The following is a 144,179-nucleotide window of genomic DNA, read 5'->3' as shown; positions in this document are numbered from 1 at the left end:
CATTAGACCTTATTTTTAAAATGGTTTTTAGCATTAGACCTTATTTTTAATTCTTTAATTTTTTATATTAAGTATCATAGAATCACAAAGCTCATTTTTGCTCATTCGAGCATCCACGTTACAAACTTATTACAAATACCATCTCCTTTCGAGCAAACTTACTACAAATACTAGCTCCTTTTGAGCACCAAAATAGAAACAACAATTGGAAGACCAAGGGTCACAACTTAGAAATCTTCTTTAAACAGTGAGACAAATGCAACCAATGGAAGACCAAGAGTCGCAGCTTAGAATTATACACAAAGGTTTCCCTCATGGGAGTTGAACTTGGGTCTCCACATTGAGAACTCAATGCTTTAACCAATTAAGCTCAACCCCTTGGACTCAATTCTTTAATTTCACTTTTGCGACTCAAAGATTTGACACCCCCCTAACTAGAAGATGTGTTATTAGATTCACTAGTGGAAGCTCTTTTGGGTGTTATGGGTTCAATGACATTGAGATACATGGCTATACCATGGTCGTTTGGAAAGGTATCAACTTTACTGATTCTGGTGGTGTCCTAGTTAATAAGTTTTGGGTGTATTAAGGGTAAAGAATTGTCTAATTGGCTAATTTCAAAAACTTCAATGGTCATGGCATAATTGTCAATTTTTGTTGGTGTTTCAATCGAGTTAAGGATATCACTCTCCTTAAGATACATTATCTCGATCACCCTCTGATTGGTCCCAGTGAAGTTAGAATTGTTAGTTTGTGATCCCCATTCAAGTGGCCTATATTCTAATGTTTGGCCCACATACGCATGGACTAAATTGATATATACATTTATTGTATCACAAGATTCTTCAGAAGATATTTCAGAATATTATCAAATTCCCACTCATGTGAGACAATTTAACTGCTAGCTTGTAATCTACATATTTGTTCACATAGATTGTGGGTTGCTTCTTCTGGTTTCTTTGCCATTGCTTTTCTTCTCTCATATTCAGCTTCTTCTGGACTAATGGTTACTTCTGCTAGTCTCGGTATTGGATCTTCTTGCCTTACATTTATTTCTTGTCTTTTTTTTTTGGCCTACTAGAGATTTTGTCTTCTTGTGATTTTATGTCCTCTTGTTTTTGTTGTTGATTAGTGACTGCTTCCACCCTTTGAATTGACAACTCCTTGTTTTCTTTTGTTCTCTTCTTCTTGTTGTCTAGAATGTGTTTCTTCTTCTAGAATAACTTGTCCATACCCTAAGCCTGATTTGTCTTTAGCCATTTGAGATTTAGGTTGTATGGGTTCTACAAGACCTTCTTTTCTTTTTCCCACATGACCTGTTCCAGTGTATCCCATTTTTTGTAGGATGTTGAATCCTTTGCTATATTTTTATGTGGGTATACATACATTATTGATTTTTTGTTGAACTTATTCATCCTTATATAACCATTGTAGCGCATCCTTGTCCTCAGTCTCTTAAGATAATGTCCCTTCTCTAACAAAGGATCCATCAAATATCTGAAGAGGTTTTTGTGGGAGTTGTGGTTGTGAACTTGTTGGTTTCCCATAAGATTTTGGGGAAAGTGGTAGACCCTGTAGAAAATACTCTCCTATTCCCTTATCATTCAATTTCAGCTTCTTATCAAAATTTTCTAAGGTTGATGTCAATAGTTTTTCTTGGGATGATGAGATAGGAGAGACTTCTTCTCTGTTACGAGGAACTATGGTATTCTGAACTGGCCTCATATTGCTGCTATACTGAGTTGAATCTACTGAAATTGTTACCTCTTGTCCATTATAAGGGAATTTAACACATTAGTGATATGTTGAAGGGACTGCCCGCATATCATGGATACATGGTCTACCTAGAAGAATGTTATAGGATAGATTCAAGTCTAGGACTAAACAAACTATATCTCTTTGAACTGGTTCTATTCTGAGTGGTAATACCATTGTTCCTTTAGAGGATCACTCTTCTTCATCATATGCTTTAATTTGTATTTTCTTTCTCAGATCCACTGCTTCTTCTAATAATCTAGGGCACACTAAACTTAATGCACAAATATTCAAGCCTACTCCTCCATCCATGAGGATACGTTTGACATGTTTTTTAAATAAGTACTTCAATATGTAGTGGAGCATTGTGGGGATATTGTAATGACATGTCATCATGTTTTGTGAATGGTAGGCAATGAGGAGCTATGAGGTGTCCCACCATAGCTTGGAACTAATCAACATACAAGTCTTTAGAGACTGTGGTTTCAACTAGAGCTTTCTCTGATATTTCCTTATGTATTGGTGAGAGTTTTAGGAGCTCTAGTATTGAGATCTTTGCAAGGGTTTCTTGCAATTAATCCACTATGTTGTATGGCCTTGAGTTAGATCTTGTATTATTTGTCATACCAGGGAATGTTACCTTAGCCTTATTTCGAGTAATGGCATGTGTTGGTTCTATTGGTGTCTTCTCTTTGATGATAATGGCGTTTACTACATTATAATAAGTGTCACCATAGTTAACTTTTGCTTTCCCTTTGTCATTTTGATTGTTGGATGTTTCACCTTTTTCATAATCGGGAAATGGAGTTTTGAAGGTCGTATGCGATTCATTTGTTTTGTGTCCATCCACTATGATGACCTCATTGTCAATTAAATCTTGAATAACATGTTTGAGTCTTTGACAATCATTAGTTTGATGCCCTTTGTTCCTATGAAACTCACAAAAATGATTATCGTTCCACAAACTTGGTTTAATTTTGGGCTCAAAATCTCTTGCTTCTGGTAATGTGATTAATTTGTTTGCAAGAAGAGTTTTTAAAGCCGATTGCAATGGTTCACCAATGTTGGTAAATTTTCTGCATATATTGAGAAAGAATGATTTTGGTTTAGCGTTGTTGTCCTAATTACTCACTGGTGCTCTACTTGATAGATTGAAAATAGGTTGCTATGGTTTAAAGTTATTGTCACCTACTCCATAATTTACAACATTTCTATTTCTTGTTCAAAATTTTGGTTTATCATTATTGTTGTTGTTGTTGTTGTTATTGTGGAAGGAGTTTGAGGAATTATTTCCTTCTTTATAGAGTTTCAATTCTCCTTTCTTAACCATAGCATCCTCAATTTTGAGGCCATTTTCAATCATCTTTGCAAAACTACGAGGACATTGTAACTTGAGCCTATAACTCATTTCAATCGTGAGTTTATCAATGAATATGTTCATATTTTCATGATCCGGCACTGGTCTAGGATATCTGTTGAATAAACATCTCCATCTCTGTAAGAAGGTTATGAAAGACTCTCCACTCTTGTGTAATATTGCACAAATCCAACATCGTTATCTCATGTTGTATGTTGTAAGAGTATTGTGAAATGAATTTGTTTACCAACTCTTCAAATGATCTAATCCTAGGTGGTAATTTAGAAAATAATTCCATCTATTGTCACTCAAACTTTAGGGAATAGCCACATGAGATATATTTCATTGTGAGCGAGTTCCATGCTCACTGTGTAAAATTCTCTGATGTGATCTCCTGGATCATTTTTCCCATCGTATTTATCATATTTTGGTATCTCACAATGTTGTGGAAATGGTACCATGTTCAAACTCCTATCAAAAGGATATGGACAAATATCTTCTAAAGAATATCTTTTGTTACTTGTTCCATTTTGCATACCCTTAATCTATTGTTGTAGAGTTTGTATTTGTTGAGTGAGATTTAAAAGGGGATCATCAACATGATTTCTCCTTGTATCATCATGATTTCTTCTTGTATCATCACGAGTCCTTCTTGTGTCATCACTAGTTCTTCATGTGTCCTCATGAGTTCTTATGTCATCATGAGTTCTTCGTGTGTCCTCTGGAGTTCTTGTGTCATTCTTCTTGCATTTGAGAGTTTACTCATTTTGCTCATTGTCATTGTGAGTGTCACTTGATCCCTCCTTTTGTCTTAAGTTGCTAATGTCAAAATATTGGGAAGTTTAGCACCAAATTGTGCTAACATTAGGAAATTCTTTTTTTTTTTTCCCTCCAATATTTTCTCCATGAATTTATCAAATTTTAGATCTTGTTGGATTTCTTTGATGTTTTGATCCCTCATCTCTTCTTCTATTTCATTTCCTTGTGCCATTTCCTCATGATCTTTTGCCATTTCAGGTGTTTCTATTTCTTTCTTTGATCTTCTATCTCTGAGCCCTGGTTAAAAAGGGCATACATGTGTTCTAAATGTTTTGTGAGGTTTCGATTTTCTATAGTGTGTCTCAATAAGTTATCAATTGTTAAGGTAGATACACTAAATTCATGCGATCACTTCTATTGAGAGATTGGGATAACCCTGATCTTTGTTGTAAGGCTAGCATTCTCAGAGGTTCGTTGTCAAACTCATTTCCACGACTGTGTAGATAATCATGATAGTGGTGTAAGAATACGTGATGTTTCAATAAGAGTTTGCAATTTATGTAGAGAAATCTTCTCTTTTTCAAGATCGCTTTCTAACTAAGCTTCTTCTTTTCAGACGACGCGAAATGGTCATTCAAGTATTTGCGATTTTGCAAGTTTTTCAATCCTACTTTGGAGTGCAAATTTTGTGATTTTGATATGACCAAGTTCAATAGGAATGATATATCCTATGATAGAGAACGAGGTTAGTCTAATCAAGTTTTGTACTTTTGTGATAAAGGATGATACATCCTGATGAGAAACTATGATTGAGAGATCAGTTTATCAAAGAAAATGTGATGATGCACTTTGAGATGTTGAATCTAGAACTTGTTGGAGATGAATACTTGAAAACCTTAATGTGTCTAGTTTTGAATCTACTTTGACAGAAGATAACCTGACTGAGTGTCTTGAGAAGATGAAATAATCTCTATGTTTGACTGTCTAAGAAATGGGTTGTTTTTGTTTTCTAATTTTGATGCAGTTTACCAGAAACACCGACAAAATGACTAGAAATGTTGCTATACTGATCAGGAATGTTGCTATACTGACCAAAAATACTGACAAAATGACTAGAAACGTTGAAGAATAGACCAGGAACGCTAAGACAGAGACTATAAATGCTATCAGATAGACCAAGAACTTTGAGATAGAGACTGAAAACGCTATCACACATATCAGGAACTCTGAGACAGAGACCAAAAACACTATCCCACAATCAAGAAATCTAAAGTTCAAAACAATGATGTTTGGACTTAACAAATGGTTGTTTTAACTTAGAGATTTGATCTTTAAACTTAGGAAACTGATGTTTAGACCTACGAAGTGCAAACTTGGAGAGTTAATGTTGAAATATGAGAAAAATGACCTTCAACTAATAGAGTTGGACTTTAGACCAAGAGAGCTCACATTTGGACCTAGAGAGCTAAAGTTTGAACCAAGAGAGCTGGCATTTGAACCAGAAGAGCTGACATTTGAATTAAGAACTCTACAGTTTATACCAAGAACTCTGAAGTTTAAAATACTAATGTTGGAACTCAAACAATGGTTGTTTGGACTCTAAGAGTTGATGTGTAGACTCAGATAACTAATGCTCATACTTAGGAAGCACAAACTTGGAGATCTAATATTGAAATATGAAAAACCTAACATTTATACCAAGAGAGCTATAGTTTAGACCAAAAGAGATGATGTTTGAACCAAAAGAGTTAACGTTTGAACTAAGAGAGTTGTTGTTTGGACTGAGAGGGTTGTTATTTGGACTGAAAGAGCTACTCTTTGGACAGAAAGAGCTACTATTTGGACAGAGAGAGCTATTATTTGGACTGAAAGAGCTACTCTTTGGACCGAAAGTGCTACTGTTTGGACTAAAAGAGCTACTATTTGGACTGAAAGAGCTACTATTTGGACAGAGAGAGCTATTATTTGGACTGAAAGAGCTACTCTTTGGACCGAAAGTGCTACTGTTTGGACTAAAAGAGCTACTATTTGGACTGAAAGAGCTACTATTTGGACTGAAAGAGCTAATCTGATGTAAATGTGTAAATTTGACAATTTGAAGTTTGAGTTTGTATTTTTTGTTGAGTTTCAATGGATGATATCTTGATGTGATTTATAAACACATAAGCGAGATTGTCTTTTATCCCAAAGGACACATAGAGTGTATGTTCAAGAAGCTTTAAAGAAACCCTAGGTTTTCATAGGTTTTGAACAATTGAAAAACACACCATTCAGTCTATCCTAAGGAGATTGGCTTCATTATTAGTTCTCAGTGCACACTTGGTGCCCTGTCAGCTCACATAGCCTTGTCACCCCCTAAAGGGTGCCTATTCTTTTGCCTTTGCGAGAGCTAGTGGAGTCTCCTTATAAGCCTAGAAATAAGGTCTCAAAAAGGGAGTTCGCACATATGCTCAAGAGGGACATATGGTGAGTGTCTTTGAGAGAGATTCTTCCCCCTCTCTACACTAAGAAGATAATAATGTTTGGGTAGTTTTTAATTTTAATTGGAACTAGTAAGGGTCCATTCAGTGCATTGTGATATAAACTCAATTAAGAGATCTCCCAGCCTTGAAAACCAAGGTTTAATATACCCGAAAGTACGGAGGAAATTACATTGTTGACTTGATTTTCATCAAATCACGTTTACTTTATAGTGGGTTGAAGTACTTGGTATTTAACCATTCCCACTTGGGTCGTTCCCCTCTCATCGGCCTTATGGGCTTCTTGGGAGGACAGGCCCGCTAAAGATATGCACCATTAAAAATAAAAGATGAGTTTGGCTTTCTAATCACCTACGAAAGGTGAGAGCATACTCACCTATCATCCAAAACACATAAGACATGTTTGTTCATTTCTATTGTAATTAGTCTATGTGCCTAATTTATCGAAAATAAGTACAAAATCCCATGACTGCAAACAAAGTTAGTAGTTTATATTGCATTCTTTGGTAGCAAAATGGTTTATAACTCCGGTCTTTTACAACAAAACAGGTACCTGCAAAATCAACAAACTGCAAATTAGGTTCAGGAAAATGACAATCCATATGCAGAAATGAGAAATGCAGAATATGACATTGAAATTATTGATGAAGAACGCTGTCAAATTAACCAAAAACGCCATCAAAATAACCAAAAACTCTACTCTATTAACCATAATAAGATCATTTCCAAAGTGTTCACGTCCAGATTGCTGATCGTTCTTCCTCTCCTCATATCCTCCTGGTAGACTGGGTTTGTTTTGGGGAGACAAATCTTAGATCCAATTGTTACTGTTCATGAAAATATTCATTCTCTAGTTGAATCTAAGAGACAAGGTTTTTTTATAAGTTGGATTTGTCGAATCTTATGATAGAACGAACTGGAATTTTCTTCTCAAGGTCTTGGCAGCTTTTGGTTTTGGAAATAAGGTTCTGGAGCTTATATGGAAATTGATTTCTATGACCAAGGCTTCTATTATTGTTAATGGTTCTCCCTCTTATTTTTTCCAATCCTCTAGGGGAATAAGATAGGGGGACCCCATATCCCTAGTCCTCTTCACTATAATGGTGAAAAGTCTTGGAAGGTACTTGCAAAAGATGGTAAGAGATGATTGTTTAAAGGTGCTCTACCCCTCATCTAACACAACAATTTGTTTGCATCAATAGTTCATTGTTGATACTATATTGATGGGAACTTTTTTAATTGGAGAGGCTGGAACTTTCAAAAAAGTCCTCAATGTGCTGCTAAAATTAGGGTCAATTGTAATAAAGATGCACAATGAATGAGATAATATAAATGAAATTATGAAGTAGATTTAAAAATAAATTAAAGAAAACCAAAAGCTCCTTTGAGATGTTTCATCTTCCTCTATTTTTGAGGACCTTGAAGGTGTTGGATTTGTTGTCTCTCAACAAGAAATGACCTCCAAAGTGGAGACTCAAAAGTTGAGTAGTTGTTTGCCTAGCCAATAAGAACAATAACTAGATTTAAAATCTTAACTCAAAGATTGGTTATCCATTACAAGTAGCTATCATTCCCATGACTGAGGTTCATTTACTTTTCAACCCAGGGACGTATTACTGAAATGGGTCTACATTGTATATGCACTAAGTTATGGTGAAAGTCATTTTGCACTACTGCAACAACTAAGTCTATCTAAAATAAACAAGTGAAAATATGACAACTGAATGGCTACAGGAAATCTTAACATTAACAGAATATTCTAACTAAATAAATGTTAACTAAGTTCAGAGCTGACAAACAAGAACTACTCTATCTGCTTTAGCTGCAGGAATAGTCACGGGATCTGGTTCCAGTGGCTGTAGGAACAATCAGTTGCTAGAACATCTACTGCAGCAAAAAGGAAACTTAATCTAACAATTACACAGGAATACTCACCAAGTGGGACCCCTTTGGATGAGTGTATCTAGACTTAAAAATGATTCTATATACTCATAATAACATAGCTTTTATTCTTTATTTTCAAAAGTCGATACAATGCACGAGATAAGAGAAATGCTTCTAATTCTGGAAAATGTTGTCTAACCTCTGTGAAGAGGTATAGTCTTTATTTATAAGAAAGTTATAACAAAATTTCAACTACTTAGATCATGCCCATGAAATAAGGTGGAAACATTTATTATAGCAAGGAGACAAAGTTAATCCACAAAGAACGTGGGAATTTACCAAACCGCAGCCAAGAATATAGCATGGCGGTGGTTACTAGATTGATGCATGCTAGAGACAACCATAAATGAGTTTGGTATCGCCTCACTATTCCTTTGCTGATTGAATCAAACACCATCTTCTCCACTATTTTAAATGCTCAACTGCCTTAAAATGTCTCTAACTATTTGCATGGCGTGATTCTCCATCTAGCTTAACACAACCGCTTCTGCATCAACTTATTTACTCCTGTATATATATTTATATACATGTATGTATATACATATACATATATATATATATATATATATGTATATACATATACATATATATCTATATACATACACATATATATATATATACATATATATATATATATATATATACATACACATATATATATATATCTATATACATACATATATATATATATATCTATATATTTATATATATATATATATATAGATATATCTATATACATACATATATATATATATATCTATATATTTATATATATATATATAGAGATATATATATATATATATATATATATATATATAAATATATAGATATATATATATATATGTATGTATATAGATATATATATATATATATGTATGTATGTATATAGATATATATATATATATATATGTATATATATATATATATGTATGTATGTATATACATATATATATGTATATGTATATATATGTATATATATATATGTATATATGTATATACATATATATATATGTGTGTGTGTGTGTGTGTGTGTGTGTGTGTGTATCCATTTCCATTAATCACAACATTTATACATTCATTCATGATATTACCATAATAATCCGCATAGCTATAGGAATATTAAGTCAGAACAATACAAGGTTCAACGGGTTTGGCTATTATTCAAAATGCACATAATCAAAACTCTGATACATCACATGACTTAAACATTGTCCTAATATGCAACTTAAAACATAGGAAAAACTTATCAGTCATATAAATAAAAGAGCTATTATTTTAGCTCATCATTTCCCCCCAACTTAATGTCTTGCTGGACCTCCAGCAGGAGGAAAATTCGTTACTCTGGCACTTACTCAAAAATCACCTATGGTACCTTGTCTTGTGCCTCCTGTAGCCAGGTTCCAATAAAATCCTTTCATCTTCTCTAGCCTAGCCCACCTAGCTTCCTCCATAGCCTCATCATATAGTTTATCTGTAGCTCTGCATCCCATTAATGGCCACATAAGGATAGGTGGCTGAACTATCAAAGGTAGTCAGTTATTGCCTTTTGTCCTGCCCAAGAGGATATACTTGGGAGCTCTTTTTGTGGTTGCATGATTATTGGGCAATGAATAGGGTTCACCCTGCTTTAGGTCCTCGGGAAGGCTATTTCAATGCTAAGCCAGACATTCAATTGCAACTTGATTCTTAGTTCTAACCAAATTTTCATACTCCTGAAATACTTCCTCTCTCAATGGTAAAACTTGGCTTCTGACATCAGGTCTAGTCAATAATTTTCGCCAGTCATAGTACATCTGTTGTGGGTTTTTAGCCTCATCTATAAGTGGTAGTGGAAAATCAAGCTCCAAGTTCTTGTACGTTCTAGATTGTACTCCCATACTAATTTCATTCTGTATCCAGGACATCAATGCTTTTAACTGAATATCACCAATATACAACAAGGGATTCCATTCATTGTCAGAAGAAACAACATAATTATGCAAATAAAACTCACATAGTAAATTCTTAATGGCTATAAGAGAGCTTTGGTAAACACTATAAAACTCCTACAGAGTCTTTAAAGAAGGGCTTAGATCCCTAACAATGCGGCTAAGTTTAAAACATAGATATTGTTCCTTCAAATATAAAGCATAAATTCCTGCACAATCTCCTAATTAAAATTTGTCAATTTTAAAATATAATCGATCCACCCATAGGTCCGGAAATAGTGTTCACATTGGTTGTCCTGGAGCAAAGCGTCATGAATCAAAGGCTCATGACGGATAGGGGCACCTCCCATGGCTAACTTGACATTCAAAAATAATCACCACAAGAAAATGAATATCATCACAGCAAAATGAAAGGCTGAAATATCCTGCGAGATTTAAAAATTCATGCCCCGTAACTTCTTATTTATTCTTTAGTACCTTTCATCAACTATGGCGACAGAGAAGGTATAGTCACTCGTACTATAGGCTTTCACATCAGTACTAACTCATTCAAAAATGTTGTCAAGAAAATTAAAACACATCATGAACACGGACACATATTTACGCAGTCGCAAGTAGAACCATAAAATACACCCCCCCCCAACTTAAGATGACACGTGTCCACACATGCAAAAAAGGACAAAGGGAAGGGAATGCAGATTATGTGAATCATATCAGGTAATAATCATAATGAAAGTATAAATGCATAATTAAAGAAAAATAAATACTATACATACATGTAGTCGTGCTAATTAATGTTGCAATCAAACGATTAGTTATTCATGATATGAGATGAGGTGATGTGAAGTGGATGATGTGACATAAATAGAAATGAAATGAGATGAGGTGGAAGAGAAAATTATTAGCGGAGAACGATATTTCCATAAAATATGGAAATGTTTATTATGAATGCATGCAAAAGGAATTTTAAGACTCGAGACCAAGAAGGCCTCCTACAAAGGCTGCAGAAACTATGGTCTACACTTGTTTGTCAAATTGTTGCAGGAACTCTTCTTTTGTTGTGGGCTTATGATAAAGGCGTAGTCGATGACCATTGACCAAAAGATTGAATCTGACTGGGTCTATTATCGCCAACCAAGCTACTCCATTTTGAAAAAAATCATCAATCTCATATGGGCCCAACCAACGTGTCTGTATCTTCCCCATTATATCCTTATATCTAGAATCATATAACAATGGCCAATCTCCAGATTTAAAATTTCTCTCCTTAATATATTTATCATGACATTTAGCATGTTGATGTTGAATAATTTTTATATGTTGGACAATCATCTTTCTCAGTTCATTGGGGCATTCAATTGCATGATGTGGTTTTTTGTGCTTTTGACAAAGTTATATTCAATTGTAGAGTTGTCCCAAGAGTTTTATGCTCAAACTCAATGGGCATCATGGATATTTTTCCATACATCATTTCAAAAGGTGTAAAACCAGTTGTTGTCTTCCATGTTGTTTTGAATGACCAAATGGCTTCAGGAAGTTTATTTGACCAATCTTTCTTATGAAGAGCTATTGTCTTGGTAATAATAGCTTCTAAATCCCTATTTGTAACCTCTACCTGACCATTTTCCTGAGGATGGTATGGAGTAGACTTCTTGTGTCTGATATTATATTCGTTAACCAATGTTACAATTAATGTGGAAGTAAATTGTGGTCCTTGATCTGAAACAATCCCTCTTGGTACTCCATATCTAGTAAATGTTTCCTCATAAAGAAATCCAGCTACCTTATTATCTCTTGCATGCGTCATTGCTCTTTCTTCCACCCATTTTGTAACATAATCAGTGCATACTAGAATATAGGATTTCCCATTGGAAGGAGGTTCAATTGGTCCAACAAAATCCAATCCCCATTTATCAAATGGTGCAACCAATATTTGAGGATACAATGGCATTTCATCATATTTGGTGGGCCTACTCATTTGTTGGCATCTATCACATTTTCTAGTATATTGAGTTGCATCTTTATGCAAAGCTGGCCAATAATACCCTGTGTTAAGGATTTTAAGTGTTGTCTTTTAGCATCAAATTGTCCTCCACATGGCTCATCATGCCATGCATGAATAATATCGTACATTTCATCCTCTCTGACATACCTTCTTAAGACTTGGTCAAGTCTAGTATAAAATAAACAATCAACAATCCAAAAGAAATTAAAGCTTTTATCAACTAGCAACCTTCTTTCTTTAGGAGAAAATTGAGAAGGCATCTTATTAGCAGCCAAATAATTTGCAATATCAACATACTAGAGAGTGTGAGCTTTTATCAAGAACAAATATTCATTTGAGAAAGAATCATCTATAGCTTTAGGATTATCCTGCAATTGAAGCCTGGAAAGATAATCTGCAACTACATTAGCTTTACATGGTTTATCAACAACTATAATATCAAATTCCTGCATCAATAGTAACCATCAAGCCAATTGTTCCTATAATTGAAGACTTTTTCATGAGATATCTGATTGTTGCATGATTAGTATGCACATATATTTGATATCATGTGATATAATGCCTGAATTTGTGATACGGAGGCTACCTAGTTTGCCATCAATCAGGTTTCTTTGATGGTTTGCTTCTATCCTTTTCCAGGTTCCAAGTATACCCCTCTAAACTTCTAAGGGCTTCCCTACCATTTGTTTACTTATCTCACCTTCCTCAAGCTCACAAAGTAAGCTTGTTTACTAAATCCTTGTATGGTGAAGGACACACACATTCTTTCTCTCTTTGCAAAACCACCCATCTTGTTTGGTTTAGAAGACTTCCCCCCCCTTTGGTTACACAATGTCTTGGTTTCAGGCTTGTAGCCTTCTGGATCTTCTTCCAGTTCTCAATAGTTTCCTTCCCTTGCAAGTTATCTCCTTCAAAATTACTGATACCTAGTCGAACTATCACTAAGCTCACCTAGGCTCAGTATACAGAAATGGTGATGGCCATTTCCTGGTTTCCTCTTACTGCTACTCTACTCTTACTATACATTTTCGACTCTTCCTGAAGAAAGGTTCAAGACAGAGCCATATTTACATTATGAATTCAAAACAAAGAAACGAACAACAAAAAGGAAGCTTTAATTACAAAACTAAAATGAAACTTAACAAAAACAAGACAGTACAACACTCAGTGATAGAAAACCAAAAAATAGGCTTGTATGTATTTATCTTGTGTTTCTTATCATATCCAACCAATCCAACACCTTATAATTAGTCTTGTATATCTCATCCATTCGTTGTGAAACACAAATGGTTACAAACTAGAGAAAACAGTTTCATAATGGGTCATTGACGTAGCCTCAGAACCTGGCTTCCAATGCCCGTTGGTGACTTGCAAAGTTTGCACTTTTCCATCGGGTGATCGGGGTAACCAAAACACACCTTCATCGATGGTTGATAACCATGTCCACCACTCACACTTTTCCATTGGGCGTTGAGATAGCAATAAATCCCTTCGTCTGATGGCTGATGCTTTCCTCTGCTTCCTGGGTGTTTCCATCGGGACCCCTCCAAACATGTTGGTCCGATGGTCGATGCTAGCTTCCTCCATGTTGTGATTCCCCATCGGGTCATCGGGTAGCATTACATTGCACTTTTCTAATGGCTGATGTCTCTAATGTCTACCTCCTCTGCTTGTGCCTTGTCATCGGGTCGTTGGGGTAACATTGAAGCATTCCTTCTGATGCCCAATGACTTACTCCGGTCCATCCACTTTTCTATCGGGCGTCGACGTAGGTGAGAACCTTACCTGTTGATACCCGATACAACCACTCCACGCCTATGCTTCCTCATCGGGTCATCGGGGTAGCTTAAAACTACTCACCCCGATACCCACTAACAATACTCTAAAGCGCTCCGCTCCCAATGCTTGCTCATTGGGTCATCGAGGTAATGTGAAACCACTCCCTCTGATATCCGATGACTCCACTCCATACTCTAGCGACCTCATCGGGGTAAGACTTGTCGATCAGGGTAGGTCTTGTCGATAAGGAAAATTTCAAGAAACTGCAACTAAATGACCAAACAAATGGACTAGAGCCAGTCCTTATGTATTTACATGACCATTGGAAGGTCTCACAAGCCAAAACTGGTTAAGGGCATTTCAACCCTTAGGTGCTCCTGCACCATACTCCCCCCAAAACAAAGAAGTCAAGTGACTGCACTCGATAGCAAGGAAAGATCAATTCCCGACTTCACAAAGTCTGATTCAGGGACCCAGGTCACTTCAGAATCAAGTTTATGCTTCCACTTGACCAAATATTCCATGTAGACCTGTTGTCTAGTCTTCTTGAGAACGCGAGAATCCAACACTTTCTCAGCCTGAGGCACGGAGGGAGAAAGTAATGGCAGGTCGGTAAGGGATTGTTGAACATCTGAAACTCACACATCCTCCTTGGGAAGTTGCCCCTTGTAGGCAACCAAGTCTGCAACATTGAAAATGGGAGACAAAGCAATATTCGATGGCAAATCAATCTTATAGGAATTAGAGCCATACTTAGCTAAAACTTTACATGGTCCTATTCACCTTGTAGCTTGCTAGGAACCCCTTTCTGAAGTAGAGCCTTGTTTAAATGTACCATCACCAAATCTCCAACTAAAAATTGCACATCTCTCTATGTGGTATCAACTCTGGCTTTAACTTTTTGTGAAGAATCTTGGAGAGCTCGCCTGACTTGCTCATGAACCTCCTTCATAGATTGAGTGACATCATTAGCTTGACCACTTCTGTGCGACAGATTACCAAGATCTCATAATTCCATAACACCTCGTGGGTGCATACCATACACTACCTCAAAAAGACTCTTCCCAGTAGACCTGTTGACATTGTCATTGTACACAAACTTTGTCTAGTGAAGAACCTGATCCCAATTCTGTCCATACTCTTTTGTCAAGCACCTTAAAAGGTTTTCAAGTATCCTATTGACCACCTCTATTTGACCATTCGTTTGGGGATGATAGGTTGAACCAAAAGACAAATTAGTTCCCAGTCTTTTCCAAAGAGTTTTCCAAAAATGTCCAAGGAATTTGACATCTCTATTTGAAACAATACTAATCGACAAACCATGGATTCTAATAACCTCTTTGAAAAACAAGTGTGCAATGTGAATAGCATCATGAGTAGTTTTACAAGGAACAAAATGTGCCATTTTACTAAATCTGTCAACAAAAACAACAAAAACGCTATCACAACCAAGCTTAGTTTTGGGTAATCCAACCACAAAATCCATACTTACGCATTCCCATGGCATTGTAGGAATAGGTAATGGCTGATAAAGACCAACATTAGTAGCTGTACCTTTAGCTTTCTGACAAACCATACACTGATCAACATACCTTCTGATATCCCTCTGCATTCTAGGTCAATAGTAGAACCTTTGAACACGTTCCAATGTCTTATTAAGGCCAAAATTACCACTGAAACATCCATTGTGCTTTTCTTGGATCAGATTTTCCCTCATCGATCCTTTGGGAACACAAAACTGTCCACCTTTAAACAACAAACCATTCTGCAAAGTAAAGTCAACATATTCACTATGAAAGTGATTATGAAATTCTTGACAAACCTTGTAAATGGCTGCAAAATCTTCATCATTGGGGTACAAATCCTTGAAGTAATCAACTCTAATATTCTGAATCTGCACTTCTTGCACTATTAGTAGCCTTATACTCAAAGCATCTGCTACTTTATTAAACTGTCCTTTCTTATGCTTAATAGAAAAAGTATATGACTGCAAATACTCCACCCATTTAACATGCCTATGACTCAACTTATCTTGTGAATTCAAAAAACTTAAAGCTTGATTATCTATGTAAACAACAAACTCCTTAGGTAACAAGTAGTGCCTCCACTTCCTAAGAGTTTGGACAAGAGCATACAACTCAATATCATAGGATGAATACTTCTTCTTGGCATCATTGAGCTTCTCACTAAAGAAAGCTATAGGTCTATTCTCTTGACTCAAAACAACACCAACTACTATCTTACTTGCATCACATTCAATTATGAACAACTTATCAAAACTAGGAAGAATGAGTACTGGTTGTGTATCTACCTTTTGTTTCAAAAGTTCAAACCCTTTGTTAGTTGCATTGGTCTACTGAAACTTAGTTTTAACTCCTCCTTTGATGGTATCCAACATGGGTGCACAAATCTCACCGAATCCTCTGATAAACTTCATGTAGAACTGTGCCAAACCATGAAAACTTCTTACTGCATTTGTTGTCTTAGGTGTTCGCCAATTTGTGATGGCTTCCACCTTTGATGTGTCCATCTTCAAATCTCCTCTTGAAACTACAAATCCAAGATAGACAAGTTCCTGCTTCATAAACTCACACTTCTCCAAGTTTATTGTTAGTTGCTCATCATACAATTTTTTCAATACAATACTAAGATGCTCTAGATGTTCCTCCTTAATTCTACTAAAAATCAAGATATCATCTAGGTATACAACAACAAATTTACCAGTAACATCTTTCAACACTTCATTCATGAGTCTCATGAATGTACTGGGAGCATTACCAAGACCGAATGTCATAACAAGCCACTCATAAAGTCCATCATTGGTTTTGAAGGTTGTTTTCCATTCATCACCTTCCTTTATCTGGAGCTAGTGGTATCCACTCTTGAGATCAATCTTAGCGAAGTACTTTGCACCTCCCAAGCAATCCATCAAGTCTTCAATTCTTGGGATAAGAAATCTGTACCTAATAGTGATTCTATTTACGGCTCTTGAAACTGTGCATAGCCTCCATGTTCCTCCTTTCTTGGGTGCTAACATTGTAAGTACGACACAAGGACTTATGCTCTTCTTTATCATCCCTTGGTCCAACAATTCTTGGAATTGTCTAGCCACTTCCTTGTTCCGTTCGGGAGTCATCTTGTAGGCTGCTTTGTTAGGTAAAGATTCTCCTGGGATGAAATCAATCTGATGGCTTATGGCTCTAATGGGAGGTAGGGTTGCTGATGCTCCATCACTTATGATCGCTTTGAAGTTGTCTAGTATCTGCTGCACTTCATGAGGTATTTGAACCTTCTTTTCTTGCTTTGCTTCCTTTGGTTTCACTATAAGAGAAAACCCCACTCCTTTTCCTTTCTTGAGAGTGTTAATGAACTCTTTTTCACCTACCAGTAATGCAATTGGGCCATTAGTTTTGTTGCTCTCTCCTTCATCACTTAGGGACTAAATATGGTATGTAACTCCATCCTTTTGAAAAGAATAAGAGTTCTTCTCTCCATTGTGAATGGCCTTTATGTCAAACTGCCATGGTCTACCAAGAAGTAGATGACAAGCATCCATAGGTAGGATGTCACACAAGAATTTATCCTTATAACTACCTATGTTGAACTCAACCCATGTTTGTTCATTCACTACCACATGTTGCTCCTTATTGAGCCAACTGACCCTATATGGATTACTATGTGGAATTATTTTCAACTTCAGTTTATTTACTGCTTCCTCTGACATAATATTGTCAGTAGACCCTGAGTCTATCACCACTCTACAAACCTTATCGAGGACCTTGCATTTGATTCTAAACAAATCTCTTCTTTGAGTTGGTTCTTCTTTGATTGGTTCTTTAATCAGGACTCTTCTCATCATTAAATTTTCTCCATCTTCAGGAGCTAAGCTCACATCTTGTGTCTTGTTGCTTTCTACATCTTCTTGCACATATGTCACTCTTCTTTCACTTTCTTTTGATGAAGAAGATTTCTCTGGACATCTATAGCAGGGTGACCCAACTTTTGGCAATTGTAACACTTCATGGTGGAGAGAGTAGGAACTTCTTCCCGATCCACTAGATCTACCTCTTCTTGGGTTGCTAGATGATCCCCTTCCTCTATAGCTGCTCTTGCTATGTGAATCCTCACTTTTCTCTATAAGTTTGGACTCTCGTTGGGACCTTTGATCTGCTCCTCTTCCACCAAAATTGCCTCTTTGGCCTCTACCATCTTTTCCTCTGCCTCTTCCTTTGTTGCTTTGTTCTTTCTTCTTCTTGCTCTTTTCCTCCACCTTCAATGCCAAATGATAGCACTTATGCACGATGTTAGGAAATAACAAACTCAACTCCTCTTGAATATTCCATCTCAAGCCATTCAAGTATTTGGCTACCTTGATGCTCTCATCCTCTACCACCTTGGATCTTAGACACAACTTCTGAAATTCCTCAGTGTAGCTGCTCACATCCAAGTCTCTTTGTCTCAAATTTTGTCTCCTCTTGTGCAGCTAGATTTCATAATCTTCAGGGATGTATACCTCTTTCACCTTGGCTAACATGCCCTTCCAAGTGGCTATGGGGTTCTTGCCCTCTTTTTGCCTCTCTTCTTGGATAAACTTCCACCAAGTCAAGGCTGCCCCTCTCAATCTAGATTTGGCCACCTTCACCTTTTGTGCCTCACTGATTCCATCACACTCAAAGTGATTCTCCAATCCCTCAATCCATTCCAGGACTACTTCTAGCTCCATTTTCCATAAAAAAGTGGCACTCCTTCTAAGGATTTTCCTCCCAAGGCTTTGATTGCTTTCAGGAAAGGTTCTCCAGGTAGAATAAGGTCTGGTGCAGGTATCATATCCTCTTCTACTGATTCTTTTCCCTTCCCTTCATTGACCTGGATTGTCACTTTCTCAGTTTTGTCTTCAACTACGTCTAGTTTGCTCTCTAGTTGTAATAACCTTTCTTTGAGGATCCTATTTTCTTCTTCTTGGTCTTCTACCTTCTTTGATAACTCTATGTCAGTCACCATTCTGAGACTATTTTCTCCTACAGATTCAGTGTTTGACATCCACTACTTTCTTCCCAAGTCTAAACTTACTCTGATACCAATATGATAGGGAGGCTACCTAGTTTGCCATCAATTAGGTTTCTTTGATGGTTTGCTTCTATCCCTTTATGGGTTCCAAGTCTACCCCTCTAGACTTCTAAGGGCTTCCCTACCATTTGTTTGCTTATCTCACCTAGCTCAAGCTCACAAAGTAAGCTTGTTCACTAAATCCTTGTAGGGTGAAGGACACACACATTCTTTCTCTCTTTGCAAAACCACCCATCTTGTTTGGTTTAGCAAACTTTCCCCCACTTTGGTTACACAATGTCTCAGTTTCAGGCTTGTAGCCTTCTGGATCTTCTTCCAATTCTCAACAGTTTCCTTCCCCTGCAAGTTATCTCCTTCAAAATTACTGATACCTAGCTGGACTATCACTAAGATCGCCTAGGCTTAGTATGCAGAAATGGCGATGGCCATGTCCTGGTTTCCTCTTACTGTACATTTTCAGCTCTTCGTGAAGAACTCCAATGGTTGTGTGGATCCCACAGTGAAGGTTCAAGATAGAGCCATAGTTACATTGTGAATTCAAAACAAAGAAATGAACAACAAAAAGGAAGCTTTAATTACAAAACTGAAATGAAACTTAACAAAAACAAGACAGTACAACACTCAGCGATAGAAAACCAAAAAACATACTTGTATGTATTTCTCTTGTGTTTCTTGTCGTATCCAACCAATCCAACGCCTTACAATTAGTCTTTTATAGCTCATCCATTCGTCGTGAAACACAGACGGTTACAAACTGGAGAAAACAGTTTCATAACGGGTCATTGGCGTAGCCTCAGAACCTGGCTTCCGATGCCCGTTGGTGACTTGCAAAGTTCACACTTTTCCATTGAGTGATCGGGGTAACCAAAACACACCTTCACCGATGGTCGATAACCATGTCCACCACCCACACTTTTCCATTGGGCGTCGGGATAGCAATAAATCCCTTCATTTGATGGCCGATGCTTTCCTCTGCTTCCTGGGCGTTTCCATCGCGACCCCTCCAAACATGTTGGCCTGATGGTCGATGCTAGCTTCCTCCACTTTGTGATGTCCCATCGGGTCATCAGGTAGCATTACATTGCGCTTCTCTGATGGCCGATGTCTCTAATGTATACCTCCTCTGCTTGTGCCTTGTCATCGGGTCGTCGGGGTAACACTGAAGGGTTCCTTCCAATGCCCAATGATTTACTCCGGTCCATCCACTTTTCTATCGGGCGTCAGCGTAGGTGAGAACCTTGCCTGTCGATACCCAATACAACCGCTCCATGCCTATGTTTCCTTATCGGGTCATCGGGGTAGCTTAAAACTACTGGCCCTGATACCCGCTAACAATACTCCGAAGCGCTCCGCTCCCAATGCTTGCTCATTGGGTCATCGGGGTAACGTGAAACCACTCCCTTCGATATCCGATGACTCCACTTCATACTCTAGCGACCTCATCGGGGTAAGACTTGTCGATCGGGGTAGGTCTTGTCGATAAGGAAAATTTAAAGAAACTGCAACTAAACGACCAAACAAATGGACTAGAGCTATTCCTTATGTATTTATATGACTACTGGAAGGTCTCACAAGCCAAAACTGGTTAAGGGCATTTCAACCCTTAGGTGCTCCTGCACCAATTTGTTAAGTGCATATATTACTGCCAACATCTCCTTTTCTGTCACAGTATAATTAAGCTCAGGTCCCTGCATGTTTTTGTTGATGAAGTAAATTACATTCTCTAAATTGTCCATCTTTTGTCCCAAAACTACTACTATAGCATAATCTGATGCATCTGTATGAATATGAAAAGGCAATGATTAGCTTGGACCCTAAGTCAATGCATGTTTGAGCTTCAAGAAAGCTTCATGGCATGCGGGAGTCCAATCAAACTCCACATCTTTAGTCAAAAGACAATATAAAGGTCCTTCAATTTTACTAAAATCCTTAATAAATCTTCGATAATATCCAACATGACCATTTAAACTTTGGACATCCTTTTTCTTTATGGGAACATGAAGGTTTTGAATGACTTCAATTTTGGTTGGGTCAACCTGTATTCCAGTTATATAAATATGATGACCAATGACTATGCCTTCCTGCATCATCATAAAGCATTTTTCACTGTTTAAGGATAAATTTTAATCTTCACACCTCTGTAAAACTTTCTTTAAATTCTCCAATGCCTCTTCAAATTTTGAACCATGAGTGGTAAAATCATCCATATAGATCTTCATGCTATGCTGGGAAATATCTAAAAATATGCTTATGACTGCTCTTTAAAAAATAGCTGGAGTATTACACAATCCAAAGGGAAGAACAAAATATGCATACGTTCCCCAAGGGCAAGTAAATTTAGTCTTTTACTGATCCTTGGGAGCAATTTGAAGCTGGTTGTAGCCACTGATTCCATCCAAGAATGAAAAGTACCACTTCCCTACCAAGGAATCTAATACTTGATCCACAAATGGTAATGAAAAATGATCCTTCCTAGTTGTTGAGTTCAAAGCTTTGTAGTCTACACATACCCACCATTTACCTCCTTTCTTTGGAATTATGACTAGAGGAGACACCCATTGACTATCTGATATAGGATAGATAAATCCAACATTTAATAATTTCTGTAGTTCCTCTTTAACTATCTCCCTTAATGCAGGATTAATACTCCTCTGTGGTTGTCTGAGTGGTCTACAATCTTCTTTGATATAAATACGGTGTGTACATATCGTAGGATCAATTCCTTTCATATCTTTGTAATCCCATGCAAAAGCATGTTAATGACATTTGAGCAATCTAGCCAATGTTAGCCTTTGAGTTTCTGCGAGTTGATTATTGAGGAATACATATAACCTTTTTCAAATGAAGAGAGCCAATTTTAAAATTTTAAATTGGGAAGGAAATCCCACCCATCATGGACCCAGGCTGCCATGTAGCTACGACGGGCCTTGTCACCACCCTCACAAGGGATGTGTTTATGATGATAGTATTGATATCAGGAATGATTATTTCTTAATTATTACCTGGACAGAGCCAACTAGTGGCGATAAAAGCGATAGATGGGATAGGTCAAATCATACTGGTTGGATTAAAGGTCTGCACATTTCTAGTAGATTTTCTAATTTTGATATCTACTCAAACTTAAGAGATAATAAATACACCGTTTATTGCGTGATTTTATCTCAAGTTCGACGTACATTTTATTACAACTTTGCTTTGGCCCTGTTTCAGCTTTGCGATTCTGCTAGTAAGTCTCACATTTACTCTGTTAAACTGGAAGAAACGAATATGGGGGGGGGGACAGGTTCAGACTGGAACCCGATAAAGTTGATGATTTTAAAGCTAAGCTGACGGTGTGGTTCGTTTGTTCGGAAGGCGACATTGACAAATTCATGGAAAGCATGAAGGGGAACGATGAGAGACTGTCCAAGCAATTTGTGAATTCTTGGGAGGACAAAAGAGTTACCATGGGGGGTATCTCTTTTGAAATTAGTGAAGAAGTTATTGCACAGGCGACGGGTCTATCTATGGAGGGGAGAAAATGGAAAAAGCAGAGCCATATTGCGGATACCACCAGCCTGAACCAGTTCTTCCGTGAAGGCGAAAACCCGGTGAAAAGGGCTAGCGGCTTCAACTGGGAAGAGCTCCCATCTCCGTGGGATGAGGTCTGTTACATTGTGATGAAATACTTCATGCTGGAGGGAAGGTATGGTATCTTCTATTACTACCATCTCCCTTTCCTTAACCATATGAGAAATAAGGACTATATTTCCATTCCATTTTTCTTGCTGCATTCTCTGGATGCTAATGTCAAGGATATTGTTGAAGCTAAGAAAAAGGGTAAAGATTTCCCCATCCTTCACTAGGGCCTCATCCTATGCCTTTACAACTTCCACCTCGCCCTCTGCCCACCTCATTTTATCTCCGTCCAGAATGTGACTAATACCAGTCCATCGACCTACCCTACTGCTAAACATAATGCTAGCCCCCCTCGGCTCCCGGAAATTGGCTCTTGCAGCAAGAAAAATAGAAAACACTCCCCTGAAGAGGTCAGAACCCCCAAGAAAGTCAGAATCCAGAAGATAGATTCTGACATGGAAATCACTAACGAGGCCAACACCCCCCGTTGCTCAAGCACACTGGCCTCTAAACCCTTGGAAAAACCTCTGAGAGACCCTTCCTCCTCGCATGACACTGGTAACTCAAGCCCAATTGACAATGTGGTTCTGTTCCACCCTAACCCGACCCCCCATTCTGTCTGTTCCACCCATGCCTCTAAAAGCCCCACAATTTCTAAGAGTCCGGAGCTTGGCCCTAAGTCCCAAACAAATTCCCCCTCCTCAACTTTTAGATTGGAGAAAATGATGGTTGCGGAGGAGGCGAGTAGCATAAAAGAGGAGGATGACAACAACCTGGTGGAGCTGGGGAAAAAAATGGAGGCCCTGTCTGATAATATGCAGGATATCACTAGCAGGCTGGACGCTGTGGAAACCAAAATGCATTATGTTTCTAAATTTGTGTTGAATGTGATGCGTTGTTCAGCTACCACTCTGTGCCTTATGTAGAAAAGTGCTTCCAAAGGCAAAGACAAGGACGACGAGGATTACAATGCCCTGTTCAAATTCGTCACTAAGGAATGGGCAAGAAATCTCCTCCCCAAGAGGAGCCACGGGAAAAAGAAATGATTTGTCTCTATGCTGTGGAAGGCTGATTTTTTGTCTACTCCTAGCAGCCTGCGGGTGGATAGCGTTAGTCTATGTTTTTATTTGAACTCTTATGTTTATTGCCCTGCATGACATATGTCTAAAACTTTGTTTAATACTGCTTTATATTTGCTAAACTTACGTAGAATGATCATAGTTTTTGATAGAGGTAAAGGACTACAACTTTGCTGTTAATACGCTGACAGTGGTTCTGCCACTGTTTTCCTTGTTGTTTCAATGGATCAACCCCTTGTTTTTTTGGCTGTTTTTAATATCAAAAACAAAAATTAGAGCAATCAATCTACATACAACAAACTAATTATATTGCTACTTTTAATATAAAAAACAAACTAATATAATTAGGAAAAAAAGAAGGAACTTTAGATACAATTCAGCCATTTAGAAACATTCGAGGAGTAATGAAAAAGGTTAAACAAATATGCGTGAGAGTGACTAATATATTTGAATCCGATAAATCAAACTTACCAATCTATAATGAAGGCCGAAGTCCCCTTTTTTTGAAGTCAGAGAACACTTGCGTTTGTAGGTATTATATCATAAAAAATATTTTATTTTCAATATATAATGAAAGACAAAAACCCACATAAAAACTAAATTTTTTATTTTTAATGTTCAATGTGTGGGAGCGAGGGACTCATATTCACATTTTGGCTTCGGTGGAGCAATGGGCACCAGCGATTCAATGACAAGAGCTCCTCCATAGCAGGTACCCAAACTAAAAGCTTCTGAGAAGTTATTATGTCTTTGCTTCGCAAGAGGCTTTTAATCCCCACTGGTTCTATCAGTAAGTACATCCAATCTCAATCTCCAAAAAAATTGTTTGCTGCCAATTGTTGTGGCTTGTCTTCACATGGGTTTTATATTTCTACGAAGAATCATCATCAGACAAGGCATAACTCAAACCTCTCTATCGAAAAATCACCCTCACACCCACAACATGATCACACAGTTGAAGGAGTTTGTTCAGCTTATCGTGCCTTCATTCTTAATCTACTAAAGAGACGGCATGGTTTCCGTGTTCTTTTAATAAAAGATCTACTGAATGAAATTGGAAAACAGGGGCATTCAATTGGATTTGGCTTTGCTAAGCGCCTCATTTACCACTTGGAAAGGGCTAAGATGCTGCACAAATCTTTACATGTCTTCAGTGAGGTAAGAAAAACATATCCAAAATTGAATGCTCTTCTTTACAATCGTCTTTTTGATGTTTTTGTAAAATCAGGAAAGATAAACGAGGCTCTCAATTTATTACATGCAATGTTGGAGGCCAACTATGTGCCAAATAAGACCGTTTTGTCAGCAGTATTCTTTACATTGTTAAAGGAAAATAGACTGCAGGAGGCAGAGATGACTATAGTTCACATTAGTGAGAAATGTTGCGAGTCTTTCCCAAATGTTCTACAATTTACTCAGTTCACTAATGCAATGTGTAAAGCAGGGAAGGCAGACAAGGCCTGGGAGATAGTGCATTTAGCAAAAACTAAGGGGATTTCCCTCAGTGTAGCGCCCTTCAATGTGATATTGAATAGCCTTGGCCACTGTGGCGATTTCTCAAGAATTAATTTGCTTTTCTTTGAGATGGAAGAGATGGGAATCAAATCAGATATCATAACTTGTAATAGTCTGCTAGGAGCGTATTGTGAGTGGGGTTATATCGATGAAGCATTAGAGTTGTTAGATAGAATGAGGCATGGTCATTGTTGCCCGGATAGAATTACATTTACTACCTTGATTGGTGGCCTCTGCAGGGTAGGCAGAGTAGATGAAGCTCTCGAATTGGTGGCTAAGATGAGTGATGCTAATTGTACTCCAGATGAAGTTACATTTACTACTCTAATTGATGGTCTCTGTAAGGTTAACCGAGTAGACGAGGCTTTTCAATTAGTAGCTAAAATATTGCACGCTCATTGTTCTCCCAATATTATTACATTCACTGCCCTAATTAATGGATTCTGCAAAGTGGGGAGAGTAGATGAAGCTCTGCGATTGGTAGCTAAAATGAGGCATGCTAATTATGATCTAGATGTTGTTACTTATACTACTCTGATTGAGGGTCTGTGCAAGTTGGGTAGAATAGATGAAGCTCTAAGATTTGCTGCTAAAATGAGGTATTCTAGCTTGTCTCCAGATGTTATTGCATATACCACCATTATCGATGGCCTTTGCAAGGTGGGTAGAGTAAATGAATCTCTCCAAGTAGTAGCTAGCATGAAACAAGATAGTTGCTTTCCTGATGCTTATATTTATACGAGTTTAATAGACGGCTTTAGCAAGGCTGGAAAAATAAATGAAGCATACTCTTTGTTTGTGAAAATGATGAAGATGGGCCCATTTCCGGATTCAGTGACATTTCATGCAATTATTTATGAACTGTGGAGATTTGGCAGGGTGGATATGGTTCGAAAATGCTTTCACAAAATGGAAATAGTTGGCATCACCCCAGAGGTTGAATCCTATCAAATCCTTATTGAATCTTTCTGCAATGAAAATAAAGTGCAGATTGCTTTCTCTTTGCTGGAAGAGATGATAGCAAAGGGTTTGGTTCCGGATGTTGTAACATACAACAGGGTATATAACAGTCTTCACAAAAGGTTGGAAAATGCTAATTACAATTAAAGAAACAAGGTTGAACTTCAGATTGTGCAACTATCCATCTGCTTAATGCCTGTTTAATGTTGGTGAAATGGAAAAATTAATTGATTTTGCTACCTGATGGATTTTTATACTTGTTAGCGTATAATATGAGTCTTGCATAGTGTTCTCTACACATATGATCCTATTGACGCTTGGCAAGGTGGGTAGTTCAGATGAAGCTCTGCATCACAAGCTAAATTATACAAGAAGGGCATTTTCCTGCTACGTATAGTTACACTGTCTTGAAGAATGGCTTAAGCAATGCTGGAATAGCAAACAAAATCTACAATCTGTTTGTACAATTGGCAAAGGTGGGGCCCTTTTCCCTATTCAGTGAGACTGACTGCAATTATTGATGGGACTGTGCAAAGATGGGATACTGATCTGTTTCTGGAATGTTTTCATAACATGGAAAAATTTGAAATTAACCAAGAATTGCAATCTGTGACATCATGTTTGATCCTTTTGCATGGGAAAAACAAAAGTTTATATTGTTTCTCCCTGCTAGATGAGTGGCAGTGAAGGGTTCTGTTTGGATTATATGATACTGAATGGTTTGGTTCTGCAGCTGGATGAGATGATAGCAAAGGGTTTGGTTCCAGATACTGTCAGTTACATAAAAGTTTTGCATGGCCTTGACCAAAAAATTGGGTTCAACTGGATAGTACTTATTACAAACAAAGAAACAAAGTTTTAGTCCAGGCTGGACAACTATTCAGTAACTTCTTAACCACTGTTTTATGTTGAAGAAATGGAAAAACAAATAGATTTTGCAACTGATTATGATTTTATTTATTTTGGACAAGAGTATTTTCATACCTTGGTGATTAATATTTTCACCACGGTGAGTGTTAGATATAGAACTCACACTTTTTTGTGAGTCCAACTTCAGATGAAGAATGCAATTGCTCATCTTGTGGTTGAGTTGAAGCCAAGAAAATAGGCTTTCATTCTAAGGGAAAAAACTCAAATGCTTGGTTCCATTGCTGCATGAAATACAAAGAAGCATTTGGATCCTGATGCTGGATGAAATACTGGTGAAAGGGTTTCAGTCTTTTTGTTGTCACATATGTCCAACTATTTCACAGCCTTGGAAAAATGTATGGGATGGATAGTGCTTATCTTCAGTTACTTGTGGCAATCTCTTGTTTGTTGATGCAACAGACAAATGAGTAAATTTTTTGACTGATGACAATTTTATTCATTTTGGGAAAGCGTATTTTCCATACCTTGGTGACTAATTGTCTCACCTTGGTGAGTGTAATTATATAGTATTCACATTTTTGCATACAGCGAGGCTGAATACAGGATCAGCATGTAACAGTTCATCACAAGGCCAACTTGAGGCCAGGAGTGTAATGATTCTTGTATTAATGAGAAGGTGGATGGAGGCAAGAAAGTAAGCTTTCATTCCAGTACACAATAAGAAAGTTTTTTCTTTTTCAGTATCATATGCTTTGTACACATAAGTATATTAGATGTCAAATTGGCATTTCTTCATCTGCCTCAGGTATTATCTATCAACTTTATTTCCTTTATCATTTGTGTATCACTCGTGCAGAACCTTATGTCCTAAAATTTAATATTACTTACATTTCTTTTTATTTGTATCACTTTATAGGCTTTCAAACTTTAACCACACTTGAATATTTGGAAGAAAGTGCAATCAGACGGTAGAACCTCCATTATCTATCTAAATCTTAAGCAGTGTTTGTTTCAAAGGATTCCTATGCCAGATAATCATCTGTTCGTGCTAAAAATGATCAAAATCGAGATTAAATGATTTCCATAAGTTACATAAGTTGTGAAATATATATTGAGCAAAACATTCATAGAGATAGTTATCTAGGTGTCTATTAAAGTTTTGATCATCATCAGTTTTTCATAAGAAAAAGAGAAGTTATATTAATATATAATATTCAATAAAATGATTATGAAAATGCTTAGGGTCTGCAAACTTTTAAGCTTGAATAACCATTATCTCAACCATTTTCTTGTTTGGTTTATTACGAATAAAGCTGATTCTCCTAATGTATAAAATATAGATTCCAATAGCTTTTGCTACTCTAACCTTCCCAACCATAATTCTTTTCAGTTAGGCACCTTCCAAGTAGGCAAGGGATTGGACCTTGCATTTAAGTAAGAAAAAAAAACAGCAGATTTTTCGGCAAGTACTCACCAAAAAGTCAGTGAGTTTGACAAAAAAAACTCTCTAGACACATAAAAGTGTGAAACATGACAAACACATTTTTTTTTTTTTGAAAAAATAGTCAAAAAAGTCACAATTTTTCTCTATAAATGCACAAATGCCTCTCACACTTCCTCACATAACACTTGGAGAGCAAATATTCTTCATAAAAATGTGCCAAATACCAAATTTCTCTCTTAAGTGATAAAATTGTGAAATGATGTGCGGCAAGTTGTGTGGTTTTAAAGGCCTTAATTTGGGTGCCCCTGGAACTTCTGAGGGGTGCTGCCCCTTGATCCTAGTGGGGGCATTGCTCGGAGACCCCCACAAGGGGTGCTGCCCCTCAACCCCATTGGAGGTATTGCCTCCAAACTCTCACGAGGGGTGCTGCTCCTCGACCGTGTTGGGGGTGTTGCTCCGAAACCCCCACAAGGGGTGTTGCTCCTTGACCCAATTGGGATCTCCATTACTAGATCCCAATTGGGTCAAGGAGCTCATATGGTGTAATAGTTAGGTAAAGTTCATATGGTATATTCATTGATGTATTAGATACTTCCTTATGTATTGTTAGCTCATGATTTTGTTGGAAACCAATAACACTGAGAGGGGAGGGGGAGGTGAATCAGTGTTATACCGGATCTATAAGTTTTAGCCTTATTAAAACATGCATACACCAACTGGTATTACTAGTACATACAGAATTGAAAGAAGTAAAGCAACTAATAAGCCAATCACATAAATGAGAACCATAACACACAAATTTATATGTGGAAAACCTCAAAGAGGAAAAACCACGGTGGGATTTGTGACCCTTACGATCTCTTCTCATAGAAGAAATTTTGATTACGATGAGGGGATTTGGGAGTGGAGACCAGGATCGACAACTTAGACAATTACCTTTATCTTTATCATAATATCATTGATCAATGATGAAGTATCATCCTATGAGTATCAAAAATTCAAATGCCATTATTATTATTATAAAATATAATACAACCTTCAGCCTTGCACAAGAAAGGTCGACAACAAATTAGAGGTGTTCATCGATTTTGTCGAATGAGAGCCACACACATCCTTCACTTTTGAGTGAGGAGCTATGACAGAGTGCAAAGATTAGAACCTCCCCAAGTTTTCACTAGACTAGGGAAGAGGAAGATGTCAAATGTTGTACTATGCAATTTATGAATTATGATGATGATTTTCGAAGGCAATCATCATAAATTCATAATAGTTTCCAGATAACTATTGTATTGGGATTTCACATGATGATGCATTTTTGTACTCAATTTGTTTACAAATGAATCAAATTTAATAGAAAACACTCTTGTATTCATTTATGGACTCACTGGATATAATTCTCTTTGAATTTTTCAAAAAAATTGTGTTTTTAAAGAAATTTAAACAATTTTTTAAGTTGCCGAGTTTTTTGCTGAGTTATTACAAGCAGGGTACAACAAAACATGACTAGCATTTATAACTACAAATATGATAATTTTGGGAATTCAATGATTAAAAAAATCTCCAGCAAACAGTGTCACAACTGGAGAATTACCGTAGCATCCGCTGAGAAGATACTGGGTTTCTTCACCTCCATTACTCTCACCAGGCCATGCATACTCTGCACATCTATCTTCATGGGGTAAGCATTCATCTGAGAACTTCTTGAAGAAGTTATATCTTAATCCACAATAATGTCAAACCGACTTTATGTACCTGGGCCCGATGACCCACTTTTGCAAATATAACTTCTCTTCATGACAGAAAATGAGCATTATGACTAAACTTTTGGTTCTGGAGTAGCCCTGTTGGCCCTTCAACTGAGGTGAATTACACCCCTGTAGATATACTCAGTTTCAGAATAATCTTTCTCTGGCTTATGGATAGCAGCATCAAGCACTTTATCTAGAGAACCTTCAAATCTCTCCAATATTGATAACACCCGAGAGATTGAATTTCAGTTAGAGGCATATCAGTGCACAATTGTTGTGAACATTGCTTTACTTGTACCCAAATTTCAATCCATTGTGCTAAAATTGCCTTTTATGATGTCAAATGCATTCAACAAACTATGAGGTGCTGGGGTCTTGAGCAATTAAAAGGAGATCAAACGTTAATAAATATACCTTGTAAACAAATGATAATGTCTCTTATTGCTGAATTTCCTGTAAAACTTTGACTGTTGACAATCACTAGAGATAGAAGAAGATTCCAAGCCCATGCATTATAATATAGACCTGAGAAATAGAGTGGGCTTCAAGGATTTTGGAAGAGGGTTCTTCTAATCCTTCAAAATCCTCTAGTGGGTGTATAGAGGTCACCATTCAATCTCATTGTGGAAAGAGAGTAGAGGAGGCAATCAAGGATAGAATTGCATGGGAAAATGGGAATCAACAACATCAACAATGTTTGAACATGATGGTTAGGATCAAGTATGATGACCCCTATGACAAAAAGAGTAGATGAATGAAGAGACTAAGAATTCAATGGAGGAATAGTCTATTTGTCATAGAGTGGGCAATTAAAGGTGGAAGTGAGGCTAGTGGAATGATTTCTAATGAAAATATTGGAACAATTTTAGAGGACCACACTAGTGATCCTCATTGATAGTGGAAGGAACATTGGTGAAGAGGGTTTTCAATCAACAATGGAGGATTGTCGAAGGGAGATAAATTCATAGTGAAGGTGAGGAAAATGAGTGGAGGGAGTGAGGTAAGAGCCAAGAAAAAGAAAAACATAGCACCAAAAGTCAAAAGTTAGCTTCAGATGAGAGGAGGCACCTTTTGCTTGGTAATAGATGGATTGGTTTTTGGGATTGTTGGTGTAGACGAGGAACTAGTACAAAGTACAAACACTCTGTATTTACTAGAGGACACAAGGATGGCAGGTTGAAAGATGAAGAGAGGCTAGGCATGTTTGGTTGAATGGAAGAAGGGGGATGCTACCAAGGGCACCACCTTAAGTGAGGGTAACCAAGACCTTATGTAATGTTGTTACACGTGTTACTCTTGGATAGCAGCTAGACAAGGGCAACCACTAGAGTTGAAGGTAGATGCCAAGGCCATGCATTATTATATAGACTTGATGGCAAGTGAGAAACTAGAATGGTCTCAAGGATTTTGGAAAAGGGGTTCCTACGATCCTTCAAAATCTTTATTTCCTCTAATGGGTAATAAATAGGACATCATTTGATCCATAACTGATCAAGATAGTTCCTAATCAGCTCACCAATTACAAATTCTTGTAATGTGACTAGTCAATAACAATCTTAAATGAGCAAAAGTAAGTGTTAATAGTCCTTAATACATGGGTCATTCATGCATATGCATACGAACATTATCAAGAAGCAATGAAAATCAAGAAACAATAGCACATAACATTTAATAATGACTTTGACAATCATTTTTGACATGAAAAAACCCGAAATAGGATGAAAACTCTAGATGAGGGGCATCTTCATTTCTAGTATGTACTCATCCAAGTGCATCAAATACAATGTGTAAAGGCTTGAATGCGACTAACGAAGCTCAACAAGAAGTTATAAGAGCTCCAAAGTACATCAGTATGCTGTTTCCTTTCAAAATCCTGCTCCAATGGTGTTCTAGTATACAAATCATCTTGCTCTCAAGGTCAATGCCAACTCATATGCAGCCACCAAAACATTTTCAAATGATCCTCCTGCACGCTTCCTATGAGTCAGAACACACATTCTAATGCTTAGAGGTGGAAATAAAGAGACAAAGCCCTTCAAATTCCTCTATTTGTATGTAGAGAAACAAGTTTTCTGGTTCTTAGAGAAATATTTTTCTTCTCAAGATGAATTTGCTGGGGCAAATGGCTATTTGTTGCAGCATTTTATGAGTTTGTTGAGGCTTTTTGCCTATTCACCACTTGTGTAAGTGATGAACTTGTCAAAAGTGGATAAACACTAAGTTTTCAAACTTGCACACTGGTTGGTTTTTCTCTACAGCATTCTTTGGATCACCTCGAGTCTTCAACAACCTTGTATACAAGTTCTCAATGCTTCAAACCTGATGAAGACTGACTGATTTACATGAAGGGATGTGAAGCGTCTACTTGAGTAGTCTTACTTGACTGAAATGGAGAAAAAAAAATCTTATAGTTTCCATGATGTGAAAATTTCTTCCAACTTCCTCATAAGGGTACCTCATTGCCTTGGTTGGGAGTTGCCCTTTCAACCTAACCAGCCATGTTTTGTGCAATTGCTTGTGGGCTAGTCTCTTATTTTTTCCTATTATCATCTTGTTCAAGCTCTTCCAAAGGACCTGGACCAAGATCTTCTATGAATGGTAAAACCGAACCTTCCTCTTTGCTCAACATTGAAGGCTCAAACGATTGCATATTCTCTACATTAAATAGCAAATACCAAATAGACTTTCATTATATCATTGCAAATCAACTTGCAATGCATTTTCGCTGACTTGTTCTAGAACTAAATAGGGACATGTTGTGACTTTTTTCACACATCGCCCCCTTTGCAAATGGGGATCCCTAGTTTTCACCTTTTAGGGTAGTGTTTTGAGTGGCCAATCTTTGCAAGCCTAGAGTTAGGGGTTTTCAGAGAGTTTTCTAAAAGTCCTTAGGTCAATTGGACCAATCATGATCAAACGAGCATTTTGACATCTCAGAAGTTCTAAGGTAAGCCAAAGGACGAAAAACGCAACTGCTTAGGGCCAATTCTGACAACTTCCTATTTTTGTGGGATTTTGCTTTTTTGCTTTTTGCTTTTTCATTTTTGGCATTTTGGGACCAATCCAAGAAGCAACTTTTTCGCTTGCATTTTTACTTTTTTTTTTTCAGCGTTTTTGAAAGTTGACTTAGGATTGGGTCATTCAGGTCATGGCAACAAGGTTCTTGTCTTCGAAATGAAAAGTTTTTATCTCCAAGTATGAAAAGCAAAGGGAAAATCATCTAGGTCAGGCGTTGATCCAAAAGTTCTAGACAAGTATGGCGATGAGCAAGAAAATCCACAAGTGTTTATGGCAAAGAGAGTTTCTAAATGGAGAAGGCAATGACTTGTGCAATGGCAAACTCCACCCAAACTTCAAGTGCAATGACTTGTGCAGTGGCAAACTCCACCCAAGCTTCAAGTAACATGACATAACTACACATGAGTTCTGCCAAGGTTAAGAAGGAAATGACATAACTACACGAGTTCCCCCCTAGGTTGGAAGAAAGTGGCGTGACAACAGATGAAGTCCGCCTTACACATGATGAAAAATGACTTACAGCCAATTAAAGTCTACCAAGGCCAGGAAGAAATGACTTGACAAGGTGCAAACTCCGTCCAAGGTATAATGGAAAATGTCTAACCATGTGCCAACTCCTACCAACACATAGCAAAAACAGCGCGACAACAAGCAAACTCCTACCAACACATAGCAAAAATGGTGTGACAACAAGCAAACTCCTACCAACACATAGCAAAAACGGCGTGACAACAAGCAAACTCCTACCACCACATAGCAAAAACAATGTGACAACAAGCAAACTCCGCCCTACACATAGCAAAAACGACATGACAACAAGCAAACTCCTACCAACACATAGTAAAAGCGGCGTGATGACAAGCAAACTTCTACCAACATTGAAAGATCCATGACTAGAAATCTTATCCAAACTGTTGATTGTTTTCAAATTCAAATTCTTTGACCAGCGAAAAGTGTTTTTTTGGAAGTTTGTGGTTTTTCAATTTTTTGTAGTTTTTTTGATTTTTGATAATACATGGAAAATAATAAATGCAATACAATAAATAAAGAACTGATGATAGTTTTCAGACTTCTGATTATTAATTGTAGCAAGTACAAATAAATAATAAAGAGGATTCTTGATAGAATTAAGCTGTTCAAGGCCTACCAGGAGTCCAACGCTGGCGTTTGAGGGTGGAATTTGAGCCTGAATGAAGCAGTGACTGAACCAAGCACCTCCAGCTGCTACTAATGGCTGCAAATGACTTTATTTAACTCTAGGATAATCACCAAAAACTAATATTGAAGAATTATTCAGACCCAGTTGGAATTCCAAATTCTTGCCTGGCAAGATCCCCAAATTATGTCTCTTTTCCTCAATGATTTACTGCTGCTGCCCAAATCTGATGTTTCCTTCACACCAAACCAACTATGATCACTTATTTATACCCCAACAATGAATTCACACACAAATGGAGGAGTCAAAACCCCTCAGTTTATTTAATGGAAGCTAGAGGCTTCCTTAGGTGGTATGGCCAGCTACCTGGAGAGGTATGGCTGCCATAAATGCAATTATTCTGCTGTAATAACCCTTAAAGCTGATCAGACCTGTGATTAGTGCCAATATACCCCTGTCACAAGCAATAAACCCCTGAATTATGACCCTGAATGGCCAATTATGAGGCATCCAATTGATGCCGCCCAGCTAGAGATGTGTGGGTTTCCATCCAAACACCTGCAAATTGGAGATTGCTGCCCCCAATCTAATCTCAGACCTCTGCAAATCGTGCAGACCTGCTAAAAGATGAATAAATTCACAAAATAAAATGAACATGATGAGTCTCCAAACATCTCCCAACACATTTATTCATCCTCAATCCTAATTCGACCTCTTTTGGCATCTTTCAAAGATTCCTTTAGAATCTTCATTCCTCTAATATGTTCAATCAGCCATGAGGGTTGTTAAGTCATTAAAGTGGGGCCACTTTTGGTTAATAAACAACTTTGGAAAATGTGCCTTGGTGAAAACATAAAGTTTTTTAATAACTTCTTACAACTTATTTACTTTTTCTAATTTTACTTTAACATAAAGTTGTTTAATAACTTCTTATAAAGTTGTTTATTTACTTTAAATTATATTAACTTACCAAAGTCATAAAAATGACTAAGTATAGAACTTCCTTTTGTAAGCAACTCATCTCCAACCACTAAATTCACCTGTGGAGATGAATGACAGGTGAATCTCCATTCTGGTAGATCACTCACGAAGTGGGGACAATACAAACACACAACAAAAACGGTGTGACAAGCAGCAAACTCCTACCAACACAGAGAAAAAACAGCATGACAACAAGCAAACTCCGCCCTACACATAGCATAAATGGTGTGACAACAAGCAAACTCCACCCGAGAAAGGTTTATAATTTAAAGTCCGCCAAGGCCAAGAAGAAATGACTTGACAAGGTGCAAACTTTGTCCAAGGCATAATGGAAAAAGTCTAACCATGTGCTAACTCCTACCAACACATAGCAAAAGCGGCATGACAACAAGCAAACTCCTACCAACACATAGCAAAAACAGCGTGACAACAAGCAAACTCCTACCAACACATAGCAAAAATGGCGTCACAACAAGCAAACTCCTACCAACACATAGCAGAAACGGCGTGACAACAAGCAAACTCCGCCTTACACATAGCAAAAAATGGCATGACACCAAGCAAACTCTGCCTTACACATAGCAAAAACAGCATGACAACAAGCAAACTCCTATCGACAAATAGCAAAAACGGTGTGACATCAAGCAAACTCCTACCAACACATAGCAAAAATAGTGTGACAACAAGCAAACTCCTACCAACACAACAAAACGGCGTGACAACAAGCAAACTCCACCCTACGCATAGCATAAGCAACGTGACAATAAGCAAATTCGCCCAAGAAAGGTTGATATTGGCATGGTAATACATGAATTCCGCCTTGAAACTCAGCCATGAAGAAAATTTCTTAAGACATGATAAAGTCTGTGCAATATGATGGAAATTCCTTGTCCAAGTAGCAAGTCCACCCAAGGAGAGGATAAGAAAATTGGCTAAGTGTTGATACCTTGGGGAGAATTTTTTTTAGAATATTGGCTAAGTGTTGATACCTTGGAGAAAATAAAATTTGAAAATTTGGTTTAGTGTCAAGGAAATTCCCTAAGCAAGAAGCAAGTTCGGCAAGGAAGATGAAGGAAAATTCGGCTGTGTTGGTAATTGAAAGAAAAGTTGAAATCAAGTGCCAAGTTTGCCTAAGAATAGCCAAAATTCCTTGTCCAAATGTTAATTCCGCCTTAGGAATAAGAAAAATTCTTTGATCCAACATCAAGTCCGCCCATCTCAAGGTAAGAAAATGTCTTAAGGCATGGTAAAATCCGCCTCCCACATGTAGAAAACGTCTTGAAACATGGGAAAGTTTGCCCAAGCCTTGTTGAAAATGTCTTCGCAAGGCATGAATTCTGCCCAAACAGTTAAAAAAATTTCTCAACCACATGCAAAGTACGCTTAAGGAATGGGTAAAGAAAGTGGTTTAAGTGTTCGCATTTTTGAAGGGAAAAGTGAGAATTTTGGCTAAGTATAAAGAGATGAGAACAAATTCTAAAGTCAAGATGAAGTTTGCCTTGGAAAATTTCAAAGTTGCTTATCCACACATGAAGTCCACCCTAGGCTGGATAAATGAGAAGTCTGGCTAAGGGTGAAAGCAAATGTGGAAAGCAAAGAGAAATTTGCCCAACTATTGAAAGGAAAATGGAAAGATGATTAAAACAAAAGGTGAAAAGCATGAGGAAATTCACCTGTCTTGGAAGGGAAAGAATTTCAGAAAATATGGCCAAGTGTTGAAAAAGTTCAAAATTGAAAATTTCCAAGATATCTTCTGAGAGAATTTCAAAACCAATATCCACGCTTGAGGTCAAAGTTGGAGTGATTTAATAAAGAATTTTCCAAACTTACAAAACAACTTTCACTTCAAATTGTCTTGTTTTTTTATGCTTCTTAGGGGCAAATGCTTCAATTTCCAAAATTTTCACAAGTTAAAATTAACCTTTGAAGATTTCTTTAAACTTTGCACTCTAGGATGGGAACAAACATCCAACCCCCTTATTGTTTTTTAACTTAGAAAGTTTTCATGATTTTCAAGAGGTAGATGTCAGCTCAAGGAGTACTTTCAAGGAAAGTTCAAATGAAGCTCGCTAGCAAGGGAGCACAACTAGAATCTAAAATCACTTCAAAATGGAATACCAACCTTGGTCATGTTGAATTCAAAGACAATCAAGGAAAGATTGAAGAGAGAAGAAGAAAAGAAGAAACAATCCAAGTAGTCCAAGACAAGGACATGGACATAAAAAGCCAAAGTTCAGAGCAACTTCTTGGTGCAGGGGCACCCAAAGGCGTTCTTATTTCTTTCAATCATGTACAAAGGTGTCCAAGCATGTCATAGGATGAGCTTTTGATGTTTAGTTTCTAGATGATGTTTGATTTTAGTGTTTTGTGCATATTTGCCATGTAATAAGCCCAAAGGCTACCAAGGTTGGTCAACTTCGTCAAAGGCCTTAGTTGGGCACTTAATTCATGTTTTTTGGTGTTTAAGGGTCACATATGTGTTGTAGGTCCACTTTATATTGTCATCATGAAGGCATGTTTCATGTTATGCTTTGTAGTAAAAAATTGCCATGTTGCATTAGGCAACATTGACAATATTTTCAAAAAAATGGTTGGCAACGGTTAAGAGGCTGTGCTCAACGGTTGGAGGAGGTTGTAACTTGTTCCAAGGCATGATATAAGCCTCCGGAACTTCTTATGGCTCGGTTGGTGAAGAAAAATAACAAAAATTGCTTTCAAACCTATCAAAAAGTGTCTTTTTACTGCATTTTTGCTGCAAATCTGAGTGTTTACGGAATTTTATGGCTCCATCAATGCTCTGAACCATTGGGAAATGTGTGGCAGTGAATTACCTTTCATTTGAATCCAGTGGGAGGGTCTGAAGTGATCGAATAAGAGAGATATTGAATTTTCTTCCTCTCTGCTTGGGAGTTTCCTAGAAACCAGGTTTTGTATGCTAAAAAGCCCATATTTCATCATTCCACCGTGGGAATGGCCTAGAACTCTAGGGAATGATGAAATAACATGTATACTACTTGTTTCATTTGGATTTGGGAGCATGCTATTTTTAAGATGATGCCCTAGACTTGGCATGCTCTATGTGACAAGTCTGTGCAAGGGTAAATGATTGCCAAAACCAAGGACAACGGACCCAAGAGTGATGCCAAATGGCATGAAAGTAATCCTTAGACATGTTCAAACCTTTTTTAAAAGGTTATCTTGCAAACCAATTTGCTGTTGAAGGTTTTGTTTTCGGGAAATATGTATATCTTATGTTTTAGTAGTAATGTCATTTGTTAGTAGTTAGTTAGTCGACGGGTAGGTAGTTGGAGTCGCGACGGTTGTGTCGCACCCCTTCGGCTGTTATATATCGTACTACCTGCGGGTATTGAAGTATGTGATTTTGGGATGACAGATAATACTATGAACATTGTATACACTCTGGGTTATTAATGGAAAGCTTATTCTTGCATTCATGTTGCACTATTTATTTCTGCATTACTTCTGTACTCTTCCTGTTTACCCAGTGAGGCAAACATTTGGCGCCGTTGCCTAGACATACTTGGGAACGGAAGACGCGGATGGCGCACGGACACGATGGGCCTACCTGTTGGTGAGATAAACCCAGAGGCCAATGATGCGCGAACAGAGCTCTACACAGGAGAAGACACTGCAACAAGGGAGTTTTCAATTCTGCTCCAGGTAGCCATCGAGACCTACGTTCGACGAGAGGCGACGGAGGCTGAAATCCCACCAAGTGCCGTGTGGACAGCATTGGAGGTTAGCTCAGAAGTAAATCGATTGATGAACCACCTCCCTCGGTTGCTTGCACAGGCATCGCTGGCACAACAAGCTCACTTGGAGGAGATTGCCCAGGAAGAGCGACGCCAACAAATCCTTCAACAGTACGAAGAAAGCAGCCGACGGGAAGCGGAACGGGATGGCGCCAGGCCAGGAAGGAATTGAACCTTGAACCTTCTATATTCAAATAAAAGTGTCATTGACACGAGTTGTATCTGACGAAATGAATTAATAAAGACGTGTTTTGGTTTATGTATTGTGAATTATGGAAATGTACGACAATTAATGCCCAACCTATTGAATAAAGATAGAAATAAAAAAGTAGAAACGGACGAGTGGGAGGCCGCGCAGAGGGCCTTGATTTTGGAACAGCAAGTAGAACGTAGACGGAGGCTGAGACAACTTGCCGAAGGACGACCTGCTGAAGGGTGGCCCGAAGGGAACCAAGGAGGTGTCACGGAGGGTGCAGAAGCTGAGGGAAATTTCTACGCATCGCTAGAACACCGTAGGGTGTGGAGCCACAAAGAGTTTCTGGAGGAAACAAGGTTACGGCGGAATTTAGTCGAGGAGACTCGAGATCTGTTTAGAAACTTATCCCTTACACCACGAAGTGAGGATCACCAAAGGGAGCCAGGAGTGGGCACGGGTGAGAACGAGTGAGAACGAAGGGGAGGACAACCGTACGACTGTAGGTGCGACACACGGCAGGCAAAACACCGTACCCCCAGTCACCCACACAGGACACGCCATGGGCGCCGGAGGGAGCGACGCAGGGGCTCAGACACAACCACAACCACCTCAGGGGAGACGACCCCCATCAATGGCGAGTAAACAAAAACTACCGAAGTTCAACGACGACGGGAAGGAAGATCCCGTCTGCCATTGTCTAATGTGCGAAACCATATGGTCAGCAAACGTTGTTACCGATCAAGATGAATGGGTAACACAATTCCCAGCAACCTTGAGGGGAGTGGCCATAGACTGGTACTCAGATATGGATAAGGCCAAAGTCAGCACGTGGCCCGACCTGAAGGAGTTTGGGATAGAGTTCTACCTCCTGAGAGATGACAACGAAATAGTTGCCGAAATCTATGGAACAAAGTAGAACAAGAACGAGACTGTCCGAGCCTATAGTCGGCGGCTGAAGGAACTATTGGAAAAAATGGAGAGTCAACCAGCGGATGGGTTGAAAAAGAGATGGTTTGTGGAGGGACTGAAACACTCCCTCCGAAAGAAGATGAAAATTGTTCCACTGACATTGTACGAAGACACATACTATAGAGCGATGGATCTTGAGAGCGAGACCAAGACATCGAAGAAAAAAAAGAAGGATAGCTCGTCCGAGGAGGATGACTCTTCACAGGAAAGCAACAGCGATGGTGAGGCTGGCAAACGGGTGCAAGCGCTCCAGAAAGACATGGAGTGAATGAGGAGGGAATTCAAAACAATGAGAAGCACTGGTCGGACCGAAGGGGACATATGGTGCACTGAGTGCAAAGAGGAGAGGCATACAAAGGGTACTTGCCCGAAGAAGGCATTCTGCGAGATTTGCCAATTGATGGGACACTCCACCAAGGAGTGCCCATACAACATGAAAACCTGAAGTACGCAAATGAACCAGGTGCTGTTCACGGAGCAGGCCACAACATCCGCACCAGTGGGTATGGGCCAACAAACTAACACAACGACATCATCTGGAGGATATTGGGATAACAGACGCAGCGGCGGAAGAAATAACAACAATAACAATAACAGAAACCGGATCCAGTATGACGCCAAGGGCCGGCCAATGATCCAGTGTAGGGCCTGCAATCAGTGGGGACACTTCGCCCGCGATTGCACAAAGGAAGCCACCCCTCAACACCTCTGCCGATGGTGCGGGCCAGGCGACCATGAGGACGCAAATTGCCCGAAGCTTGGTGTAAACCTTCTAAACATAGAACCCACGAAGGCGGAGGTGTTGGCAATCACAAGGGCGCAGGCCAAAAAGGGTGCATAGGGAAGCAAGAGACGAGATCACAAAGGAAATGGTCGCACAAGAGTAGAACAACCACCAGACCGCAAGTCTGCTACGGACGAGGGGAGAAGAGAAAATCTTACGGCAAATATTGCAGATGGAGGTACCCGTGAGAATTCAAGACCTCCTGGAGACCATGCCGCAGTTAAAAACGGCTATTTTAAACTCTGTACCCTCACAGGTGAAAATGAGGGAGGTCGTGAGCCCCACAGCCGACCCTGCGTTAAGGGAGGTCCTAAGCCCCACGGTCGACCCCATGTTGTTGGTAGTCAACAGCGGACGCCAACCGGCGGTGGTAGAAATGGGCATACTGGGGACTACCTTGACAGACACTATTGTGGACAGAGGGTCAGGAGTAAATGTGCTCCCAGAAGCGACATGGAAAAAACTGGGAAAACCTACGTTGTGGCCCCCCACGTTCAACCTACTAGGGGCAGATCAACATGGGATTAAACCCCTTTGTACCCTCATGGGCCAGCAAGTGATGATTGGCACGCAGCCATTCGTGCTGGATTTTGTTGTAATCCCCCTGAAGTAGAAAGGGTATGACACCATTCTCGGGCGTGGGTGGCTCATTGCAGCAAAAGCGAACCATAACTGGAAGCGTAATACCTTTTCCTTGGAAAATGTGGGGAGGAAGTACGTGATCGATCTCCGTACGCAGATGGTGAGTGAGGAGTTAGCATCCTCCTCCGACTCGGAATCGGAGGGAGACCAGTTGGGGGAGGGCGGAGACGGATGCCGCATGGAGCCTAGTGACGAAGAGGTGTTAGAACTGGAGGCATGCTCAGGGGACGACGGGGACTCCTTGAATGGTCTCTTCCATTGGCAAATGGGAGACTATGAAATATTTACACCCTTGTGCAATGTTTTGAGCATCGAGGAAGAACCAGATATATTTCCCCCAAAATATGGCGAGTACAAGGAAGGGGAGGCCTTGATGAACGAGACACCGACACACCAATTCCTGAAGGGGGAGCCCATTAAATACCAGGAAGCCAATTTAAAGGAGACAAACCTTGGGGGGATGAGTGACCCCAAGATCATCCTTGTCGGAGATGACTGGAATCCAGTGCTGAAGGCTGCAGCCCTCAAAATTTTCCTTGAATACAAGGATGTCTTTGCATGGACGTACAAGGACCTGAAGGGCGTCTCCCCAGAGTTATGTGTACACCGAATAACATTGGTACCGAGAGCCCAGCCGGTAAGGAAGCGGCCTTACCGTATGAACAAGAATTATGTTGCACGGGTGAACGATGAAATTGAGTAGATGTTGGAAGGGGGCATAATCTTCAAAGTTTAGACAAGCGAATGGGTGTCTCCCATTGTGATTTCCCTCAAGAAAGAGGCCAATCAAATCCGGATCTGTGTAGACTTCCGGTGTCTGAACGCTATCACTATTAAAGACCTGTTTCCCATACCCTTCACCGATAGCATCTTGGAGGAAGTAGTTGGACATGAAATCTATTCCTTCATGGATGGGTTCTTTGGGTACAACCAGATATCCATCGCGGAGGAAGATAAGTTGAAAACAACCTTCGTGGTGGAGGACGGTGTGTATGCATACAACCGAATGCCCTTCGGTCTATGCAATGCACCTGCCACCTTTTAGCGCATCATCTTGCACATCTTCGACAAGATGTCGGTGGGGAACTTCAAAGCCTTCCTGGACGATTGGTCTATTTACAGCGGATAGGACATCCACCTAAAAACCCTCGAGGAGTGCCTAGATAGATGTCGGAGGGCATGGTTGGCCCTCAATCCGAAGAAATGTAGATTCATGGTACCATAGGGAAGATTGCTTGGACACATTGTGTGTAAAGAAGGATTGAAAACGGATCCGGACAAGATTCGGGTAATAGTAGAAATGGAACCTCCTACGGACGTCACGGGGATAAAGTCCTTCCTTGGTCATGTGGGGTACTACAGGAGGTTCATCAAGAACTTCACTGAGGTGTCCCACCCGTTGGATAGGTTGACATGGAAAGGGGAACCATACATTTGGATAGAGCCTCATAGCAAGGCCTTTGAAGAGCTGAAGACAAGGTTGATGGGAGCACCCATACTGGCATACCCGAATTGGGATAAGGAATTCCACGTTCACGTGGATGCCTCAAACTATGCCATTGGGGCTACATTATCCCAGGTAGGAGGACACGGGTTGGACCACCCCGTTTATTTTGCCAGCAGGTTGCTCTCGAAGGCTGAAAAGAACTACAGTATCACAAAACGCAAAGCCCTTGGCATGGTCTATGCCGTACAGAAATTCCGTCATTACCTATTGGCTACACCATTCACATTTTACGTAGACCATCAGGCACTCATGTACTTGGTAAACAAGCCTATTATCCAGGGTAGGATAAGCCGTTGGCTATTGCTACTACAGGAGTTCACATTTTCAATTGTGGTAAGACCAGGGCGAAGTCATGTCATAACCGATCAACTATCTCGGATTAAGTCGGGGGAACCTCCAGAGGGACTAAATGATGATTTTCTGAATGCGCACTTGTTCCAAATAGCCGTACTTCCTTCATGGTACAAGAAGATTGGAGAGTACCCGTCAACGTCCCGATTTTTGGAGGGTATGCCTCCAGGGGAACGAAGAAAGCTCGTATTAAGGAGCAGGACTTTTTCGCTCATCAATGGTTTACTCTACAAAATGGGGCCGGACCAGGTATTAAGGCGTTGTGTCATGGAGGAAGAAGTCTCGAGCGTATTAAGGGAGGCACACGAAGGACCCGCAGGTGGACATATGGGCCCAGACACTACAACCTGCAAGGTGCTTCTAGCAGGACTGTGGTGGCCAACAGTACATCACGACGCCAGGGAGTGGGTCGTGGGGTGCGACACTTGCCAATGGGCGGGCAAACCTCTGAAGTGGGACTTCATGCCCCTCAACCCGTCGCACGCATAGGAACTCTTCGAACGATGGGGACTCGACTTTGTAGGGCCTCTTAAGGCTAGCCGCACACGACGATGCCGGTACATTGTGGTTGCGACGAAATACTTGACTAAGTGGGTGGAGGCGAGGGCTCTCCCGGATAACTCTGCAGTAAGCATGGCTAAATTTATCTATGAACAAATCATTTTGCGATATGGTATACCTATTCAGTTGACCAGTGACCGGGGGGGCCACTTCGTGAACCATGTCATACAGCTGTTGACCTCAGAGTTTAAGATTTTTCACTCATTATTGAGCCCGTACTACCCACGTGCCAATGGCCAGGCCGAGGCCACAAACAAAATATTGGTATCGGTAATCTACAAGTCCTGCGGAGTAGAAAAGGAAGATTGGGAGGAGAAGTTACCCTCTGTACTATGGGCCTACATGACGACTTACAAGGTGACCACGGGTCAGACTCCGTTCCAACTCATGTATGGGCAGGAAGCGGTGGTGCCAGCGGAATTCATGGTGCCAAGCCTTCGCATTGCGGTAGAGAACAAACTCGGGGATATGGAGAGCCTAAGAGAGAGACTGTACGCCTTAAGCCAGTTGGACGAAAAAAGAATGATGGCACAATGGGCCACAGAGGCAGCCCAGCAAAGACGGAAGGTCTGGCACGATAAGCATCTTCGGCGAATGAAGTTTACTTCAGGGCAGTTAGTGTTGAAATTCAATGGGAGGAACAAAATCAAACCAGGAAAATTTAAAGTGTGATGGCAGGGGCCTTCAAGGTACGCTAGGTCAATGCCAACAGGGCGATCAAGTTGTGGACGCTCGACGGGAAAGAGATACCAGACGCCGTCAATGGGTCGAAATTAAAAGTTTACCACGAACGGAGGGAACTTGGACCCTCCAATCAAGATATTTGACAATATTTTATTGAGTTAAAAAATAAAAAAACCAACAGGGGCCACCGTGCGGGGGACCACCGGCGGTGGGAGCACCAACGGTGGAACCACCGTGCGGTGATAACATTGGCGGCGGACCACCGACAGTGGAACCATCGTGCGGTGGGAACACCGACGGTGTGCCCACCGACGGTGGAGCCACCGTGCGGTGGAGACAACCGTGCGGTGGACGCCCGCACTTAAAAGCCCCACAAATGCAAAACATAAATAAATACCCCGCAACACAGCCCACGCAAGGGAAAAAAAAGAAGAAGAAGAAAACCCACAGCCCGCCCACGCACGAAGAAAGACATGCAGCCCAGCCCCGCACAGCAACGCAGCTATACACAACCGAAGAAGGTGGTTATGAAGGTGTCCAACGACCGCACGATTTTTAACCTGAAATCAGTTATACCAGAAATTAATGGAGTCAGCGGGGAAATAAAGTTGGAAAAAACAGTTACAGGCTTCCTCTAGTAGCAGCCAGATGGATAGCAATACCAGGGTCTTATCGTCAGGCGTACGTGTTGCGGGCAGCACCATGGATGCCAGCACCCGACAGAAGCAAAAGCAGAAAGCACCACAAGCTGCCATAAGTGGGAAAAATACATTAACACCTCAGAATATCACCTTTGAAGGCCTGAATGGGTGGGAATGTCGGAAATGGTGGCAGGACACTCCTGACAATGATCTGGTGAAGCAAAACCTCCATAAGGCAGAAGGGGAGTGGGCTATTCGGATGCCCGTGTTTCCTATCCGCGAGTATGAGGGTGCCCTACGGTTCATGGTGGACACCTTCGATAGACACACGCACGAGTACTTTTGAGTACCTCGGGAGGGATGTCACCATATCCTTCAAAGCGGTGGACTTCACGAGAGTATTTGGCATTCCAGGTAGACATGGTAGGAAAATAGAGTTGAAGGCTAAAAAGATGAAGCGGGAGGAGGAGCATTGGATTAAATTAATATCTAGGAACTTGACGACAACAGAGCTGGATAGCGTGGCTAATGCCACGAAGGGACGAGGGATCCGTAAGACCTTTGTTGTAGAGGGCCACTGACGGTGTATTATGGATGTCATTAAGAGTAGGTTGACGGGATCGGGTAGGGGGTCGGACATCGCCCTCCCTCAGATTATGCTCATGAACGGGCTGATGAACGACACGGTGTATGATTGGGCCACGTTGCTAGCAGAGTGCATGTATGAGTTCTTGACGATGCAGCATCGCACATTCTATATGCCCCACTATGCTATAGGGTTGTTCTTGGAGGCCACGCGAGAAGTAGTGTCGGAGGCAGAGTTGGAGATACGGCCGCAGGGACTGTTGGTAGCGGGTGAGCCTCCTATCATGTATTGGAGACACTTGGACATTGGGCACTCTTCCGCGAAGCGGAAACGGGCGGTAGATATGGCCTCAGGGGAACCTGATAGCGGGAGGGATTCCAGTAGTACAGAGGATTCAAAAGCGGAAGACGAGGAGGATGATAGCAGTAGGGCGACGGAGGAGAGGGTCCTTTTTGCCCCACCCCTGCTACCGATGGGCACACTTGTGATATCATTTGGAGTGGGCGGAACCTTTATTCGGGCATTTGGGCAGAGCCGCACGCCAGTTACACTTGGCCCCATCCAGCAACAGGTAGCATCATCGGGACTGGGCCCAACCACGAAGGCACTTACCGAAGACATGGCAGAGTCACGGATGGAGGAGTCGCCGCATCGAGTAGTGGTCGATGAGGAGCAGGGGCTGAGGGAGGTGGTGGATACAGAGCCTCAGGTGCGGTTGGACGTTGTGGGGACTGAGACAGTGGTGACTGTTTCTGCCTCTTTGTTGGAGGAGCCCATGACAGCGACCCATCCCCCGGTCGTAGAGATGCGTACAGACCCATCGGTCGTAGCTATGGAGAGATGGTTGACACAGCGATTTCAGATGACATTGGTACAACCCGTGGGAGCTGCTGTATTCTCACCTTGTCGGGAGACTAGAGCAGAGGTAGTCGACTTGGACGATTCCTGTGGCAAGACACATGTACCAGCAGTTGGGCATGAGGCAGGAGAGGTCGTCTCTACCATCCAGGAGCAGGAGCAGGGGGATGGTATGCCTCTAGTGGCGGAGGAGGTACCTTCACACTAGCAGGATGCGGTTGTGTCAGTTCCGCCAGAGACTTCACAGCCTTCGGAGTAGGAGGGGGAGGACATTGAGGCCTATCTAGCTGACATGGTGACGAGGGGTAGGCGGGTGGTGGCCACTGCCCAGATGCGAGCATTGTAGCAGGTTGTGGTGGAGTTAGAGAGGGCCCTATAGTTTATGCAGGTGGGCTGCCCCGCAACCTTTGCTACATGCTTTGAGTCTCAGGGATGGCCGAATACTGAGACAGATGAGATGCTCCAGGCTTGGATTGTGCATCAGCCCATTGTGGAGAGTCGGGTGACAGCAGTTGTCTGAGAGATTGAGCAGGTCTACCGAGATGCCTACTATGCACTAAGGCGTACACAACATGAGTTTGCGGTCCGCGAGGCTGCTAGAGTCGAGCTGGAGAGGGATGTGGCCACTCAGCAGGCCTCGTGGGCAGCAGAGAGGGCCCAGTTGTTGGCACAGCTTGAGATGGCCCGCGCAGAGAAGGCAGAGGTAGAGACTTGCCTGTCGGCGGAGCAGAGTGTGAGGAGCCTCGTGCAATAGAAGTTAGAGGCAGTCACTACCGAGAGGAGCCTGTTGTAGACTCGATTGGTCGGTATGACGGAGACCGCGGATACCAAAGAGAAGGAGCTGCTGGAAGCCGCGCATATGGTGAAGACGGCTTTGGAGAAAGTGTTGGTGGCGGAGCGGGATGTGACTGCACGTACTCAACAGGTTTATGAGCTCCGCGCTCGCTTGGCGGCCCAGACACCGGCATCTCAACCTTCTACTTCAGGGACGCTTCCCCAACCCCCTCCTTAGTTTTCTCTGGATGTATATTTTTTATGGGTTGCATTGTCTCCATTTTTGTTGTTAGTCGTCAGAGACGACTTCTTTTTTGGGGGGGATGATTGTCGGGAAATATGTATATCTTATGTTTTAGTAGTAATGTCATTTGTTAGTAGTTAGTTAGCCGACGGGTAGGTAGTTGGAGTCGCGACGGTTGTGTCGCAACCCTTCGGTTGTTATATATTGTACTACCTGCGGGTATTGAAGTATGTGATTTTGGGACGACAGATAATACTATGAACATTGTATACACTCTGGGTTATTAATGGAAAGCTTATTCTTGCATTCATGTTGCACTATTTATTTCTGCATTACTTCTGTACTCTTCCTATTTACCCAGTGAGGCAAACAGGTTTTTACTCAAAAATTCCCAAACCAGCTAGAAAAGGGCAAATAGGCCTAAATAGGGTTAGGGTATTTTTAGACCAAACCCAGATGCAAATCTTTGAAATCCTTTGAAGCTTCCAAAAGGGTATTTGAATATCAAATTTATTTTGTGTCTTGTTCAGGGATTTTAGAAGTTAAAGGAGATAAACAGTAAACAGAGGCCTAATGCTACTAGCCCGATTTACTAGGTTGATAAGGTCAAATTGCACTTGGGGGTTGTAAGGGTTGGTTAAAGCCTATCGAAACTTTGTGTTGATCAATTAAAACATGTTCAAGGCCATACAAATGAGTGTCTTCACCTTTTGAACAAAAATCCACTTGGTAGGGGGGGTTTGTGAAGTGAGTAGGCTTGGTAAAGAAGGGTAGTTGGAGTAGGGGTGAGTGAACCTTTGTTTGCTCAACTTGTCAGAGTTGTGAAGATCCTTGGAAATGATCAGTGACAAGATTTCAAGACCTTTGGAAGGTCATTAAAGTTGGACCATTGGATGGTGCCAAACCAAGACACTTGAGAAGAAACCAAGACCCTTGAGAAGAAACCAAGACAATCTACTCATTTGTCCAATCCCTCTGCATCACTTCTTCACTTTACAAATCCAATCTAGAAGCAACATTTTAACAAGGCATCTTCATTTTCGTCCATTGAGGATTGTTTTTGAAAACTAGAAACAGATTGGATAACCACTTTTTCCACATGTGAAGATGAGGTGTATGTTTTGTTAAGCGTCACAATGGAAGAGGTTAATCCTCTTGTGTCCAGGTTCATCGAATATGCCACCACAGAGAAGGGATAAGGATGCATTCTTTTAGAAGAAAGCTCCCTGTGCCACATGTCTTTCTTTTGTTTGCTCTTATTGGATAAGTATTGTAAACCCTAGTTAAGGTATCTGTGTTTTGATCTCGACCGTTGATCTTTGTTTGATCTGGGCCTTTCGTTCATTAGCAAAACTCTATATAAGCCCCTCTTCTCTCATTTGTATGGGAGAGATTGGTGAAATTGTTGCTTAAGACTATTAAGATAATAAAGTTCATATGCATTGCTTTGAATCTCTATGTTATCTTGTAGTTGCGTGGTTTCATATTTTCTTCAACATAGAATAGAATTTGCTTTATAAAAGTTGTTAAACAAATGCAAGATTTGATAGTATTGATTGGTGAAATTGTTGCTTATACTTTTGATGAACAAATGATTTTTGTTCATTATGCAAAGTTAGCCTGAGCGTATTTTGTGGATGTTTAAATTCTGCTTTGGATAAATATTGTTCATTTTGATGGTATTATTCATAGTATGAAAACCTTAAGCACAACACTTGAAGATTGCACCTACTTTGTGTAGTTGTCCTAGTGTGGCGAAGCAAAGTGTGGTTATTAGTTTCACCCAATCATTGCCATCTCTTAAATTTCTAGGAGTAGTATAGAATTCCTAAAAGGCTAAAACCCTTTCCCCTTTACCTTTTTTTTAAAGTCTAAATTGAGAAAATCCCAAAAGCAAAGTAGAAAGTCTTCATTGTGAATGAAATTCCCAAGTTCCCCTTGGATTACTAGCATACATCACAAAAAGAACTATATCCAACATTAAAGTCGCTAGTTCGCAGTAAAAACATTCGAATCGCCATATGATCTTCTTTGCGATCTTAGCATACGTGGTGATTTTACTCAAGAGAGGATAGAGCATCTTTTGGGCATCTTTATTCTGTGTTTTTTATGTCATAAAACATGCACCAACAGGACCATACCTTAGTGGTTTTATCTTCCTTGCTGCATTTTGAAAACTATCTTTGACCATTTATAACCAGATTATTATCAGCCTCCTTAAACTTATGCTTGGTGTGGTGTTGGCAATGCCTTCACTTATACTTCTGTTTTGTGCCCTTAAGATTTTCTTGAAATGTTCTCAATTCCAATCAAGCAATATTTTGTGCAATTTTATGATTTTTTGTATTTTTTTTTGCTGAATTTTGAAAACCAAACCTAATTGGAATAAAAAATAAAAAAATGTCAACAATTGATTGGAAACACTTAGCAAATTTTCATTTGCTGATACAACTTTTCATATGATCAATCTCATCAATTACAATTGCTAATGTAAACCATAGGTTACTCCAAACAGTCATTTGAATTAAAATAATCATACCTGTTGTGACATTTTCACACATCGCCCCATTGCAAATGGGGACCCCCTTCTTTTTAGGCCCTTTCGGTCTTTTGGCTTTGATTTTTGGGTCTTTTTCACAGCAGTCTCGTCAGTCTCTTTGCTTTGCAAGTGTTTGGGGGTCATATTGATCAAGTCTGCTCTTCGTTTGGTGAGTTTGGTGAAGTCTAGGGCCTGTTTTGTCTTTTTTTAGGGTTTTTGCCTTTTGTCCTAGATTTTAGGGGTTTCCGTTAGGGTTTTGGAGAAACTGAACACACGACTGGAATCAGGACCCTTCAAGGAATCTCCTAGTAAAATTTGAGCCCAAACAGAGCAACTTTCTATTTTTAGAAAGTCCCTATTTTTAGGGATTTTTTCGGGTCCCGCAATGTTGTCATTTTGCCAAAAATCAAACTTACTATTTTTAGTAATTTCTATTTTTAGTAAGTTTCTATTTATAGTAAGTCATTCCTACACCCTGTCTAGGGGTCGGACGCAGACATTTTGAAGGTTTCTATTTTTGGAAAGTCAGTACTAGCAGGGTCAGTCAGATAAGGCGACAAGGATCATACGCTCGCAAACATTTCTAATTCCGATAAGTCAGACAACAGACAGAGAAATTGATCAAGTGCTGGAAGCCTATGCCTAAAATGGAAAGCTCAGAAATTCACCAAAATGAGGAAGGCAAGGACAGATGGAAAATTCCATGAATCCATGGCATAGTGGAAATTCCGCCCAAGTATGCAATTGGGCGCCAAAATGAGAAAGGCAAGGACAGATGGAAAATTCCATGAATTCATGGCATAGTGGAAATTCCACCCAAGTATGCAGTTGGGCGCCAAAATGAGGAAGGCAAGGACAGATGGAAAATTCCATGAATCCATGGCATAGTGGAAATTCCGCCCAAGTATGCAGTTGGGCGCCAAAATGAGGAAGGCAAGGACAGATGGAAAATTCCATGAATCCATGGCATAGTGGAAATTTTGCCCAAGTATGCAGTTGGGCGTCAAAATGGGTCAGGCAAGGATAGATGGATAAATTTCATGAATCCTCCACATAGAGAAAATTCCGCCCAAGCTAAAAGTTGAAGTTTCGTCTAAGGCATAGAATCCAAGGAGTCAAGGAGGAATAAAAAGAAAAATTCCCCTCGGGCAAATTTTTCAATTTGCTATTTTTAGGCACCGAATCTCGATGAAGTATGGAAAATTTTATATATTTGGAATCGGGGTGAAATTCTCCATCCAATGAACTTGACTCCTAAATTTTAGGAGGATCCCTAAAAAATAGGGATGTTGAAAAGAAGGCATGGACAATTCACAAAAGAATGAATTCCTTCCTCAGGAGGAATTTCTGCCCCAGCTTTGTGGAGGGCGCTAGAATGAAGAGTGCATGGAGAAACAGGCAAATTGCAAGAGTCCTTGACCAAGGCATTTTAGCGCCCAAGTGAGAGAAGGAGCGCCAGATAGAGGGATGCAAGGAATCCATGGAATTAAAAGAACTCCCCACCAAGTGTAAAATGCCGCCTAGGAACATAGGAGTGCGCTAAAATGATCTTCTCATGGGGACAATGCACAAAGAGATGAATTCTTTCATCGGGGAAGAATTGCACCCAAGAAGAAGAAATTCCAGGAAAGGTAAAAAATTGACTAAGTGTTTGAAATTTCTTCCTTCAGGGCATAGTTCTTGGAAATCATGAAAATTAGCTAAGGTATGAAGAATTTCCTTCCTTAGGGTAAGGAATAAATTTCTTTCCAAAGGAGAATTCCTCCACAAGAAGAAACACATCCAAGGATGAATTGAAGATAAAATTTCTAAGGCAAGGAAGGAATCAAGGATGAACTAAACAAGAAATTTCCCCCAGGAAAAGTTTTTAAAAATCCTTTCCCAGGCATCAAATTACATCCAAATTTAAAAACTTTTTACATATTTGGATTCGTAGGAGAATTTTCTCCCTCCTGGGCCGTGGAACCCTAATTTGGAAATTTTCCTAAAAAATAGGAAATGTGCAAAATTGATGAAAAACCTTCTCTGAGCAAGGAAAGTTGAAGAGACTTCAGGAAAATTCTTCCTGAATCAAATTTTCCCTCTCCAACAATTCCAGATGTGCAGGAGCAGGTATACGACGGCGGGGTTCACTTGCATGGCGAGGATCTATTGAACACGTGGTAGTAGAGTGGTGCACTCATTATTGGAATATTTGACCAAATGGCGACCCGGTCATTGCATGCTGAATTTATGGCAGATTCCTTTTGCATGCAGCCACCACATGTGGAAATGATGGATCATTTATGACATAATGGGGTGATTTTTACATGGATGAATATTCAACGCATGTTGGGCGAATTTGAAGGAGGTGCATTCAATGCGCAATGGATGTTATTTTGGGTACTTTTGAATTAATTGTATATGGGCATGATGGGTTATTAATTGGAGATTCCCACCTTGTTGCATCTTGAGTGGAGAATCTTTTAGGGAAAACCCTAATTAGGGTTTGCATGTAATCATGGCTTGAGGCCTATATAAAGGGGTGACCCCCCTCATTTGTGACAGGGGGGAGCTTTGTTTGAAATTGTTGAGATAAGTTTTGAGATAATAACAGTGAAACATTGTTCTCTGATGGTGTCCACTTAAGTTATTTTTTCAAAGCTTGCATGGTTTCACCTTCCTCACTTAGATTAGAAATAGTAAAGTGCTTTGATTTCAATAGAGAATGTAATGGTGTCTGATGAATTTCCATGGTTCATACTTTTTGCATCTTGCTGATTGTAAGTTGCAGTGTAAAGTTAGTCTGAGCCCCCTAAATTTGTGCTGAGTTTGATTGTGGATAGTCGTTTGGATTGCGCCGTTTTTGGGTATTCAAATGTACTTTCTCGATTTGAAAATCCTCTACCATCCCTAGAAGATTGCACCGGTTCTTGCGGAGTTGTAGTTGATCTTGGTGAAGCAGAGCTTGGTTTATTTGGAATTTGTCCACCAAAGCACTATTCATTGTTATCACTGCCCTTAGGAGTAGATTTAGATCCTTCGAAACCCTTTCCCTTTTACTTTCAGTTCATTTTAGTCCATTCGAAGCAGCAGCATCGCAAAATTGCCATATCCGATGATGGAGTTCCAGCCACAACAAAGAAGTGAAAGAATTATGCAAACGTAAGGCCCCTTGGATTACCAACAATCACATCAGCCAACTGAGTCATGTCCGTAGCATAAAGGAACCTTGGAGTCGATTGTCTGATCTTCCTGCAATCTTAGCAGACAATCGCACTTTGATCAAGAGAGAGTGAAGTGACCGTTAGGCAACTTTATTCTGTGTTAGACGCGGTCATAAAAAACACGTCAACAATACCAGCATCATTCCACATCATACGGTCAATTTGGGAAACCTCAGGGATCTGATTTTATTTGCCCACTAAGCTGGAAATGATTACAATGCTCAAAACAAGTATTTTATCTGATTTTACTCATAAAATATCACTCACAAAATGCCGATTTGGACATGTCATGAAACCCTCCCATACCTGGTATGAACTGCTGTAAGTTGTGGTGGGGAATTTAGGACAGTGGCAGTTGGTAAATGTTGTGAAGAGTTGCTATACAGCAGCATATAATGAGGGGACAGCATCCCCAAATCTGATCAAACCCTCCTTGATGCTGGTATACAATATAGAAAGATGACAGATGGCTGCTATGGTGTCTAAAGGCTGTATGGCTGATGCAATTTGACACAAGTGCTGGTATTCCACTGATGTGGAATAACTTCCAGGCAAACTGTGACCAATGTGCATGCAAACCCTTAATTTTTTTTTGTGCAGCTAGGCTACCTTTAAAAATAGTTTTGAACCCCTTAAGTGATGTTAACCAGCAGTTTGTATGACTGTAACAACTCAGATCTGGCCCTTTATGATTCCCAATTGGTATACACTCTCAAATATATGTTGATGATAAGAAGATGCTTTTTTGCGTCTCAAAAACACTATGGCACTACTGTGGCAGTGTGAAAATGTCTTCAGATTCTCATCAAATTGGCACAATTGTGATCTTTGAATAGAATCATCCAAAATGGGAAACAAGGTGTTTGTTCTTGATCCAATATGATGAATTCCAAGTGGATTTTCATCCCCTAGAATTCGAAAACACCAAGGGTTTTCGTCCTTGGATGCCATAGATTGAACGATTGCTCAAATTTGAAAGTTGTATGTAAAAGAGAGCTTGAATGCTATTCAAATGAAGATAGGCACCTCCTAAATTTTGATTGGCAAGCTTATTGGAGACACTTTTTTTATACCTAACAACCAAGCGGAATTGCTGAAGAAAGCCAATCCACTTGTAATAATGAACCTATGAAGCTTCACTTGACTTTCTAAATATTGAAGTGGCTGATGGTTTGTATATGCTATGGTCTTTTTTATTACGAAAAGTAATTGGTAAAAAATTGAATGTATTAACAAGAAGCAAAATGCTTCAATATAAAAAGTTTACAAGATTACAAAACTAGCAAGTTTCTAAGAAGAAACTAAAGAAGATCAAAGAAACGATCTATCTACATAATTTGCATATTTTAATTTTTACATGGATGACCATTAATTAATTATAAACAATATTATTTTAATACCCTCCCTTAATGGTCAATCTATCAACTACACCAAGTTGCCCCCTAAATTTAACAAACTTGTCTGGGCTCAGAGACTTGGTGAGGATATTTGCTGTCTGATCCACCATCAGAACATACAACAACTGATTTGATCCGTCTTCAACCAGCTTCCGAATGAAATGTCAATGAAGTTCAATATGCTTGGTTCTCTCGTGGAAGACTGGATTATTGGCCAGTTTGAGCACCCCTTGATTATCACAGTAAAGGGGAGTAGGACTTGCTTGAGACATTTGCATGTCTGAAAGCATCTGTCGAAGCCAAACTGCCTCACAAGCTGCCTTAACTACTCCTTGATACTCTGCTTCTGTCAAGGAAAGAGCCACAACTTGTTGCTTCTTGCTAGTCCATGTGACTGCACCAGATCCCAAATTGAAAAACATACCTAGATGTTGATTTTCTGTCATCAACGAAACTTGCCCAATCTGAGTATGTGTAACCAGAGAGTCTAGGATCGTAAATTTTGCTGTATAGGAGTTCAAAATCAGGAGTGCCCTTCACATAACGCAATACATGCTTCCCTGCTACCCAACATTAGCCTTTGGAGCTGTCATGAAGTGTGAAATGTAGGTCACTGCAAAACTGAGATCGGGCCTAGTAGCAGTAAGGTAGATGAGACTGCCCACCAGTTGCTTGAACGCTGATTTGTTCACCATAGTTGAGTCCGATTTGGCTATCAGCTTCAGCCCTTTCTCCATAGGTGTGGATGCAGGTTTGGAGTCTTGCATCCTACACTTGTCCAACAAACTTTAGGCATACTTAGATTGAGAAATGAAGATACTACCTTCAGTCTGCCAAACTTCAACACCTAAACAATAGTGGAGAAGTCCCAAGTCTGTCATGTCAAAGGATTGGCACAAACTCTATTTGATCTGATTGATCAAAGTTGCCAAACTACCAGTGATAATTAGGTCATCAACATAGACAACAAGAATAAGAATATCATCACTAGTGTTTTTGACATACAGATTAGAATCAGATGGACTCCTTTGAAAGCCATTATCTGTGAGGTACTTGTCAATCTTGATGTACCAAGACCGAGGAGCCTGTTTCAGGCCATTGAGTGCTTTCACCAGTTTGCACACCTGGTGCTCTTTTCTAGCAACCTTAAACCCTGGAGGCTGCGTCATGTAGACCTCTTCCTGCAACTCACCGTTGAGGAATGCACTCTTAACATCCATCTGATGGACTTTCCAACCAAATTGAGCTCCAAGGCAAGAACAAGCTGTATGCTACTCATTTTGGCTGTAGGAACAAAAGTCTCCTCATAGTCAATGCCTTCCTTCTGTGAGAAACCCTGAGCAACGAGATGAGCTTTGTACTTGTCAAGGGTTCCGTCAACTTTGTACTTAACTTTATACACCCATTTGCAGCTAATGGGCTTCTTCCCTGGTGAAAGATTAGAGAGGACCCAAGTGTTATTCTTCGAAAGACTCTGGTGTTCAGCTTCCATAGCCTTTTCCCACTTAGGAATCCCTTTAGCCTCAGAATATGTTTGAGGCTCAAAAACACTATGAATGTTGGCCATGAGAGAAGAGTTGACTGTATTTTGCTGCTTGCTCTTATTTCTAGAAGATCTACCCTAAATGAGCTCATTAGGACGAAGAACACTGATGGTCTTAGCCCACCATTTAGGTTGGAGAGTAGAAGAGCCAACATCAGATGCAGGAGGAATAATTGGAACTGGAGGTGGAATCGAATCTATAACAGGTGGAAGATTAGCATCATCCAGAGGAAATTTAGGTAGTGCATCATCAAATTCAGAATCTGCATCATCCCTCCCATCAGGTGAACCAAATGGAAGACAAACACCTAAATCAGAAGCCTTCAAAGGTTGATCCTTAGAATTCTGCTCAGATGAGAGAAGCTGAAAAGGTCCTTGTTCTTCATCAAAAACAACAATACGACTGAAGATAAGACAATCAGTGTATCAATTAGCCGATAAGCCTTGTGGTTGTCACTGTACCCTTTAAACATAAGTTTCTGACTCTAGGAATCCAACTTGAAGCGCTTGGCATTTGGAATCCCTACATATGCTAAAGAGCCAAAAACTTTCAGATGACTGATCCTAGGTTTGCAACTAGTCCAAGCTTCCTCAGGAGTCTTCCCCTTAACGGCATGTGTAGGAGACCGATTAAGAAGATAGACTACAGTAAATACTGCTTCTGCCCAATATTTTTTAGGAACATTCCTGTGTTCCAATATTGACCTAGCCATTTCTGTAATGGTGTGGTCGCGACGTTCTACAACTAGACTCTTTTTCTACTAAGGCCTTAAATTTATGAAATACACGAAACACATCTGATTTCTGTCCAAGAAAGTACGCCCACATTTTACAACTGAAATCATCAACAAAAAGCAAGAAATACTTGCAACTAGTAACAAAAAGTGTATTCATTGGATCACATACATCAGCATGGACCAATTGTAGTACCTTAGAGGCTCACAATGAGTCACCATCCTTGAATGGTGTCCTGTGCTGCTTTCTAGCTTGACAAGCTTCACAAACTCGCTGATTCTGAGTTTGAATTTCAAGTAGGCCATGTACTAAATCTTCCCTAACAAGCTAAGCAAGGTAGTGAATGTTCAGGTGATCATATTGCTGATGCTAGAGATTGTTGATAGAGGAGGATTTAGTTGCAAAAGCATGCTAAAGAGAATCACTTGTATCCACAAGTTTGTATAGACCATGATCCTCGATGCCAACCGCTACAATAGTGTGAGATGCATGATCAATCGAACACTTGTGTGAATAGAAGATCACAACTATTGAGGAGAATGCCGCATAATCTGACTCATTGAGAGAAGGTTGAGTTCCATGCTAGGAACATAGTATACATTGAGAAAAATGAGATTCCTCCCACCAGATTGTATTTGAACGTTGCCCTTGCCAACAACAGTATACTCTTCACCTCCTCAAAAAATGACTGAATCAGTAAAGAGAGAGAATTCTATAAACCAATCATGCCGTTGAATGAAATGTCGAGATGCACCAGAATCTATATACCAGCCAGAAGACTTCACATGGTCTATAGGTCTTTTAGGCATGAAGGCGTAAAAGGTAGATTCTTTCTGCTTTGTGTGCTCAACGACATTGGCTTTAGGCTGAGACCCTCCCTGCTTCCACTGTTCAGAAGCCAAACGATTGTGAAAATCCTTGATCATGTGGCCATATTTATGACAATAATTGCATTGAACCTTCTTCTTCTTAGAAACATCGTGAGATGACAAAGATTTGCCTTTATCCTTGTGAAAGGATTTGGCTGTGAAGGCTTGCTCGGTGGAGGACGAAGTGGCACTGCTACCAAACTAAATTGTTTCCAACACTCTTGCTGCAGAAGTAGACAAGAATTTGTACAAGTATGAACATACTAGTATAACTAAATGGGGCAAGGATCGAAGGTGAAAAGATGAAGAGAGGCCAAGCATGTTTGGTTGAAAGAAAGGAGGATATTTCCAAGAAGCACCACAATAGGTGAGGGTAACCAAGACCTCATGTCACTTTGTAACATATGCATTATAGCTGGATAGAATTTAGACAAGGTGAACAAGGATATTGGTTTTGATGATTTCTAGAGATGTTAAGGAATTGATACATGGAGTAAGACAATATTGAGATCTAAATACTTGGGACAAGTTAAGGAAAGCTTTTGAGGAGTTCAAGTAAGTCCTAGATGATAATGAGATTTTAATGGAAATACAAAGGAAGGGAAAAATTACTCGCAATGCACTTGCAATTGAAGACCAAAATAGCTGATTTCCAAGGTAGAGATTTATTTGGAAAAGGGTCTAAAAAATGAGTGGTTTGTGAAAGGTCTCAAGTCAAACCAAAAAAGCTAGTTAAAATAATCCCAACATCAAGATATGAATTCAGATGGTTAAGAAAAAGCAAAGGTAAGGACAAAGGAAACGAATGACAAAAGTTTTACCCCAAATTTAATCCCTTTTGAAATGTAGCTTAATTTTTTCCTATTTTTCTAGGCCATGCTTTGCCATCTTAGGTTTTGTGTCATCAACGTATTGTTTCCACCATTTTGGTTTCAAAGGAAAGGAATTAAGGGCTTTTTCTTCAAAAGACTACATGAATTGTATGTGTACACCTTTAATTTTTCAAAGATTTCTCCTTGGAAAAAGGAAAAAGAATGGATCTCATGCAGAATTTCACTAGTGAGTATATTTGTGCATGCAACTTTGACCATTTTGATTGCCTCATCAATAGGAAGTTTGATGAACAATGAACTTCAAAACTGACCAGAATCACATCTTTTTCAACATTTTTGTCTCTAATGAGAATTGATGCTGCCTTGTAGGTGTTAAATCTGTAGTGGCACTGGCAACAATGATTATAAGAGGTACGCCTTGTTTATGAATCTTTAGGGCCCCATAATTCTCCTTGTTTGGTAAAAGCTGTCTTTCTTTGTCCATGCAAACAACTTTATCAAGCATTATCCAATCAACATTCTAATATTTCCAAGATTGATAACACTAGAGAAATTTAAACTTGATTGCACACATGTAAGTGATTAATTCTACTGAGCATTGCTTGACTCAGACAATCCCCATCCATTGTGCTAAAATGGCAATCCACAAAATTAAATAAACTTAAAGAATGATGAGGTGATGGGATTTTGAGAAAACTCCACGGTCTCACAAATTTTGAATTTCACTACAACACAACTATAAGTGCATAAATTGTATTAAGTTTATTCTATCCGTTGAAGGAGTTCCTATTTGTGAATGGATATTTTTTCTCCAACTTTGTGGCCAACTCTTCTTTGGTTAAGTTGTTGAGGAAAAATTAATTTTTTTCTCGTGGGAGCTTCTCCCTTATTTTCCATTTCAATTTTGGAATTGTTGACCATGAAAGGTGGCTTCAAAGACCCAATCATTTTTGTAAAACAAGAAGTGAGGATAAGATGGGATATTTACATAAATAGTCTAATAGATGTAGACAAGTGGAGAAAGAGCTCAAAAGAAGAGGAAACAAGACAAGAAAAGACTACTATGGAAATATTTCAAATGCCAAATTGTTTATATGTCATTTTGGTAGGATAAACCTTTCCGAAAAAAGTGTTAAAGATGTTGAGGTAGTGAGAAATCTTATGTTTGGGGGGAGAGTAATGGGAGAGAGGCAAAGAGAAATATTCCATAGAAGGAAGGTACTTATAAGACCTAATATCACCTTGCCTTTATGGTAGCATGAGAAGGTTGTCATAATTATTCTCATGAAAAGCACTCTACCCATCATTTCAGCTTAAATGCAAATGAATTAGGGGGTTGGGGGTGTATGGTGCTTAGTTGCTCCATGTGGAGGATTGTGTCGTTTCTTGAGGACTAGGGATAAGTGTTGGTGTTAACAGGGGCATTGCCTATCCAGTTTTCCCCTTTGTAGTGTGAACAAGGTACATTATCTAACTAGTTCCTAGTTAAGACATGGCCCACCTCTCATACTCTTATCAGGTGGCCAAGAGTTGAAAGGATGGCCCCCTTCCAAGGTGGATTGATAGTTGTAAGGATGGCCCCCCTTACATGCTGTTGGCAACATTGAGGATGTCCCATCTTAATATTGCTATTTGCGAGTATTTCTAAGAAATTCACTGTGATTGGCTATGAGGAATATGACATGATCTGAATATGTATTTTGAGCATTCCTTAGAGGTATTATTGATGATGATACGTATTGGAAGCAACAGCTACAAGAGCTTGAGTTACTAGATGAATGACATAAATGCTTTAGAGAATTCTTAAAGAAAGATCTTCGTCACCTACATTTGACTCTGGAAATCTGCAATACGTGCTAACGAAAAACCTTGTGTAGGCAACACTTCTGTTTAGTGAGTTCCGTTTTGACAAATTGTCGAGATTTGTATCTTCAAGCGTTGGATCATCATCATAGTGAATGTGTCAAAGGAAAACTTTGATTTTCAGAGGTAAACCCTACAAGTCATTGTCTTGTTGTGATGGTGTTCTTTGAGTGAACTAGTCCTCTTTAGGTTCATTATGACAATCTGTTTGAAAGAGACCACTCATCAAAGGGAGAAAACAGTTAGATTCATCATTTCTCATCGTGCATTGCCATCTCTTGTTGTGATGTCCACTTCTAGCACAAGTTTGTTATCAATTGATGCATGCTCAACTCCTGGTTTTCATTGATATTAACTAAATCTATTTAGGAAAAAGGTCAAGGCAATTCAAACTTCAAAAGGGAATCCACCATGTCCTTCACTAAAGACTCACTCAAGGCAGAGGATCAGACCAGCAGATCTGTGCAAATTTTACAGATCAGAAAATCAAATCAGACCTGATTGCAAGCGAGTTTCACTAGCAGAAAAGCATTTTTAGTATTGAAAATACGAATTGGGAGAGGTTTTGAAGGGGTATAATGTGTAAATTATTGCTGTTACTGTTAATGAATTGTAGCTTCGATCGGATTATTCCTATCGATGAAATCAAATGCATAAGTGGCCTACCGGCCTTGAGCCTTTGATCTCTATCTGTCATGTCCCCTAAAAAATGATTGAAATTTGCATACAAAATATATTAATTATATTATATAAATCCTTCCATTCGTTTATATAAATAATTAATATACTCTTGCTCTATGAGTAAAAGACTTTAACTTATATCTTTTGATTATCACCGTAAATAGTGTCTAACTATTACGGGAATTTCAACTACCCGTTGCAAATAAAAGGATAGATGATAGCCATGAAAGGGGAGGAAGAAGTTTATAAACATTATCATACCAGAGATAGGCATTGATTATCTACACGATATCAATCCTGGAAGATTGAACCCCCTTTCGTCAGGAAAAGCCTGGCCTATTGGTGGCGTCGAGAGTCGAGAGCAGTGGAACGCAGTTCATCTGGTGAATACCGAGATACATTGTAATAGCGTAAGACACTGAAGATTTGTACAAACCTCTGGTTCGAGGTAAAGAACCTTTCCAAAACACGGCGTCAGGAATGAACTTCGCACGTGTACGAATGTCTGCCATGGTATCGGGAGAAAGTATAATGATACACATGATTTATGGTTCCTGCGCATACGTATTGAAGGCGTCCAGAATATAAATCAGTTAACGGTAACCCGAGTCTGTGGTTGTCGATTATAGAGACGGGATGTTCCAGAACGCAGAATGAAGACATCTCCACCTTCAGAACCCGTGGCCTGAGACAACAACGGAAGTCATCGAATAGAGCTCACGTTTGCATCCAGTAACCCAAATCGTAGTTATTGGCTATGTAATTAAGGATTGGAGGGAAGTAAAGGCAAATGGCGTTGAGTTCCATCCAATACCAACCTTCGAGCGGGAAGTGATGCTTCCGGGGAAGACCACTGCAACAATCTGGCAATACAGTTGCGAACCAACAGGTGCATTTGTTGTTTTCACTTATATGTAATTAAACATTGAATAATCCATCAAGATTATGTTGGTTAAATAAGGCATGAAAGATAAATTATATGCATGGATTATACTATTGAGTCAAATTCATAGATGCATGGAATACACTGTTGAAAGGAAAATATAGACAACTCGAAATCAGCCAGTTTAGTAAAATGATACAACACTATATTTCTGGGACACACAAATGTATTTGCATTCAGATCTAGTAAGGGATTTTACACTATCCTTCTTCTGTATTCTGCTATGATTATTGGTTATCATATACATGATTGAAATATAACTATTATTAATCATGCTGTTAATTTTGTTCATATCATTAATGTTAATCATGCTGTTAATACTAATCACATTGTTGATATTAATTTAGACATACATCGATATTGAGTATTGATATCCACATCGATATTGAGTATTGATATCCACATCGCTGATATCGATATCATACTATGCTATCAATGATAGCATACTATGATACCAATATCATATATATTAATGTTGCATTGATGTCATTACGGTTCGATAATGAGTATTGACCTTGGTTAAAATTACAATATGAACCGATATTAGTATTGATGATAATTAACAGCCAACACACGTTGATTAACATTAGTTTGTGTTCAGTGGACAGACATGTCTACATAGAGACATGTCTCTACGTGGACTATGCCCGTGTAGAGACATGTCCCTACGTAGACATGTCTCCACTCGTTAATATTTATATTCGATCCAAAATGACTTGGGAGGTACCAAAATCGATAAGTGCTAAACAAGTCTCAGCAATAGATATATATTTTGGAATCATTGGATTAAGGATATATCAGCAGCATTATATATACAGTTCTGATCTGCATTGCAATCTCATTGTATTGAACCATCTCCTTATTAATATTGATATTAAGAATTCTGCAGATTGATATATATTCATATTACATTGATATTAATATATATCCAAGAAGAAATTATAGAGACATTGTGATCAACATATTATATAGAAAATTCTAAAAATACTATAACCTCTAAATCTGATCAAACTTTAACAGTTGCTTTTCACATCTCTGATATAAGGATTCCTTTGTTTTTGAGGTCAAGAGTTAGCAGTAGGATGCCTGGAGCATGGAGGTGAACTTATCAATAACAGGGGCAAAGTTTACAAGTCTAGGCGTAAGAGGCTTGGGGTAGCATTTCTCTACATCAAGGTTAGAGCTTCAAGTCAAGCAACGGATTGGAGTCATCAAGACAAGGAACACTTCGGCAAAGCAAGTGCAAGACCTACAACAATCAATGCAAGATCATTCTAAGTGACAAGAGGATCATATACCCAATCTAAGATGAATGCATTGGATCAAGATGTAACACCATCACAAGGATTGACTTAGGGATGGAACCTCACATAAAGGTGACTTGAAGGGAGAACTACACAATAATGTACAAGGTGGCGAAGGATGAAGGGTGCAACATCAAGCATGGGCGGAATTCCTTGTCTCTTTTTTAATCTCGTCCATCAACTTGTAAATTTCCTCCTCACCTAAAGGATGTGCTCAATAATGTGCAAAGTGAAAAACGAATTGAAGGCAACACAAGGCCTTAAATGAAATCAAAATCAGAGATTGGAAGGCGTCAACATCACAAGGATCGCAACAAACATCATTAGGGTATAGATTCATCATAAGTTGGAAGATTGAAGATGGAAAGATGAAATGTGATCAAGGGAAGATGATACAATTTGGGAATATGCTCCTCTCATCGTCATAGTTAGGCAATTGGAAATGTTGAGTATCAAGAGATATTGCCCCAACTCAATACAATCACTTTGTGATGATCTACCAAACAACTATGTTGAGGTGGCATCCCAATCATCATCAACCCAATCACATCATTCCAAGTCAACACGTTTAGGTTCAATATATCATACTCATTCAAGGATGGAGCAAACGACACAAGGCGATCATCAAATATTATTCTATGTACCTAACCTCATTCCCTATCGGTTAGAAATTAAAGATGGACATGTGTCCAAATTCGTTGTAATCATTTCATTGGCCAGAGTAGAGTTTGATGTAACAAACCCTAATTAGGGTTTCTTTTTGTAATCTCGGCCGTTTATTTGAGAATCAATTTAAGCCTTTAAATTGTAAAGGGAGCTCTACATAAGGCTCAATCCTCTCATTTGTAAAGATTAATAGGTAATAGTTAATAGTTGATAGTTAGAAATCAGATGTAGAGTAGAGTGGGAGGAAAAGAGATTGTTGCCAAAGCTTGTTGTAATAAACATACTTTTTTCATTGAAGATATGGTGGATTGTGGTGTGCTATTTCAACATGTTGCATGGTCTCTACTTCTCATATTTTAATTAGAGTTCATTGATCATGGTGGATGCTTATGAAGATATTGTGATGAATTCCTTGGTTCATACTTTTTGTGGTTTGTTGATTGTAAGTCACAGTGTAAAGTTAGTCGGAGCCTAATCATTGTGCTAAATTCGATTGTGGATACTTGTTCAAGCTGCGCTAGCATTGGGTATTTGGATGATGTATTTGTAGTATGAAAATCTTCCATTTCCTTAGAAGATTGCATCAAGTTTGTGTAGTTGTTTCTAATGGCGAAGCAAACCTTGGTTTGAGGGAGTTTGTCTAAGTAACATTCATCGTCATCATTGATCTTAGGAGTAGCGTAGTCTTTCTAAACCCTTTCCCCTTTTTGCCTTTTATTTTCCCAAGTTAAGTTAGCAAGATCTAAAGTTCTAGCAGAGTTCAAGCAAAACGTAAGCCCCCTTGTGATTCCAGCAATATCACATCAAATCACCGAGTCTATCCACAACATTTAAGTTGCATAGTTCGCATTGTAAACCTTGGAGTTGCTTTGATTGATCCCTTTGTTTAGCATTCAAAGTTTCTTTGTTTAAGAGAGGATAGAATACCTTGGTATTTTACTCTGTGTTCGAGGTGCATAAAAAACACATCAACAATGCCAAGCACAAAGCTCAACAACTCAGCCAATTCTCAGTATATTGGGTGAAACTTTGGGCTGAGTTAGCCACTTTTAGGGCATGACATTTTCATAGTGGCTATGCTAGCTTAAAAATGTGCCTAGGCAGAGTTTAATACTACCTTTATCCTCCATAAGATCTGAAGTGGAAATTTTAAGTGGTTGAACCATGTCAAGCAAGCACCTTGAATACCTTCGCTAGGCAAATGACAGTAAAAGGTGCACCCTTCATGACTTATTTTTCCACTTCTTCGATGATGCCACTGACAATTGTCAAATGTCATCATTGTTTCATTTTGAACAAGTGCAACCTCCATCATCTTGCAAAAGTTGTTAGTTGAAGAACAAAGAATTTGACATGAGAACCTTGCAAATTGATCAGGGAGACTGCAAATTGAATTTGGTTAAAAACAATAACAATCATCTCGATGACAAATGGGAAAAATAAGTACAAACACCAAGTTTTGTAGGGATGTGACAATGATCTCTCATTATTACACAGTACAATTTATAATTTTATATCTAGGACCAACAAATTGCCTGTGTAGTTATTACACATTTTTTACTTCTCAAATTGAATATATAACAATCATGTTGTGACGTCTTCACACATCGCCCCATTGCAAATGGGGACCCCCCACTTATCGCTTTTTAGAGTAGAAGTTTTGCCTAGTTTCCTAGTGTTTGCCTTTGTCGATGGGAGGTTTTTTTGAATTTTGAATACGATCAAGTTGCAAATGTTGATATTTTAATGATCCTAAATTTTGCCTGTGTTTGACCTTTTTGAGCGTTAACGTGTTTTTAAACACGCGCATCAGTGATTTTAAAGTGCCAAAGTATTCACAGACCTTTTGGAGTTGTTTTCTCGCTTCTAAGGTATTATTTAAGTTGATTTCGCACTTTATTCCAATATTTTCCTAGCGTTTTGCTCAATTTTTTTGGAAAATATGCCTAAGTCCAGTCTAAATTTGAAGTATTTAAGTGATTTTGAGTGATTAAAATGATAAAATCCTAAGGGAAATCCTTATTCCAAGGGTAAAAGGGTCAAATTCCATGCTAGAGGTGTTTTTCCCCTCACATTCCAGACAACCCAACCCATTCCCCCACTCAAAATCCATACTACACATGGGTTTCCCCTGGATTCCATACTGGCTACTATTTTCCCCCACTGTTTATCCATACCTGGATCGTTTTTCCCCTGGAAGTGCTAAAATTTGGCTAAGTGTCAGGATTTATCCAGATTACCATCAATTTTCCACCAGGAGTATGGACTGGAGTGCAGACTGAAGTGCGGACAAGGTTAAGGATAATTCCATGCTTGGGTCGATTTTCCACCAGGATTTTTGTGACAACTAAGTGCGGATTTTTTCATCCAGGCAGAAATCGATTTTCCCTTGAGAACATTTTGTAAGGATTTTGTAATGTCCCCTACTTGATCTATTTCAATATACTAAAATTGATTGATATTCTTCAATTGGTTATTAACAAATTTCTTATTTATTTTCCTCATTAGATGATTAATTTCATTATTCATAGTTTTTAATATAGATATCAAACCCTGCTACTACTTCAGTTTTAAGGGAGAAGGGTCTATGTATGTTACCAAAGCGCTTAGAGACCAAATACAATAGGTTCCCTCAAAGTTTACAGATCCAAGCCCTTACCTATCTTGGGTCTATACCCTCGAGGCTTATGGGTCACTGATCCCCACCATATCTTGGGTCTTAACCTATTGCTTGGATTTAGACTGCCCCCCTTTGGAACATCTCATTCCCATCTTCTTAAATACTGACAGTAATAACATGATTTAGACTATAAGTCTATAAGTATACTAATTTCTTATGTATTATGGATATATATGAAATTAAGTATGACTGCCATACATATTGCAGTCCATATTAATATTACTATTAATTCTTGCATAAGAACATTAGCAGGTTTCATATATTAAGCATACATACTCAGCTCATCCCCATGCATACCACCAAGAACAAAGATGTTACTACTTGTAACTTAATAACAAATCTGATCTTATCAATCCATGGTGATGTTATTGGATGCTTTGATTCCTTTCCTTTATATCTCTCAATGTGAGGGAGAGGTCACACCTCTTCATCATGTATACCTTTTGGCAAGAGACACACCCTTTCACCATTAGCACCCTTTGAAAGAGTGTAACTCTTCATTATTTCTGCCCTTTGAAAGGGACACAACCTCTCATAATCAGATCTGCACTTATTATTTAAATCAGATCTGCACTTCTCATTTCCCAAATTATTCCCCCTCCCAAATGAGGTTCTCTTCTCCCTTTTATATCTCATTGTTGAGGGAGTCGCAACTTTTCCTTTCATGTCTTTTGACTTTTCATTATCTTAATTAATTTTTAATTAATCATATTTAATTATATTATTTTATATTTTAATTTAATTTTATTATTACCAATTATTAAAAAAATTTATTTCAAAGTGGGGACATTACAGATTTTTGTCCGGATTTTCATCCAGACAGAGATCGATTTTTCACTAGGAATATTTTGGAGGGTTTTGAGTCCGGATTTTCATCCAGACAGAGGTCGATTTTCCACCAGGGAGTATTTTTTTCCAAGTTAAGTGAGTTTTGAGTGTGGATTTTTGTCCAGACTAAGGTCGAATTTCCCCAAGGGGTGATTTTTTGCAAATAGGGTGGATTTTTGTCTGGATTTCTGTCCAAACTCACATCGATTTTCCCCTGGGAGGTTTTTTGTGTGCATTTTGATGAAGTTATGCATGGATTTTTGTCGAAGCATGTATCGATTTTCCCTTATGGAGAATTTTTGGCGATTTTAATGATTTTTAAAGGGATTCTTCAATCCCAACCTATATCGATTTTCCCTTGGAGGCTTAATTTTGGATTTAAATTGCAATATTTTAATAAGTAATCCCCATTTAATTGCTTTTAAATAATGATTAATGATTATTTAAAATTTAAAAGCAAAATTTAATAACTTGCAATAATCATTTAATATTTGAACCTTTTAGAAGCAAGTTAGGTTTTCACCAGGCAAGTATTTAAACAAGTGTTTTATCCCACATTGCTTGTGTGGTGAAAGTGAGAGGTGAAAGCAAGTATAAGAGAGGAGCCTTAGCATTATTTTATTATTATTTCTGCCAGGTGTCTCCATGAAAGCGATTTTTCTCCAAGTTAGGCGATTTTTTTAGCAAGGCGTTTTTGTGAAGTGTGGGATTGAGGATTTATTTTCCTCCATTTTTTCCAGCTTGCTGATCTATTCCCCTTGGCTGCAATTAAAGACCAGTTTCAGAATTTCGATTTTGCTAAGTTTGGTGATTTTTTCCAAATTTGGCATTTTTTGGTGAAAGTTGGCGATTTCATGTTTGGAGACTTGGGCGATATTTTCCTCCATTATTTGCTTGGCTGTTCCAACCTCCATTGTTGCAGATCCGAGCTACCATTGAAGACATTTTCAGAATTTTGGAATGGCGCCATAGCTGGGGAAATTTCGATTTTTATTTGGGAGTGCTTTGTGTCGTTGTTTGGGGTGATTTTCTTCATGCTTGGTGGGTGCCATTGTTTTCAGACCTTGCTGGGCGCCATTGCTAGGAGTGATTTGACCTCCATTGTTGGCTGGGAACACATTTTCAGAATTATTCTTCATTGCCCAGCTCATCCACACTAAGGCGATTTTGGTTAAGGGCTGTTTGGAGGAGTTTTCAATGCATTTTCAGGGGCTGCCATTGTTGTTGTAGTCTGAAACTCCATAGTTGCAAGTTGTCTTCAGACTGATTTTCATTTCCAGCCACTTGCCAACTTGGAAAATTTTACTTGGGTGTCATTTCTTATGAGTTTTTGGGCATTTGGTGGAGCTTCCATTGTTGATCTAAGTCTGAAACTCCATTTTCAGATTTGTCTTCAGACTTAGATATTTTTTACCAGCCCTTTGTTTGTGCCCAAATTTGACAAACTTCACTTTGGGAAGGTGAAATTCATCAAATACAGGTGTTTCCTATGACTGCAACAAGTTTAAATGACTAATTTATTAAAGTTGTAGGTTGTCTTCAGACATTGGGCAGCCATTGTTAGACCTTGGAAGGGTGTCTTTAGACTTTAAGAACTAAAAATCAGACTTTTCCACACCCTTTTCCAAGCATTTTCAGAATTGTGGTATACTTTCGGGCACCATTTTTGACATTTTTTCTGAGTATACTAGGTTGTCTTCAGACTGAAACTTCATTTCCAGCCTAGTTGTGCCCAGGTGTGACCATTTCTGTGTTTTGAAGGTCAAAATAATTCAAATGCAAGCATGTGACATGGCTGTGACCACTTCCAGCCATTGATATTCATCATTTTCAGAGTGTCTTCAGACTTTTTGGAGCCATTTTCAGACTTTCAGAGGGTGTATTCGGACTTAAGAATCAGAAAATCAGACTTCAATACACCATTTTCTGAATATTTTCAGACATTGGAGGGCATATTCAGACTTTGTCCTCAGAAAATCAGACTTTTATTACAACTTTGATATAAAAAATCAGTCACTTTCTGAGTGTTTTCAGATCTCCAAGTGATATTTCCAGACCTGAACATTCATTTTTGGGCTCCAAATACTTGATTTTCTGAGTTTACATGGATGTCTTCAGACTTAGCAATTATGATCAGACTTATCCTAAGTCTGAAAATCAGTTTTTCTTAAGGAAAATCTTCCAGACTTTAATCTTGACCTTAATATTTTCCAAAGTTGGTGTTACAATTTTCTAAGACTACCTATCACATGTTGGGACAAATGTCAGGAACAAAGTCCTGATGGTGTCCGGATTTCCACTCCATGGAATGGTGATCTAGTCAACACAAGATTTTCAAGGACAATGAGTCTGGACGAGGGTCGGATTTCCATTGTAGGGCGGAATTACAAAGGAAGGAAGTTGTCCAGATAGGCATCAAATTTCCATCAAGTGAAGAATGGACAAGGATAATGCAGATGGTTTTGAGGAATGATCAGTCCATATGCAGATGGTTTTGAGGAATGATCAGTCCATATGCGGATGAATTTCCCACCAAGGTTGAAGTTAAGTTTATCTACTAGTTTTTGATTCAATGCTTATCTGTTTTGCAGGACTGTTACGAGGAAAGGAAGCATGATCAAGGCTTGAGGTGAAGGAGGATGCACACAATGTGGATAAGGAAGATCAATACTTCAAAGATTGGATGGGGATTTCCGGACAGAGATTCTAGAAGGTGAAGATGAGGACTAGATCAATCATGAAGAAGACTTCACCTTGATGATGAATAAATGAATGAAGGCGAGTTCAAGACACGAGCACAAGGGATTTCATTTCAAGAAATCCGGAACTACATCAAGGAATTCCAATGTCAAAGTGCATCAAGGAAGGAAATATTTCAGGATTCCAAGATTGGGAAATTTTCCAAATATAAGGAGGGAACAGTTCATGGAATTCCTTAACATAAGGATGGAATGCAAAGTATCATAAAGGATTCCAAACATTGTGAAGATGAAGAATGTACAAGGCAAATTGATTAAGTGTGCAACGCAAGCTGACGTGGCATCCTAGTCACCATCCGTTCAATCAAAGGGTGCCAAGTCAACATTCATTCAAGGAGGGAATAGGTGACACGTGGCGCTACATCAAATATTATTTACCTTACCTACCCTCGTTTCTTATTGGCCAATGTAATGGTGGTTGTACAAACCCTAATTAGGGTTTATCTTGTAATCTCGATCGTTGATCTTGGATCAATCTTGGCCATCCATGTTGTAAGAGACTCTATATATGCCTCCTTGTCTCTCATTTGTAAGAGAGAGTTTTTGTAGAATTGTTGGTATATGCTGCAGCTATTTGAATCTTAATCATTGTTCAATTGTTGGTGATTTTGCTCTTCAAGTGTTGTATTTGCATTCATGGTTCTCAATTCCTCCAAGTTAGATTAGAATTTAGATTAGAATTTTTTTTCATGTATGTTAGATTGAGTGGAAGATTTGTTGAATTCATTTGTGTGGAATCCTTAATCCATACCACTAGCCTCTTGCCGCTGGTAAGTGCGCCTTGTGTGGTCAATTGGAATTTAAGTAAGCATAACTTCAACTATTACGCGTCCGTTGACAAGCATCAACTTGGATGGTGTCTACGTTTGATGGTGATAGCTTGAAAATCTTTAAGTATACCTTAGACGATTGCACTAAGCTTGTGTCAATACCTAATTGTGAGACCTTGCCTAGTTTGATTCCACTAAATCCATTAATCATTTCCTACATTCCTACGATTAGAATAGATTTCCTGAACCCTATTCCTTTTGCCCTTTTTTTAGTAAGAAGTAAATCCAGAGCCATATTGATAAATCTTAAGTTGTCAGCACACCTACTCCGCATCATTCATGATAATCCAAACATTTGTGTAAGTCCCCTTGTGATTCCAGCATTATCACATCAAACCACTGAACTTATCCACAAGTCAAGACCTGACATTTCGTAACCTTGGAGTTGTCTCATTTGATCGCGAAGCATAGCATATGAGAGACTTTGTTCAAAAGAGGATAAGATACGTTGGTATTTTATTCTGTGTTCACATGTGCATAAAAAACACATCAACAAGTCATGAACTCAATTTGAGGAGGGCATATTATTTGTATCACATTCACAGTTTTACATGGTTTCATGCTAGTATACATCATGGTGCCCAACTCAGTTTCATGCTTACATGTGATGTGGGTGCCAACTTGGTCACCACTTGACAATTGCATCATAATTCCTTTTCACACCTTTTGCCATGTGTATACCTTGTACTATATCACAACTCCATGTTGTTTCATACACATTGGCACACACTACACATTATTGGGTTTCACACTTAAAAGTAAATGCAATGTTCATGATCTTATATTTGTTTGCCCCTAAGCACTATTTTCTAGGGTCAACTAATGATGTGTGTGTAGATATGGAGGACGTTTTTTTATAGTTACACAAAGAATCATGAGGCATTGTCCATAAGTGGTATCTTAGTTTTGTTTTCTATTTCATTATTTGTGTATCTTACTTTGTCATGCATGATTCATGTAATTTGATATGCACACTAGAGTGGGGGGAAAATATAAAGAATAAAAGAATATTAGTTGCAATGATATGTGGGGGTATAGGTATTGATATGAGGACAGGGATAACAATCAAATTGCTGCGAGTAAATGAACGAGGAGGCAACTATATCATACTCAAATATAGTCACCAAAAATTGTGGGTATAGTGATGGGGACATTGTCTATGTTCCTACAGTGAAGTTTGTTGGTGATCATGAATAGAAGTGTTAACTGAGCACTTTTACACTTTTGGTATTGTCATAGATGTAAAGTTGTATCTCAACTTGCCTTTTTTGGTGCACACAATTAACCCTAGCCCCACACCCATTAGCCAACTATCACTTGAATTCTGAGTGGTTTTGATCAATCATTCTTTACAATACTCTGTTACCCAAGATTATGCTACATGTGCAGCCATACTTTCTCTTTTTGAACTTTGAAATTCTTGCTCCTTAATACGACCTTTTCAAAATGTAATTGTTATTAGCTCGTGTGCTAATTAATTTGAGTTGAGTGACTTGGATGTTGTATATATAGAAAGTTCTAGGCAATTTGTTAGGATCGATTGAATGGAAATCTCTCATAGCATAAAGCATTTGCACTAGGGCACTACATTAGCATGATAACAACAATTATACTATAGGCACCGAATCATCTATTTGGTGTTTCTTTAGGTTTTGTACCATTGACAAAAGGGGATTGATTCCCATCAAGGAAGTTGACAATCTTCCCTCAGTCTTACAGTAGGCCATACTTGCTTTACAACACAACCCCTTAATTCAACAGCTCAATAACATATATCGAAGACAAGAGTGAAGCACAAAAGGCTGTACCAACATAAGACAAATTTGCAGTTTAAGGACCTGATTGCATAGCAGAAAAGTGTCCTGGACTAGATTGTGTGCGTAGTCCAGTCTTGTATTAGTCTAGAGTTTGTCATGAGCCCCATATGACATATCCAACATTAGTTTCTCAATTCAAGTTGGCAATCTTAACAAGGCTACAAATTTATCTTGTGTTTCTCTAAGTTTCTAAGACGTGGAGATGAGGTTTTGGGGATGACAAAATTTTTCCCAAATTTTGGAGATAGCAAGGGACCCGGCTATTAAATTAAGTTCAACAAACTGAAAGCAGCTGAAACTTTCAGGAAATACAATGTGCTTCATTTTGAATGATAATCCTCCACCTTTGAGGTTCTTAGTTTTTAGTTTTTCCTTAAAAGGTTGCCTTCTGTTATTTTTATGCATCAAGTGGAGCAGGCTGTTGAGTAATGAAAAAAGTGGATGTCCTCTCCAAGTCTGCAAGTCCTAGAGACATCTTGGATGTCACTCAGACTCTCATGGAGATGCATCCCCATGGAACATTGGATTTGACATATATTGACAACACCAAATCAACAATGATCTAAGCATTACTTTTTTTCAGTTGATCATTACATTCAGGCAGCTTTGTTAAATTAGGTCTGACTGCTACTTATTACCCTATCATTTATTTAGAATCTAAATTAATGATATGGTATGTTTTATTTCCCTACAACATGTAACCAAAATAAAGGCTTTGATTACCTTATTTTAAAAGAAGGCATATTCAAAGGTGCACATATATATTTTAAATTGTCTTTCTTGCATAAATAAAATTCTTCGTGTATGATCAGGAAAATTAGGTTTTCATTTAGGGGAAGTTTAAAAAAAGTTAAAGCATGTTCAAACCTGCATTTATTCAACAACAGTTGGCATACTTTTGCAACAGGTTTTAGAGGTTATTCAGAGCCCACTATTAGAATTTAATGGTAGTTAAACAGATTTGTAATGTTTCTCTCTAGCAATAACAACTTATAAATATGCTGCAAATTTATCAAGATCCTTTTTCAGTATGGTTAATTTTAAATTGAATGTTTGGGTTAATTGTTGTCTCCTTTCTCTTAATTGTTTCACTTAGTCTAATACCCATTTCTTCACATGTCAAGGTGTCACTTTATCCCATCAGATTCAGCTATTGTGAGAAGCAGCAAAAGGTTGAAGACACTCTTAACACCTTATACACACATACATGGTAACCTTTCCTTTATATGAGCATGGAGCACCGAGGCCAACATGTGCATTATAGCAATTTTGGTTTAGTTATTGTAGACTTGTTAGATAGTCTCAACAGAGAAAAATCATAATGTGGTTATGTCTTTATTTCACTATCTTGCATGTGGAGTATTATCATGGGTTGTGATAATACATCTTTGATCTAATGTAAAGTCTTGAGGTTGTATCTGTAATGTCCCCATGTGATGTTCCCATCAAATTGAAACACATACTCATACTGAGCAGCGACTTAAAATGGAAGAAGTTTCATTATTATATTTAAGTCAATCTTAAGGTGGCAAACGAGTTAATAGTTCACATAGCGAACCAGTGATCAGCAGTAAGAAATGGCGGAGGCTATTTATCAAAGAACTGAATATTTGATTGATAGAACATCAATTAGACAAATATGGTAGCGAATGAAGTATAAGACAGAATTGAAATATTGCATTAATCAATCGGTGCAATCAGCAAAATATACCAATGTCAAATATGCAGAAGTAACGCATCATTAAGCAAATAGGAAGACTTAGCCAAAATAGTATTGATCCAAGAAATTACCATTATTGCCGCCTAAGTAGAATCATAATCGCTACATATCCATCTATTATCACTTTAAAAGAATGAAGTAATAGTCTGAATCTGCAAGAGATCACAAATCATTTTGCAAGGAGTGGTTAAGTTATTAGTTAAGTCTAATCAAATTTTTATTCAAGAGGTGTGATTTGGAGATAAGGTTAATTTAATTAAGGAAGAGATGCAACCATTTGAGAGTCACAACCTTTACAAAAGGTACATGAAGGGTATTAAAGGCCTTGCAAATCATTTTGGGAACCATCAGATTTGTATTTACTGTCATTATATCCAATTTGGATTGCTCATTTGAGCATTTGCCCTCAAAGGCCAATCGGTTACATAGATCAAAGGTGATATTTAGAAACAGCACCAACCATTGCATACTCAGGTAAATCAGAAATGACAATCATTCCTTCATCGCCATAAGCGATAGTGTAAAAGACTTACAGCATATTGTCCTTGCTAAATCAGAAACGGTTATAAGCTGTTGTGAGATTACTTACAACATAGTTTGCAAACTCTGCAAGTACTCTCTGAGTTGCTGAGTACTCTCTATTTATTTTGCTCCATGAGTTTTGACAAGTTTAAATTGCAAGTTTTCATAGACACAAGAAAAACATGAATAAAAACGCCAACCTAGGTAAAACGTTGGTTAAAACATATTTTTCACATTTTTTTGGCTATAAAACCATGCATTTTCTCTTTTGAGATATCAATTTTCTATTTAATACATTTTGTAATTGAATTTTGCATAAAAATATGTTTTTTCAGAAATTTTAATTTTTAGTATTCTCTAAGTTGCCGAGTTTTTATTGAGATCAAAGAAACGAAACTCGGACTCGGCTCGGACTCGGCAAGGCCAAATCGGACTCGGACTCGGGACTCGGCGTCAGACTCGGCTCCAGACTCGGCGTCAGACTCGGGAAAGTGAAAAACTCAAAAAATTTAGAGATTTTTTAAGATTTAAAACTTGTTTCATGCACCCTTTATTGAATAAGACACAATAACATCATCAAACTTGGCTCATTTCATTACATAATACATACACAAGTATACATCTATGATCTATCACATAAGCATAAACGCAAATTGTAGCTGAAGGAAATAACAAACATAGATATATAAATATTGTCAAATGTATACAATATTACAAAACTCATGGAATAAAAAATCCATGTCATCATATGATCATCATCAAATGTTCCATACAAATAACAAAGGTAAATACATCTACAAGCCTATGGCGCAGAGGAGTCTGCACCCTCCGGCCCCGACGTCGGCTCCGATGAAGGCCCCGCCCCCCTACGAAGGCATCTAAGGTAGGTCATAGATGATTGGGCAGCCATAGCCGCTCCTCGTGACACCACGCCATGCTCACCAACATCAGGAACATCTGTGTCACTGTCACCATCTCTGTCACTATCACCATCTGCCTCTGAATCTCCTCTCTCTGCTCGTGCTCTCTGCTCCTCCTCTGCCATGGCTACAGCCTCAGCCTCTATATCTACCTGGTCGATCCAATCAATGTCATCATCACTAAAGACAGCCACAGGATCTGTCTCAATGGCCCACTCTGCCTCAGGATCAACCTCATCTAGAATGATAGGAGAGATGTCAGCTAATGCATTCTTTCTCATTCTCAGGCGGAGGTTATAGTGAACAAAGATAAGATCATTCATCTTCTCCACGGATAATCTATTGCGCCTCTTGGAGTGTATGTGCTCAAACATACTCCAATTGCGCTCACAACCAGATGCACTGCATGGTTGGCTCAAGATGCGAATGGCCAACTTCTGAAGATTTGGTGTCGTTGGGCCAAAAAAGTTCCACCAATTATCTGAGTTTGAAATGAGAAAAATAAATAAAATCAGTCTCTCATAAACTCATTTAACAATATACAATAAAACTAAAATTAAGCCTTACAATTTATTTTTACCTGGCATCATAGTTGTCCTACTTTCTTTGGCGATAGGACGAGAAAAGGTCTCCCCTTGTGCATTTGAGAACAACTGTAGCTCTCGCATAAGATCTGACTGAGTACAACCAATAGGTGCCATCTTCTCCATGACTGAGTATAGCCCATCAAGGACCTCCGCATCAGCCCTGAAAGTAGGGCTAAAATGGAATGCCGGATTCAAATAATAGGCTGCTGCATGGATGGGCCTATGAAGCTGATGATGCCATCTCTTATCAATGATCTGCCAAATGGGACCATACTTGCTCTCATCTCCTGCATAGATAGATTTGATGCCCTCTTTCACCCTATCCATGCCCTCATATATGTAGCCCATTGCGGGCTTTTCTCCATCCGCAACTCGCAACAAAACCACCAAGGGCTTAACAAACTGTAAAATTGAAAATATTGTGTAATTTAAAACATGAGCAAATAAGAGAATATGATGAATAAGTTATAAAACAAAAAGTTAAATAAAAATTGTAGAATTTATAAAAAAATTACCTTCACTATCTCATCACAAGGGCTCCAAAAGCCTCGCTCATCAAAAATGCAGTCTGCCATATCTTTTTCTGCTGGGGTGGCAGCATAGGATGAGGAAGACCACTCCTCACCAACAATCATACGTCTCAAGGCCATCTTACAACGAAGCATGGACTGCAATGTGATGAAGTTTGTGGCAAATCTTGTGATTCCTGGACGAGCTAACTCCTTATGCTCTGTGTATTGTCTCATAAGAGCCAACACCCATGAATGATTATATACAAATTTGCACACATTTCTTGCCTTTTCTACACATGTCTTGACCCATGGAAGTTTTCCAATATCCTCTAACATGAGGTCAATGCAATGGGCGGCACATGGAGTCCAAACTATAGATGGGTGCCTCTCCATCAATAGTCTGCCTGCAACAACATAATTTGTTGCATTGTAATTAATGAGGTTACAAAATAGAAATTAATTTGCAAACAAAATTAGTTTGTAATCAAAAGTTTACCTGCAGCAACATAATTTGGTGCATTGTCAGTCACCACCTGTACCACGTTCTCTTCACCCACCTCATTAATCACCTCCTCTATCTGCTCACATAGGTAGGTGGCATTCTTGCAATGGGCGGAGGCATCAATAGACTTGATGAAAACGGTGCCCCCTGAAATAAAAAAATAAAGCAAGATCAATGATCATTCAATAAATCATTAAATGAAAAATAAAAAATTAATGCCTAAATGAAACTAAAATTAATCAATCACCTGCGGAAGAAACAAGAAAATTAAGGAGAGTTCTATTTCTCCTGTCTGTCCAACCATCAGTCATGATGGTGCAACCTTTAGTGCTCCATATTTGGTGTTGATCACCCAATTCTTTCTTCACATCATTCACCAATTCAGTCAAAATGGGTCCGCTCAAATCAAACTCAGAAGGGGCTTTGAACCCCGCCCCACAAATGGTAAGGGCATCAACCATTTCTTGCCAATAAGGTGACCTGTCACAAATAATTTTAATGAGATAAGTATGTACTATGTATAATGAACTATATACAACAAAAATTAATACGAACAATCAAATTATAAAAATTAAAACAATCAAACATAAAACATTTACCTGGCTGTGAAGAATGGAATACTGCCATAGATCCAAAATCTGCCAACTGCCATTTTAGCAGCATCATGGACCTCCTTGTTCCAACCCATGCTCTCAAGTGACTGTTGGGACCCAGGAGTAGTGCGAGGTGCAAAAAAGGTATCCAACCTAGATTTACGAATCCTAGGTCCAATGCTAACATTCCCACTACCACTGCCAGTGCTAGGAACATGAGAAGGGGCAGAGGCACTGGCACTAGCACTGGCACTTATAGAAGCAGAACCGGAAGCATGAGTAGTAGCAAAATGAGTGGGACGATATGAAGGTAAGGAAGAAGGCCCTCCAACACAACCTAATTGTGTCCCTGTTCCTAAAGGTGCATGTCTCCCAATGACTGTGAGATCCTCTTTTTCTTTCCTTTTCCTTTCAATTTCTTCAACCATTACATAGCAATCACGTACGGCCTCAGTGACTGCTTTTGTGCATGGGTCGGCATCATGCCCACGCACACCAGCAATATGGTATTTCAATCTATATATGCCTCCATGGAATATTGTTTTGCAAAATATACACTTTGTTTGCCCTTTTCTTTGCCCTGGAAAATCCTCATGATATTTCCAAGCAGGGTCCTTTCTAATGGGAGGTCTAGAAGAGGACATTGTATGATTGTTTTGTGAAACTTGAGGCAAATAAGAATGTGAAGGTTGCTGCAATAAAACATTAAAAATGCAAAAATAAATTAAGACATTCATTCTATGTTGTGCATTCATAATTTCATTCTCATTGAACATTTTTTTCAAAAAAGCTAAAGTAGGGTAACTAGGGTTTGCAATTTTATTTTTTTTAAATTGTAGGGTTTGTCAAACCCTACTTTAAAAAAAATAAAATTACGAACCCTGGGCTTACATAGTAACATAGAAAAGATTTTGGAATAAAATGTAAAACTTTCAAAAAAAAAAGAATAGAAAAATGAATTTTTGCATATAAGAAACAAAAAAATCTCAAAAAAACAATGTTACCAACTTACCTCTTAGAACTCTTGAAGAAAATTGAAGAAATTGAAGAAATCTTCCTTGCTGGTTTTTCTTCAATGCACCCTTGTTATTCTTTTTATCTCACTTTACTCCTCCTATTTTTGCAAATGAATGAAATGAAAGTCACTTTTAGGTATAAAACAAAAATAACACAAAAAAAAAGAGTCAAAAAAACCATTTAAAATTGTTTTTTTTTTAACTTATCTTTCACATCGCCGCCGGCTGAGTCCCAGGCACGGGACTCGGTCAAACTCGCCAAACTCGCCAAACTTGGCGAGTCTGGCGAGTCTGGCGCCTGGACTCGGCCGAGTCTGAGTCCGAGTCCCCAGGACTCGGCGAGGGTGACTCGCACTCGGACTCGCCGAGTCCAGGCGAGTTTAGGCGATTTTCGTTTCTCTGATTGAGATTTTGTCGAGTCTTTGCCAAGTAAATTTTTTTAGGCTTGTTGAGTACTCTACGAGTCTGAGTTGGCAAACTATGACTTACAAGTACAACATAAGTTACATCGACATATCAGGAAGAGCGAAGTGAATCATATCATATTGAAGACCGGAATATAGCAGAGATCAATCATTGCATAATCACCCCAATTCTATATCAGAGAAAGCAAGATTTCTCTATCTCAGATTTGAATACCAAAGTTATTCATTTTATTCCATCATTCTTGAATTACATAGTGCATATTTGATATGGTGTATGTTCAGAATTAATATATGATCAACAATTGTCATACTTTCATTGGTATGCATTATCAACATCATAAGATTGATAAGAAGGTATAAAAAGAAGTCTCTTACAATTGATTTTTGAGTTAATTGCCCCAAATTCTTAAGAACTAACATAAGGGGACATTACACCCCATTTTTACGCTATCCTGTTCTGCGAATGTTAGCTAGTTTGCAAGGTTTCTCGTAGGCTTCTTGATGCACTAGGAGGGTTCCAACATTCTTGGTGAGCTCAATTCTTAGTTTTGGGGTTTTGTTAGTTGATGCTATTTATGGTAAGTTCTTGCATGGCACCGATTTTTTGGGGTTTGTTCTCTTTGGTCCTTGGGGAACATTGCTATTTATAGTAAGTGGTTGCATGGCATTGATCTTTTTGGGTTTTCTCTCTTTGGTCCTTGTACAACACTGCTATTTATAGTAAGTGGTGGCTTGGCATCGATCTTTTTTGTTTTTTTTGGGTTTGTTCTCTTTGGTCCTCGGGGAACACTACTATTTATAATAAGTGCTTGCATGGGATTGAGTTTTCTGAGTTTGTTCTCTTTGGTCCTCAAAGAACACTATTATTTATAATTTTATAGTATTTTCTCATGTCGACATTAGTTATTATTTGTCATCTTCGATTGTTTCCAACATGTTCGATTCCCAATTTTAGTGCCTTGGTGAGTTCTAAGGTTGGATGAATAATATTTAATTGATTTCACTTAATTACTTTTTATAAAGTGACTTTATCTTTATAGCTTAAGTGAAAAAAGTGTTCATGTTGTTACCCCTAAGGCTATGCCTAGGGAAGGGGGGCCGACTTAAGTTGTTTTAAAAAACATATTATATGGCCCCATAGCTAAGTGGATGCCAAGATGAAGGGAAAAATAAAAAATAATTTATTGAAGTTGCCACCAAAAGGGGACATCAAGCTTGTGGGAGGAAATAATGAAATATTAAAAAGGTAAAAGTTTATTATTTTTATTGATAGAGTTGCCCTACCTTTTCCTTATAACTTTATAAAATAGAGTTTTGGCTCTCATTTTGATATAATGATTCCACAACTTAAGAAGGAGATGTTGTTGGAATAAGCTCTGAGAGTTCTTCTTTTGCTGGTTGAGAATGAAAACCCTCTACAGTGTTGTTGGTTTCAGTGGTGAAATATCCACCCTAGCTGGTTGGTGTGTTTAGTTTCAGTTTTATAGTGGTTTTGGCTTGTGTTAAAGATATGGGTTTGGAAATAATGAAAGTCTTTGAGGTTTTCTTGTGTGGGTATTCAGTTTTTGGTGTAGTGTGCTCATTTTGAGAGTGCTGTTCAAGTTTGGCAGTGTTTGGATGATTTTTCAGTGTGCTGTTCATCATTTTCAGAAATACAGGAATCCATGTTTATGCTCATAGCTCATTGGGTGAAAAGGATATCATTCTGGGTATTTTCTCTTCGATTTTCTTACTGCTGGGCACCCCATTTCAAGGTATCACATGCTCATTTTGATGAAGGATTGATTTATTGTTTCAAATCACCCTCAGAGGGATTAGCGCCACTTTCCTTGCTTGGCATGTGAGAGATTGAGTGGGACAAATCTGCATTTTGGGACTGGTTAATGCACAAGATTTCTGTTTGGTTTGCAGCTGGAAAAAACAAGTTTATGATGTGAAGTCTAGTGGGAATGATGCCTATATCAATGAAGACTGATTTGGTGAAAGTTGATAAACATTTCCAGAAATCCTATTTTCAGGTCTGCACTTATATCCATATCATTTCAGATTCAATGAATGAAGTTTGTGAAGTTTTCGATAGTGAACTTGATTATATGCTTCTTGTTCAATTTATCTTTCAATTTATTGCATACTATGTCCAATCTTATTGGAAAGTGAAATCTGAAACAAGCAATCAGAAAACATTGAACACTTAATTCCCAAACACTGGCAAAACATTTCAAAACAAAATCAGGGGCGAACATTTTAGTATCAATATGAATATATACTAGCAAGCACACTTATTGTGCAATGGGCATGTCAATAGGTATTTGTAATGAGCATCTCTTAATTAAACAAAATATTTTGTGGTAATGAATGCCATTGCACACTCTATATTAGTGTTACGAGACTAAGAATTGGCTCAGACTTGGCAAGCTGATTTTTGACTTTGACTTGAAAAAAAACAGGAGATATAGATATTAAAGATTTAAAGCTTTTATCATGCACCCTTCAATAAATAAAATTTAAAGACAGTAAATGAATCAAATAGAAGCTACTTTGATCATATACACAAGTATACATTGATTACATGAACACACATTTAGATTTTAGCTAAAGATAACATTTTAAATATATAAATATTACAAAGTGTTTTAGGTATACAAAACTCATGGATTATGACATCCATGTCATCAATTTAGTCTTGAACTATACTAGAGAGGAGATTGTATTGCTTAGCCTAGTATCACTAGTTCTATGTAGAGTCGTGTGCTTGTATCTCAGATAAGCTTACAAATGCTGCTACAACCCTAGGAGCATTACTTAGGATACGGATTGACTCAAAAAATCAAAAGTATAGATGCAATTCAAGTGCTTGGGATTTAATTCCAAAAAAGTTGAAAGAACAAAATTATGTTGCTTTCCCCCGTTAATGGGGTTGGAAGAGTTGACTTTTCAAATCTCAGGAAAGAAGCACAGTGGAAATCTGCTCGTGCAAGTTGGTTTAATATGAGTTTTGACAGTGTCAACGGAAAATCCAGGAGCATTTGGAGTAGGATGTATTGTAAGAAACAAAGAAGGTAATTAATTTGTGTGGCTTCAAAGAGACTTAAAGAGAGGACCAGTAATGAAGTTGAAGTACTCATTCTTGGGCTACAAAATGTACTGTTTACAGCTGCAAAAAACTCAACAAAAAGGCAACTAATTGATAATCGTTAATGTAGTAAAGACGAGAAAGTCTCCAAAGAAATTCACTAACTCCCTCCAACAGCTTTGGCCTCTCTTGGATTTGTTGGAATGCCATACCATCAAACATGTTTACAAGGAGATCAATGAAGAAGTTTATATACTTGATAATTGTGTATAAGGCATGATTGAAGAGAGCATTATAGATTCTAAGTCCAATCCTCACTCAAAGCTAAAACTCAAAATTTAGAGAGCCATTGAGATTTTGGGATGAAGAGTGAGCTCTACTTGTCATTTAAATGAAAAATGTCTCGTGCTAAGTTTAGAAAATCTCTTGATTGTGGGTTATAGATGAAGCCAAATAGCAGAGAGAATAATGTTGGTAAGGAATGCTTTCACCCATATATTGAGATACTTGTCCCTCAAAGAAGTCGAATCCTTGTTTTTATTGAGCAGAGTAATGATTGCAACTATGAGTTAGTTAATGGATAGTGACAAATGGTCTTTCGTGGGTGGCCTTACCTAGAGAAGGTTGAAGAGAGTGTTTAAGATACGGAGTGGTTTGCTCCTTTATGCAGTAGTTGGTGTCGGGAGAGAAATTTATGGTCTTAGACGATCACTATATGGTTAACACAAACATTTCATCAATGTTTGTAGTAGTGTTGGATCTTGGAGAAGCTAAAACGTTTATAAAGAAAATGGCTGACACTTTGATTAAGAATTAATTCCTGGGTGGCATTGATGACGTCATTTTGTGGCAGTTTATGGAACAAGGATGCTGTCATTGGTGGGATGATGCAGGTGAATGGTGGTGTGGTTAGTGGGTAGTGGAGACCATTTATGGTCATGGGCTTGCCACAAAATGAATAACATGATTTAGCATGCTTATCTCATACAATTCTGATGATGAGGTAGAAATGTGAATTTTTGACATGGTGTCTTATTGTTAGCTGTTTCCACTTAATGCTACTAATATGTTTAAAGATAAAACATGATAATAAGCTACTAGGAAACAAAATATAGTACAATAGCTTTTAGTGGTTTTTGTTAGTAGCCCCTTGTTCATCACTTTGATCTTGGTGTAATGTCCCCTTCTAAGATTTCTTCTATATTCACAATCTAATGATTATACTTATGATTTTTGGGGTATTGATTGAAATGTCTAGCAGATTTATTGTTATGCAATACTATAATTAAAGAGGACTTAATTCGAGAAATTTGTATGAATTTGGAATGAGAGGATAAAACCTTCTTATCTGATATAACATTCAATATGCAATGGATCTAAGCTCATTGGGATTTATGACTATATTGGCGTTACAAATATGTAGTTTCAGATCTTTATCTAGTAAGATCTCTGTCTCTGCTATGCCTTTATGATAATGCAAATTGATTGGGTCGTGAATCTGATCTGAATTGTAATCTTCTGTTGCTTCTCCTGATATAGCCTTACAATTGTGCAGCCTTCATGCTGTTCCTGCTATAATATCCTTTGCACATGTGCCCTTTTACCTTGCAATCGGATGGATGATCACCTTCCTCTCACTCAGTTGATTGTTGGCTCGTGTGAGCACTTCAGATATACAAAAATATATGAAACAAACATTCGATTCTGATATCCCGATGATGTGTTTTGGATTGATTGCTGATTGCCTTCTTGTTGGTTCGATCCTAATTGAATTGGTCTCCCTTTGATATGATTGTCTAATTTGATTAGCTGACTGCAGGTTGTAGATTCCAATGATGCTCATCCCTGATCATTGCTGGTTTCTTCTAATAGATGTAGATGGAATTCTCTTACTTGTTCTATGATCTCTTTATTTGCTCGGTATTGTTTTCTCCTTATGAAGGGATCGATGTTCCTTAAAAGCTGGTTCCTTTTTCCCCTCTCTTCCATCATAGTCTTCCCTTTTATATTTTAACATCTCATGGAGGGAGACATCTTTTGAGAGTTGCTGTTCTTTGGACGTGCCCTTTCAGAACTAATTGCTGCCTTTGTTTGCTAACATAATCGTACCTTCTATGGTTTTACCTTTCTAGATAATCTTAAGTGCTTAATCACTGTTAGTGTTTACTAGCCTCCTTCATTTTATCTGTCTTAATGAATATCATATATTTTTTACTTGTTTATTAATTTATATTATTATTATTATTTTTTATACTTTAATTTTATTATTATTTATTATCCAGTCTTAGTTTGGGAATGGGACATTACACTTGGTTTTTGTTACAACACATAATAGTTGAGTCAATGTTTTTTTTTTGGCTAAATATATGACAATGGGAGCAGTCCCCAAGGCCATGGTTTACTTATAAAAAAATAAGTTGTTTTTCCATCTCGTATGGCCTAAAATAATTTTTCATTTTTTATTCTTTTGAAAACTAGAGCAGGGGTTGAGGGGTAGCACTCCTCACTTGTCACGATATAGGGTGGAGTTGAGGGGTTTATCCCCCCCACCAAGCCCAAATTGAAGCCTTTGAGACCACACAGACCTTCATGGTGCATGCCATTTTTCTTAATTTTATTGCTTTTAACCAATCTCCAAGAGTCCTCCAAAAACTTTAAAAGACTCTTGACTTTCACATTTTTAGGTTTGAATGTTTTCCAACTTATTTTATTTGATTTTTTTATTAATTTTTATATTTGAATTGGCCAAGTCTCTATCATTGGGTTCAGTGAGTTTGACCAGACTTGTTGAGTACCTAGGTCTTGAGTCCTTGAGCCTTGGTTTGCTCTACCCACCTTAGGACTTGTTGAGTCTAGGCAAGCCCTAGTGAGTCTTGTAACAGTGCTAGTCTGCTAGACTTGTTGGGTATTCAGGTATTGAGTCCTTGGGGCTCAGTTTTATTTATTGCCTTGAGACTCATTGAGTCTAGGCGAGTCCTGGCAAATCTTGTAACACCATTCTATGTGTTGTGAGGAGCTAGAGTACATTTCTGATTAAACTGTCTTTGATTATTTGTAGCTGTGAGAAGTTATTAACAAATGTAGATTTGTTCCATCTGTTTATTTGCTGCCTCACATGGTTTATCTTTTTTACCAAATTATAAATTTTTAATCCATGTATAATGGGGGCTGATTGTAACACAGGGCCATTGTTATGCTGAAATCACAACGTGGTAACCAGATCTGTATAAATCTGAATACTGACTGCCTCCTTTGAATTAAGGGAAAGGAGATGAAGAGCAAGATAGGCCATTGATAAGATAGCATAGAATCATTGACTATGTTTTCCATGTAATATATCTGAATCATCCACGAGGAAGATTCTATCTTGCTTCTCAGCATTTGAGCCCCTTTTGGTGTTATAACCAAATTTAATGACCATAGGAGAAGTTCAGTTCCATCAAAGAATTAGTAATTCTAATTATTTTCAAAATATACAAACAATCCCTTTGAATCATATCTGCTTCTACAAGTGTTTGTTAAGCTACCACAATCACACGGACAAACATTGTAGATTATTCCTTCAGCTGGGCAATTAATACTTTGATTGATCGTATCAGATTTGACTTCTCTTTTCCCGCATTTCCATTTTTCAAAGTTGTATTTGAATCTTTGGATTAATTAGATTTGAATAGACATATATGCAAATCAGTCCAATAAATTTAAGCTTGGGTAGAGAGAGAGTATTAAATCCCCAATAACAGCTCCAAAAATATTTAATTTTGGTTCAAAATAATCCCCAAACATTGATTAGATTCAACTTTTACGTACCCAAATGTAAATACATCCCAGTTTTGTTTTTTGTGTTGCAATAAGAAAATGATAACATGAACTTATATTTATGAAAACATACTACTGTTATTAAACTGATATCAAAATCAGCATACATTCATCTTCTGTTGCAGCTAAACATGATAGAAATTCAAAGCCATATAACAATGCACTGAATAGATAATGTTTTCCAAATAACCATAATGAGAAATACCATGAAATCAGAAATAGACATGAATGTTACAGATCTTAAACATCAAAAAGCACAAGCTACAGGTCTTCTGTAAACAACTTGTTTGATAATGCAGCTGTAAATGACTTCAGAGATAAGTCCTTGTTGCTCATATGACATCCAAACCACTGTAGAAAGATGCATCCACCATTCCAGCTTCATTTAACACTACTTGAACAACTAAGAGATGAAGAAACACTCACCAAAGCAATTCAAACAGCAACATTTAGATTTCTGAGTGCTAGTTCTAACTGCAAAGCACCTTCACAACCCATTCAAACCCTTGCTATCCCAAAAATCCCATCAGCAAACCCTTCCAATAAAATAATAACAGCAAAAACCCCGTGTAAAGACTCCAATCTGATGGCCTAGCAAAGGTAGAAATAACAAAGATTTTTAAACTTGTTCTAGCTTTTTTTTTAACGTAAAAAATGTGGTTCAACAACTAGGGCATTGCGTAAAACCGTCAGTTGCATGGTGAGTATAGAGAATACCTGAAACCCCTCCAAAATTACCACAAAATCTTTGCAAACAACACTGAAAAGAAAACCCACAAACTTGCAATCAAAACACCTTGAATATTTTCATTCTTTTTGAAACTTCGATCTACAACTGTGAAAGCAATTTGTTTCCTGAGGTAGATACACACCCAAACCAGCTAGGGGGGATCTTTCACTACCAAAATTAGTGCTTTGTTGAAGGTTTTCGTCCTCAATCAACTTTGGAACAACTTCTTTGTTCATTCTAGTAGCATCGTGTGATGTGTGCAAACCTTGGTTGAAGAAATGAGAGCCAACATTCCAATTTATAGAGTTTGAAGGGAATTAAGGCACTTTAAAATTCAAATATATTATTTTCCCTCTAAAAGCTCTCAATTGTTTTAAAAGACAACTTAAGTTTCCCCACCACATAACCTAGATGTCCAACTTTGGGGTTCAAAACATAACACTTAAAAAGTGAATAATTAAATTCCACTTTATTATTTTAATGCGAATATTAAAATAATATCCATCACCTTATAGAAACTCTCCAAGACACCAGAAACATAAAGTCGATCATGTCGAAACATAATTGATGCTGAAAGATGATTACTGGTGCCAATACAAGTACTTATTATAAATAGCTGCGTTCCCTTAGAATTGAGAACAAACCCAAAAAACCCTTGAAAGATTGGTACTAGATGATCCCTTACTATGAATAGCAGTGTTTTGTGAGGATTGAGGATAACAAACCCAGAAAAACCCCAAAAAATTGCTTATAAATGAGCACTTACTATAAATAGGGTGTTCTCCGAGGATTGAGGAGAACAAACCCAAAAAAACCCAGAAAGATAAAAAAAAACCCAAAAATGCTACAAAGAGCATTGTCAACAACTGACACCCAAACTGTTGTTAGATACCAAAAAATGTAACTTGAGCTCTCCAAGAACATTAAAACACTTCACACACACCTAGGAACTTAAGGAAAACCACGAAAATTGGCCAACGCTTGCAAAACAAAATGGCATAAAAATGGGGACATTACACCAAATTTGTTTTGATCCATAATAATATTAAATAAAAACTATTTCAGAATGTTGCATTGTTTACTTCTCTTTGATCTGGTTAAATGACCTACTTTATCCTTTTTCAAACTTTTCTTTGTTTTTAGGGTTTCCAATGTTTCTGCAGCCTTAGCTTAGCAATACAAATTCACCTTGTTAAGGGTAGAGTTCATAATTTGGAGTGGGTTTGTAGCTCACAAGAGAAGTGTTCATTCAATTCATATTCTCAAAGCATTTTTACTCAGATAATGGGCATCAAATTTTATTTGCATTTAAACCTTAATGGCGAGCTAATAGGGTAACACTGTGGTAAACAATGCATTTGTGGCAATCTTATGTATTGGTGATTGTTGATAAAATATAAATTAATGGATCATGCTACATTCCACTCCGATAGTGTTTTGACAATTTGCAAAGGAGTGGGAATTTTGATGTAAATAAATTAGTGGCTACAAGTTGTCCATGTGTTCATATATTCCAACTAGATCTTTCTTATTATTTTTACTTTATCTATTAAACTTTTTCAACGATTGCGATTATGATTTGTTGCTTACAAGATCAATGGTGTTGGCGAAATGGCTAATGGACAAAGTGTAGGGTAATTCATTTTTCCATTCTACCAAAATTTGCTAGATTATGATATGTCCTTAAATTGTCCTTAGTTAAGCTCCTAGTTAGTGAGGCAATTGGAAATTCGACAATCACAGTACATCTGATTAATCCTAACTATAATTGTTAGAATACATTGCTTTAAATTAGTCAAGTGCCATGAATATTCAATAGCTTGGTTAATCTAAGATTAATGTCTATGGCCTCCTTTCACTATTTTGTCTTGCTCATGACATGTACCACTAAACTACCATTCATCTATTGAGTAAAAGTTGGATGTGCCAAATAGAGTTAATTCTTTTAAGTACACATGGTGGCGTTTGGCTTGTTCCTTTATAGTGCGGGGGCCTACATGAGTACTCATGCATACTTTCTCAATAAATAAAATCATGATTCATTGGCCCAAATGGACATAATAGTCTTCTTGCACCTTCTAAACTAATACCTTGACTATTCAAAGGTGATAGGATCCTACAATTCATTTTGATAAGGGACAGATTAATAGCTAGGGCTTAAATGGGGGAACCAAAGATACCCTGAGGGCCATAGTTGTTTCACCAAAGGTAACTATTATCACAAAAGCTCGCACCGTTGCTGAGCTATCAACTCAGCAACTTTGTGAAACATGGAAACAACCCCGAAGTGTGGGACCTTGCGCAAGGGGGTTGAATCTCCAGAGAAGGCCGACTTCCTTCTCAATCCGATGCAGGTGTTCAACCAACTCAACACTTCACAACTTACTCCTAAGCCTATCCTAACAATTTGTAGAGGTAAAAGGAAGAGAGAATGCTTGAAATAAAAGAGGTGATGCACCAAGATAAGAGATTGTTTCTCTCCCTACCGAAATGGCACAAGGAACTAACTGAAAAATCCAAGAGATGCACAACTTCAATTGCATAAATGACCCAAATGCATGTATGGAGGTTAGAGTTTGCTAAGTGTCAAGAGGGGAGAAGGATTCCCACAAGTCACACTCAGAAAACAAGTTAACACAACATATATGGAGAGAACAGCCACAAGACATACACCTACAATGAAGGTAAAAAAGCATACACATCATACATAGGTTAGAAGGAGGCAAGAATGGTGATTTTCAATTAATCATAAGGCCTGTAGCGTCGTAAATTGTACGCACTTGCTAGGGTGGTACAATTTCACACCTAGTTTAGCACCTGCCTTGGCGCATTTTTGCATTTTGCATGGCATTTCCCCTTTAGCACTTAATTAATTAAATTAATTAGGTCTAAGGTTCTATTTTGTCATCTTCCATATCATAAAGTTGGGCCCTTTTCATTAAAGTGTGCCCCTTTCATTTTATTCTACCAATACATCATTTAATCAAAAACCCTAGTTAGGTCCTATTTTGAACTTGGGGGCTTGATTTCGGGGGTCAAAACATCTCGAAATCAGCTGTAACTTCGGGATTCTCTCTAAAATCATCATATCCGACGGCCCTGAAAATTTGGTGAAAAGTTGTCGGGACCATGGCGCCCGGAGTGCACACGGTCCCGGACATTTTTCCCGAAAATTTAGGAGCGCGATCCAATCATAAAATAAAGCTTAACCCCAAGAAATTGGCGGGAGATTCAACCTCTAGGTCGGCCAAAAGTTGAAATTAAGACCTAGGGTTTCATATATAAGAGCCCTCTTTCTTCATTTGAAAGGAGGGGAATTTTGGTTTCAAGGGCTTTCTACACAGCGAAAGAACAGATCTTTGAAGACTTCAACAACATTCAACATCCATCCATCAAGCATTCATCAATTTCATTCATCCATTTAGGGCTTTGAAGACATTGAAGAGCAATAAGGGATCACCGACTGAAGATTGGCTTGTACCCCTCCCTTGGGGTTGGGTATGATTTCATGTTGTTTTCATGTCTTTGCATAAGCCTCATTATATCATTTGTATTCATGCTTTAGATCACTTTGCATCTTGATTTGGAGCATTTACATTATCATTTACAAGCAATTAGGGTTTACTTTCTAGGTTGCTCTAGTTTGCTTACTTGCATTTTAGGATCTTGCACACACACAAGGTCTGCACACACAACTTTTACCATACAACTTGGCTATTCGTGGAGGTGGAAATCACCAAAGCGGGGGTTTGACTAAGGCAAAACCCTATATAGCCACCTACAACCCTTTTCAGACATAAGTGCAGATTTCAGAATTCGAAGGACGCCGCAAGTTGCAGATCCGACGGAAGCAGACTGAGACGGGACAACACACCAAATTACAAAGCAGAAACCTAGGACAGGGGCATGGGGCGCCCTGGTCCTGACAGGACAGGGGCATTGGGCGCCTTGGTCCCTGGGACAGGGGTGCTGGGCGCCCTGGTCCCTCAGACAACAGCAGTTTTCAGTACTTTTCGACAACTTTCAGGTTGCCAAAAGGAGCAGTTTCAGGTGCAGAATCAGGTCAGTGGCGCATGCGCCCCCGTCCCGAACATTTCCACTCAGATTTTAACCCCAGGTACACATCTGCATTCTCCTTTTATCCTTGTGTTTACAACTTTTCATCACTTAATCTCAATCTTGCAATCTTGTTACTAGTTCATACTTGCACTCTAGGGCTAGTAGTTGAACTTGCATCATTTTATCTATCATTTGCAACAAAGGAATAGAAATCCTAATAGGTAGCCTGTGGCTCTCTCTTCCACAAAAAGAAGTAGCCAATTGTGTGATACCTCTAGGCTCTTTCGTATTCCACAAGTGTGTGATTGAAAGTGAGATTAGGGCATGTTTGCTTAGTGTCACTTTTCCCCCACACAAGGCCAAAAGCCAATCTTACAGTTGCAGAAGTGCAAAAAAAGTTACAAGTTTTCAAGAGAAGAGAAAGAGCACAGGAAAGATCAAGGCAGCAGGGAGAGAACCCTTTACAATGAGGCATGACAGCCTTATATAGAAAAATGGGTTACAATGGTGATCATGACCCCCGCATGTCAGTCTGGAAGTGCATGCACTTGGCTTGTACATGCAAGCAACCTAGCCATACCACCAAAGGCAACTCTGAGGAAGGTGGACTGACTAACCTTCCAAAGTCGGACATAAGTCACCTAGCATGGCCTTGTACCTCCCTGATGGAAATCCTGCCAAAAACACTTAATGCACCCTTGTGGCTCCACAAAAGAAAGTGCACAAGCCACCAAAATTGTCAGAGCATTAAAAGCCTTGAGTGTCGATCACGCCATCCGGAAGTGTCGCCAAAAGACTTCGGAAGTTTGGACTCTTGAACTGAGGAAGACAAAGGAAGGAGCAAGGAACTTTGGAACCTCGGGGTTCCGGAAGAACTAGAGAGAGAAAGCAAAAGGGGAAGGAACTTTAGAACCTCAGGGTTTCGGAGTTCTGGGGAGAAGAAGGAAGAAGGGGAAGGAGGGAACTTCGGAACCTCGGGGTTCGGGGTTCCGAGAAAGGCAAGGGAAGGGAACTTCGGGACCTCGGGGTTCTGGAGTTCCGGGGAACTATGCAAAGGGAACTTCGGAACCTCGAGGTTCCGAAGAAGAAAGGGAAAGGGCTAAAGAGAGGAGGGGAACTTTGGAACCTCGGGGTTTCGGAGTTCTGGGGAAAGGAGAAGCTTAAGAGAAGAGGCGAAGGAAAGAAAGGCTAGGAACTTCGGAACCTCGGGGTTTCGGAGTTCCGAAGAGGGAAGGGGAAAAGGGACAAGGAACTTCGAGACCTCGGGGTTTTGGAGTTCCGGAGGAACTAGAGAGAGAAGGCAAAAAGGGGAAGGAACTTTGGAACCTTGGGGTTCCGGAGTTCCGGAGAACTGGAGAAAAGTTAAGGGAAGGAAGGGAACTTCGGAACCTCGGGGTTCCGAAGTTTCAGAGAAGGAAAGAAAGCGGCTAAGGCAAAGAACTTCGGAACCTCGAGGTTCTGGAGTTCCAAAAAAAGAAGAAGGAAAGAGACAAGGGCAAAGAACTTCGGATTTCCAAAAAAAGAATGAAAGAGACAAGGGCAAAGAACTTCGGAACCTCAGGGTTTCGGAGTTCCGGGGAAGAAGAAAAGGCCAAGGGAGGCACTTCCTCTGGACAAGGTAACACTTACAACACTTTATGATTCTTCTCTCCTTGATCAACTGGGTCCGCGCTGGTCCATGAAACATATCTCTGATCGGTTCTCACTGATGGACCAAGGGTGTCATAAAATGAAAACATTTTTGGCGATTTCTGCGGGATGCTTGCCTACTAATCCTGAAGTCTAGAAGCCTTAAGCATCCATTGGGCATCGTGTCGTCGAAAGACCAAAACATGTGTGTGCCATCACTTGGAGGAAAACTAGAAACTAGAGTGCACACCCTCTTAAGGAGAATGCGGCATGTACATAAGCACTTATGAAAGCAAAACAACTTGTAGTCTAATATTTACATAGATATCAACACCCTCTTCAGAAGCAGGGCTTGAGATGAATCCCATTCACTGGGATTTGAAAAACTTCACCATCAAGCTTGGAGAGATGAAATGCATTGGCTTCCTTGCAACTAGTGATGACATATGAGTGTCGCCCAACTTTGGCTTTGTCTCCATGCCACTTGAGAACTAGATCTCATTCTTTGAAGACCCTATTAGTCGCCTTTTTGTCAAAAACTTTCTTTACCTGTCCTTGATGAGTCTCAAGTGTATGCATAGCTTGACTTCTAACATCCTCTAGCTCCATCAGCTCTACTAGCCTTACTGTCATGGCATCATTTTCTATCAATTCCAACTGATGTGCTAGTTCAAGAGAGGGTAACTCTAGGGAAGTTGGGAGTCTTGCTTCCTTCCCATATACTAGCATGAAAGGGGAGTTACCAATCGCCCTCTTAGGTGTGATCCTGTTAGCCCATAAGGTTGTCTTCAACTTAATATGCCATGCCCTCTGATTGTCTTCGATTGTCCTTTTAACTATCCTGATGAGGTTCTTGCTGGAAGATTCAGCTAAGCCGTTACCCTGAGGGTAATAGTTGGATGATGTCTTCAAGTATACACCATGCTTAATTGCCCAAGAATTGATTTGGGTTCCAACAAATCCCTTGGCATTGTCTGATATGATGGTGGAGGGGATACCGAAACTTGTCACAATTCCCTCAAGGAATTCCAACACTGAGGCCTCAGTGGCATCCCTCAATGCAACTACCTCTGTCTACCTAGTGAAGTAATCTGTTGCAGCCAAGATCCACTTATGGCCAGGACTAGAAGGTGGATTTATCATGCCATTGAAGTCTAAACCCCATTGGGCAAACGATTGATCTGCTTGGATGGGATGAAGAGGTAAGGCGGCTAATCTTTGCTTCCCAGAGAAGAGAGCACATTTCTTGCAATTCTTCACCCATCTATGTGAGTCACTAAATAAGGATGGCCAATAATAACCAACCCTCATTATTTTGATGGCCGTAGTCCTTGCAGAGAAGTGGCCCCCTAAAGAGCCATCATGAAATTCCTCTAACAGTTTGCTGACTTGGTTTTGCTCGATGCATCTTAGTAAGACTCCATTGGAGTCTCTTCGGAAAAGAGTGCCATTTGCTAAGACATAGGGAATGGACTGCAACCTGAAATGCCTTCTTTTGGTCCGGTTCAGACCTTGGGAGTATCTACCTTCCATTAAGAAGGTGGTCATGTCACCTACCCAACTGAATTGAGTGTTGTTGTCAGTTGGTTGATCTTCTTGTAACACAAGGGCGACCTCCAAAGTAGTCTCAGAAGATGAGACAAGTTGTTCACATAGGCCCCTACCTCTTACAAGCTTGGTGATCTTGATGTTGATGTCATACTCCATGACCTTGGTTATCCACCCAGCCCTCTTCTCACTGATATCCTTGTTTAGAAGGAAATCCTTGACACTTGCATGCGGAACTAAGAGTTGGATCTTGTTGTTGGACAACATGTGCCTGAACTTTTTTAATGCCTTTACAATAGTGAGGACTTGCTTCTCTACATAGCTATATCTAAGCTCATAGTCCTTTAGTCCCTCACTAAAGAAGGCAATAGGTTGCTCCAACTTGTCATCATTCAGTTGTGTTAGGACAATTGAAATGTTGGATTCTCCTCCGAAGGTATAGAGGATAAAATCCTTTTCATAATTAGGATTGACAAGGGTAGGGGCCTGAGTAATTGCTTGTTTGATCTCTTTGAAACCGGCCCTTCCCTCCTTGGTCCAACTGAAAGCCAAGTTTTTTTTCAACATGGAAGTGAGGGGTTTTACCATGGTAGCAAGGTTGGGAATGAACCTCCTCACAAAGTTGATCCTACCAAGGAAACTTTGCAATCCTTTCTTGTGACTGGGGAGTGAAAGAGAAAGAATAGCTTCCACTCGCCCTGGATCAATGGTCAAACCTTCCTTGGATACGATGTGTCCTAGCAATCTTCCTTGATTAGTAGAAAATACACACTTGCGAGGGTTCAAGGACACCCCATACTCCCTGCATTTCATGAACACTTGCTCAAGATGACCAAGATGGTCAGCTGCATGCTTTGAATAAATAGTTATGTCATCAAGGTATACAAGCACAAACTTTGCTAATACACCCTTGAAGGCCATGTCCATTGCTCTTTGGAATGTGGCACCCGCATTGGTTAGCCCAACGGGCATTTTACAATAAGCATAGGTACCCCACTTAGTAGTAAATTCAGTCTTGTATTGGTCTGATTCCTGGACCAAGATCTGATTGTAGCCTGAATACCCATTCAAGAATGAAAATCTTTTTGAGCCATTGACCTTTTGGAGAATCTGCTCCATAGAGTGTAGGGGATAGTGATCCTTGAGGGAGGCTCTATTGAGATCCCTAATTTCTACACATAGTCTGATTTCCCCATTCTTCTTCCTTACAGGGACAAGGTTGGCCACCCAGGAGGAGTGCTTGATAGGGAAGATGATATTGGCCTCTATCAGCTTGGTCAACTCCTTCCTCATTAGTGGCTCAATTTTGAGGTTTATTGGCCTTTGCTTTTGTCTAACTGGCTTTGCATTTGGGTTTAGCTCTATAGTATGTTGGGCTAAGCTAGGATCAAAACCCTTTCAAGTCTTCATAGGTCCAAGCAAGTATGTCATCATATTGTTGGCAAAGCTCAACAAAGGCCTCTTGCTCAGTTGAGGAACACACCTTGCCCAAGTTCAAGGACCTACTCTCAGCAACAACAACTGGCTTGTAATCACCCCTCTTTGCAGCCAAGTTCATTTTTTTCTTCAACTGATCATCCGAGTTGAAAATGCCTTCCAAGGTAACTAGACCTTTAGGCAACTTATTGGAGTTGAGCTGCATGATTTGATCTCCATACTTGTCTTGCAGCTTGGACTGATTTTTAGTAGAAAACTCTGCTTCATTTTGCAAGAAGTTGACGATCTGCTGATCGCTCTCAAACACTTGTCAATTCACCTGATTGTCCGGGATAGAAGGCCTCACAACAAGTCTGATGTGTTGCTCCCTCTCTCTTGCAACATGCGCTGGTATGTCGAACTGAGCACCAACCGCTGCAAGCCTATCGACATGCTTGTTCTGACCTCTAAGAATGCTCTGGATATTGAAGGCCTCAAATCCTTCAATCAAATCCCAAACCCTGTGTTTGTATGATTTGAGTAGGTTGTTCTTTGCTACACTTTGGGCTTGGATGTGGTTAACAACCAACTCACTATCTCCAAATACTTGCAGAGATCTGATCTTTCTGCTTTGTGCAAGTTGGAGACCCTGGATCAAGGGTTCATACTTGGCGACATTGTTAGTGCAACCAAATTGAAGCCTAAAGAGAAGAAATATTTCTCTTGCTCAGGAGAAACAAGCATTACCCCATCGCCTGCACCATTCTTGTTTCTTGAACCATCAAAAAACATATTCCATAACCCCTCTGAATCTCCTTGTGTCTTAATGAGGTTAGGGATGGGAGTATCCTCTTCATGGATACAATAGGTGCCAAGCCCAGTCTCTTCAGTCTCAGCTAATGGATCAAACTGAAAAGCATTGGCCCATTCGTCTAGCAAGCAATCGGGAACCTCTTGCAAGAGAGTAGCAGGCTCACTGACAGCACATTCCTCCCCCTCTTCATGCAAAGTGCAATTCATGTTTATAGGGCTAGGGGTGTAGGGCTCAATGTGGTTTTGGGCAATGGGCTCTGCCCTTATGGTGACCTTGGTACCGTACCTTGTTTGAAATAGCATATGGGACCAGTCAGAAGACAGGTACCCACCTATCTTGGCTGTGAAGTCTCTAGATAGGCAGATGGCAAAGAAGGCAGGGAGGTCGATGATGGATACGTCTTGCAAGACAGTGCAACTAGGGCATGCATGCATGGTTAACTTCAATTTTTTTACCACCCCTACTGTCTTAATAGAAGTGCCATCTAATTGGACCACCCGTTTGGTCACGGGTTTATATTCTATGCCAAGAAGATCAGCTACCTTCTTAGGCATGACTGAGCTACTAGCTCCTGAATCTATCATGCAGTTGTGAACCAAGTTATCTCCTATGATTAGGGAGAGATAGAAAGGGGGAGGCTTGCTGATCTTGTCTGATTCTTCCTCCTCCTTGGGTTGGACCAAACTGGTGGAGACTGCCTTTTCTCTGACTGCTGCCTCCTCACCTGACTGATTGACTTCCTTCAGTGCCTCCTTAAGCAAATCCCTTTGAGATGGGATTGAAAGGGCCTCCCACATAGTGACATTGAGGTTGGCCTTCTTCATTTGATCAACTATGTTGAAAGGAACACCAACTGACTTTAGAGGCCCCTTCGAGGCAACAAGGTCTGCCTCTGCCTTTGCCTTTTGGACGATTCGGGCCTCCTCCTTCCTCTTGCTCCCTTGCATGGTGCTTTGGCTTGTATCATGGACGGCTACATTGGGTGTTGGAGCTTGGGCTGATGTTGAAGGTGAGGCAACCTCCATGGCTCTCTTCTTTGACCTTGTATATTGCAGCATGGACTCACCATTTGTTTGGTTCAAACCACAGAATTCTACCTCCTGCCAATTGACAAAGGTAGAATCCCCTTGTAAGTGAGCCTTGGGGCCAACGCTAGGCTGATTTGGGTCATATTGCTGGCCAGAGGTGGTTGGCTCATCTTGCACTACTAAAGTTTGGGTAAACCCTCCATTTTGGCATACACTTTGGTTGTGTGGCTAATTACATGGTTGACACCAATCTTGCTCTTGGGCAAGGTTATTTTGCATTGGAACTATCGCCTTTGAGCTGTTTGTGGTTGTGGGGTTCACACTATTCAAAGGCCTCGCATTGCTCCATTAGTTTTGCCCTTGAAAGGGTGGCCTATTTTGCTGATAATTTTGACCTTGTGACTGATAAGGTCTACTATATTGAGTTTGCTGCCTCTTCAGTGCCACCAATTCATTGCCAAAGTTTTGCAATAGAACCTTGACCTCATGGAGCTCATTGGAGGATGTAGAGGGCATGGATGATTGCTCTGCGGGAGCCATGGGGATAGGAGCCAAGGTGGGTTGTTGATAGGAGCTTCTGGGAAGAGAGGCATTGAAGGCCTTGGAGCTATCTTCCTAGCCTGAATTAAAACAATTTTCTGCTCTTATGGCTATGTCATATGCACCTGGCAAAGAGGCTCCACCCATTGATTGGATCATGACAGCTATATCGCTGTTGAGAGCTCTGAGATAATACAAGAAGGCATGATTTGGAGACAGCTTCACTAGAGCAGGAATCCTATGCCATGTCTTATGGAATCTGAAGTTGAAGTCTCCCATGAACTCGTGGGGTGCCCTCTTAATCGTAGTTAATTGCTCCACAAGTGATAGGTGATCACTTTTGTCTTCGAAATGGTTGCATGACTTCTCCCCCAATTCATCCCAATTGTGAATGGAGCTAGACAACAACCCTCTATACCACTGCAAAGCTTTGCCTTTCAAAGATGTGGCTAAGAGTCTAACAACAACATTATCCCGAGTGATATTATGGACAGAGCAGATGTTTGCAATGTCTTGAATGTGCTCAATGGGGGTAGTAGTTGTTTCACTAGTGAAATATGGTATACTCTTCAACACAGCCACTGGTATGTCACTCCATTGAGTCAAAACAAGGGGACTCTCTCCATTGAAGGTAACGAAAACCTGATTTCTTGCCATGCGAAACAATGGTCTATTGATATGAGTGGTGGGAGCCCTTGATAGTAATGGTCTTGTGAATGGAGGAGTAGAACGAGACCTGGGAGATGGAGTGTTTACAACCTCGACACCCCTGACTGGTGACAATGAAGGTCTGTCTCTCCTCCTTCTAGAGCTTGCAGATGGGAGCTCTATGAATTGGAAATTGTCCCTAGAAGACGCCCTTGTATGAATTTTGGGCATGAAATCTGCAACCGCCCTCAGGAGTTTGGAGGTCCGGAGTTGCGGAGTGTGACCACTTTGGCACCTCGGAAGCTCGAATGTACGGAGTGAGGAAGCTTGGGAGTGCGGAACTTGGGGGTTTCGGACTTACGGAGCAAAGTGGTTTACTGACCTCGGAACCTGGGGGTTCCAGATTTCCAAGGTAAGCAGAGTTACGATGACTTGGGAACCTGGGGGTTCCGGGGTCCCAGAGTTATGAACTTTGTGTGAGCATGAAATGGTCCTTGAGTAGAGTCGGCAAGTGCTTGAGAGATGACTGCCTCTAAAGGCCAAACCACTAAGAATATCACTAAATCCTTAGCATGTGAATTGAATAAGTCCCATCGGGCGTGCCAAAAACTGTTATCACAAAAGCTCGCATCCTTGTTGAGCTATCAACTCAGCAACCTTGGTAAATATGGAAACAACCCCGAAGTATGGGACCTTGCGCAAGGGTGTTGAATCTCCAGAGAAGGCCGACTTCCTTCTCAATCCGATGTAGGTGTTGAACCAACTCAACACTTCACAACTTATTCTTAAGCCTATCCTAACAATTTGCAGAGGTAAAAGGAAGAGAGAATGCTTGAAATAAAAGAGGTGACTCCCTACCGAAATGGCACAAGGAACTAACTGAAAAACCCAAGAGATGCACAACTTCAATTGCATAAGTGACCCAAACGCATGTATGGAGGTTAGAGTTTGCTAAGTGTTAAGAGGGGAGAAGGATTCCCACAAGTCACACTTAGAAAACAAATTAACACAACATATATGGAGAGAAAAGCCACAAGACATACACCTACAATGAAGGTAAGAAAGCATACACATCATACATAAGTTAGGAGGCAAGAATGGTGATTTTCAATTAATCATAAGGCCAAAAGCCAATCTTACAGTTGCAGAAGTGCAAAAAAAGTTACAAGTCTTCAAGAGAAGAGAAAGAGCATAGGAAAGATCAAGGCAGCAGGGAGAGAACCCTTTACAATGAGGCATGATAGCCTTATATAGAAAAATGGGTTACAATGGTGATCATGACCCTTGCATGTCAGTTTGGAAGTGCAGGGAAGTGCATGCACTTGGCTTGTACATGCAAGCAACCTAGCCATACCACCAAAGGCAACTCTGAGGAAGGTGGATTGACTAACCTTCCAAAGTTAGACATGACATAAGTCACCAAGCATGGCCCCGTACCTCCCTGATGGAAATCCTGCCAAAAACACTTAATGCACCCCTGTTGCTCCACAAAAGAAAGTGCACAAGCCACCAAAACTGTCGGAGCATTAAAAGCCTTGAGTGTCGATCACGCCATCCGGAAGTGTCGCCAGGAGACTTCGGAAGTTCGGATTCCTGAAGTGAGGAAGACAAAGGAAGGAGCAAGGAACTTCGGAACCTCGGGGTTTCAGAGGAACTAGAGAGAGAAAGCAAAAGGGGAAGGAACTTCGGAACCTCGAGGTTCCGGAGGAACTAGAGAGAGAAAGCAAAAGGGGAAGGAACTTCAGAACCTCGGTGTTCCTGAGTTCTAGGGAGAAGAAGGAAGAAGGGGAAGGAGGGAACTTCGGAACCTCGGGGTTCATAGTTTCGGGAAAGGCAAGGGAAGGGAACTTCGGGACCTCGGGGTTCCGGAGTTCCGGGGAACTGCGCAAAGGGAACTTCGGAACCTCGGGTTTCTGAAGGTCCGAAGAATAAAGGGAAAGGGCTAAAGAGAGGAGGGGAACTTCGGAACCTCGGGGTTCCAGGGTTCCGGGGAAAGGAGAAGCTTAAGAGAAGAGGCAAAGGAAAGGAAGGCTATGAACTACGAAGAGAAGGCAAAAAGGGGAAGGAACTTCAAAACCTCAGGGTTCCGGAGAACTGGAGAAAAGCTAAGGGAAGGAAGGGAACTTCAGAACCTTGGGGTTCCGGAGTTTCGGAGAAAGAAAGAAAGCGGCTAAGGCAAAGAACTTCAGAACCTCGGGGTTCCGGAGTTCTGAAAAAAGGAGGAAAGAGACAAGGGTAAAGAACTTCGGAACCTCGGGGTTCCGAAGTTCCGAAAAAAGGAGGAGGAAAGGCCAATGGAGGCACTTCCTCCGGACAAGGCAACACTTCAACACTTCATGATTCTTCTCTCCTTGATCAACTGGGGCCGCGCTTGTCCATGGAACATATCTCTGATCGGTTCTCACTGATGGACCAAGGGTGTCATAAAATGACAATAGTAACCAAGGGCTGACAAAAATCTAATCATATATAGAATAAAGCACATTATTGTGGGCTTGTGGCAAATGAATATTAGATTGGTTGTGCCAACTAATCATGACTATAAAATTGGTAATTAGTCATTATTGCATTATAAAGTAATCACTTAAGTGATGTTGAAGTTATTTGTTCAACCCCACAAGCCCATGAATCACCTACAAGCAAATCACACATGAAGAGAAGAGGCCATGATTAATGCTATGCAACCTTGAGAGAGATTGATCCAAAGAGAAATCTGATATTGAGGTTAATCTTTTAGATTAATCTGTAAATGAATTTGATGATTACAATGAATGAATGTCTTGCTTTATAGAAAGCAAGAGAAACCCAATCTAAAATTAGGAAACTAAAACTAGCTCAAAGAATAAAATATTAGCTCAGCTAAGTGAACTTAATCTATTATTAGCTTAATCTAATAAAAGATAAAAGTATCTAAGTTTAGTCTAAGTGAATAAAGTAATTAAATGACCTAAGTAATTAAATAATTAGATAATGTCCTAATGACTCCAAAACCCCCCTTAAGATTAACCTAGGGATAAGCTAAAGAGCTAATGATGAATGAAAATGCAAGCATGAATGGGTCTTGACAACAAGGCTTGATTAGCTACCCATGTACAAACCAATGCAACTCTCACAAATGGAGAAAAGGAGAGAAAGAGAATGAAGGACTAAGAAGCCTCAAAGAAAATGTTCCAAAAAAGAACAGGAACATGAAGAACATCCTCTAAAGCACGAAGAAGTTGTAGACAATTGTCAAATGATAATTGCTATAGCACTGAATGAAGAACCTCCTCTGAAACCAAGATGATGATCAAGATTAAGAAGACAACAATTTACATGAGTGCTCCTAATGACACTACTTGATCAAACAGATGGCAAACAAAAGAAAAACATCTGGCAATCGAAGATACAAAGAATAATAGTTTGAAGAAATGATCAACTAAGAATAAGTGCCCTCCACAAAACTGGAATGCAAGAGTGTCTATATGGTAAAAGCTCCATCTTACCAAAATACAACCATTGCATCTGGCTAGTACATAGGAATAAATATTGTATATATAGCCCACTCCATAGTGAAACCAAAGAAGCATTAGCACCAATAGTAGAAACCCCCCCATAATGCTAACAAGGGAGGGAGATGACAAGTCCACTAAAATTGTGTGTCACCAAGTAGTGCATGAAGGAGAATAAACATCTGAAGCACAAGTACTTGCAATTGAAAAAGGGTATGCGACCAATGCATACGTGTGTGGTACAAGAATCTATAAGATTCGACATTTGTCGTGGAGGGACACTCATTGGACAAATGTGTGATGGAAAAAAAAACCACTACACAACCTTCCATGGCACTTTATAATACAATGCATGTACAAAATAAGGCACTATAGAATGTGCAAAATCCCTAAAAACCATACACAAGAGCGACACTTTGTCTCAATGCATCTGCAAACAAAAAAGTACATGAAAAAGATGGCCAAAATGGCCCAATAGGGGAAAGTGTTGGAAATACACGTACAACAACTTGAGGGAAGTCATTCGATGCAAATAGAAATTTTCGAGGAGCCAAAATGACCAAGTAATTAGTCATAAAGTGAAAACACAAAAGACAGAATAAAAAATACTTGGGGCAAAATCTAGAAAAAATAGTAGTAGATCTAGATAGAGCATTGAATCACCTTTCCAACACCTACTCGTTTGTGAAAAACAAAGTCTATTTGAGCAAGTTATGCCTTCGGGAGTGCAAAAAGGTGGTCTTCCTTCAATGGCCTGGTATAGAAAAATGGAGCAAAATGTGACAAAATTACTAGCACCATTGGATCAACACCAAAACCATCTTTCTATTGACATCTTGTTTGCACGAATTCAAGTCCGTATGACCAAGTTATGGCCAAAAACCACAGCTAGGTCAAAATACAAATTGGAAGCTTGAAAGATCTAATAATGGAAAATTTCCAAAATTTTCCTTATCACCAAAAAAGTGAGTTTTTTTGTTTTGGACGAAATATTCTCAAAAGATTCTCTAGTCATTAAATTTAGAAGTTTTGGTTAATTTAAGGAAGTTGCTAAAAAAGTTTTCATCACTAAAATTGTAGATGTCACCAAATCCCACCCAGGGTTGATGAAATTTGATGGATGGTTGTACCTGAAAGAGAATTTTTTTGCCATATGACTTGGTATGGATCTATACGGTTAGTATGGATTTGCGTGCCTCAAGAAAGTTTTTGATGATATGACAATGGTCTAGGGTTTCTCGGTTGCTTTGAGCGTGATGATGAGGTCCGTTTTGCTCCAAAGGGCCTAGATGTTTTTCTGACCCCTATGCCTCAATTTTTGTGCCCATAGAAAAAATCGCCCAAAAACTAAACAGCTCAGATTTCGACAAAACGACAAGTGATATGTAGGTTTTGGGATGCTGCGAACACAATTGTGAGGTTCGTTTTGCATTAAAAAATTGAGAAAAAATACCCACTTTTAGATCCACGCAAGAAGGCAAATGTGGTGACCTTGTAATGCTTTTGAGAAAAGAAACTGTTGTGACCATCACCCCATCAAAATGGGGACCTGTTGTGACGTTTTCACACATCGCCCCATTGCAAATGGGGACCCTTGCTTTTTTGTTTTTTTAGGGTTTTGTTAGTTAGCCTTTGCATTTTGAGTGTCGCCCAGGTGATCACATGGATAAGCAAGTCCGGCTTGAGTGATGTCTTGATCCTGAAATTTGGCTAAGTCTGGAATGTCCTGAAAATTTGGCTAAGTCTAAACGTCCTGATCCTGAAATTTGGCTAAGTCTGGAATGTCCTGATCCTGAAATTTGACTAAGTCTGGAAACTGAAAAACCTCAAAAAGCTAGATTTTGGAATATAACTCCTAGAGGTCTGAAACCACTCTCAAACATCCTGAAAGTATATATGGAATATAACTTAAAGTATAAGAAATGTTTCTTCTTTCTTATACTTAAATGTTATATTCCATTAAAATTGCCCTGATAGAGAGTTCGAAAAGTCAAATTTCGCTCCTGTCCTTCACTGAGGATCCAGAGCGAACTTCGCTCCTGTCCCTCCCAGGAGGACCAAGGCGAAGCGCTCCTGTCCCTCACCAAGGGACCAGGGCGATAATACTTATTTGAGCCATTCCTGACCTTGTTTGGACGAATTGAGACATCAAAGGCATGGTGAAGGGCAAAATGAGCATGATGGACCATCCAGACTTGATCAAAAGCAATGAAATGATGAAGTTTTTGCCTAGAAGGTCAAATCGCTCCTGTCCCTCAGTGAAGGACCAAAGCGATTTTCTTTATATGCACAATTTTAGACCTTTTTTTGGACATTAACTTTTATTCATAGCATGAAGCAGGATGATATCTTCCCTAGCAAAGACATTTCATGGTGAAAAGTGAAGCATTTGGGCCTGGAGGACAAAAATCGCTCCTGTCCCACACTGAAGGACCGGAGCTTGAAATTCAAAATTGCCTTGTCCTTGAAAGATTTGAACGATTTCGCAAATTGAGAAGATCAAAGGAGATACATTTTATCAGTTGAATATAACTTGAAAGCGCAATCATGAGGAAAATTGACCCTAGAAGCAAAATCGCTCCTGTCCCTCTGCCAGGGACCAGGGCGAATTTAAGTGATAGCTCTCGTCCCTCTCCCAGGGACCAGAGCGAAATTCCTCATGAGGCATGTTTTGGGCAAAAAGCAAGCAAGTTTTGAGTTTGAAGCAAGAAAGGAGGATGAAATGAACCCGTTGAAGACAAATTGAAGATTACAAGACATCAATAGGAGACTCAAATTGGCCTAGGCGCTCCTGTCCCTCAGTCAGGGACCAGAGCGATTTTTGCCTTAGGTCAATTTCTTGCCAAGTTTGAACAAACTCCCGGCCAAGGATGAATGAAAGGGGACACAACGAGTCTATTGAAGATAATTTTTGAAGTTAACAAAGTGTGATGGAGCCTACAAGTCCAAATTCGCTCCTGTCCCTCAGTAAGGGACCAGGGCGATATTCATTTTATTAGCCAGTTCATTCAAAAATCATGCCAAGTCAAGGACGTACAAGGTTGCACAAGGTCGAAGATATCATTTGGAAGGCAACGAACAAGAAGCAAAGGTTGAAAGATAGCAAATGTTGGCTAGAGCATAAAATTCGCTCCTGTCCCTCACCAAGGGACCAGGGCGAAAACCATTTAAACATCGAATATGCCTTGTTAACGACAAGTAGAATATGCATGAAGCGAAGGGATAACGTCATTGCTTGCCATATAATGAAGATTGGTGATTGAAGAAGCAAGATCAAGGAGAAAACACCAAGATCGCTCCTGTCCCTCACCAAGGGACCAGGGCGATTTCAACCTTAAAAGGCATTCATCCACAAAATCAAGTCGATCAAGCTCGAGGTTCCTAACAAAAATGCCAGTTTCAACGTGGAGATGATGGTTTTGAACATCAAAGGCAAAAGAATCAAGGCTAAGATGATAATTCGCTCCTGTCCCTCAGTCAAGGACCAGAGCGATATGGTTTGTATCTTTCCACCTCTCCAAATTTTGGTGCTAAAACATTTTTTTTGAATTTTATTAAATGCTAAAAATCGATAAATTTAATTAAATAGCATTTAAAAAATTGCGCATGAGTATTTAATTAATTATTTTTGCCTTTAAAAAATCGAATTAATTAAAGACGAAGGCATTAATTAATTAATTAATTATTAATTTTAATAAAATTGGTGCGCTTGGATTATATTTTATAAAAGTCAGCCTTGATTTTCATTTGAAATTTGTTTTAATTGCCTTATTTTTACAAAGTCGGCCTAGAGGTAAATGAGAGGGTGAGCGCCTATAAAGGAGGGGTGAGTTATTTCATTTTCAAATCATCATTCAAACTTCCTTTGCATGCGATTTGGAGAAGACAAGGAGGAAGTGCGAATTTCATTGAGGAAAGGTGCGAAATTTCCATTCAAGGGGAGTGCGAATTTGGCTTGAAGTGGAGCGAATTTGCCATCAAGACGTTGAAGACCCCCCCAAAGGTGGTGAAATTGACAAGGAAGGCGTTCGCTAGAGGAGGATCACAATGAAAGCTTCAAATTTCGATTTTGCCTAGGCGAATTTCTTGTTTTGCATTTTAGAGTTAAACTCTCAAACAAGGTATGGCGAGGATCCCTTGAATTTTGAATTTTGATCATCATTGCTTCAAATTTTGAATTTTGAAGTTTTTTTTAATTTCAGTAGCTCAATCGTTTTTAGGAAATGATAACTCAAAGACTTATCATGAAGTTTCCTAAATTTAATCTCTAATCTAGTTATTCATTGCAAAATCATGTTACTAATTTTGAAATGTTGTGTAGGCATCAAATGGAGATCCCGGAGATGGAAAATCAAGCAAGATCAAGGACGACCTTCTTCGACCCAGCATCATCAAGATAAGGGCGACCTCTTCCAATCCAGCATTCCAAGGCGGGGTACATCATCATCCTGCAAATCAAGGACACAAGAGGTCAGAACAAAGGGTTCGTTGAAGAAGCAGATAATTTCGGAAGAGTTAATTAAAGATAGCTTCTCAACAACATCAAATTGAATATCTACCAAGCTACAAGTGTCAGACGAGGTGGCATCCTAGTCATCACTTCTCCAGTCGGATAGGTCCACCTCAGCTTGTCTAGATTCAATGTACCTAACTCATGGAAGGTGGCACAAACTTCGATGTACCTACCCCGGCTATCCATTGGTCAAATTTTCCAGAGAGGACATGTGTCCAAGCAATACAATTTTATCATTGGTCAAGCATTAAATGTTATGTAATGGTTGTAACAAACCCTAATTAGGGTTTTCATTGTAAAATCTTGGCCATTGATCTCGAATTGATCTAAGCCATCAAATTGTATTGTGGGCACTATATAAGCCCTGGCATTTCATTTGTAAAGGCTAATCAGAAAATAATTAGGAATTAGGTTAGTTGGAAGAGTTAGAATATAGTTGATAGAATAGCAATTAGAGTAGAGTAGAGAGAGAAGGCAAAGATTGTTGCCAAGATGTTGTTGTAAAAGACTTGTAACTTCATTGAAGAAATGGTGAAATTTATGGGTCGATTCGACAATTTGCATGGTCTTTATACTTCTCATATTTGATTTCATGTTATTAGATGAGTGGAAGAAATATGCTTGATTGATGGTGAAATTCGCATATCCATACTACTAGCAGTTTGTTGATTGCAGACTTGCCTTGTGTAGTCAACTGGAATCGTTCAGCTTAAGCTTAACTTCAATTGTCGCTTCTTCATTGATATGCATCAACCTGATGGTGTCTATGCCTGCAGTGATGATTTGAACATCATAAAGCTTCCCTTCGAAGATCGCACTAGCCTTGTGGAGATGGTCCTGCGATGTCAAAACAAGACCTAGTTAGAGTTTCATCAAAGATCAATCATTGCTCCTACATTCTTAGTATTAGGATTAGATCCTCTCTTCGCCCTCATCTTTTTTTCCATTTTTCAAATCTAAGCTAGTAAGAGCCTGTGTTCCAGCAAGCAGATCAGAAGTTCAATCATCAAATGTAAGTCCCCTTGTGATTCCAGCAAATCACATCATACCACAGAGAGCTTAGCCACATGTAGAGACCCTACATACAAGAACCTTGAAGTCATCCTGATTGATCCTTTTTCGCGATATCTTCAGCAATCAGAGGCTTTACTCAAGAGAGGGTAAGGTACCTTTAGGTATTTTATTCTGTGTTAGGCAGTGTACAAAATACACGTCAACAGGACCCCCCCTTTTTTTGCTCAAGTCCTTGTCTCTTAGTCTAATATCCCTCTCGCAGGTGAAATGAGTGAGTTTGTTAGCGTCCAGTAATGTCTAGAACACATGAGAAGTCAACCCCATCACGAATCCAACCAAAGAATGAATGAGAAATTGCTAGTAAGGGATGCTTCAAGCGCCCTTCTCCCAGAGAAAACTTCACTCTTGTTGCCTCAAGTCGAAGGAGAAATCATATCCAAGTGAATTTTGACATTTTATAGTATATAGAGACCTAAACGAGGGCATTCAACCCGAAGCGCGTTTTCAAGATACTTCAAGTGCTCAAGGTAGAGGACGAAAAAATTCAAGTGCTCCTCTCGAGGAGCGAAATTCACTTCAAGTGCCTTTAGTTGAGAGCAAAGTTGTTCTAGAACGCAACATAAGCCTAGTTTCATCACGCTTGAATGAATGGAATGAAGGAAGGTGAGCGAGCAAACACCAAGTGTCAAGTTTCAATCCACTTCAAGTGCATCATTGTTGGAGCGAACTTCATGTGCCTCTCTCTCAGAGGGAAATTCCTTCGAAGACTTCATGTTGAGCATGGTATGACGCATTAGAGTTGAGAGAGTGAGTAAGTGAGTGAAGGAGAATTTGAGTTTTGATTTGTAGTTCACTTCAAGTGCATGACCTTAGGACCAAACTTCAGGTGCATGACCTCAGGAGCGAACTTCCCGTGCATCACCTTTGGAGCGAATTTGCCTTCGAAACCTTGTTTGAGTGCGAATTAGAGCGTTTGAGTTATCATGAGTGAAGATAGTGAACATGATTTTGATTGGGAAGTAACTTCAAGTGCTCCTCTTCAAGAGTGAAGTTTACTTCATGTGCTCTTTGATGGAAGCGAATTTTCCTTTTAGGCCTTCATGAGGTAAGTTTGGTATGTTTTCATGAATGAAGGTTTGAAAAACCTAAGGTTTGAATCGATGAAACAAGGAGGTAAAGTGATTGAGAGCAAGTTTTAGCGTTGATTTGAAATTAACTTCAAGTGCATGTGTTTAGGAGCGAGCTTCAAGTGCATGTAAGATGGAGTGAACTTCAAGTGCATGGGTCATGGAGCGAACTTAATTTCATGTGCTCCTTGTTGAGAGCGAATTTGCCTTATTTGCCCTAGAGAAGATGTGAGATTGCTTTTAAGATTGTTGCCTTGAGCTGATTTGATGCTTAGAAAAGAGTGATTTTGAGTCAAGATGATGATGAAAGGCGAGATTTAAGAGTAACTTCATGTGCACATCATTTAGAGCAAACTTCATGTGCATGGGTTTAGGAGCGAACTTCACATGCACACCATTTGGGGCAAACTTCATGTGCATAGGTTTAGGAGCGAACTTCATGTGATCCTTGTTGAAAGCGAAATCCCTTATGTTTGAATGCACTTTCATGCCTATCAAAGACTAATCAAATACTAATTTGGCGCCAAAATACAAAATTCGAATTTGAATGAAAATGTGTTTAATTGTCAAAGTTGGCCAGCATTGAAAGATAATAACAAATTTTTTCTTTTTGCTAAACCAAGTCGGCCTTTACCTCAAAAGACACAACTTTTGCCTTGAGAACCTACTTAAGAAGGATCAAATCATTCATTTAATCATCAATTCAAAACAAATTCCTCTCTCTCTTGAGCGAATTTCACAAGCAGGCAGCGAATTTCGGATCAGCGAATTTCATCAACATCAAGAGTGAATAGCGAACTTCATCCTCCAACAGCAACATCCACCAAAGAATGAACGGGAATTCAATCATGAAGGTGCAGATCCACTGATTTAGGGGGCAAATTTCATCACCAAGCAGCAAAATTCATCTGAAGAGCAGTGAACTCCTTGACATTATCAGTCACCTCTTTGATCAGGTTCAAGGTTAATATATTAAAAATCAAAGGTAAGTATTGCATTCTGACATAGAAATTTGGAAACAGATCTAATTAGAGCCAAATAACGATATATTCATTGAATTAGGCCTCTATTGTTGATGTTGATTCATTAGGAAGTGTAGATAAATCGGTTATATTTAGCATTTAGTTTCAGATTCATTAGAATTTAAGATTGACTTGAATTGATATTATAAGCTATCTACTATCGTTCTTAAGGTCAAATAGGCTTAACCACATTTATACTTTGCATATCTTTCACCATTCTCCTAATTTACACATCTCTCATAGGTGAAGAATGGCGGCAAATAAGTCTAGTGGAATTGTGAGCCATCCAACTTTCATCAAGGAAGACTCTAGGAGCGGTGCATTAGAAACCAAGATCACATCTCATTGGAGCAGAATAGGAGACACCAATCTCGGGAAATTCGACACCAAGAAGTTCCGAAGCTCGATGTACACAAGTGAACCTACTGCTACAGCGAAGAAGATGATGGATAGTGGGATTATAAATGAAGCTGGCTCCCTCCTGTGGTGCAATGCTATGAGTTAATTGTTGAGTGTCCCAAACACTATGATTCCCGCTCAAGAACAATAGTGGCGAAGGATGGAAGAGTACTTGCATATCTCTCGGAGATAGCCATTAGTGAAGCATTTCATCTACTTGAGCCTAAGGACATGATCTACGTGAGTATGGAAGGAGCTAAGTCAGACCATGATGATGATCCAGAAGCTTGTTTAAGGATCATCGACAAGTTTTGGTTGTCAAAGAGTAGAGGTGGTAAGAGCAGAATGCCCGACAGATTACATAGAGTGGACTTCAAAGATGAATTCAGAGACTTCATCCCTCTACTTCTTCGTGTGGTGGGTGCACCTGAGGCTTCGTATTTCGAGGACTGGATGTTTTACTTCATAGAGACTGTCACTCATGCCAAGAACGCAATCAATTGGGTGAGACTCATTAGCAACAATATCGATGTGCAACTGAGAAGACTGATGCGCACTAGGACATTCTACATGAGCTCCTATGTTATATACTCTCTTGCAAGGAATTTTGAGTATCTCAGACTAGTGTATAGAGGCATAGTCGGAAGAGGAGATGGAGAAATAAAAGTGCACAAGTGTTATTCACAGCTTCATCATCCGACCAAACAACACTATAGGAGAGTGAATGATGCATTCACTATGCACATCACGGGGTTGCTTCAAGGTGGACTTCATCAAAGACTCTCTCCAAAAGCACAAGCATTGGTTCAACAGTATGGTGCATGGTTCATCCAATTCTCAAAGTTCACTTATATTAGAGTTCAAGGATGTCCTTCTCCTCCCTACATGTTGCCGCACTACTTGACAGACAGAATAGTGCTATTGGAGGTGGTGGGACAATTAGTGGCATATGTCAAGGCATATAGACACAAACATGGAACTAGTATCTCTTTTCCTATTTCACTTGAAGATTCTATTGAAGTGTGTCCTTCCCTTCAAGCAGCTGAGAACGCCGAAGGAGAGTTAGCCCTCTATTCGCTCAAGCCATTCACTCCTAGAGATCACTTTGATTCATATGACAATATAAAAGGAATTATGGGAAAGAAGTATGGACACCAGTGGCAGTTAGAAGACTATTGGATGAATATTCAAGATGATGTAGAAGTGAAGAAAAAGATGTATTCCAGGCTACCTCTCGATTTCATCCGGAAGTGTAAGTTGTGTTGCTGATCAAGTATAGGATAGTGGCAAATATCTCCAATCAGCCTATGCCAAAGAAAGCAAGGAGGTCCAGATCAATTGGGTTGACTTGGAGGTTGTAGATTTGAAGGAGTTGATGAAACAAGTCTTAGAATACACTCGCATATGGATAGATATCTGTTGACGTGTATTTTGTACACAATCATACACAGAATAAAATACCCAAAGGCATCTTATCCTCTCTTGAATAAAGTCGCTAACTGCTGAAGATTTCGCAAGAAGGATCAGTTAGGATGACTCCAATGTTCTTGTAAGTAGGGTCTCTACGTGTGGATAAGCACCAGTGGTCGTTGTGATTTGCTGTGTCATCAAGGGGCCTTACGTTGCCGAAGATTTTGCTGAACTAAACAAACTTCAAAAATAACAAAAGGATAGGGTTTTGCAAGAGGTCTAATTTAGTCTAACCCTAAGAATGACTTCATGTGGACAAGACTTGGCAAGATTCAACCAACTTCAATTTTGCCATAAAATAACAACTCAATTGAAATTGATGCGATCTTCTAAGGTAACAAATGGTTTTCAATACATCAAAGATCAAAGACACTACCACGAAGGTACATATCCAAGATACAACAATGATTGAAGGTTAAGTGATTCAAGTATTCTCCAGTTGACCACGCAAGGCGTTCCTACAATCAGCAAGAAGCTAGTGGTTTGGAAAACGAATCCTACCAAAGATCAAGTCCAACACTTTGTCCTTCGAATTAACACACTACTTTGATCGAGAAATGATTCAAGAAAATTGAACAACCATGAAGATAACTAAGAGAATTGCAACAAAACACCATAACTTCAATATTTCATTGATCTCAAAGCCATCATGTACAACAATTGTTTGAATTCTTTCTTCAAAGCTCAATCTTGCTACAAAAAAAAAAGTAAATTGCTTCTAAACTCTAATCTCTCTCTAATACTGATTTTCTAGCTATCTCTAATTAACAAAATGAAATGAAATGAGGGTATAAATAGCATCCTCAATTACAATGAATGGTCCAGATCAAAAGTAGATCAACGGTCAAGATCATGACACCTAAACCCTAATTAGGGTTTGTTACAACCATTACATAACATTTAATGCTTGACCAATGATAAAATTTTATTGCTTGGACACATGTCCTCTCTAGAAATTTCCACCAATGGATAGCTAGGGTAGGTACATTGGAGTTTGTGCCACCTTCCATGAATTAGGTACATTGAAACTGGACATTGTTGAGGTGGACCAATCCGACTGGAGGAGTGATGACTAGGATGCCACCTCGTCTGACACTTGTAGCTTGGTAGATATTCAATTTGATGTCGTTGAGAAGCTATCTTTAATTAGCTCTTGTTCTAACTCCTTCGGTCCTTGATTCGCAGGATGATTGATGTACCTCGCCTTGGAAGGCTGGATTGGAAGAGGTTGCCTTGTCAACGCTAGACTGGAGGAGGTTGCCCTTATCTTTGCTTGATCGTCCTTGATGAGACCGTCCTTGATCTGGCTTGATTTTCCTTGAGAAGAGTTTTTCGACTTGTAGATCTTTCGAGCCTGGGAGTCGCCATTGTAACACCTACACAACATTTCACAATAAGTAATAGATTTTGCAATGTATAAACATAGATTAGAGATCAATTTTTTAGGAAACTTCATGATAAGTCCTTGAGTTATCATTTCCCAAAAACGATTGAGCTATTGAAATTCAAAATTTCAAAATTCAAAACTTAAGGCAATGACGATCAAAATTCAAAATTTAAAACAAGGGACCACATCGCCATACCTCACTTGAGAGCTAACTCTAAAATGCAAAAAAAAAGAATCGCCTAGGCAAAAATCGAAATTAGATGGCTTCAACGTGATCTCCTTCAAATGAACGTCCTCTTTATCAATTCGCCACCCTTGGGGATGTCTTTGACGTGATCTTCAATGTCCTTGGCAAGTTCGCTCAATATGGAAACTAAGGTTCGCACCTCCTTTGATGATGCTCGCGCCTTCCTTTGCTAAATTCGCACTCTCTAAACACAATTCGCACTTCTCCTTCCAAGATCGCATGTGAGATGATAAAATGATAATGTGAAAATAACAATTTTCACCCTCCCTTTATAAGCGCTCACCTCTCATTTACCTCTAGGCCGACTTTTATAATATAGCAATTAAAAACAAATTTTAAATAAAAAAACAAGGCCGACTTTTGTAAAATAAACCCAAGCGCTCCATTTTTCATTAAAAATAATAATTAATTAATTAATTGCCATCGTTTTTTAATTAATAAACTCGATTTTTTAAAAGGCAAAAATCAATTAATTAATGTCCAAGCGCAATTTTTAAATGCTATTTAATTGAATTTTTAATTTTGTCGATTTTTAGCATTTAATGAAAATTCAAAAAATGTTTGTTAGCGCCAAAATTTGAAGGTGGAAAAGTACAAACCTCATCGCCCTGGTCCCTGACTGAGGGACAGGAGCGATCTACCATTTTAGCCTGGAATCTCGTGTTTTTGACGTTCAAAATCTCCATCCTTACGTTGAAATTGGCATTTTTGCTAGGAATTTCAAACTTGGTTAACTTGACCTTGTAAATGAATGCCTCCTGAGGTGATATCGCCCTGGTCCCTTGGAGAGGGACAGGAGCGATCTAGGTGTTTTCTCCTTGATCTTGCTTGTTCGATCACCAATCTTTATCATAAGGCAAACAAGAACGTTGTTTCTTCATTCTACCTTTACTTCACTTGGTCTTTACAAGGCACTTTGATGCTTAAATAGATTATCGCCCTGGTCCCTTAGTGAGGGACAGGAGCGAACTTTGTACCTTAGCCTAAATTGGTAATATTTTGACGTTCACTTCTCTTGTGTCGCCTTCCAAATGATATCCTTGATCTTATGTACCTTGGCTTTGACGTGACCTTGAAGGAAAAGAGTGATTAATGAAAAATCGCCCTGGTCCCTGACTGAGGGACAGGAGCGATATAGCTTCCTTGTTCAAATTGATCACCTTTTGACACTTAATTTCTTTGCATATCATCTTCTTAAGATACCTTTGATATTTTGTGACCTCGCATAACCTTGTCTTGGCATGATTTTTGAATGAATTGGCAAATATAGTAAATATCGCCCTGGTCCCTGACTAAGGGACAGGAGCGAACTTCAATGTCCTGGGCTCATGCTTGCTTTCATCAACTTGCCATTGCTTTCATCGTGTAAAATGAAGTCCCTTGATCCCTCTTGGCCACTTGATACTTGATAAACCTTTGAAAATCTAAGCCTTTGTGAAGATTTCGCTCTGGTCCCTGGGAGAGGGACGGGAGCTATACTGAATTTCGCCCTGGTCCTTGACTGAAGGACAGGAGCGAACTTGGGTTTTTAGTGCAAAAATCTTCATCATATTAACTTGCAATTGTCTTCAAAGTGCAAAACGATGTTCCTTACTCCCCTTCAAATATTCAAAATGTGGATAGCAATCCAAACTTGGCCTCATTTGAACACTTTCGCTCTAGTCCCTGCCTGAGGGACAGGAGCGAACTAGGATATTTGGTGCAATTCTTTCAATATTGGCGACCTTTGATACTTCGTTCTTCATTGAGACGCTTCAAAATGTCCTTGCCACCCTTCACCTTGACTTGGAGTGGTTTGAACTTGGAGGAAAGGCATCATAACTAACATATCGCCCTGGTCCCTGGCTGAGGGACAGGAGCGAATTTAGACTTGTAGGCTCCATCACACTTTGCCAACTTCCAATTTTATCTTCAACGGTCTTGTAATGCATCCTTTCATTCATTCATGGCTTGGAATTCATTCAAACTTGGCAGGAAATTGACCTAAGGCAAAAATCGCTCTGGTCCCTGACTGAGGGACAGGAGCGCCTAGGCCAATTTGAGTCTCCTATTGATGTCTTGTAATCTTCAATTTGTATTCAACAGGTTCATTTCACCCTCCTTTCTTGCCTCAAACCTAAAACTTGCTCAATCTTCACCCAAATTTTGCCTTATGAGGAATTTCGCTCTGGTCCCTGGGAGAGGGACGGGAGCTACACTGAATTTCGCCCTGGTCCTTGACTGAGGGATAGGAGCGATTTTACATTTTGGTTCATTTTTCCTCTTGTTCGCGTTTCCAAATTATATTCAATTGATGAAATGTATCTCCTTTGACCTCTTCAAATTGTCAAGTTGTTCAAATCCTGCAAGGACAAGGTGATGTTTGATTTTAAGCTTCGGTCCTTCACTGAGGGACAGGAGCGATTTTTACTCCTGGGACATTTCCGTGCTCATGAAATTCTTCAAATTATATTCAACGGAAAGATCACGCCTCCCTTTACTACTTCCAACTGAAAAAATCATCTTGATCCTGCAGGGACAGTAAGATTTTTGGAAACGAGCTCCGGTCCTTCACTGAGGGACAGGAGCGATTTTGCTCCTACAGGCCAAAATATCATGATTTCGGGATTTTAATCACTTCACAAGGTAAAAACAAGTCATTTCCAATGCCCGGGATCAAATATCAAAATTTTCAAAATTTGGTCAAAATCACTCAATTGGACAAAATTCGCAATTTCATCATTCACACTTAGACAAATTTAGACTCTTCATTCAAAATTCCAATTGAAAATAGACCAACTCACTTAGCCTCTAGCGATTTCACTTTATTCAAAATTTGCATCCTACGAAAGGAAGCTCGAAAAACTCTCAAGATTGACTGGACTTTGGCCTGAAAACGACAAAACAGAAACCCTAAGGCTTGACCCTAAATCCAGACAACTGACAAACTACCAAAACCCTAAAAAGCAGAGCGAAAGGCGAGCAACAACGAGCAAAAAGAGGGGGTCCCCATTTAAATGGGGCGATGTGTGAAATGGTCACAACAATATCCAGCATCAAAAATTGAAAGAGCAAAATGTAACAATGACATTCCACTCAGAAGCAGGGAAAGACAATGAAGATGATGCAAATGCTAGTGGAAGTTCTTTTGAATCATCTCACTCAAGAGGTTCGAAGAGAAAAGATGATCGTGGGGAAAAGGAGTCATCAAAGAAGAAACATTATTCAAATTGCATTCATCCTCCTAGTACTTCCTTTAGGCGTGAAGAGGAGTTGAATCAGGATGAAAGGCATGAAGAACAAATGATAGATAAGGAATCGAGTCAAGGAGCAAATGAATCAATGGAATCTATAGTTAAGAATGTTAAAGGCAAAGAAAAGTCATCACAAGAGCAAAAGAATATCACTCCTCACATTCAAGAGATTGATGAAGATGAAGAGGAAGACAATGATGAGACCACCTCCCCACCTAGAGAAGAGCAAATGGTTGAAGAAACACAAGTTGAAGAAGGGAGATCATCCATTCCTGAATGGATTAAGGAAAGGCTAGCCAGAGAAGGGATAGTAGTTGATGAAGAACAAACATAAGACTTAGAGAGCCTTCTAAGTCAGACTCAAGAGGTCACCGAGAAAAGGAAAGCTACTAAGATGTCTAAGGTGATCAGAGATGATTCAGGTTCTCGGAAGTTACAAATAGCTACTTTGATGTTGACAAGTATGAAGATGAAATCACAGTAGATGAGTATGATATGGAGACTATTGATTTGGGTCCACTCACCTCCGAGCAAGTCATAGGTGATGCAAATGATTCAGTGAGGACAATCAATGATATGCTCAAAATGGAAGTAGAGAAGAATAAAAGGTTAGAGAAGGAGATAAGTGCATTGAGAAACTACTTCCAACAATTCCAAGTACCATTGAGACAACAGAATCCAGTAGCTACACCACCACCTTTGCTTCCTGCGAAATCGGTTGATCATATGGAGAAGATGAGGAATTCGACACAATTGATGGACACATGGATAGAAGACTCATATACCAAAGTTAGCAAGTTCATGAAAGGTATAATGAAGACACTTGATACAGTCATAAAGGTCCTTGGAAGGACTCATGTCCTTATAGAAGCTTTTGAGGCATTTGCTCATACTAGAGGTGTTATCATCCCAGTCCTGCAAGTAATAAGGAAAACACCCAGGGAAGTTTTAGCAAGAGAGAAAATAAGAAGAGAAGGATCTACGCCCAACTTTCTACATTGGAGTAGTCTACTTCGCACAAAGAAGATCATTTTCGAAGATATTGGAAATGGATGTAGTCGAGTTCAAGATGATATACATCTTATTCATGAAAAGATAGTGGAAGTAGCACATATTGTCTTGGAAAGGAAGATCAATCCTAGAATGATTATAGAAGCCAGAGAATTGGAGGAAAGAATAAAAGTTATCTTTCATGGAATTGATGGAATGATTACCAAAAGGCATTGGATGATATGCTCGCACTTGTAGTATTAGCCAGCAAAACATAAGAGCTTGAACCTGAATGGGAGAATGCTATCGTCAAAGCCTTCGAGGAAGTCATGCACATGGAAGAACAGTTGAAGACTCTACCAAAAGTTCCAATGACTAAGATAGAGGGCATAACAACTGGATTCATTGAATATGCCAAAAGGGAAAGGGAGAAAGGAAACGAGATTCTAGAAGACAGTTTGCTATGATCCTACTTGGCAACTCATTTTCTCATTGGAGGATGTTCCTTGGTTTCTGTGCCAACACATGTTATTTTCTCATTGGTTGATTTCATGATAATGTTTATCTAGATAGGGTTTCATTTGTATCAAACCCTAATTAGGGTTTAGGTGGCAAAATCTTGGCCCTTTATCTTCATTTGATCTTGGCCCTTCATTGTATTTGGGAGTGATATATAAAATCCACTCATTTCATTTTGTAAGAAGTTAGAGAGAGAGAGAGAGAGATTAGATATTAGACATTAGCTATAAGAGAGTGTTCAAGAGAGATAAGAGGACTTGAAGAATTGTTGTTACTTTGCTTTTGGATTAATAAGACATTAAGTTATGGTGTTTCTATTCAATCTATTCAATCCTTGAAGCTTCTTGCATGGTTTTTCATCCTCTCAAGTCAATCTTTGGTGTTGGTTTAAGTGTTTAGATTGAATGATGGAATGTTGTACTTGATTTATTGTGAAGCTCCTAATCCATACCACTAGCCTCTTGCTGACTGTAAGTGCGCCTTGCGTGGTCAACTGGAATTATTGAAAGTGCTTAAGTTCAATTGTTGCTTAATTATGGATATGCATTGAAGTGATGGTGTCTAGGCTTAGCAACGTTTTGAAATCTTCAAATGTTCTTAGAAGATTGCACTAGTTTTGGTAGAGTTGTTCTTGTATGGCAATACTAAGACTAGTAGAGTTTCACTTAAATCGTCCTTCATCCATCCATTCCTAGGATAACTTAGCACCTCTCAAACTCTTATCTTTTGCACTTTTTTTATAAACATCTAGTAGTAATAGGAAAGAACTTCATTGCATATCATCTGTAAAGCACTTCATAAAGGCCCCTTGATGAAACATCAATCACAACGACCAATTGTGCTTATCCACACGTTGTGACCCGGCATACCAGAACCTTGGAGTTATCTCAAGTGATCCTTAAGCTAATCTTCAACATTTGAGTAACTTTGTTCAAGAGAGGATAAGATACTTTTGGTTATTTTATTTTGTGTTTGCATGTGCATGAAAAACACATCATCAGAAACCCTCAAAGCTTGAGAAGGAGTTTGTTGAATCCATGCTCTGATACCATGTTGGAGTTATTAGCTCAACCCTATGAATTCAATGAATGGATGACTTGCTTTATAAAAAGCAAGATAAATCTAATCTAAAATTTGAAAATTAAAATTAGCTCAAAGAACTAAAGATTAGCTCAGCTAAGTGAACTTAATCTAATAAAAGATAAAAGCACTTAAGTTTAGCTTAAGTGAATAGAGTAATTTAATGACCTAATTATTTAAATAATTAAATAATGTCCTGATTACTCCAGCAAGTGATTGGTAACCCATTGCAAGTCAACTTTTGGATAGAACAAAATTGCATGGGTTTAAAACAAGGTGAATGCATGCAAATAGAATAAACTAATAAGCATCAAAATAAATAATCAAAAACTCTTAAATTCTACATATGCAAACCTTAGATTGAGCACAATATGAGGCATTGCTCATTTTGAAATGTAGGTGCTCAATTCACTAGCATAACAATTGCATTCCCTAGATATCATAATCAAATTGCAGAATATGGATGTGTAAATGAATGCTTGTGAAATGATGAATAATGGGTTTAATTTATAGGATTTTACAAGAATTAGATGAATGGTTAACATTCAATCTAGAATCTCAATTCTGATCCATGATCAAGGGAGTTGATGAAGAGATGTGGCAAGCATGGGAGAGTTACACAATATTTTGATTTTTAATTAAAATAATTATTATTACTCAACTCAAATTCACTAGGGAGATGATGGATTTGATTGATGAATTAATTGAGTGCATGAGAGAATTAGGGGGAGCTGACTATATGCATGGAATAGTTAAGTGATTGCATGAATGATTGAAGTGGATTATATTGATGAGTGAGATTAGGAGTAAGTTTGAGTGAATTGATTAAATCAGGCAGTTAACTAGGGGAAATGGATTTTGATAATTTAATAATCAATTAAATGAATTATAGGTGCATATTAAGTGGAAATTAACATCAAATTAATTTATTAATGGATAATGGTTGAAATAAATAATTAAATAAATAAATAAATGTGTGGATAAATATGAATATATAAATGGAATTAAAAGGATAATTAATGGACAAATAAACATATAATAGTTTATTAAACTGATGAATAATGTTTTCCTATTTTAATAAATTAACTAGGACCTAATCAAAATATTAGGAATTAGGGGTCCTACATGATGAACGGGTGATAAGCCAATAACATGTACTAATGGACCATAACAAGATGATGATGGTGAAAGTGACTTTATTTTGGTGTCTACACAAGGCTCACTAAGTTACAACCCAATTTGACGAACTTTGCATTAATTGAATTAAAATGAACAAACACGGGTTAAATGGGGGAATACAAAGTTATGATCTACCTTCTTTCACCAATTTGTCTCAATTGTCATACATTACCCTAGAGGAAATCCAACTATGCACATCCAAACATATAATTCTTAATAGTAAAGTTAAACATGTATTGTAGGGTTTAAACACAAAGTCTTCAAACATTAAAATAGGGTGCAAGTTGCAGGCTTTAAACATATGGCACTTTTCATATTCAAACTATAGGAACAAAAAGCCATTGAGGGAACACAAAATTGAATCAAGAGACAAATAAAAGTGATGATTATTTAAATAACTACTCTTGGACTGGTCAATAGTGTTATGAATAATTTACATACAACAATAGGGGCACACATGTAGAACCAAAATCAGTATATTTAAAGGCCATGGTGACCTCAAAAAAAGGGTTCCCCAATTTTTGATGGAAACTAGGGCATGTTGTGTATGAAAACCAGAACAAAAATACTGAGGGGCTTGCAGAGGGGGGGGGCGGGGGTGGTGAATCAGTATCTTGGTAACTTTTAATTACAAAGAGCCAAATAAAAGAGTTGAAATAATGACCACATGAAGAACACAAGGTTTATCTCGTGGAAAACCCAATAGGGTAAAAAACCACGGCACTGAAAACTTTCATAATAATAGAACGGGCACCAACCCTTTTACAGAAGTGAGCTCCTACTCACATAATGAGCACCGACTCAATACGAAGACTGCAATCTTAATGAGCCCCAATTCAAATACACTAAGTACAAAATCAAAGATTGAATAACTATGCAAGCTCTCTATTTTACTTTAACATAAGTAAAACTCTCGCGGCTCAGAACACAGTCATACTGATTGAAATAGTATTTCTGCACACTTTGAACAAAGACCAATACACAGGAGTTTGCAACTGTCCATAATACATTCCATCATTTTGATACAACACATTCAGAATACTGTCTGGTTTGAAATCTACAGCTCAAAACACACTTAGCTTTTCTTCTTCATAGCTGCACACACATCCGCAGGGAGAATGAAGTTCATAGATGCATAGCTCACTCACTGCACTGAGACCATTTCCACTTCACACGCTCAGCAAAGACTTCAGTCATATAAAGGATAGAACACTGCGATACATATTCTCACATAGTTTTTTCACCCATACTAAGAAAATGCATAATAACAGCTGCAGTCGAAATTCCCAGTCAAGAAAAAATGAAGAACAAACTGCTGAACTCATATGTTGCAATCTATCTGCAATTGTAACTTCCATTTCAGAATAAAAACTAAAGTCACTGTATATAACTTCTGAAAACTATTTTTTTATCACAAAGTCATATCGACTTCAGTATATCTTTTTCGACTACCCACAGAATACACCAAAACGATAATCATTATGCTTCAGTTACACTGACAGGAGCTATAAATGAAGAACACTGAGATGAAACTTAAAGAATATTTTTCAAGGTGATATCCACCTGCAGCGCACAGAAGATTATCAAACACACCAAGGCGATATACACCTGTAGCGCACAAAAGATTTTTCAAAACGGTTTTTGGCGAATCCAAATTCCAAAAGGAAGATTATGTTTTTTGTTAATACACAAGTCACCACTTGTGTGATCATTGCCAGGTAAGTCAAGCCATTTTTTATTGAAAGAAATAATACATAATGGCTGAAGTGTCTGAAACGGAATTCTGTGTGTCATCATAAGAATAACTGAAGGATATAAAGAAAACGCACAACCTGTTGATGTGTTTTTTACGCACATGCGAACACAAAATAAAATACCATAAGTATCTTATCCTCTCTTGAACAAAATCTCTCGGATGCTGAAGATTTGCTTAAGGATCATTTGAGAAGACTCCAAGGTTCTTGAATGTAGGGTCTCTACGTGTGGATAAGTTCAGTTGGTTTGATGTAATTATGTTGGAATCACAAGGGGACTTACATTCGAATGCTTGAATGCTTGATTCGCTGGAACTTAGGTCCTATCTACTCAATTGGAAGATAAAAAAGAGCAAAAGAGGTAGGGTTTGAGAGAGTCTATTCTAGTCCTAAGAATGTAAGAACATAGATGAATGACTAGATGGAATACTACTGAGTGAGGTCTCATCATCAACTTGAACAATTTGACACAAGCTCAGTGCAATCTTCTAAGGACGTTTCAAGGATGTCCGAATCAATACCATCAAACATTGATCACCATTCAAGTTAATGCATAAGCAATGAGTGTAGGACGATTCGAAGTTAAGCTCATATCATTCCAGTTGACCACACAAGGCACACTTAGAAGCAACAAGAGGCTAGTGGTATGGATAAAACGGATTCCATATGAATACATTCAACATATTCCTCCACTCAATCTAACAAACATAAAAGCAAATTGAGAAGTAGAACCTTGAGGCTTGTTGAAATAACAAATTTCACCATAACTTCAATGAAAAGAGTATCTCATTTACAAGTCATACCAACAATTCTTCCCTCTCCTAATCTACTCTATTCTAATTGCTATTCTAATTCTCCAACTATTAACTATTAACTATTAACTATTAGCCTTTACAGATGAAGAGTTTGAGCTTTTATAGAGAGCTCATTTACAACGAATGGCCAGGATTGATTTTCCATCAATGGCCAAGATTTTACTATGAAAACCCTAATTAGGGTTCGTTACAACAAACTTTTCCTTAGCCAATGAGAAAATTACATTCAGAAAGTGTGGACCAATAGATATCAGGGGTAGGTGCATCAGAGTTTGTGCCATCACTGGTGAGCTTGATTCATTGAACTTGGATGCATTGATGTGGACTTCATTGATTGGAGGAATGGTGACTGGAACGCCATCTGGGATGCCACTTCACTCTTGCACTTTGTAGACTTGAGTTGATTCCTCATGATGAAGGGATGTTGAGAGGTATCTCTTGATACTCAACATTATCTAGCTCGCGTTGTGATGGGAGTTATTGATGTAGCTGAATCTTTGCTTGCTTGCTTTTGAGTGATTGTATAACTTCTCTTTCTCACTCCTTTGATCTCTTCATGTCTCCATGGTGCGGTGAAGGTTAAAATTCCTCTTGGTCGTGAAGTTTCTCCTCTTGCAAGGTGGTGTAGGTCTTACAACTTTCCTCCTTTTTTCTTTGCAATCACCATCCTCTCCCATCTAAAAACCAAAACAAACATGATATCAAATACATAATATATAACTTTGATAGTTCTTCTTAGCTTGATATATCCCTTGATTTTATGTGTTTTGCAAGTTTGATAAGAAGATCTAGAGGAATTCGCCTTTATGAAGGAGCACTTCGAAGTTGATTTTCGCTCATAGGAGGGGGCCTTGAAATTTACTCCATCCTTGATGGTCATTAAGTTTCTCTCGCCTTAATCCTCTTCATTTTCTCGAACTTTGCTCATACCCTTCAAATTGTGAAGTTTGCTCATGTAGGTCAAATCATGAAGTTTACTCTTACATGTTGAGCTTGTGAAGCTCATGAAGTTGAGATTTGCTTGTGTAGGCTTGAAGATGAAGATTGCTCTAGATGGAGTACTTGCAACTTGTTTCAATCACCTTGCTTATTCATGAAATTCGCTCCAATCTTCTAGGTCATGAAGTTTACCATTGTAGAAAATTTGCTCCAAACCTTGAACTTATGAAGTTTGCTCCTCTCTCCTTGAAGTTGAAGTTCGTTTGACATTGTGTCCTCTTTAGGTGATTATCCTTTTCTTATTCAATTTCGCTCATGCTTATGAAATTCGCTCTCCTTGGTGGAAACATGAAGTTCACTCACCTTTCTCAACTATTGAAGTTAAAACCTCGCTCACTCCCTTCAACTCATGAAGTAAGTACTTCGCTCTTCTCCTTCAATGCACAAAGTTGATATATTTCACTCTCAAGATCGCTTCATTTTGCTAGGTCATGAATTTCGCTCCAAAGTGCTTGAACATGAAGTTGTCAATTTTGCTTTAAAATGTAAACTTGTGAAGAAAGCAACTTCGCTTTCCCTCATCTCTCCTTCAACATGAAGTTCGCTCATCTCTCCTTCAACATGAAGTTCGCTCATCTCTCCTCCATCATGAAGTTCACTCACCTCTCCTTCAACATGAAGTTCGCTCCAAATCGCTCAAAGGTGAAGTTCGCTCCAAAGTCTTTGAACATAAAGTTGTTTGACAAGTTAGTCTCCCCGTCAGGATTTATATATGGAATATAAGTGACATTTCCTTATATCTTTTTTCTTTCTTATACTTTAAGTTATATTCCATATATATTGTCAAGATGTTTGAGAGTGGTTTCGGACCTCCAGTTTTTATAATGCAAAATCTAGTTTTTGGAGGATCCTTCAAATATCCAGACTTTAGTCAAATTTCAAGACATTTCAAGATCAGGATGACATTCCAGACTTTTAAGGCAAGTTCGCTTTGACCTTGATGTAAGGGATGGGACCTAGGAGGACACTATGCATTCAACCAAGGTTTGATTTAGCAACTTGAAGCGTGACCAGATAGTACACAAAAAGCCTAGGAATGATCTAAATAACCCCTAATAACTCAACTGCCCTGATCTCCTTCACTCCACCTTGAGGAGATCCACCTAGCTTGATGACCTTTGAGAAACTCAATCCCTTCAATGCAAAGGCTAAGACACTAAAACGACCAACAACAAAACTAAAAGAGCTAACCCTAGAAAGCAAAAAGTGGGGGGTCCCCATTTGCAATGGGGCGATGTGTGAATACTTCACAACACAACCTAGGCATATATAGTATCAACCGACTCCACCCTCAGTGTCAACACAATAGGCATATTGACTATTTCAAATCACCAACCAACACAATGAATGCTCAGATACGTTACGGCTTGAGCACATTATATCACCCTTTAAAAAAAATAAAATGACGTGTCTGCAGCGAAAACCCACCAAGGAAAGAATGTCCAGAACTGGCAAAAAAAAATTCTTTATCAAAACACAATTTGCTTTCCTTTCAACGAAGACAGATAGATGCAGTTTGAAGACCACAAGCTTATAAAAAGTCACAGGATGACATGTCAATAGATAATAAAGCAAACCAAATACTCCACACAGCCAAACATACACCTCGAAAAACATCCACGCAGCTTCAAATAATGCATTATAAAATCATACAATTGACATCAGTGACAAAAACACAACAGTGTAAGCAACAACACTTTCAACCAAATGACCTATAGAGAAAATTGCGTTTGTTAGTAGGCAATATTGTGTGATTCCAAGTGACTATTGATTGATTTTAGCAAATTTATCAAGAGCATTTGAAAGCTATGTAACAACTTTTCTATTTTTTTTTTGTCATTCTAGCTATAGAGTTTACTTTTTTAAAATTTATTTTTGACTTTCCTGCTAGTCGTAGTGTTTATGTTTTCTTGATTTTCTTTTTTGCTAGGGTTTCATTTCTTTTTTTGAAAGAAGAATGGCATCCACAAGCAACATAATTGGTGGCAAGCCTAGGGGCCTTGCTAGGAGATCATATCACAATAGGTACAAAGCTAGGAATGGTAGGGTGCAGCTATTGTGGACTGCATATGAGAGGAGACGGCAGCTGCCTCAAATTTCACCTTTTATGGACCTTTGCCAGAATGTGCACATATGTAATGCAAAAGACCCTAAGGTTGAGCGAGGGATTAAGGCTTTCCTTGCATCTTATGATGAGAAGTGATAAAAAGAGGATAATTGATGTAATGGGAATTCTCATTAGTTCTATAGGGTCAAAGAAAAATATAGGGGGTTCGTCATCTTGCATTGGCCCCATGGATATAGGGATCTCATACTATAGGTAACTATAGTTCACAATCATAGTCACTTGGTTTTTTCATTTTTCCCATGGAATTTAAAAAAAAAGCATAATGAGGCCAAATTGGCATGTTTTAAATTTTGGTACAACAACATAACCATTTAATGTTTCAAGGAGCCCTTATTGGGAGGCATTGGTTACTTCATTGAATGTAGTAGGAAAGGGGTTTGAGGACTAAGCCCCTTATGAGTTGAGTGGGCATTGTCAAAAGATGTCATAAATACTAAGGTTCTAGTTCAAGAGCAAAAGGAGATTTGGCGAAAGAAGGACTAAAGTATTTTGTTTGAGGGGTGGACAAATCATAGTCACACACTAATAAACATCCTTGTGGCTTTATGCAGACAATTAGTGTTCTCAAGGTTAGTTGATGCCTCCAATGTAGTGAAAAATGTGGAAACCCTATGCAACATGTTATAGAGGTGGTATAGAAGTGGGTGAGAAGAATGTTGTGTAGGCTGTGACAAACAATGTAACAACATATGTGGCCATTGGTAGACTTATTGAGGTGAGATGCTCTATGCTTGTTTTGGACCCTTGTCCTTCCCCTTGCATCGACCTTCTTTGTGAAGATATAGGAAAATTTGGGTGGGTCAAAAGTGTGGTGGAAGATATAAGGAACATTATAAAATACATCTATAAATTCCTGATCTTAAATCTTATGAGAGAGCACACGTATGGAATGGAGCTGGTGTAGTCAAGAGTGCCACTATTTACTGCCAATTTTACCACATTACAAAGTATTGCAACTTCATTGCCATTTCTTAAGTGGATTTTTGTGAGGGCTAGGTAGTTGTATAGTCCTTACTTGAGGAAGACTGAAGGAAAGAGTGTTTTAAAGACCTTTTTTTTGGTTTTCTTGCCCAAAACATGGATGAGGTCATCAAAGTTTAGATTAAAAATATCTGATATATATATATATATATATATATATATATATATATATTACAATTTGCAGATTTTAAATGTAAATTTATGTTCCCTATTGTTTTATATTCTATTGGTGGATGGGGAGAAAAAGCTCATGGGTTAGTTCTTTAAGGCCACAAACAAAGCCAAGGAGGCCATTCAATGTTTGTATAGGTCAAGTAAAAAGCTAACCCGTTTAGTGCATTATTGATTGAAGGTGGAATAGACATGTCCACCAACACATTCATTATCTTGCCTACTAATTGATCCCAAAAATTTTCTTTGCTAGATCACTTAGGTAGATGTGGAGGTTAGGTAGTGCCCCAACACATGTATGGTGAGGATGATCTTGATAAAACCTTTAGATATCATTCATGATGAATTGTAGATTAATAAAGGCATAGAGGGGAGGTTGTTTTCTTCACCTCTAAGCATTCAAAGGAGAGTGACTTTGCAACTAGATTAAAAAACACATAAGTTAACTAAGACTTAAGTTTAATGTTTAACTTTAGTTTATCTTAAAGTTTACTACCTTTTAGATTTGTGGCAGGAAGATTTTGGTGCAATGACACCTAGTCTTCAATCCCCCCATCATTTACATCTTGGCTCAACCATATAATGTTTCTAGGTGTAAGAACAATTGTAACACATTTGAGGTCATTCACGCAAAAAAATGCAACAAGCTGACTCAAAAAGCATATGAATGACCTTGTCTTTGTGCAATACACATTTTGTTTGTGTGCCAAGAAGGTGGAGGGGTAGAAGAAAAATTAGGAGACTGACTTGGATGACATTACTCTATTTCCAGATTGGATTACTGAGGATATGGAGTCCATGTTTTCTTCAATGAGATTGCTGATTTAGAGAGGGAGACAACATAATGGGTAGCAGATGTAGTGTGGCAAAGAAGGCAGAGGGCAAGGTGTGAACGGGGGCCATTAGATGCACATTATATGCTTGAGGCCGAGGTTGAGAATGATATCGTTTCTCAATAGGAATCACTACCATCCAATTAAAAGACACCCATACAACCACTTAGAAGTTTAATTCATGGAATCAATTTGTAGATTATGAATACAGATTTGTAATGTTTATTTATATTGATGTATGATATATCATAGTTCAACTACATTGTGAGTATTTGTATGCTTTTGTTTCCATTGAGTTTCCCTGATAAAAACTTGTTACTCTGATTACAGTCAACTGGCAAGTTTCATATCTAAACTTGTGTGAGTACTCGCAACGACATAAAACTTGTGGAACACAGCTGTGGTGCGGGGACATGTTTTCAACATGGATTTTACATTGAAAAAACAAGGTATTCATGCAATTTCATGAATGCATATTTTCTTTCCTTTGTCATATGGTTTAGGGTTCATTGCTGGTGCCTTTTTGTTTGTCACACAGAATCATTTGTTTTTCTAGAGTTATGGTGCCTAATTACATGAAATGATGTCCTTGCTTGCATATGTGAATGTAGTCATGCAATCTGATAACTTATGCCATCACATATCGATTATGTCATGTAATTACAAAATATTTGCCAAACATTTACAGATTGTGTACCTCAATATTCTCTATTGGCAGCAATTGCTTTGTCATGTGATTTCTTCTCTCATGCCACTTGAGGTTGAGTTGTTATCCATTCTATCACTTGTGTTGGCAATTGATTTCTAATCACATGATCTATTGTATTTGGTTGGGAAATTTGTTTGACGTAGTTTGCTTTTAAATTGTATTTTACATAAAATTTGTTTTTAAAGTAGTTTGAATATTTTTTTAATTAGCTGAGTTTTGCCAAGTTGAAAGTTTTTTTGATACTGAGTTAGAGTATGTGCGAACTATGTTATATATGATATTACATTGTGATGTGTATTGAACTCAATTTTTGATCTTTAAATGAAGGAAAACTACTTATGAGTTATCTAAATTCAGTTTTATGCATTTTTTAAAGAATATTTTACAATTTATGTGTTTTTTCTAATGTTTGGAAAATTAGTCGAGCCTTGAATCCAAGTCAATTTCTTAGGCTTACCAGATTTTTTTCGAGTTTGAGTTACTTTATGATTATTGATACACTTTCCATTATATGAATCTATATCCACGAATTTTATTAGTGGTATGACTTGGTTTGAGTGTGACTGCATCTTTGTTGTTGTTTGCCAGTTCTCCAAATTGGCAATCTTTATAATGTGCACCAAGGTAATTGAGGATGAAGAAGTTGTCAACCTGTTATTCTGGTATGTGTTGAGCAATTTGGTGTTTCCATTCACTATCATTTCTCTATATGATTTTTGAGTTGCGTTTCAAGCTCCATATATATCCCATAAATGGGAGCAAGCTTCTTGCCTTAGATATAATCTGGGTAATTATTATACCAAAATTTGCTGGTATTCTTTTGCAGTATCAGACCAAATTCAAGACACTCCATGATTGTCATCAAGTACCTTTTTTTTCCAAGTTGGTGATTGTGTTTGGTTTTATTTTGTTAACAAAGTTTTCACAGCAAACATGAGAAACTGAAGCCCATTAGGTATTTGCTACCTGCGTAGATCTTCCAGCTCAAATTTGCATCTACAACATTCTCAATGTAAGCCAATTTAAGTATAAGCATCTACTTGGATTATGTTTTCATCACTGATATGGTTGTCAATTTATATTTTTAACAACTCTTGGTTGAGAATGATTTGCTAGATGTTGGAATCATGTCAACTGAAGAAGCAATCCACTACTTATCTAGTTACTTGCAAATGTTCTCTGTCTACATAGGTCAAAATTCAAATGGTTCTTTGAGACTGCTTATGCAAAAATTATTCCTCATTCAATATAGCATTAGAGACATATTACTCTCACCAGTGAGGAAGCAGTGAAAATTATTGTGAACATTTCTTTGCAATTATTCATTTTCTTTTCAGATGTACTTGGTGTTAGTCAACTAGAAAACACCTTCATCCGTGTACATCTATTTAATCCATACAACTGTAAATCAATCAGTTTTAACGGCCACCTTTCCGTACTCTTTGTTGCCTGTGCTGTCTTTTTAGCTTTACTGTGAACCAAGAGGCCGTAGTGGACTTATATCTAGCCATGTTTGGATGTAAATTGTGTTAATGAGGCTGCTTTAATATTAGAAGCATGGTTAGTGGGGCTTAAATTTGGTCTTAAGGTGAGCCCTCTGCCACTTGACCATGGCTCATTGGACCATATAATTCAAGTTTGAATTAAATTTCGATCACATCCTTGAGGAGGTGAAAGTGAAGTAATTTCCTTGTGTGATTTATCTTTGCAAGCTTTGAATTCATGTCTTTAACTTGGCTTTTGCTTGGAAGCCTTTGGAATTTAGATTGTGTTTGAGGACCTTAGTTGAAAAGTAGAAATTGAGGCCAATACCAGTTGGGAAGGGAATATGTATTAATTATTCGGGTTTGCAGGTTGAAAATATTATTATTGAGTGGGCAGTCAGTGACATTGAAAGGGAATTGTATGTCTTCATCATAACTATGTACAACAATGACTTAATTAGACATGCGTAGTTTGCATCTGTAGCTGCTGATTGCTTCCATGGCTTGGTGGATGATAGCTGGGGTAAAACCAAGGTTCTTTTGTTGCCTTTAATTGATCGATCCTCTACCATGATTATTGAGCTGCAAAAAATCTACATTACTCTGAGACAGAAACTCTTCTATGCCAGGACAGGTCTGGGGCCTCATTTGAAAGGCATTGATCTCTGATCTGGTTACTGCATAGTTGGGGTGCCTAAAATATTAATGTTGTGTAATGCCTCCAAAGCCCAAACTATGAATGATATGCATCTTTCTCAATCTTCACTTTTGAGTTAATATTGTATTGTCTACTTATTGTGAAATCTTACATGGTATTAAGTTTCACATTGCTACATTTAATATATGACGATTATGAATCGTTGGAAAACTATGATTTTCTGTTTTTCAGTATTGGAGTTATTTAATATGGGTTTAAAGCATTACCTATCATCTAAATTGACGTATGGAAAATCGCTGGTAGTCATTAAAATATATAGTTGATTTTGTGAGCCGTGGTTTTAATAATCAGTCTTATTGGTATTTCTTGAATGGTATCGAGCAGCTAGGTCCTCCTTTTGATCTGCTGGGGCACTCTAGTATTGAGCTATTGGCCCCTCAAAGGTTCTTTTGACCTTCCATTAGAATTGTAGCTTTGCTAGGGCTTTTCAAACTCTAAAAATATTTATTATGATATTTATACCTTTAAGATATTCTCCCGTTCTCGTTCATTTAAAAATCAGATGATTATGATTTTAACTTACATTGCCTTTGTTATGAATTCTAAAATGCACTACTTTGCTTAGCATAAATCTTAGTAGTAGCGTCTAATGCAGCTAAACAATTAATACATACATCACAATGAAAAAGAATTGAGTAATAATATAACAAGAGTCACAATGGTTCATGAATGACATGATTATCATATATAGGTCCTTTTTGCTGTAACAGGAAGATATTATGCTGCCATGAAATAACAAATGCCAATATCTATTTACTCAAGTATATCATTTTTGTATAGTATGTTATAATAAGTTTTTTAAAAGTCACCCAATTTTCATCTGCAGTCGAACATAAAATTGAACTCCAATGTGGTTTTCCAATAGGCAAAAATTATAGTTGGTTTATCAAATCTATGGTTAGTCAACGTTTTCAATGGAGAGGGTTGAAGGTCCCAAGCAAAAAGGGTCTAAAAGATCTATACTCCATATTCCATAGTACTAGCTATTGATGAAATATTAGACCAAGGCTTATATGGGCCTATCCTAGCTATGTCTGTGTAATGTCCCCACTTTGAAATAGAATTTAAGAGTTAATAATAATAATAATAATAAAACTAAAATTAAAATATAAAAGAATATAATTAAATATAATTTAATTTTAATTAAAGTTAATGAACAGTCAAAAGACATGAAATGAAAAGTTGTGTCTCCCTTGAACATGACATATAAAACGGAGAAGAGAACCTCATTCGAGGGGGGGATAATTTGGGAATTAGAAGTGCAGATCTGATCTTGAAAGGTTGTGTCCCTTTCAAAGGGCATATATAACGAAGAGTTGCACTCTTTCAAAGGATGCTAATGATGGAAAGGGTGTGTCTCTTGCAAAAAGGGCATACATGATGAAGGGGTGTGACCTCAATAGACCACAATAATCAACAAATTATCATCCACAAAGACCACAATAATCAACAAATTATCTCCTTCATTATTTATATATAGATTGCTATTCACAATTCCTCTTTTGAAACCTTGCTCTCAACGAAACTTAGTGCAGGGGCACCTCTTCAACAAGCAAATCATGGATCTGAGGATGAAGACTAGGATCATAGTGTTTGTCTTAGTGTCTTATGTTTATGCAAGTTTCATGTATTCAATAAAGACCCCACCATGTAAACCAATGCCACTAATTAGGCAACTTGATAAGCCAATTGGGACAATGTGGTCAATAGGGGTAGTGGGATGTTTGTTTTTGTGTTTGATAGGTTTTTAGGATGTCTTAGTGGTGTTTGGTTGATCCAAGTTGTGTGGATCCCAAACTTGTAGTGTTTGACAACTTTTATGCAAAAAATGCAACTTTTGAGAGCAAAAATGCAACTTTTCAAAATGCGGTTGATGTAAGCCTTTCAACGGCTCCAACCTCCTCCAAATTCGGTTGGTAACCATTGAAGAGGGCTATAAGCCTCGTGGACACGATTACCAAGGTTGGAGAGGTTGTGGTTTGAAGTTTTGATGCAATAAGACACAAACAAAACCAAGTTTTCCCAGAAATTCTGAGTTTGTAGAGATTGTACGTCTTTGTACGGATTGAATTGAGCAAAGCCATTCATGGAGTAGTTGGAGGGCTGAATCAAATTTCTTTTGGCGGTGGTTTGAGGCTTTGATCGTTTTTTAGGAGGGAGAACCCTTCATTTTTTTGACTGTAACTCGGAAAGTAAGGGTTTGGCTAGGGTTTTAGCCAAAAATGGCCATATCTTGCATTCTTTCCTTCTAGAAGCTTCTTCCTTTGGTGGAGTGCAGGATTGGCCTATGTATTCTAGGATTTTCATGGGTTTTTGTAGGGGAGACTAGGTTGTGAGGAGAAAGAGGTAAATCTAGGTAGGCATCCCCATGTGAGTACCTTAAGCAAAATTAGGATAGTCATCATAAAAATTTGTAGCGGTGGATTCTAGGTGTGCAACCCTGGAATTAGAGGTTGTTCACCATCCCCCACATGCTCATGAAGTTGATTTTGCAATTTGGTTTCAAGAAGTGATAGTTGCTTTGTAAAATAGGCCTAATCGCCCTAATTAGGTCTCTAGGCCTCTAAGGGGTTCAAACCTTGAAATTGCAGATCTTTCCAACCCATTTTGGGGATGAGTGTAACTCCCAAAAGGGTATCTGGAATGGTGAGTAGGTTGTCAGAGTGTGTGGAAGATTTTGGAGTTAAGGTCAATTCTCTCGCTAAATAGGGCTACTAGCCTAGGGGGTAGGTTTCCAAAGGAGGTATAAGGATTTGAAGACAAAACCTTAAACCAATGCTTGGAACAGTCCTTAGCAGTCATGAATGGACCAATTTCAAAGCCCCTAAGAGTAGGAATCATGGAATGGTGTATTGAAGGTGTTGAGGCCTTTTACTCATCTTGAGTAGGTGTTAGCCTAGTGGATTTGTGAGCAGTTCTACCCAAAGGTATGGAGTCCTTCCTTGTAGGGCCTTTGTGGTCATTTGAAGGGGCAAAGCCTACCCCTATTGGACTTGTCCTTAGGTGTGTGTGAGGGCTTTGCATCAATACTTGTCTAATCTTGAATACCAAGCCATCGAGACTTGTTTTAGTTTGCAAAGAGCCTTGTTCAGTTTGTAAACATAATCCTCATTCTTTGATATAATGAATCCTTCAGGCTATTCAATGTACACTTCCTCTTCCAAATTTCCATTTAGGAAGGCTAATTTTACATCCATCTAATAGACTTTGAAGTTTTTAAAATTGACAAGGGCTAAGAATATTCTTATGGCTTCTATGTTTCTTCGAAGTCAACTCCTTTGACTTGAGCACATCCCTTGTATACCAATCTTGTCTTATTCCTTACAACTTGGACATCCTCATTTAGTTTGTTACTAGAAACCCACTTAGTGCCAATCATATTTTTTGTCCTTAGACCTAGAATAAGTTTCCTATTTTTCATTTTTCTTGTTTTGATACAATTCCTCTTCCATATCCTTGATCCAATGCTTGTCTTCATTTGCTTTTGAAAGGTTCTTTGGGTTAACTTCGGAAACAAAACATAGGTTTACATGTTGTGATGTACTAGCAAGCCTTCTTCTTGTCTAAGTCTTTGTGCCTTTATCTCTAATAATCAAATATTTAGGATGGTTCTTTTAAACAAATCTAGATGGTGTCTTGGGTGGCGCCTTTGCTAGACTCTTTAGATTTGTTTGCTAAACTTCTCTAGTTTCAATTTATCCTTTCGTTTATTCTTCTTTGCAACTTTCTTCCTTTTCATAATCAATTTCTTGTACTATCTTGTTTTGATGTCTTTCTTTGCCAACTCTCACATTTGCACTTTCAATGACTTTGTGTAATCTTTTGTTTAGCATTTATAAGCCTTACTCCTTGTGGAATATCCAAGGAATATGCCTTCATCGATCTTGGAATCAAATTTTCCCAAATCTTCCTCATCTCTTCTTATATAGAATTTGCTTTTTAAAACCTTGAAATACCTTATTGATGTAGGCCTTCCCTACCAAAGTTCATATGGAGTGTTACTAGTGTTCACCCAAATTTCTGGTCGATTTGAAATGTAAACAATTGTAGGAATTACTTCTCTCCAAAACGCATCAGCTATCGTTGATTCATTTAGCATAGCTCTTACAATTCTTGGAATTGTTCTATTCTTCCTCTTAAATACTCCATTTTGTTGTGGAGTAGTTGTGGTTGAATATTATTTTTTATCCCATATTCTTCAAATTCATTTAAGGTGAATTCTCCACCTCTATCAGATCTAAGGCATAAATGATCTTTACCTGTGCTTCATTCTCTACTAAGGCTTTGAATGCCTTAAATTTTCAAAGGCTTTAGATTTTTCTTTAAGAAAAGTTTTAATTTATCTTGCAATAATCATCATTCAACAACATAAGATAACTCTCATATTGCAAGCTTTTTGTTCTTGTTGGCCCACACAAATTGGTTTGAACAAGTTCCAAAGGGTTTGACGTAGAATACTCCTTAGATTTGGAGGTTTTCCTTTTTTGTTTGCCATATTGATAGTGTGTACAAATAATATTTGAAGGCTTTGCTATTTTCAACATGTCCCTTATGGCTTGCTTTTTGTTGATCTTCACAATGTTATCAAAGTTCAAGTGTCCCATCTTCCTATGCCACAATCAACTCTCATATTCTTGCCCCATACATCTTTTTTCATACTTTATTAAGGCTATAGAGGTTATTATTTATTTTATAAGCATCAACTATTGGTTTTCCATTTTTCATGATTTTACATCCTCTAGAGTGAAACATGAAGGTGTGCTCTTTGTCACATTTTTGACTCACACTTTGGAGATCATGCTTCAACCCTTCAACATATAGGATAACCTTAGTTTTAGTTCTTTCATTATTCAAGCTAAGTATGCCTTTACCTTTTATGTTTGTTGTAGCATTGTCCCCAAATTTCACTGTTCCTTTTAGAGGGAAATTTACTTTCAAGTCACCAATCATGTAAGTTGAGAAACTACTGTCAACATACCATTGATCTTTCCCATCTTGAGCATGTAGTGCAACTTGTACAAGCATGTATCTTTCCTTCATTTCTCATGCCTTTTTCCAAACCTTGTTTGATTCATCCTTTTTCTTCTCATGAACATCCTCCTTATTCTATCTTGGAGGCTTAGCAAAATTACTTCTACAAAAAATTGCTCCATGCTCAAAATTGTTATACTTATAGCATATGATATTACAATCCATAAGAGGGGCGAATGAATTATAGTTCCTCTTCATGAATTCAAAATAATTCCTTGTACAAATTCTCAATTTACTGCCTTGTGCCCAAACTGATGACATGAAAGGAAATAACCGTGGAAAGAATATTGAAACTTGGTTGTGCATGGTGGTGGATTATTTTTCTATGGGATTTTGTACTCTTTTTCATTTTTCTCCTTGTTCTTTTCCTTTTTGAGTCTCAACATAGCTTTTTGTCTTTTTCTTCATCCATCTTCTTCGTTAGATCTATACCATCAGAACTTGCAGCAATCTTCTTTTGATTTTCATCAATTCCAAGGCTAGTTTTGATGCATTGTGATCTTTACACATTGATAAGATCACCCAAAATTTTGGTACTTTTATCAAACTTCATACTTTGATTTAGCTATTCTTTTGTTTCCTCCAATTCCTTAAGGAAATGATTTTAAGTTCTTACAAACTAATTCCTTTACCTTTAATTGATCTCTTAAGACTTCTTCAATTCACCTTGCCTCCTCAACTTGATTTATTATACCCACAATCATGTTTCTTGATTCTTTAAGTACCTTTGTCTTCGATTTGTCATCTTCTTGAATTTGAGTTTTTAGCTTTGAATTCCACTTCTTGATTCTTTTTATTTCATTTATGACAATAATAAGTTCTTCCTCTCCTATGAGCTTCTTGCTTTTTGTTTCTTATCTTTTCCATTTAGTGCATCTTCTTTCATCTCTATGGCCATAAACATAATTTCTTCTCTATCACTTACAAAGAAGCTTTCATCACTTTCTTCGGATGAAATATTGCTTTCTTGAACATATAGGCTCTTCTTATATCTTCAGGAGTTCCTTTTCTCATACTTCCCTCTAGTGTGCAATTTCTTGTCATATTGATGCTTCTTTCCTTTTCCCTTACTGTAATCTTCTTCCTCGTCATTGCTATCACTTCTAATCTATGGAGTTTCGGTAACAAAATGACCTATATTGTCACAGTTAAAACATTTAACATTATACATAGCTTTGCACTTGATGGATCTGAAATGGTGGGGAATGAGTTCTTTAACCTAGAAGTGAAAACTAGGAACCATTTCCAATTATCATTTCCTTATGGGAACAATTAATTAGACCCAAATTCAATCCTCAAAGAGAGTTGAGCACTTTGGTTGATTGTTCCCTTTTTATTGATTTGATATGTTTGGATATGATTTGATATGAAGATGCAAGAAATAGGTAAAATGATTGAAAATTGACAAGATTCAATATAAATAAACAAATATAGAACAAAAAAGAAAACACAAAAGTATAGATCTAGAAATGGGATATGAAAAGAAATCTATTACTAAAATTTAGAGTTGAAAGTGCTGGTCAAGTGTGCTAGTTGCGCTAGACTTGGAGGTGCTTCTATCAGCTAAATCTTTAGATTCCAAATTAGGATGTTCTATAGACCATTCTCTCCGAAATTCAGCAATAGAAGTGTCAATAAGATGTGGAAATCAACATAGATCTGTGGTTTTTGCTTGTTCAAAGTTTGAAACTATATGACATCAATATGCTCTATGTAATTATGCAACTTTTGATTGTCGAATCTGTAACTTGCGCACATAGAAGAGGGAAAAAATGATGTACTATATAGGGGCTTGCCCAAGTAAAAGCCATGTTAGTGTTTCCATCTCCACTATATCAGTGTTGGATGAAAGGGAGCTTACCCTTGGTAGGATAGAGGCTAAAAACCTTAAAGAGAATGCTTGAATTGACAAATGTTACCTTTGGTGTGAAATCCTTGCATTAAAGGCTCATACAAAGTTTGATGTTGCTTGATAGGTGTTAATGCATGCCTTCATCATGGAGGAACACATAATTTCATGATTGCTAAACTTGAATGCTTGATTTGCAAAATTCTCCCCAATCGCCTTGAAGATACTTGATTGAATGCTTAATTGGGATGATAGGAATGATAACTTAAAGATCTAGGAGTTCAAATGAGGGAGGGAGTTCTATTTATATGCAACTTATATCTTTTCAAGTTTAAATTCCTAAGAAGGTTGGCCTTGGGGAATACTTTCCTGCTACTTGCAAAGCTGACCGTTATGAATTCAAATTTGGGGTCCAAACGGCTAGACCGTGACACTAGGTGTCATAGTAGGTCTATGGCACTAGGTGCCATAGTTTGGGAGGTCCATGTTGCTAGGCACCATATTCCTGACAATCGAGGTTAAAATTAGGGTTAGTGAGTAGAGGACTATGTTGAGCTTCTAGAAATGGCCATGGGTTGAGCATAATTAGGCATGGATTAGGGGCATGAGGGACAACCACAAAGTGAACCCAAAATGAGTGTGAAATTGTAGAAGGATACAATTTACGACAATACAAGATCTTTTCTTGAATTTCTTTACAAAGTTATCCTCTTCCTCATCCTTTGAACATTCACTTGATATAGGTCCTTTGCTCTTCATCCTTCTTGATGCTTTGAAGGTGTTCTCTCATTTTGATGTTGTTCCTTTCTTAGTCCTCATTTTGTATGTGGTGAGAATGCCATGCAACTTGTCCATCTTCAAAGTGTCTAAATCCTTGATTTATTTGATGACAAAAACTTTCACATCAATTCTCATGGGAAGAGATCTTAAAACCTTTTGCACAATAACTTCATCCTCAATCTTTTCTTGAAGACCATGGATAGTATTTACAATGTCATCCACAAGGAGAAAATAGGCGACAACATTCTTGTTGTCCTTGATCTTCAAAGTTAACTGTCTCCTATGGGTTTGGAGCTTTGCCTTTTTCACTTTGTCATCTCTTTCATAATTCCTTTGAAGCTTATCTCACATTTCTTTTTCCAATGTGCAATGCATGACTGACAAATTTTGATTTAGTTAAACCACCTAGAATTGCATTCATAACTTTAGCATTGTTTTCACTTGCCCTCTTTTTGACTTGATTTGTTGGTGAAGTAGATTGTGCCAGATAGCTACCCATAATAAATTTTTATATATAAAAAATATGAGTTATCTAATTGTGAGAGTTGAGAAATACAACACCACAGGAGCCCAAATGGTCTCTACAAGTTGAATAAACCTGTTACAAGGAGAAGCAAGGAAGCAACAGAGAAAAACCAAATACATAGGAAATGCTCAAGAAGATGAGAACTCTGTATTCACCCAAAAAGTGTAATGCATAATTAATACAAAAGAAAAGATTCAATCTCTAATAGGTCAAGAAACCCTAAAAGGGAAAACCCTAGGTTTGTACATAATAATTAATAAAAGATTTAGTTATTATGCACCTAATGTTAGCTTAAGTGTAAAAGAGATAAAGGGGAACTTAATTAATTAAACAAATGTCGTTTAATTAATCAAGTAAAGAACCGATTACTCTAACACCCCCTCTTAAGCTAGACTTAGGGAGAAGCTAAAATCTAGAACAACTACTGAAAGCAAGAAAGATGGGTCCCGACAACAAGGCCTGATCAGGTACCCAAATACAAGGAAATCTCTATGAAACGGAGAAAAGGAGAAAACCCAGTGGGAAAAAAATCCTCTCCAAAAAGAGATAAAAGAACATGCTGAAAGAAATAAGAAGGAAGGAAAGCCTCATAAAGACCCCCCAAGGACAACTTCCTTCACCCCAAGCATAGAGCACAACTGAAGATAGCACGACGATGCAAAATATTTCATGAAGATGTCTGCAACCTGCTCGACAGTGGGACTGTACTCCAACATGAGAGAACCATCCTGAATCAACTGGCGAATGAAATGCATGTGAAGATCAATGTGCTTCGTCCGCTGATTCTCTACCGGGTTGCGAGAAAGATGAATAGAACTCTGATTGTCACACCAAAGAATAGTGGGACTATCAGGAGGAAACCAAACTCAGTCATCAACTGTCGAAGCCATAAGATCTCCTGACTGACGAGCACAACAACTCGATACTTAGCCTCTGTAGATAATAATGCATGAGCAGTTTGCTTCTTGCAAGACCATGTGATAGGACCAGTGCCAAGACAAAAAACAAAGCCAGAAAGTAGACTTCCGATTAGTGACATCACCAGCCCAATCTGAGTCAGTGTAGCCAACAATGTGAGGTTCCCCTGATGTGTAGTGAATGCCATAAGAAATAGAGCCCTGAATGTACCACAAAATACGTTTGGCAGCTTGCCAATGACTCTCATGAGGATCATGGGAGAATCGAGAGACAAGACCAACCGCAAAGGAAAGATCGAGACGAGTGTGTGTCAGGTACAACAAAGTGCCAACCAACTGCCTGTAAAGTGTAGAATCTACTGAAGGAGTGGGGCACGTAGAAATCAAAACAACCGTTGACTGAAAAGGAGTGGGGGCAGGCTTGCAATCAAGCATGTTAAAGCGCTGAAGCATGTCAAGAGCATACTTCTGCTGGTAAATGTAGATCCCCTCAGAAGACTGAATCACCTAAAGACCAAGAAAACAACGCAGAAGATCGAGATCTGTCATCTCAAACTGGTCCATCAAAGCTCGCTGAACATGCTAAATCATAGAGGATGAGCTACCTGTGATGAGGAGATCATCAACATATAGCACAAGAATCAGGATCTCACCCTCAAGATGTTGAATGTACACTGTGTGATCAGAATGATTGCGTGTGAAACCAGTGGAGAGCAAGAAAGAGTCCATCTTCTGATACCAAGTCCAAGGGGCCTGTTTGAGACCATACAATGAACGTCAAAGTCTGCAAACCAAAGAAATGTCCTAAACAAATCCCCAAGGCTGCTCCATATAGATTTCCTCCTGTAGGTCTCCATGCAAGAAAGCACTCTTCACATCCATCTGAAAAATGGGCCATCCCCTAGAAGTTGCAAGGGATAGTACAAAGCGAATAGAGTTCATCTTGGCGACATGGGCAAATGTCTCGAAGTAATCAATACCCTCAACTTGCAAGAAACCCTTCGCAACAAGACGTGCTTTGTACTTATCATTTGAACCATCGGCAACATACTTGGTGCGATACAACCATCGACACCGAACCATCTTTTTGCCCTTAGGAAGAGGACAAAGATCCCAAGTATTATTCCTCATCAAAGAAGAATGCTCCTCCTCCATAGCACAATCCCACTCAGGGTGTCCCGTTGCCTCTCAAAACTTTTGAGGATCATCTTAAATTGCATGCCTTAAAAGACTAGAACCCACAGAATGAGAACGGGTGCGATGAGTATCTGAAGGATCACTGACCATAGATCCTGCCGCCTCAATAGTAAAGCGAGCCCACTTGGGCATCTGAGGTGGAGCAGGTGGAGGTGGAGATGGAGGATCATTACCAACATCGTCAGAATCATCCTCAAAATGATCTTGAAGGGATGCAGTGGGAGGAGTAGGCAGAGGGGTAGGCACTGAAGACGGGGTATCCACTATGGGAGGGCTCTCATCAAACTGAACATCCCATCGAAATAGGACCTCTCTGGAATCAGGATCAAACAACCTGTATGCCTTAACATCCTCACAGTAGACAACAAAAATGAGGGGTCGACTCTTCCGCTCCATTGCTCTCCTCTGAGCATCAGGAATAAATTCCCATGCCTCACTGCCAAATACTCGGAAAAAAGAAACATCAGGCTTGTCATGAGACCAAGCCTCCTCGGGAGTCATATGTCGAATCGCCTTGTGAGGCATCCGATTCTGAATGTAGTTGACACAATTGACTACCTCGCCCAAAAAGACGAATCCATGGACCTGGACTGAATCATACAATTCACCATCTCCCGTAAAGTCTTGTTCTTTCACTCAGTGACACCATTCTGCTGAGGGGTGTAGGGAACAATAAATTGATGCTGTAAACCATACTCAGTGCAAAAATCTCTGAAAGCTTGATTCACATACTCCCCCCCATTATGTGTACGTATCCGCCGAATAGAACAACCAGATTGCTTCTCTACAAATGTCTTGAAGATTCGAAATGAATCAAAGACATCAGACTTGTACTTAAGAAAGTACACCCATGTGCGTCTGGAGAAGTCATCAATAAATGTGAGTACATACTTGGCCCCAGAAAAAGGAGTGGGGATTGACATGAGGTCACTGTGAATCAACTCCAAAGGTGCCAAAGCACGAGGGGCTCTTCCCTTCGGAAAGGGATCCCTGTGATGCTTGCCAAGCACACAACCATGACAAACACCATCAGTGCAGGAAATCAGAGGGAGTCCAAGAACAAGTGCCTGTGTACTAGTTTGCTGAAGATATCTATAATTGACTGGCCCAAGCGCTCATGCCAAAGCTTACTCACTGAATCTGCATGTGCTATAAGAGATGAACCTGTACCCGTAGAGGGCTCAAATCCATCAAATCTGTAAAGACGAGATGCAGTATCAACACTCCTAGTAGCCACAACCAAATCAGAGTCATGCAGGTCCCGAATAACCACGTCATGTGGTGAGAACTCAATTGTCTTACCAAAGCCAGAATGACAAATCTGATAAATGGATAGGAGGTTCATCGAGATGTCAGGGACAACCAGAACATCCTGTAGAGTACCCCCATCCAAAGAGACAAAACTTGAACCCAAGACAGAAAGATGAACATAGTCACCCACTGCAATCTGTGAAGTACCACAAGAGGCAAGAGAAGTAACTAATTGCTGAGTGTGAGTCATATGGTGAGAAGCACCGAAATCTAAAATCCAAGTGGACCCATAGGTCGAAGCTCGAGCAATGAGAGCATAACCTTTCCCTGTGGAAGTAGAAGACGCCTGAGGTGAGGAGATGTGATGCTGTTGCATGGCTTCCTCTAAAGCCTCTAATCATTTCCAACACTTGGAAACTAGATGTCCTTCCTTGTCACAAAAACTGCAAGTATCTCCCGATTTCTTCTTAGTCTTGGAGGAAGATTCACCAGACTGCGAATATTTCCCTTGTTTCGAAGGAAATGGTGGTTTAGAATCAGACTTAGGAGGTGGCTTGGAGAAATGCTCACTGCTTGCAGAATTCTTCTTTGGCTTCGGTTTTTGCTTTTGCTTCTCTTTAGATGACTAAGCAACCAAGGCTTTGTTCTTGGACCCTGAGAGCATGTCCAGCTGAGAAAGGTGAGAATGCTCATGAGACAAACGCTCACAAAACACATCACAGGTAGGCATGTTAAAAC

The 144,179-nt window shown here is 38.8% G+C and overlaps 3 protein-coding genes across 9 annotated transcripts; 2 read left to right on the top strand and 1 right to left on the bottom strand.

The window, feature by feature from the left end:
- Positions 1-24,410: 24,410 nt before the first annotated feature.
- Positions 24,411-131,941, top strand: LOC131029545 (pentatricopeptide repeat-containing protein At5g16640, mitochondrial). 6 transcript variants are annotated; one of them, XM_057960053.2, is made up of 7 exons: positions 24,411-27,810; positions 74,651-74,736; positions 81,974-82,077; positions 82,235-82,341; positions 129,310-129,428; positions 130,277-130,350; positions 130,515-131,533. In XM_057960053.2, the coding sequence occupies exon 1, from the start codon at positions 24,516-24,518 to the stop codon at positions 26,391-26,393; it is 1,878 nt and encodes a 625-aa protein (XP_057816036.2). In that variant the 5' UTR covers positions 24,411-24,515; the 3' UTR covers positions 26,394-27,810; positions 74,651-74,736; positions 81,974-82,077; positions 82,235-82,341; positions 129,310-129,428; positions 130,277-130,350; positions 130,515-131,533. The 6 variants fall into 6 exon arrangements, with proteins under 6 accessions (XP_057816036.2, XP_059077518.1, XP_059077519.1 ...); XM_059221535.1 differs by lacking the exon at positions 74,651-74,736; XM_059221536.1 differs by lacking the exons at positions 130,277-130,350; positions 130,515-131,533 and adding an exon at positions 131,542-131,941 and having other exon boundaries at positions 81,974-82,341.
- Positions 44,579-45,489, top strand: LOC131875983 (uncharacterized). The gene is made up of 2 exons (XM_059220735.1): positions 44,579-44,737; positions 45,112-45,489. Exons 1-2 carry the CDS (start codon positions 44,579-44,581, stop codon positions 45,487-45,489), a joined length of 537 nt encoding a protein of 178 aa, XP_059076718.1.
- Positions 76,438-80,096, bottom strand: LOC131061448 (uncharacterized). 2 transcript variants are annotated; one of them, XM_059221533.1, is made up of 7 exons: positions 79,895-80,096; positions 78,889-79,574; positions 78,537-78,769; positions 78,284-78,436; positions 77,791-78,191; positions 77,269-77,677; positions 76,438-77,169 (listed from the first exon to the last, which is right to left on the bottom strand). In XM_059221533.1, the coding sequence occupies exons 2-7, from the start codon at positions 79,524-79,526 to the stop codon at positions 76,571-76,573; spliced, it is 2,433 nt and encodes an 810-aa protein (XP_059077516.1). In that variant the 5' UTR covers positions 79,527-79,574; positions 79,895-80,096; the 3' UTR covers positions 76,438-76,570. The 2 variants fall into 2 exon arrangements, with proteins under 2 accessions (XP_059077516.1, XP_057851126.2); XM_057995143.2 differs by lacking the exon at positions 79,895-80,096 and having other exon boundaries at positions 78,889-79,583.
- Positions 131,942-144,179: the final 12,238 nt, after the last annotated feature.

Source organism: Cryptomeria japonica, chromosome 5 (assembly GCF_030272615.1).
Source record: "Cryptomeria japonica chromosome 5, Sugi_1.0, whole genome shotgun sequence".
NCBI lineage: Eukaryota > Viridiplantae > Streptophyta > Pinopsida > Cupressales > Cupressaceae > Cryptomeria > Cryptomeria japonica.
The sequence above is the reverse complement of the archived record's forward strand: the minus strand, read 5'-3'. Positions and strand labels throughout refer to the sequence as shown.

Bases quoted from the DNA above. Each gene is read 5' to 3' on its own strand.
- LOC131029545 (XM_059221536.1), top strand. From the start codon at position 24,516: ATGTCTTTGCTTCGCAAGAGGCTTTTAATCCCCACTGGTTCTATCAGT.
- LOC131875983 (XM_059220735.1), top strand. From the start codon at position 44,579: ATGGGCCTACATGACGACTTACAAGGTGACCACGGGTCAGACTCCGTT. The intron at 44,738-45,111 runs GTACGCCTTAAG...AAAAACCAACAG, and splicing joins GAGAGCCTAAGAGAGAGACT to GGGCCACCGTGCGGGGGACC.
- LOC131061448 (XM_059221533.1), bottom strand. From the start codon at position 79,526: ATGTCCTCTTCTAGACCTCCCATTAGAAAGGACCCTGCTTGGAAATAT. The intron at 78,192-78,283 runs GTAAACTTTTGA...ATGTTGTTGCAG, and splicing joins ACCAAATTATGTTGCTGCAG to GCAGACTATTGATGGAGAGG. The intron at 77,170-77,268 runs GTAAAAATAAAT...TTTCAAACTCAG, and splicing joins TAGGACAACTATGATGCCAG to ATAATTGGTGGAACTTTTTT.